The sequence below is a fragment of the Xenopus laevis genome, chromosome 8S (assembly GCF_017654675.1).
Source record: "Xenopus laevis strain J_2021 chromosome 8S, Xenopus_laevis_v10.1, whole genome shotgun sequence".
Classification (NCBI taxonomy): domain Eukaryota; kingdom Metazoa; phylum Chordata; class Amphibia; order Anura; family Pipidae; genus Xenopus; species Xenopus laevis.
Window position 1 is genome coordinate 88,583,299 of NC_054386.1, and position 144,179 is coordinate 88,727,477.

General features: G+C 40.9%; 3 protein-coding genes and 1 pseudogene across 11 annotated transcripts; 2 read left to right on the forward strand and 2 right to left on the reverse strand.

The window, feature by feature from the left end:
• The first annotated feature begins 12,835 nt into the window (after window positions 1-12,835).
• pak6.S (p21 protein (Cdc42/Rac)-activated kinase 6 S homeolog) lies at window positions 12,836-95,280 on the forward strand. Of its 7 annotated transcripts, none has more exons than XM_041575393.1 (11): window positions 12,836-13,111; window positions 13,690-13,829; window positions 35,830-35,922; window positions 61,719-61,940; window positions 64,371-64,979; window positions 74,982-75,446; window positions 75,576-75,709; window positions 76,672-76,798; window positions 78,107-78,232; window positions 90,964-91,098; window positions 93,670-95,280. In XM_041575393.1, the coding sequence occupies exons 4-11, from the start codon at window positions 61,737-61,739 to the stop codon at window positions 93,835-93,837; spliced, it is 1,968 nt and encodes a 655-aa protein (XP_041431327.1). In that variant the 5' UTR covers window positions 12,836-13,111; window positions 13,690-13,829; window positions 35,830-35,922; window positions 61,719-61,736; the 3' UTR covers window positions 93,838-95,280. The 7 variants fall into 7 exon arrangements, with proteins under 7 accessions (XP_041431327.1, XP_041431328.1, XP_041431330.1 ...); XM_041575394.1 differs by having other exon boundaries at window positions 12,836-13,049; XM_041575396.1 differs by lacking the exons at window positions 12,836-13,111; window positions 13,690-13,829 and adding an exon at window positions 31,873-32,031.
• On the reverse strand, window positions 81,248-85,215 carry LOC121397800. Of its 2 annotated transcripts, XM_041575401.1 has the most exons (6): window positions 85,095-85,215; window positions 84,598-84,688; window positions 83,586-83,653; window positions 83,037-83,195; window positions 82,300-82,434; window positions 81,248-81,947 (listed from the first exon to the last, which is right to left on the reverse strand). In XM_041575401.1, exons 1-6 carry the CDS (start codon window positions 85,105-85,107, stop codon window positions 81,739-81,741), a joined length of 675 nt encoding a protein of 224 aa, XP_041431335.1. In that variant the 5' UTR covers window positions 85,108-85,215; the 3' UTR covers window positions 81,248-81,738. The 2 variants fall into 2 exon arrangements, with proteins under 2 accessions (XP_041431335.1, XP_041431334.1); XM_041575400.1 differs by lacking the exon at window positions 85,095-85,215 and having other exon boundaries at window positions 84,598-84,998.
• Window positions 95,281-104,373: 9,093 nt separating the features above from the next.
• On the reverse strand, window positions 104,374-105,359 carry LOC108706286 (annotated as a pseudogene).
• Window positions 105,360-105,370: 11 nt separating this feature from the next.
• LOC121397801 lies at window positions 105,371-119,312 on the forward strand. 2 transcript variants are annotated; one of them, XM_041575402.1, is made up of 7 exons: window positions 105,371-105,578; window positions 115,755-115,808; window positions 116,214-116,304; window positions 117,215-117,282; window positions 117,667-117,825; window positions 118,382-118,516; window positions 119,087-119,312. In XM_041575402.1, exons 1-7 carry the CDS (start codon window positions 105,371-105,373, stop codon window positions 119,284-119,286), a joined length of 915 nt encoding a protein of 304 aa, XP_041431336.1. In that variant the 3' UTR covers window positions 119,287-119,312. The 2 variants fall into 2 exon arrangements, with proteins under 2 accessions (XP_041431336.1, XP_041431337.1); XM_041575403.1 differs by lacking the exon at window positions 105,371-105,578 and adding an exon at window positions 114,866-115,058.
• Window positions 119,313-144,179: the final 24,867 nt, after the last annotated feature.

The following is a 144,179-nucleotide window of genomic DNA, read 5'->3' on the forward strand; positions in this document are numbered from 1 at the left end:
TCAACTAATCAGCCCATTTCACCCCCCATGTGGCCCTAGCCTTGAGGGGGCAGTAACGTATTCAAATAAGTAATATGGGTTTTGGATAACTTTGTTCCTTACAGTATCTAGTAGAGTTAAGTGTAAAGAAACTGGACTTTTTGAGTTTTATTGAAAACATCAACTCATCCAAGTGGCTTCTACTGAAGATGGTGATGGTGAAACATTTTCAAGGAAACTCCAAAGAAGTCCAGGTGCTTTAGATAGGGATGCACCGAATCCAGGATTCGGTTCGGGATTCGGCTAGGATTCGGCCTTTTTCAGCAGGATTCGGATTCGGCCGAATCCTTCTGGCCAGCAGAACCGAATCTGAATCCTAATTTGCATATGCAAATTAGAGGCAGGAGGGAAATCGCATGACTTTTTGTCAGAAAACAAGGAAGTTAACATTGTTTTCCCCTTTCCACCCCTAATTTGCATATGCAAATTAGGGGTTGGATTCGGTTCAATATTCGGCCGAATATTTCACAAAGGATTCGGGGGTTTGGCTGAATCCAAAATAGAGGATTTGGTGCATCACTAGCTTTAGACTCTCCTAGAAACTGAATATCATGACCTGAATAAATGATGAATAAATCTCTGTACACAACTTTGTATTATTTAAAACCACAATTCTGTATAGTGGACCCTTAGAAGGCAGATTGTGGAGAACTTCAAAACGTTTCCATGCAAATTTTTGTTATTATACCTTTAGCTTTAACTGTTATCTTATGCCTTGGCTCAAGGATGCATGAAGAAGATGCTAGCTAAATCACTGAGCAGAAATCAATTCAAATAACAAAAGTAGGCACCATAAGATAGCTTGGGGGTCAGAAACACAAGCCCTTTAACTTAGGTTTCCACGTGTGGCTTTTTTGTGTTCTATCACACAGGTATGCAGACATTACAAAGGCAATGTGCACAGCAATTAAGTAGGTGCAATTTTCCATCCACTTTTGTGTGCTCCGCCTACTCTGCGCTGCTTCCTAAAGAGAGTATATCAACTCACCTCATTGGCACAACGTCCCTGGCTATGTCAACTTATTTCAAATAAACCATCTGGCTGCCGAAAGCCCTTCTTAATAGGTTGCAATTCTGATATTTATTTAACCATGGTATGTAATCCCTAGGACCTGATATCATTTTCATATTCAAAAGAGACTATTCCCCACAGCTGCCTGATTTTTTGTTTTCAAAAATTGATTTGCTGATGTGGGTTATCTTTCAGTGTTGAACAGTTTAAAGCTTTTCTTCTTCTTCTTCTTCTTCTTCTTAACATGTAAACTTAAAACGCCTACATATTCCGCAATAAATGAGATTATACAAAGAACATACGGAATTATATACTTAGCGACCAGTAACCAATATAAAACGGGAAGAGGGCCCTGCCTTAAAAAGCTTACAATCTAAATGTTTTTGAATAACTGGGGCTTATGTAAAGGGATGCCTTAAGGTGGTCATATATGCTTAGGTTTGGTCAGACAGTTTGGCTCATTATGACCATACTGTTGAACATCCAGAGCCGTAATTCAGTACTGGGAACCCAGAGGCCGACCCCGTCCGAATGCCCTTCCTCTCTACCCTAGATCGCGCACAAGCGCATACTTTTAGCTTACCAATGGAGCACAGGGGACAGGACGAGTAGAAAACGTCAGAGCATTTAGACCCCAGTGCTCCATATGTGAGCAAAAATTAAGCTGCGGCTGGGTGGCACGCCACCCTAAAATTGTGCTGCCCTAGGCCTGCAAACATTTCCCATGTCATGGAGCCCTTGAGAACAATAATCCTATGGGCCAGATGAAAATTTTCCATTGGTCAGTGTAAAGGAAGTGCAGTAAAGTTTATTGGGTTGGTCCCAGAAAACAATAGAAAAAAAAGGCAGTCGTGCACATGTATGGCCCATTGTACAGTATCAATGCATGGCCACCTTAAGGGCTCGTACTAATGAGTGCTGAAACCTGCGCTCTCCTTTTTATGAACTGTATTTCTTCTGTGTTTATTGTTTTCTCCCTAACACAAAACAGCAGTCTAGTCCTAGTTGGGATTCCAGTTATAGGCAGAAAGTGTTTGCTCAATGCACCCAAAATTGGCAGGTGATCTAAACTACTGCAAGAGAATGCAAAAAAAATGAAAATGATAGGATATTGTGTTTAAGAAAGACCTAGCTCCTGCCTAGCCATGTCTACAACCAAAATGAAGCAAAATGCAGCTTTTTTAATCAGAAAATGTTTTTGTATTTATATTTTAATATATTAAATGAAAGATAAAACAGCATTTATAAAAAAGCGATGGCAGCTATTAAATCTGTAGCAACAAGTAGCAGCAAAAAGGAAACAAACTCTTGTAACTGAATCCAACCATACTATATATATATACTTTAGTATATGGAAATCATTTTGCACTTACTCCATTTATATCAAAACAAACATACACTATAGACTGCTGGTTTTTATCTATCTTCAAATGTTATTCTTATTAAACTATACATACAAGATCCCTGACCCTGAGATTTTATTAAGGCGCAGCAAACCAGTTTCTCACTCGAAATCATGTTTTTTCACCTCCTTTACTCCTTTCCAGCTGAAGTTTCAGTAGGCAGAGAGACCAAGGGAGATTTTAGTTTTTAATAACTGAAGTGCAGGTTCCAGTAGGAAGACAAACATGTCACCCCATCCAGTTTACGTATTAAATAGGCACATGAGATCTTCCCGTAAAGGCAAACAGATATAACCTTAAATCTAAATATTTTACCTTATGGTGTTACTGGCCCTTTAAATGTTTCACACATATTTGGTCATGCATTGCATTACATGTTTGCCCTCTAGTGACAAGGATGGGAATAGTCAAAAGATTAGTCATCTAGCTCAAGGCACATAGGAATAAAGCAGACAGTGGTAGGGGTACTATATGAATTCTGCTCAGCACATGACCCATCCAGCACTCCAGTACAAGAAGCAAGGAAGACAGGATTCATCCTAAGTGAAAGGAGGGGGGATTGTTAGTCTAAATATTGATGCTGAAACAATGTACTTTCTTATTTGCTGCCTGTAAGGAGTCATTAAACATACAAGTATTTTATATTCATCCAACCTGGATCAAGGGATATCCAAGCACCATAGCCACTAATCTTGATTTATTTATGCTTGCAAACAGTTTTAAAGTACCACTATCCCCGTTACATTTGTTTTTAAGGGTTTTGTTTAAAAAATCAAAGTAGAGAACGCAGTGTTATTATTGTCCTTCCCACTTTAAGCTTAAGATACATTACAGGTATGAGATCCATTATCCAGAAAGCTCATAATAACATAAAGGCCATCTCCCATAGACTCAATTTAAATAAAATATTTCCCATTTTTAAAGATTATTTCCTTTTTTATATATAATAATAAAACAGTACATTGAACTTAATCCCAACGTAGACAAAATTAATCCTTATTGGAGGTAAAACAATACATTTTTTTATAGCAGACTTTAAGTTTGATGGTCTAAATTACGTAAGAAAACCCTGAACATTGTGCATAACAGGTCCCATACCTGCACTAGACGCCCCATGCTACTAAGTGTAGAAAATACTTCACCAAAGCATTTTGAAGATCACCACTAAAGGTGGCCATACATGGATAGATCCGCTCGTTTGGCGATGTCGCCAAATGAGCGGATCTCCCTCCGATATGCCCACCTTGAGGTGGGCAATATCGGGCAGATCCGATCGTGGGCCCTAGGGCCCAACGATCGGATCCTAGCATTCGCAAACGGGCGGTCGGATCGCGGGACCGCATCAACGAACAGATGCGGCCGCGATCCGACGGGATTTTTAATCCCATCCGGATGAGATCTGGCCGACTTTCGGCCAGATCTCGATCGGGGAAGCCCGTCAGGGGCCCGCATACACGGGCCAATAAACTGCCGACTTGGTCTGTCGGCAGCTTTTATCGGCCCGTGTATGGCCACCTTTACACAGTACTAGGCTAGGGTCAAGTAAGTCTAACAAACAGACTCAGCGCCAGTCACAAACAGCAATGATCACTTTGCAGAGTGGGTAGGCCGGAGCTCACTTTTATTTGCATTGCACATGTGTGATGTGTCTGCCTGGACGCTCATGTGCGTCACCGCGTTTTGTGCACCAATGACGACTCGCATCTCCGATGAAGCACGTGTGACAAACTGCTCCGACCTGCAATTGCAGTTTTTGCTGCGAAAGTTGGTCACACCAAATACTGAGCAAAAGTAAGTGGATACTGATTCACTTACTTATGCCACATGCAGATATGTTATTGGATCATTGTTTTCAATAAATACACAACCAACAGGCCCGGATTTGCGGCAAGGCCGCATAGGCCCGGGCCTAGGGCGGCAAATAAATAGGGGCGGCATGCCGCCCAGCCGCATTATGGGGACGCGTGCGTCCCCATTCATTTACAGCAGCTGCGCCGGCGTTTTTTCGCCGGCGCGCTGGGAAAGTGAGGTGAGGTGGGCGCTAGGACCGCGCGGCCGCCTGGTCGGACCGCGCGGCCTAGGGGCGCGCCTCAGTGAAATCCGGCGCTGACAACCAAATGATGTTTTAGGTGACTCGCAAGGAAACTTCGGGCAACTTCAGAAAACGAAGAGCTCCAAGCGGCATCCAGCCGGCTATTTACATTCTAGCTGGCAGGAAGGCAGTTCGGGGAGATTAGTTGACCATGTAAAAGAGATTTGTTGCCAGGCGACTAATCTCCCCGAATCTGAGTGTGTGTCTCTGCCCTAAAGTAGGAGGGGGGGGGGTCGCAGACCCTGTAAACTGATCTAAATTGATATATGCAGCTGATACATTTGTTTTCTTTGTCCCTGCTGAGCAGAATCCCTGGGTTTCATTAAAGGCAGCTGTTAGAATTGATACAATAGTTGCTGATACTCCACAGGTACTGCTGAGAGATTGAGAGATATAGTCACTAAATGTAGCAAATTGTAACAGTTTAGAATATGAACCTGAATTAGTGATGTGCGTGTCGGCCAGATAAGAGCTCGCACTCTTCTTAGCGTCACCGTCATCTCAGCTTCCGACTTCTTCTTTTATAGTCGTTGCGCCTGCTCACCCCGCCCCTTTTGTGATGTCATAGGCGGGTCGGCAAGGGTCTATAAAAGGAACTTGGAAGTTGGGCTCGGGCGGGTGGATGCGTGTCGGGGAAATCCCGACCTGCACATCCCTAACCTGAATTACTGAGCTGCCAGTCTCAAACACCAGAGACAGGGACATTAAAATTTAAAAGGGTTGGTTAACTTTTAGTATGTTACAGAATGACCAAATTTAAGCTAATTCAATTGGTCTTCATTATTTATTTATTTTTATAGTTTTTTATTTATTTGCCTTCTTCTTCTGACCCTTTCCAGTTCCAGTTGAATGCAGAAGGCCCAAGCACCTGTGTTCTGAGGGAGTTGAAAGCAGAAATGATGGAACAATTTGACAGCTGCATTCAAGACAAACTTTGCAACTATTTCATCCAACTGGAGATGAGATTGAACCCGTTATGAGATGCACAATGGCTCCTGCTAAGGCTCAAACACAGGAAAACTGGCCTGAGCTCTGCCTTGCTCTGGTGTTTAGTGTAAATATGTGTATTCCATTGGAAAATGTTTGCAGGTTAGCTGTTACCTGTTTACTTCATACCTTTATATAAGCACTTTTAGCCTTAAATCTTGTTTGCAGATGTTTGTATCATCTATCTATCTATCAGCAGGTGTTTTTATACTGCTACTCTTTGTCTTACATTTTCTTTTCTCTCTCAATTGTCTTCTGTTCATTCTTGGCACTTTCCTTTTTGGTGTGCCTTTATATGTGTATAATACTGTAGATACCATTAAAACTCACCTAATAACATCCATATTAAGGGATTCGGCCGACTCCTTCATAAAAGATTCAGCTGAATCCCAGACTGAACATGATCCCTAATATTTGGACAAGGAAAGGACAAAGAAAACAATAAAGAATTTTAGATTCTGTTTGGCCAGGCATTCTGATTCGACAGAATGCTGCTAAAAATTACTGAATCCCGAACGGATTTCTGGATTAGGTGCATCCCTAGTGTGTGTGTGTGTGTGTGTATTGGTGCACACTGGTGACCTTTTGAAAAATAAAACAAAATTATATTCTTTATTTAATTCGTATTAAAAGGACAGGCCAATATTTCAGTCTTTTCCTAAGACCTATAACAAGACCCATTTTTTATATACACAGTTATGGGATCCGTTATCCAGAAACACATTATCCAGAAAGCTCAAAATTACAGAAAGGCCATCTCCCATAGACTCCATTTTATCCAAATAAACCACAATTTTATAAATGATTTCCTTTTTCATTGTGATAATAAAACAGTAACTTGTATTTGATCCAAACTAAGATATAATTAATACTTATTGGAAGCAAAACCAGCCTATTGGGGTTATTTAATGTTTACATGATTTTCTATTAGACTTAAGGTATGAAGATCCAAATTATGGAAAGATCCGTTATCCTGAAACCCCCAGGCACGAGCATTCTGGATAAAATATTTATAATAGCTCCCAGTGAGAACTTATTTTTGCACAACTTGAAAGTAACCATGATCTGTATAAGGCCTATCATGGAACTTCACAGCGACTTTGACATTTTCAGTGGTTTTATACAGGTCATAAAACTCCAAGATAATCTTATTTTTGAACAATAGGGGGTACATTATTCTCTTATTGTATACAGCTGCAGTAAGAACACAACACCAATTGAATATACACACGCACACACGAGCAGGCAGAAAAGCATGAGAGACGCTCTCCCCACTGCATTTATTAGAATAATATCACACCAGGCAGTTTGATGTAGTTCTTCTCTGGAAAAGCCTTGATCAGAACCATTAGATCATAAGGACATTACAGGGAAAGTAATATTTAATTTCTATAAATTCATGCACATTTGCTGTGCAATTTCTGAGCATTCTGCACCTCTGATTTAACTTTTAGTACTGTAGAGAGTGATATTCTAAGACAATTGCAATTGGTTTTCATTTTTTATTATTTGTGGTTTTTGAGTTATTTTGTTTTTTATCAGCAGCTCTCCAGTTTGCAATTTCAGCAGTCTGGTTGCTAGGGTCCATATTACCCTGCATTGATTTGAATAGAATATGAATATTAGACCTGAATAACAATACATTTAAAGCCTTACAGAGCATTTGTTTTTTTTTAAGATGGGGCCAGTGACCCCCATTTGAAAGTTGCAAAGATTCAGAATATAATTCAAAAAGTATATAAAATAAATAAATAATGAAGACCAATTCAAAAGTTGCTTAGAATTAGCCATTCTATAACAAACTAAAAATTATCATAAAGGTGAACAACCCCTTTAAGAATCATGCAGGCATCCTGTGCCATGGCCCATATAGTTTAGTTTATTTGCTGTCATGAAGGATGCCTTTATAAACAGAGGTGATATAAAGCAAGACCACAGTGAATATAATTCTGCCAGATAATATGAGTGATATTCACATTTATTTCAGTGCTGCCCAGCAACTTAACATCTATTACAATTATCCAAATCTGCTGTCCCTTTAGTAGTGGAGGTACCTTGTGAAAATAATACTGGGTCTCATTATTTATATAAAAACATGAGGTCTGTCTAGTCTGAAGTATGACCTTTCCCAGGTTCCCCTACTATACCTGCTATCTCACAGCCACAGTCCCTTCCTAGAGACTATTATCCCACTGTTACTATAGGCACCATCTCTCCCTACTATACCTGCTATCCCACAGTCACACTCCCTTCCCAGAGACTATTATCCCACTGCTACTATAGGCACCATCTCTCCCTACTATACCTGCTATCCCACAGTCACACTCCCTTCCCAGAGACTATTATCCCACTGTTACTATAGGCACCATCTCTCCCTACTATACCTGCTATCCCACAGTCACACTCCCTTCCCAGAGACTATTATCCCACTGTTACTATAGACACCATCTCTCCCTACTATACCTGCTATCCCACAGTCACACTCCCTTCCCAGAGACTATTATCCACTGTTACTATAGGCACCATCTCTCCCTACTATACCTGCTATCCCACAATCACACTCCCTTCCCAGAGACTATTATCCACTGTTACTATAGGCACCATCTCTCCCTACTATACCTGCTATCCCACAGTCACACTCCCTTCCCAGAGACTATTATCCACTGTTACTATAGGCACCATCTCTCCCTACTATACCTGCTATCCCACAGTCACACTCCCTTCCCAGAGACTATTATCCCACTGTTACTATAGGCACCATCTTTCCCTACTATACCTGCTATCCCACAGTCACACTCCCTTCCCAGAGACTATTATCCACTGTTACTATAGGCACCATCTCTCCCTACTATACCTGCTATCCCACAGTCACACTCCCTTCCCAGAGACTATTATCCCACTGTTACTATAGGCACCATCTCTCCCTACTATACCTGCTATCCCACAGTCACACTCCCTTCCCAGAGACTATTATCCACTGTTACTATAGGCATCATCTCTCTCTACTATACCTGCTATCCCACAGCCACACCCCTTTGAAGATTATTCCTCTTACTGGATTTCTTTCCTTCTCCTATTATATGCAGGGTGCATATTTATTGATGTAAATGCTTCTGAGTATATGTTATATCATAGGTGCATTTTTTCTTGCACCAGATTGTTTACTGTTTTTCATGAAAAAAATAAATGCCTATTTATACAGTTGTGTTCGGAATAATAGCAGTGTGTTTAAAAAATGGAATTAAACTCAAAATGATTTAAATAGCTTTTATTTCCATACACACAAATGCATAGGGAACACTGCACATTCTATTCCAAATCAAAACATAAAGAAAAATGTATCACATTTGTGTTTATGCTTTACAGAAAGTGAAGAAAATGGAATATTAGGCTGTTCCAAAAAATAGCAGTGTCTACATTCTTCTTTACAAATGTAAACATTCACTGTATAAACTGAAAAGATTGCTTTCATTTGTATCCCTGAACTAATATTTAGTTGTATAATCAGTGTTTCTGAGAACTGCTGCATATCTTTGTTACATGGAGTCCACCAATTTCTGGCACCTGTTACATTCCACAATTCTGCATTTCTTGGTTTTGCCTCAGATTAAGGTCCAGGGATTGGGTCACTCCATAACATCAATCTTGTTGGTCTGGAACCAAGACGTTGCTGGTTTACTGGTGTGTTTGGGGTCGTTGTCTTCTTGAACCCCCATTTCAAGGGCATTTCCTCTTCGGAATAAGGCAACATGAGCTCTTCAAGTATTTTCATGTATTAAAACTCAACCATGATCCCTGGTATGTGATAAATAGACTCAACAGTGCAGAGAAAACACACACACACTCAGGCCCTTCAACAAATGCCGCTGGTGCCCAAAGCCCAAGGGAGACGGCACTCCCATGTGAAGAAACAAGAGGCTGGCACACGGAGCGAAATAAACCGGGGTCCTACCCCTGGTGTGTTTATTGCGTCGTTTGACGCAATAAACACACCAGGGTTAGGACCACGGTTTAATTCGCTCCGTGTGACAGCCTCTTGTTTCTTCATAAATAGACCCAACACCATAGTATGAGGAACATCTCCATATCATGATGCTTTTGCCACCATGTTTCACTGTCTTCACTCTGTACTGTGGCTTGAATTCAGTGTTTGACGGCCTCTAGACCCAAAAAACAAAAATCTTGCTTTCATCATTCCACATAATGTTGCATTGTTTCTCTTTAGGCCAGTCAATGAGTTTTTTGGCAAAATGTAAGCTCTTCAGCACTTTGTTTTATTAACAATGGGACTTTGCGGGGGCTTCTTGTCGATAGCTTGTCTTCACATAGGCGTCTTCTAATTGTAACAGTATCACAGGAAACTTTACACCTTCTTTGATCTTCCTGGAGCTGATCATTGGCTGACTCTTTGCCATTTTGGTTATTCTTCTATCCGTTTTCATGGTAGTTTTATGTTTTTCATGGTTTCCAGTATGTGCCATGCATATGGAGGGGCTTAAAACTTGTGTTGTGGTTTGATCGGACAGAATTTCATTAAAGTCCCCTCCCCTTCCATCAAGCATTCATTAATAAAATAAAATCTTATGCCACTGCTTGCAAAACATAACATGTCAGGCATTTTCATTTCCCTAAGGTCATTTGTTTGTAAGGGGCCATGGGTTTTCTACTGATATTTCAATTTCCACCCACTGTTCAAAAACATACAGGCAGGTTAACTGGCTCTTTATAAAACTTACCATTGTGTGTGTGTGAAGGGGGATATTAGTCTGTAAGCTCCACTGGGTCAGGGACTGATAGTGATGATGAAGAATTAATGTAAAGTACTGTTTATGCATAAATATTTTTATTTCTATAGCACTACTATACGTGTGTGTGTATATCTATCTATCTATCTATCTATCTATCTATCTATCTATCTATCTATCTATCTATCTATTTTATGATGTATGTGTATATTATTACACCAATGATGTCATCTTCACACTGAGTGCTAGAATAGTCAAATAGAACAAAGATTAGATGGCAAGCACTGCGTAAACTTGGGTTTACAAATGCTGAGGAGTAAATACCATTTTGCTTAAGGTGAAATTATAATACCTGACTGGGCTTGTACTGGTCTCCATCACTGTGTTTAAACAGACCAAAGAATCATAGGAATATCCATTTTGCAGCAAAATGATAATTATTATGGTCCGGTACATTGCTGACTAGTTTGTTTTTCACAGTTCCCCATAGTGCTTAGATGCTGTGTAAGTGTATAAACATAACCCAGCTCGGGGGCCAGACGTGAGCTATCATAGCTGGGTATATTTAATGTTTACTGTGCAAAACAAATGCCCTGGGGCATAAGTTGGAGGTGGGAATATGAAGCTGTTTGGATTGAAGGAAAACCAGCTGCAGTGAATGCATCAACATATATATATATATATATATATATATATATATATATATATATATATATATATATATAATATATATAATATTATTTTTTTTTTCCCTTTAATAAAGACAGAATTTTGTACCGATATTATTTTACCAAATCCTTGGTATGTGCCTCATGGTCATTAGAAAGGACCGACCCTTGCAGCAAAATCCTTTTTAGGCCCCAAGAGTATTTGTTTTGCGCAGCACACACTTCATTTTAATTGCATATCAGTTAGGCAACCCTATGCATCTGGGGCCCCCAGCAGCCAGTGGGCCTCTATTGTGCTTCTCTACTTACAGTGTTCCATTTAATGGACTATTTTAGGTTCTGGAGATTGTGCGCTATTATATATAATACAATAGGTGGAGAAAGGCACTTGTCAGGGGTGGGAAACAATGCAGACACTTAGTCACTGCCACAGTTAGAGCTCAGTAGCATCTTCTCCTCCAACCTCTTACTTTGAGATTAAATGCAGCAAAGAAGGTTACCATGGAAACAACTCTAAAATGCTTCTAAGCATCATCTGGACAAATCCAGCCTTAACCCTTCAGAGAAGGGTAAGGAACTGCTACAAATTCCCATAATTAGCATCATATCCCACGCGGGATTCGGAACTGAGGAGGCGTTTTAATGACTCTGTTGGGCAAAACTGCAAATGATGAATATCTCTTCTGTGAGTGCAGTGTTGGACAGCTGTCGGTGGGGTTTTGGGATCTGTAGTCCAATTGCAAGGGCTGCAAAACTGCAATTTTCTGGTCCAGCATGTTATACATGCAGGGGATTTTGTTATCTTGAAACCTGTTATCCAGAAAACTCTGAATTATGGAAAAGCTGTCTCCCATAGTTCCCATTCTATCCAAATAATCCAAATTTTTAATAAAATATATATTCTCTGTAACAATAAAACAGTACCTTGTACTTGATCCGAACTAAGATATAATTAATCCTTTTTGGAAAGAAACCCAGTCTATTGGGTTTATTTAATGTTTACATGATTTTCTAGTAGACTTAAAATATGAAGATCCAAATTATGGAAAGAGCTGTTATCCTGAAAACCCCAGGTCCTGAGCATTCTGGCTAACAGCTCCCATACCTGTATTTGCTTATCTTGCCATCTGCCCTTACCTTCAGTTTTGCTACTATTCTTTCCTCACTAACTGCCCTCGTTTAATTTGTTCTTTAATTATACTGAGCTAACCACCAGTAAGCCATCATTGACCATCAGTACCCTGTATAGACAGATTAATCTGGGACACTAGAGCAGTTCTGAATATGTTTTATTTATATGCTTGCAATATTCACTATTTTGGATTCGGCTGAACCCCCGAATCCTTCGCAAAAGATTTGGTCGAATACCGAACCGAATCCTAATTTGCATATGCAAATTAGGGGTGGGAAGGGGAAAACATTTTTTACTTCCTTGTTTTATGGCATAAAGTCTCGTGATTTCCCCCTGCATATGCAAATAAGGATTCGGTTTGGCCGGGCAGAAAAGGCTGAATCCTGGATTCGGTGCATCCCTAATTCACGATATATGACATGGATATTCAATATACACCACTTCTCCTACTTTCGCTGTAACCTATTGTTATGTTATGAAAACCTCAATAAAATAAAACCTTTAAAAAATATATTTATACTGAACTGAGTCTCCTGAGCATGTCCGTAACTGGGTAACAGAACGCCATGTGACCCTGCATGGGTGCTCAGCCTTTGCTCACTAACCCCACTTACTCATTAACCTGTTTGCCTTTCCTTTCACTTCCACTTCCACATCCTCCACTGATTCCTCTTGTTTTTTTTTCCCTACCTCCTGCCCATTCCCCTTGTTCCCATCCCTATCTCCAGCCCCCTCCCCCAGCCCATCTCAGCTCTTCGTCTTTCTAAATAATGAAGAGATGTGTTGTACATTCATATTCATAAGCCGGTTTATAATACTAGGAGCAAGGCTATCCAGCATTCTGCAGCCATTCTGACCAACATACTGGCAGTACTACCAAGCATCTTTATAGCATCTAAGGCTAAATGTAGATCTTGGGCACAGCACCCTGAGACCAACGAATCTCCTCCTTTGAGTGCAGTCAAGCAAAGGTGAATATGCTACCGATCAAAAATGATTTCTAGGTTGACATCTGAAGGGAGACCAGGCAAGGGTAAGTAAGGACAGTGCTCTCAAGACATCAGCATGAGGCTTCATACAATAAATATTTGTTATGTCAGCATATTGTGCATGAGAATGAACTTTTACTTGGTATTCCAAGGCAGCTCCATCTGTTCCTTAGTCTCTAGTGCTGCGGATAATCAAATATTAGTATTAGCTAGCATCCATGTGCATTTTTAATGCTGTTCCTGTTAACCCACTGAATGCTGATGCAAATGACATATAGATCCAGCATCCGAAGCCTTATTTACCCCTTGTAAATAAGATTTAAAATGCTTGGCTATGGTCGGCGTTTGACATAAACCACTCCCGGCCTGTAAGGGGTTAAGCAAACCCTAAGTGCTTCTATTTCTGCCCAAGTTGTGAATTTCACAGGGTCTCATTCATGCCAATGACATCAGCTGCTTCCCCATGGCAACTAGAGGCCGTAGTAAAATTCCCAGGCAACGTTTGAGTCAGACGATGCCAAAAAAGAACAGGTTGGATGGGCAGACATTAAAAGGAGAGATCTTCTATTGTAACAATCATTGGATTCTATTTTTATCCTTTTTCTTTTCGCTCCTTGTCCAGAAATAAGAAGCCCAGCAGGTGTTCCGGCTCTGATTGAGGAAAGCACCTCTGCCCTCTGCCCTACACTTTTATTGGTATCGAAGAAAGGTGACACTATACTGGAACTTACCATAAGCGAAAGGCAAGCTTCCAAGGCACAGGTACTGGATAATATCTTTTGCACAATAATGACTGTTGATGAGGTTATAAATAACCAGAACAGGGATAATAAAGTCTTAGGCTTTTGGGAGTTTTCGGTTTGGATACAGACTCCAGGATGTGCGACTCTAAAGGGGGTTATTTACTAAACTTCGAATGCAAAAATCACAAAACATTTGTGATTTTTTTTTTAAATAAAATTGGACTTTTGAAAAATCACGAATTTTGAGGAATTTATTAAACACTGAGGATGGAAAAGTCTGAATCTGGAAATCCGGCATCTCTGACCTGTTGAGGTTGCAAATAAGTCAACGGGAGAAGTCCCAATGATTTTTTGATGTGCGCTGGGTTTCGTGCAATACCCCGAAGTTTTCTGGTGAAAATTGGATGAAAAAATCAGAAAAATTGTGAAAATCATATTTTTTCCCCCAAAGCAAATTTTAGTGAAAATGTAATAATAAATAAGCGTAAAAAAACCCGAGCTGATTTGATCGGAGTTTGTTGCAGAAAATATTGAGATAAATTCAGACTTTGATAAATAATAATAATAATTTTCCTATTACTTTATCAAAGCCTAAACAATGAGAATAACAGCATTAAGGGAATATAATCTTTCGCTTGTAGGTCGAGGAAGACAAATGAAATGTATTATGGAATGCATCCTTCTACTTAGAAAAATATATCAGATTTTAGGACATGGTAATGGCCTCTCTCGTGTTTGTAAGTTTATTGCAATAAGGAGATTTAACCCTTTAAGTGCCAGCAGAATTTCACATTTTGGTTACGCGAAATGCCAGCCGTTTTTAAGCATTTTGTGCTCTCTCACTTTAGGGGCATTTTCTGAGGGGAAACCTATAGTTTACCTAGGAAAATTATACATTGTTTTTTTCGGTAGAAACTGAGCTTTCTAAATCTGCCTGAGTTTTCATGTATTTCCACCTGTGCAAAAAAATTTATAGTGCTAAATAACAAAAAAAAATGAAAAATTACCATTTTTCATCGTATATCAATTTATACCAGAAAAATATTTCATTTTACAGATGAAAATCCAACTTATTTGGAAAGCCTTATGTCTCTCGAACGTGCCAATACCAGATATGTATAGTTTTAGGGAGATTTAGGATTTCTGTACAGCAAAAACTCCCGGCAGTATATTACTGAATTTTGAAAGCACTAAGGCAGAAAACGGCATGCTTTAGATTCCAAGGCAAAAAATCCTGAAACCATAGGTTTACCCCAGAAAACCATACATTTTTGAAAAGTACACATTCTGCCGATTACAAAATGGGTAACTATGTCTCTCTACTCCCAACTACCAAACAGAAAAGCTTGTCTGAACATAGTGGTTTTTCAAAATAAAATTCAAAATTTTGAAAAATCATTTCAAAGGTTTTATTTTGCTGCTCCGCATATCCCAAACTATATTACGTACCAAGAAAAAGCACCTGAAATATGATTGCCAGGGGTCCACTGAACAGTTTGATACCCATTATGCATAGGTTTACCAAAGTATCTGGCATTTAGAGACACAAATATGAAGTTAGCGCATCCAAATTGTTCAGGACTTTACTTCAGCTACTGAGAAATCAAAACATTGACTGCATTTTTTGTGGGGTAAAAACACAGAAATATATGTTTACCCCCCAAACCCATATATTTTTGGAAAGAACACATTCTACAGAATCTAAAATGGGTACCCATGCCTTTCTGCTCCAAACTACTGAGTCGCAAGGCCTTTCCCAAAATTGTCGGTTTTGGTGAAATATCTGAAAATTGCCTCAAAGCTTCAACTTCCCAGCACCATATCACCCATGTATCATTACGTACTAAGAAAAAGCACCCTAAATATGATTGCCAGGGTTCCTCTGAACATTTTGGTGGCCATTGTTCATAAGTTTACCAAAGTATCTGGCATTTAGAGGCCCCAAAATGAAGTTAGCGCATACAAACAGTCCCGTGAGTAACTTCAGCTAATGAAAAATCAACACATTGACTGCATTTTTGTGGGGTAAAAACACAGAAATATATGTTTACCCCCCAAAACCCATATATTTTTGGAAAGTACACATTCTACCGAATCTAAAATGGGTACCCATGCCTTTCTGCTCCAAACTACTGAGTCGCAAGGCCTTCCCACAATTGTCGGTTTTGGTGAAATATCTGAAAATTGCCTCAAAGCTTCAACTTCTCAGCACCATATCACCCATGTATCGTTACGCACCAAGAAAAAACACCCTAAATATGATTGCCAGGGTTCCTCCAAACAGTTTGGTAGCCATTGTTCATAGGTTTACCAAAGTATCTGGCAGTTAGAGGCCTCAAAATGAAGTTAGCGCATACAAATAGTCCTGTGGGTAACTTCATATAATGAGAAATCAACACATTGACTGCATTTTTGTGGGGTAAAAACACAGAAATATATGTTTACCCCCCAAACCCATATATTTTTGGAAAGAACACATTCTACAGAATCTAAAATGGGTACCCATGCCTTTCTGCTCCAAACTACTGAGTCGCAAGGCTTTCCCAAAATTGTCGGTTTTGGTGAAATATCTGAAAATTGCCTCAAAGCTTCAACTTCCCAGCACCATATCACCCATGTATCATTACGTACTAAGAAAAAGCACCCTAAATATGATTGCCAGGGTTCCTCTGAACATTTTGGTGGCCATTGTTCATAAGTTTACCAAAGTATCTGGCATTTAGAGGCCCCAAAATGAAGTTAGCGCATACAAACAGTCCCGTGGGTAACTTCAGCTAATGAAAAATCAACACATTGACTGCATTTTTGTGGGGTAAAAACACAGAAATATATGTTTACCCCCCCAAAACCCATATATTTTTGGAAAGTACACATTCTACCGAATCTAAAATGGGTACCCATGCCTTTCTGCTCCAAACTACTGAGTCGCAAGGCTTTCCCACAATTGTCGGTTTTGGTGAAATATCTGAAAATTGCCTCAAAGCTTCAACTTCCCAGCACCATATCACCCATGTATCATTACGTACTAAGAAAAAGCACCCTAAATATGATTGCCAGGGTTCCTCTGAACATTTTGGTGGCCATTGTTCATAAGTTTACCAAAGTATCTGGCATTTAGAGGCCCCAAAATGAAGTTAGCGCATACAAACAGTCCCGTGAGTAACTTCAGCTAATGAAAAATCAACACATTGACTGCATTTTTGTGGGGTAAAAACACAGAAATATATGTTTACCCCCCAAAAAACATATATTTTTGGAAAGTACACATTCTACCGAATCTAAAATGGGTACCCATGCCTTTCTGCTCCAAACTACTGAGTCGCAAGGCCTTCCCACAATTGTCGGTTTTGGTGAAATATCTGAAAATTGCCTCAAAGCTTCAACTTCTCAGCACCATATCACCCATGTATCGTTACGCACCAAGAAAAAACACCCTAAATATGATTGCCAGGGTTCCTCCAAACAGTTTGGTAGCCATTGTTCATAGGTTTACCAAAGTATCTGGCAGTTAGAGGCCTCAAAATGAAGTTAGCGCATACAAATAGTCCTGTGGGTAACTTCATATAATGAGAAATCAACACATTGACTGCATTTTTGTGGGGTAAAAACACAGAAATATATGTTTACCCCCCAAACCCATATATTTTTGGAAAGAACACATTCTACAGAATCTAAAATGGGTACCCATGCCTTTCTGCTCCAAACTACTGAGTCGCAAGGCTTTCCCAAAATTGTCGGTTTTGGTGAAATATCTGAAAATTGCCTCAAAGCTTCAACTTCCCAGCACCATATCACCCATGTATCATTACGTACTAAGAAAAAGCACCCTAAATATGATTGCCAGGGTTCCTCTGAACATTTTGGTGGCCATTGTTCATAAGTTTACCAAAGTATCTGGCATTTAGAGGCCCCAAAATGAAGTTAGCGCATACAAACAGTCCCGTGGGTAACTTCAGCTAATGAAAAATCAACACATTGACTGCATTTTGTGGGGTAAAAACACAGAAATATATGTTTACCCCCCCAAAACCCATATATTTTTGGAAAGTACACATTCTACCGAATCTAAAATGGGTACCCATGCCTTTCTGCTCCAAACTACTGAGTCGCAAGGCTTTCCCACAATTGTCGGTTTTGGTGAAATATCTGAAAATTGCCTCAAAGCTTCAACTTCTCAGCACCATATCACCCATGTATCGTTACGCACCAAGAAAAAACACCCTAAATATGATTGCCAGGGTTCCTCCAAACAGTTTGGTGGCCATTGTTCATAGGTTTACCAAAGTATCTGGCAGTTAGAGGCCTCAAAATGAAGTTAGCGCATACAAATAGTCCTGTGGGTAACTTCATCTAATGAAAAATCAACACATTGACTGCATTTTTGTGGGGTAAAAACACAGAAATATATGTTTACCCCCCAAACCCATATATTTTTGGAAAGTACACATTCTACAGAATCTAAAATGGATACCCATGCCTTTCTGCTCCAAACTACTGAGTCGCAAGGCTTTCCCACAATTGTCGGTTTTGGTGAAATATCTGAAAATTGCCTCAAAGCTTCAACTTCTCAGCACCATATCACCCATGTATCGTTACGCACCAAAAAAAAACACCCTAAATATGATTGCCAGGGTTCCTCTGAACATTTTGGTGGCCATTGTTCATAAGTTTACCAAAGTGTCTGGCATTTAGAGGCCCCAAAATGAAGTTAGTGCATACAAACAGTCCCGTGGTTAACTTCATCTAATGAAAAATCAACACATTGACTGCATTTTTGTGGGGTAAAAACACAGAAATATATGTTTACCCCCCAAACCCATATATTTTTGGAAAGTACACATTCTACTGAATCTAAAATGGGTACCCATGCCTTTCTGCTCCAAACTACTGAGTCGCAAGGCTTTCCCACAATTGTCGGTTTTGGTGAAATATCTGAAAATTGCCTCAAAGCTTCAACTTCTCAGCCCCATATCACCCATGTATCGTTACGCACCAAGAAAAAGCACCCTAAATATGATTGCCAGGGTTCCTCCAAACAGTTTGGTGGCCATTGTTCATAGGTTTACCAAAGTATCTGGCATTTAGAGGCCTCAAAATGAAGTTAGCGCATACAAATAGTCCTGTGGGTAACTTCATCTAATGAAAAATCAACACATTGACTGCATTTTTGTGGGGTAAAAACACAGAAATATATGTTTACCCCCCAAAACCCATATATTTTTGGAAAGTACACATTCTACAGAATCTAAAATGGGTACCCATGCCTTTCTGTTCCAAACTACTGAGTCGCAAGGCTTTCCCACAATTGTCGGTTTTGGTGAAATATCTGAAAATTGCCTCAAAGCTTCAACTTCTCAGCACCATATCACCCATGTATCGTTACGCACCAAAAAAAAACACCCTAAATATGATTGCCAGGGGTCCTCCAAACAGTTTGGTGCCCACTGTGCATAGGTTTACCAAAGTATATGGCAGTTAGAGGCCCCAAAATGAAGTTAGCGCATACAAATAGTCCTGTGGGTAACTTCAGCTAATGAAAAATCAACACATTGACTGCATTTTTGTGGGGTAAAAACACAGAAATATATGTTTACCCCCCAAACCCATATATTTTTGGAAAGTACACATTATACAGAATCTAAAATGGGTACCCATGCCTTTCTGCCCCAAACTACTGAGTCGCAAGGCTTTGCCAAATTTGGCGGTTTTGGTAAAATATTCTGAAAATTGCCTCAAAGCTTCAACTTTCCAGCATCGTATTGTCCATGTATCATTACCAGCATAAAGCATCCTAAATATAAACATAGGGGTCTACTAAACAGTTTGATGCCCAAAATGCATAGATATACCAAACTATGTGGCGCACAGAGACCCCCAAATGACAATATGTATAGACATTTTCACGGCTGACGCGCTGGCTGCTGCAATATAACCACCCGGTGTGTGTATTATGCGACATTAGACCACCTAACAGTACAGAGACCCCAGAAAACCATATATTTTCAGAAAGTACACATTCTGACGAATCCAATATGGGTAAATAAGTGTTTCTACTGCAAACTGCCAAACTGCAAAGCAATGCTGAACATAACGGTTTTTATCAAATTTCTGAAAATCGTCACAAAGCTTGAATTTTACCCCATTATATGCCCCACATTTCGTAACTTATCAGCATAAAACATCCTGAATATGAACGCCAGGGGTCTACTAAACACTTTGATGCCCAATATGCATAGATATACCAAACTATGTGGCGCACAGAGACCCCCAAATGACAATAGTGTATACATTTTCACGGCTGACGCGCGCTGGCTGCTGCAATATAAGCACCCGGTGTGTGTAATATGCGACATTAGACCCCCCTAACAGTACAGAGACCCCAGAAAACCATATATTTTCGCAAAGTACACATTCTGACGAATCCAATATGGGTAAATATGTGTTCCTACTGCAAACTGTCAAACTGCAAAGCAATGCTGAACGTAACGGTTTTTATCAAATTTCTGAAAATCGTCACAAAGCTTGAATTTTACCCCATTATATGCCCCACATTTCGTAACTTATCAGCATAAAACATCCTGAATATGAACGCCAGGGGTCTACTAAACACTTTGATGCCCAATATGCATAGATATACCAAACTATGTGGCGCACAGAGACCCCCAAATGACAATAGTGTATACATTTTCACGGCTGATGCGCGCTGGCTGCTGCAATACAAGCACCTGGTGTGTGTAATATGCGACATTAGACCCCCCTAACAGTACAGAGACCCCAGAAAACCATATATTTTCAGAAAGTACACATTTTGACGAATCCAATATGGGTAAATATGTGTTCCTACTGCAAACTGTCAAACTGCAAAGCAATGCTGAACGTAACGGTTTTTATCAAATTTCTGAACATCGTCACAAAGCTTGAATTTTACCCCATTATATGCCCCACATTTCGTAACTTATCAGCATAAAACATCCTAAATATGAGCGCATGGGGTCTACTGAACACTTTGATGCCCAATATGCATAGATATACCAAACTATGTGGCGCACAGAGACCCCCAAATGACAATATGTATAGACATTTTCACGGCTGACGCGCTGGCTGCTGCAATATAACCACCCGGTGTGTATTATGCGACATTAGACCACCTAACAGCACAGAGACCCCAGAAAACCATATATTTTCAGAAAGTACACATTTTGACGAATCCAATATGGGTAAATAAGTGTTTCTACTGCAAACTGCCAAACTGCAAAGCAATGCTGAACATAACGGTTTTTATGAAATTTCTGAAAATCGTCACAAAGCTTGAATTTTACCCCATTATATGCCCCACATTTCGTAGCTTATCAGCATAAAACATCCTAAATATGAGCGCCAGGGGTCTACTGAACACTTTGATGCCCAATATGCATAGATATACCAAAGTATGTGGCGCACAGAGACCCCCAAATGACAATATGTATAGACATTTTCACAGCTGACGCGCTGGCTGCTGCAATATAAGCACCTGGTGTGTGTAATATGCGACATTAGATCCCCCTAACAGTACAGAGACCCCAGAAAACCATATATTTTCAGAAAGTACACATTCTGACGAATCCAATATGGGTAAATAAGTGTTTCTACTGCAAACTGCCAAACTGCAAAGCAATGCTGAACATAACGGTTTTTATCAAATTTCTGAAAATCGTCACAAAGCTTGAATTTTACCCCATTATGTGCCCCACATTTCGTAACGTATCAGCATAAAACATCCTAAATATGAACGCCAGGGGTCTACTGAACACTTTGATGCCCAATATGCATAGATATACCAAACTATGTGGCGCACAGAGACCCACAAATGGATATATAGTAGATAAAATTTACATAGGCAAAACAAAATAACACAGAACAGTGTGAAATGCAAATAAATCACCAAAAACTAATAAAACCACAAAAATCAATGCTTTTTTTTTTCACACTAGTGTAATCGGCCACCAGAATTACCGTTTGAATATTTTAGCTGGGCCAAATCGATTATACGGACAGAAACAAGTGAACAACACAAATGCAGAGCTGAAAATGCAATAAAATGGCAAAAAATTCAATAAAATGGCTAAAAATGCACCAAAATACCCAAAATTGCAATATAACCACCAAAATAACATACAAATGCTATTGCACAGTACGGTTAGCGAATACGCTATTCGGAACGGCAATAAAACATTTTTTTTAGCCCAAAAAGAGACGATGCGATAAGAAAAAAAAAAAAAAAAGCCACAAAGCCATATATGTACATATGCGTGTGCACAACGGGCAAATTGCATGTTATTTGCGCGTGTGCGCGTGTGCAAGTGTACATGGGTGCTGTGAGTGTGTGTGACCCCCCCAATCCCCAAAAATCTATGTGTGAGTGTGTGTAAGTGTGAATGTAAGTGTATATTACTGTAATAAGTGTGTGTTGGTGTGTTTGTGTGTTTTTGTGTGTGTAAATGTTACACTTACCTGGGGTAGATGCCTCAGATCGATGAGAGAGGGCTCCACGCAGCAGATCTGCAGCTCCAACGGTCATCAGCCATGTGGGGGCGGAGCTGGGCGGAAGTGCAGCGCAGGCAGCAGCAGGACGCATAGGAAACGCGTCCCTGCTGCTGCTTTGGGGCCCCTGGGCGATCGCGCCCCAGGGGCCACACGATCCCCTGCTCTGCTCGTTGTCTAGGGGCAGGGGATCGTGAAGGAGCGGAGCGAGCGGCTCTAACAGCCGCTCCTCCGCTCGCAAACCCGGAAGTGCTGCAGAACGTAGAATCTACGATCTGTGGCACTTTGGTCCTTTGATCCACAGAACGTAGATTCTACGTTCTGTGGCACTTAAAGGGTTAAATGAATCATTTGATATAAAAAAAAAAAATAAACAATTATGTAAGGGTTAAAATAAAGCTTTACAGTGTTGTTATATGAACCTGCCTTTAAAGCAAGTAAAAGAGAAAACAACATAGGCATTCTAAAAAGCCTAGTGGATGGGAAGATCAATATAACTTAGTATTTAAATACTAATGATCCTATTTACAGATCTATAGCAGGTTTTCTTACAACTATAGAGGAAGCAGACCCCACAGTCGAAGGGAAGCCCGGGGAGAGGATGTCTGGACTGCGGGGTCTGTTTCCTCTATATCCAACAAGAACCCCCCCCCTTTTCCCAGCTGCTCTCTTAACTGCAGTGGGGAAGCAGAGCGCGTCAACACGGGTTGGATAGTGGACGTAATCTGGGCGGGAGTGGTCAGCGTCCGGGAAGGGAGTGGGTGGAATCTGGCCCCGGAGTGGGTGGAGGCAGGAAGTGGGTGGGAGGATCGGGATCGGAGTGCGCTGTGCCCCTCTGAACATATATTTTTTTTACAGGGGGCCCGGAGCACTCTAGTTACGCCACTGTCTTCTTAAAGGACATGTAAACCCCCCCCCCACAAAAATGTAATCAGTGAAGAGTCTCTTTAAAATCTTTAGATATCTGCCACTCTGGTTGTTAAAAGGTTAACAGTAAGGCTGCAGCATCCCTTAATCACTTAGAAATCCTTCTCCTCCTCTAACCTACTCAGCCCCCTCCCTCAGGAATTGGCTAATGAGCATGCTCAGTTCTTCTCCGCTCAGATTACGAAACACACCCTCCAGTCTTAACAGCCGATGAAGATGTGTACCGTGAAACCATCATACTTATGAACAGCAGGGGGAGCCTCCACCTTACTTCCCAGCCATGCAGAACTCAAGCAGCTTTGTTTGTTTCCCTGTAGAGCAGTAGGTGACAGTGTAGAGATTTGTATTGGATTTTATCTTTGACTTTACATCACCTTTACTGTTTCCAAGTCCAGCTGCAGGGATAAATATCATGGTGCCAGATTTAAACAGATAAACTGGGATTCTATTTGGAGGATTATTTTGTTGCAGCCACTGGTTCTGCAGAGTTGGAGAAAGTTTGTATTAAACAATACAAAAAATATAAAATCCACATTAGATTACATGACAACACAGGACCCAGTGCAGTCTGCATATTCTGATTATTAATCAGTCTTGCTCTATCGACTTCTGGCAGATATTATTTGATTTGTGCTGTTTTGATAATTTTTGATGATCCTTAAGCAGCCCAGACCACACTGAGCATGTGCACAGTCTTGGTCTTGCAAAAATGTTTAACAAAGTTACAAGATGGTGACACCCTGTTGCCAACTTTGAAAGCATAAATCATTTGTTTGATTAGGCTTGTGGTGCAGTAAGTTCATGTTTATGTTTAGTATACAAAAGACAGCATTTCTATCATCATTCTATTTTAGACTTTACTCCCCCTTTAAGTCTACAAGAAAATCTGGTTTTGCTTCTAATAAGGATACATTATATCTTAATTTGGATCAAGTACAAAGTACTGTTTTATTCATACAGAGAGTCAATTGTTTTAAAAAATGTGGATTATTTGATTATAATGGAGTCTATGAGCTTTACATAATTCTAAGCTTTCTGCATAACAGGTTTCCAAATAACGGATCCCATACCTGTTTATATTCCCCTTGAGCAGAGACAGAAATAGCACTGAAAATCATTTGCCTTGTCTTGCTTGAAATCTGTGCAATATTATATAACCCGAGCTCTTTCTATTTACTCAATGTTTCTGCTCATTTTCCTCTTTTCCTGCAAGATGGGCAATTGTTGGATGGAGAAGGCTGAATGCCCCGCAGGTAGAAAAGTGAAAGTGGGTCACTTATCTTAGCTGTTGCCTAATTCTTCTTGGGCTATATACAAATGGAAAGCAGCTTTGGTGTATAAAGACGATTTGTCAAATGGGTATTCTTTCACTGGCAAGTGGGTAAGCTTATAACCTTGATATATGCCTGGAATAAGCAATGGTTCACATTTTTGATGTGTATTACTGATGTAATTCTGCAAAGAGCTGCTAGTTTAATATCCCTGAATGATGCATATACTGTACATTTAGCTAGCGATAGCATCAATAAAAGGATAGCTTTTCAGCCTAGCGAGCATTTATATGTTTCTTGCTGCTACGTGTATCAGGAATGAAAATACCTAGTGTGCCGTGACTGATTAAAGACTACCAAGGTGACCCACATTTACCATCTCATTTGCTCCAACATCATATCTAACGCCCAGCATCATTTTATTAAATCTGATGAGATGGCAATTTAACAGGGGCAGCCGAGAGCTTCCCTGGGGACTTTAAAGGGGACCCGTCGCCCAAAAAAATGATTCAAAATCCTATTTTATCACATTAGTCAAGTAAAATGAACTTTAATTACACTGTATAAATTACTTGAATTTTGTTTCCTTCAGTCTGGGAATTCATAATTATAGCAAGCAGGCAGCAGCCATTTTGTGGACACTGTTATTAAGACAAGTCTTGTATCATCTCAAAATCTTGTTTGTGCACCAGAATGGGGGACCTGATGTCCATCCCCATGTCATGGTTACACAATTAAACGGTGAGGAGAACAGGGGGCATGTGTGGACATCTAGGAAGTGCTGAATGGAAAGTGAAAGTAATAAAAATATAATGTAGTGTTGCCCTGCACTGGTAAAACTGGTGTGTTTGCTTCAGAAACACTACTATAGTTTATATAAATGAGCTGCTGTGTAGCAATGGGGGCAGCCATTCAAAGGACAAAAGGCTGAGGTTACACAGCGGATAGCGGATAAGCTCTGTAGAACATAATGTTATCTGTTATCCACTATTTAACCTGTGCCATATAGTCTTTTTTAATTTTCACCATTGCTACACAGCAGCTTGTTTATATGAACTATAGTAGTACTTATCTGTTATATACTGTGTATCCTGTGCTTGAATGACTGCCCCCATGGCTACACAGCAGCTTGTTTATATAAACTATAGTAGTACTTATCTGTTATCTACTGTGTATCCTGTGATTGAATGACTGCCCCCATGGCTACACAGCAGCTTGTTTATATAAACTATAGTAGTACTTATCTGTTATCTACTGTGTATCCTGTGCTTGAATGGCTGCCCCCATGGCTACACAGCAGCTTGTTTATATAAACTATAGTAGTACTTATCTGTTATCTACTGTGTATCCTGTGATTGAATGACTGCCCCCATGGCTACACAGCAGCTTGTTTATATAAACTATAGTAGTACTTATCTGTTATCTACTGTGTATCCTATGCTTCAGTTTATATGAACTATAGTAGTGTTTCTGAAGAAAACACATACGTTTTACCAGTGCAGGGCAACAGTACATGATATTTCCATTACTTTAAAACACGTTCTTTTTTTGGTGTTTCTGTTCCTTTAAGTGAGTGAGCAGGTGGGCGTTAACCACATTTTATATATAGGTCTCTTTATTTTTGGTGTACAGGTAAAGGACCTGCTATCCATAATGCTTGGGATCTAGGATTTTCCGGATAAGGAGCGTTTCGGTAATTTGGGTCTCAATACCTTCTGTCTACCAAAAAAAAAACATTTAAACATCAATTAAACCCAAAAGGATTATTATGCCTTCAATAGGGATTAATTATATTTTAGTTATGATCAAGTACAAGGTACTGTTTAATTACTACAGAGAAAAAGGAAATCATTTCTAAAAATTTTAATTATTTGAAGTTTGAACGGAGAGATGGAGACGGCCTTCTGGTAATTCAGAGCTTTCTAGATAACGGGTTTCTGGATAACGGATCCCATACTTGTAATTGATCAGCTCTGTAAATATTTTTGGTATCTCTTTGATATTTCCATATGCATCATAGAAATATTTTGAGCCTTGAAAAGAATGTTGCACAGATTCATATTATAAGAGAGACCTGTATATATAAAGGAAGCAGTGAATGGGGTTTCAGTAGCAGGGGATTAGATAAAGAAAAGGTTCAGCATATTCAAAAAAGGAAATCATTATTTAAAAATTTGGATTATTTGATTATAATGGAGTCTATGGGAGATGGCCTTTCTGTAATTCGGATCTATCTGCATTAGTGATGCACCGGTTCAAGATTTCTAGCAGGATTCGGCCAAATCCTTCTGCCTGGCCAAACCGAATCCGAAGCATAATTTACATATGCAAATTAGTGGCGGGGAGGGAAATCACATGACTTTTTGGCACAAAACAAGGAAGTAAAAATGTTTTCCCCTTCCCACCCCGAGGGGCACATTTACTAAGGGTCGAAGTGAATTTTCGAATTATTTTTTCGGTACTTCGACCATCAAATAGGCCTAAATTCGACTTCAACTTCGATTTGAAGTAAAAAAAAGTTTGACTTCGAAAATCGAAGTACTGTCTCTTTAAAAAAGTTTGACTTCGACACTTTGCCACCTTAAACCTGCCGAATTGCTATGTTAGCCTATGGGGACCTCCTAGAAACTATAGCCAACAATTGGCTAAGTTTTTAGAAGTTGAAGTAAAATCGTTCGATCGATTAAATCGATTCGATTCGAAGGATTTCATTGTACATTCCAATGATTTTACTTCGACTGAATATGGCCAAATTCGATAAAAAAAACCTTCGACTTTGAATATCGAAGTAATGCCATTTGATAGTCGAATTACGAAGTTTTTTACACTTCGAAAATCGACCCTTGATAAATCTGCCCCCTAATGTGCATATGCTAATTAGGATTCAGATTCGGTTCGGTATTCGGCCGAATCTGTCACTAAGGATTTGGGGGCTCGGCCGAATCCAAAATAGTGGATTCGCTGCATCCCTAATCTGGATAATGAGTTTCAGGATAACATACATTTACTAGTATCTAGAACCAAAGGAAGCAGTCCTCTTTATGAATCCATTATATCATATTTTCCTTTCTCAGTTGGAATGGGGCAGAAAAAGTAGTTATAACAATACATTTGTAGCCTTACAGAGCATTTGTTTTTTACATAGGGTCAGTGACCCCTTCATTTGAAAACTGGAAAGAGTCAGAATTATTAAAAGCTATAAAATAGAACAATAAAATAAAATAAATAATGATGACCAATTGAAAAGCTGCTCATTCTATAACAAACTAAAAGTTAACTTAAAGGTGATCCACTCCTTTAAGTTAATATTTAATATGTTTTAGAATGACTAATAATTCTAAGCAACTTTTTCATTGGTCTTTAATTTTTTATAGTTTTTGAATTATTTGCCTTCTTCTGACTCTTTCCAGCTTTCAAATAGGGGGTCGCTGACCCCATCTAAAAACAAATGCTTTTTAAGGCTCCACATAAATTGTTATTGCTACTTTTTATAACGCATTTTTCTATCCAGGCCTCTCCTATTAATTTATAAGTCCCTTATTCAAGTCAATGCCTGGTTGCTAGAGTAATTTGGCAAACAAATTGCTGAAATTGCAAACTGGAGAGCTGCTGAATAAAAAAAATCTAAATAACTCAAAAACCACATGCTTAAATTAAATGTTCTTGCTTCTATACATTTACTAAGACATGAGTTGAAGGTTATGTGCTGAGATTGGGGAAGTGAACAGATGATTGGTTTTTGCTTGGGGCTAATGAGATCCAGCAATGCATGTCTGTTTTGATAGATCTATGCCTTCGATATGTACAGTATATCTAGTTTGTAGCTGGCAATATTGACACTCCATATGCGGGTTATTTACTGAACTCCGAATGCCAAAAACCCGAAAAATATGTGTTTTTTTTTAGTATAAAATCCGAATTTTTAGTGAAAATTTGGAATTTATTAAACCCCGAGGATGGAAAAGTCCAAATCTGAAAATGTGGCATCTCAGACCAGTTGAGGTTGCATATAAGTCAATGGGGCAAATTTACTACAGGGCGAATTGCGTAACGCTGGCGAAAATTTGCCAGTGTGACTTCATCAAACTGTAGTTGAAAAAAAGTTGGCCGAATTAATGCTAGCGCAACTTCGACAGCGTTCGGCGCCCCGGACGCAACATTGCATGTTAGTGAATTAGCATTGTCTGAGCGAATTTTCGCCTGGCGAAGTGTTGTGCTGCCTGCGAAGCCGTCACTTCGCCGATTAGTAAATTTGCCCCAATGGGAGAAGTCCCAATGATTTTTTGATGTGCGCTGGGTTTCGTGCAGCAATTTTTAGGATTTTCGGGCAAAAAGCATAAGAAATCAGAGTGAAAAATCCGAAAAAATCTTGAAAATCTGATTTTTTTCCTGCAAACCTAATTTTTGGGAAAATGTCATACTAAATAAGCGTAAAAAACCCGAACGGATTTTATTGGAGTTTGTAGCAGAAAATATCGAGATAAATTTGGATTTTGATAAATAACCCCCTAGTTTGTCATAAATTTCTCTTTCAATAGGTTTCTCTCATTTATCAGAAATGCCTTCAAACTATACCTAGAACTCCTGTTTGGTGTTATTGGGAGTCACATCATCCTGTTTCATGGCCCAGGCCCCACAAATGGTTACAGATGAGTCTTCCTGGCAGGGATACATGAATTTCAGCTGATAGGAAAATGATACTTTAAGGAAACCCATTCAAGGGAACAAGCTGATTAGATGAATACAATACACAATGGGGCTGTATTGATTCCCACTGTTCCATTGTGTTTTAGTGTAGTCGTTTGGATTCAGTGGAACTCATCAGCTGCAGTGTCCTCAGGTATGGACATACTTGATAAGCATTTCTACACCTTCTTATTACCTTTCACTGTAGAAAAAGCAATTTACTGCTTGATTGTCGGGTAACATCTTCTGCTGTTCGTATTCCAAAGAAAAAATTTTGGAATAATTATAAGAATTTTGTACATCTAGCTGTTGCTGCTACCCGTAAATCCATTTTTTTATATTGGATCCAGGAAACTTCTTCAGATCTAAAGGTTATTTTATCCTATCTTAAGTCTCTCTGCATAGATGAAGCAATAGATTTTAGGTATGGGAATGTGAGTCTGAAGATATGGTTTATATAAAAAAATGTATGTATAATTCTGGCGAAGACTCCTCTTTTTATGTTCATTGCAATTCCAAGATTGACTGAAGATGTGATAATTTTGTTTACTACCGTATATACTCGAGTATAAGCCGAGTTTTTCAGCCCCCAAAATATGCTGAAAAACTCTACCTCGGCTTATACTCGGGTCAAGCGCATAAACGGTCGACGGCGTCTAAGAATAGTCGCCGGTGCCTAAGAATAGTCGCCGGCGCCTAAGAAAAGTTGCCGGCGTCCAAGAATAGTCTCCAAGAATATTCGCCGGCATCTAAGAATGGTCGCCAGCATCTAAGAATGGTCGCCGGCATCCAAAAACTAGACGCCGGCACCTCCAATGGGAGCAGAAACCCTCAATTTTTTGATTGAAACTTACCAGAAGCTGCTGCATTTCTCACCCTAGGCTTATACTCGAGTCAATAGTTTTTGGAGGTAAAATTAGGTACCTCGGCTTATACTTGGGGCGGCTTATACTCGAGTATATACGGTATTTGGGTAAAAAAAATTTGTAGGAAGGTAGAGAGGAAAACTTTTATCTTACTTATTTTATATAATTTTACTTTCATTGATGAATTTTGTTATTATCTTTATTTGATGTTTGGTTATGAATGAATTGTGTATTAATTCTCTTCTTTTTATGAAATCGACAAATGTTTGGCCGAGCTATTGCTTTGCTGCTTTCTGTTGTTTTTGCTTATTCAAAAATACCAATAAAAACAATTGGAAAAGAAAAGAAAGAAAAAGCAATAATTAAAAATATAATGTAGGGTGGTAGATGCTAATCTTGTATCTATGTGAAAATCCTGAGTTTCGCTCTTAATTTTTCTTGTTATGGACTGAATAGAGTTAAGATGGCCATAGACGCAAAGATCTGATCGTACGAATCGAGGATTCATACGATTTTTGGACTGTGTGTGGAGAGTCCCGACATTTTTCATCTGGCGGAGATCGGTCGTTTGGTCGATCGGACAGGTTAAAAGATTTCTGTCGGCTGCCGGTAATATCTCTGCGTGTATTGCCGATCTTACGATTTTCAGCGGGAGACTGTCACTATCTTTAGTCGGACATAACTATCGTACGATTGCTGTCAGGGGCAGAACATCGGCTGATCTGTTCTTTTACTAATTTATATGATCTGAATGGTTAGTGGCAGGTCGGGAGATGGGGAAGTCTGATTATTCTATGATTCGTACGATCGGATCTTTTCGTCTATGGCCAGCTTAACCGTTGATCAGATCCCATCATCAGAGATGGTGTGTTTTGCTGGGGTGTTGTTATAGAGCAGTGATCCCCAACCAGTGGCTAGTGAGCAACGAGTAACTCATCAACCCCTTGGATGTTGCTCTCGTTGGCCTCAAAGCAGGTGCTTATTTTTGAATTCCTGGCTAGGAGGCAAGCTTTTGTGGCATTAAAAACAGGTACACTGACTAGTGACGGGCGAATTTATTCCACGAAATTTGCGAAACGGTAATTAGCAAAACACAAATTTTGATCACCACAACAATTTTGACACCAGCTACAATTTTGATGCCCCGGCTATTTTTCCAAATGCTTTAAAGTCAATGGGCGTTCGAATAATTTTAACGAGCGTCAGAATAAAAACATTGTGCATCAAAATTTTTCGGACGCCCGTTGACTTTAATGCGTTTGGACAAAATAGACACGCGTCAAATTGCTGTGGGCGTCCATAGTCGTGGGCGTCAAAATTGACGCGTATGACAATTTTTTTTTGACGCGACAAATATTTGCCGGTGTCGTGAGTTTATTCGCCCCCAGTGAAACTCTGAAATTTGCTGTAAATTTGCTCCTGGCGAATATATTCGCCCATCACTAGCACTGACAAACTGAGCCTCCTCCACATAGGGGCTACCATATGGCCAATCACAGGACTTATTTGACACCCCAAGAACATTTTTCATTCTTGTGTTGCTCCCCAGCTCCTTTTATATCTGAATGTTGCTCATGGGTATAAAATGGTTAGGGACCCCTGTTTTAGAGGAAGCAGGCCCTGAAGCTGCTGGGGGTTTCTGAAGGTACAGGGGCACTGACTGATAATGCACTTTACTCATTGCCCAGTGAGATCTCAATATTGTGTGCATGCTTGCCTGCTCCTAACAGCACCGTGCGAATCTGTGTCACAACAGCTATTTCTGACTTATGTTCTCACGGGATCTCTGCCATATTCCAGCAGACAAATGTGCTGAGTAGATTGCTTTGCTTTGTCATGTCTCCGGCACTTTGGGGAACAAGCCGAACAGATGGCATGTTGGAGGGAGCTGTAGGATTAAAGTGATGCAGGAGAGGTAATTATATACTGCGGTGGAACTGGTAAACAGGAGGTATGTTATAAACACAGTCTGTGCAGGCAAATATGGGTTCACAGAAGAGCTGGGTGCTACAGCTTCAGCTTGTGTGTGTGTGAGTTAGATTTTACCCATGATTGTCCATGTATATGTATACTACTACACAATGCAGTTATGGGGTAAAAATGTTACCTGTATTTAGACAAAGGGTGCAGCTGGGGAGGGGGGATGCATATGAAGGTTTAATAACAGTGTACAGAGCTGGTGGGACTGGGAGAGGATGTCCATATACATTTAATGTCATCATTAAATTGTATTGACAAATATATTAAGATTGTTAGTTCGTTAAAAGAAAGACTTGTGTGTAAATTTGCCCTGATGTGGGAGACCTAGTCAGTGCCAGAGAAATTGCAATCGACCCAGTAAGTACGGTGATGGTTTGCTACATGTAGACAACCTCGTTGCATTTATCTGATCACTGGCAGGGACCGTGTTTTCCGATTGCATGACAATACCTCTAATAATTTTGCTTGAGAGGACCACATGCGCAGTGGTTGTGAAACTGGCTTATGAACTCCAACACCAAGTGGCCAGACAGCGTGACTTTTTGTATGGCCATTGCCCATGGATTCCATTATAGTTAGAGTTGTGACAATGCATCCATTGATGAATTTAATGGGAAACATGGGAAACTGCAACACTTGTTCAAAGGTTGAGTTCATCTTTAAAGATCAAGCAAGGTAAAATGATGTAAGGACAAAGGTAATGCATAGTTACAGAATGCCAAGTCAGACATTTTAAATAACGTTTATCCCTCTGTTTGCTGTACCATGGCGTTAGCCACCTCCTGCTTGATCAGGTCGTTCCCGTCATTTGTCTTCAGTGGTGCACAGTGCTCATGAAAGAGGGCGTCCAACGGAGATTTTCAACGATTTTTGGGTGACTTCTACAGCTCCTTATAGCTCAGTAAAGCATTTGAGGTGTGGAGGTGTGGTGGCATATTTTTTATAAGTCATAGTTTGAAGATTTTGTTGTCTGTGGCTCTCAACTTTGTCTATTAAAGGGATCCTGTCATCAGAAAACATGTTTTTTTCAAAACGCATCAGTTAATAGTGCTACTCCAGCAGAATTCTGCACTGAAATCCATTTCTCAAAAGAGCAAACAGATTCATTTTGAATTTTTTTTTTCCATAACAGTATCCCTTTAAAGAAAAGTAAAATTTAAACAATTTTGGTTAGGCACCCCCAATTAACCTTAAAGGAGAACTAAAGCTTAACTAAAGAAGTAGCTAGAAATGTTGTACATTATGTTTTGTGCTTCTGTACCAGCCCAAGGCAACCGTAGCACTTTAGCAGTAAAGATCTGTGTCTCCAAAGATGCCCCAGTAGTTCCTCATCTTCTTTTCTGCTGATTCACTGCACATGCTCTGTGCTGCTGTCACTTGCTGAGCTTAGGGACCCACTCACAATATACAGTACACATAGAATAGAAATGTCACAATATAAGGCTGATTAGTAATTAATAAAGATAATTACACAGAAACCAGTGCAATTAGCATCAGCATTTAATAATTAGCCCTGTAGCATCAGCTTATATTACAGGGGAAGCTCATTTTCTGCTGGATAATTAGTGACGAGCCCTAAGCTTAGCTTCTCAACAGCCAATCGGAGCCCACTGAGCATGTGAGTGTCACAGACACTTTCCAAGATGGTGACCCCCTGTGACAAGTTTGAAGTCCTGGATCATTGCTGCTATTGACAAGCTGAAACTTTAGCCTCGTGCAATAAGTTCACTATATAAAATATGGCATTTTCAGCCATATTGATTTCTAGGGTTTAGTTCTCCTTTAATACTTAACTTATACACCAGGCCAGTGTTCCTATTCTTTAAAAATTTACACCAACATGGGGTACGTTTCTGCAGAGCAGAATAATGCTGTATTACCTCATGCTCTGTGGTGTCAAGTGCTGATTGGAGTGTGTGCATTTTTTAACGTTTGTGTATTTCTGTGCCAAGCCGATACTCACTCAGGAGATGCCTTGGAGCTTGGGGTAAGACAGAAGCCACTCAATCTGAAAGAAACTACACAGACTGGATAATCAGTTAGGATATTGTCTGCTTTCCTGGATCCTTATTTATATAATTAAGCTGCTGTGTGCTGCTACTTAGAAGTAAGCTACAGGACACACATTTGTATACAATTAGACACAATATATATATATATATATATATATATATATATAGATATATAGATATAGATATAGATATAGATATAGATATAGATATTTTTACTTTATAACGATACTGGCACTTAAATCTGAGACAGTAAGAAGAATCGGAAAAGCCCAAATGCAAAGATAAATGGCACTAATAATAAAACACTAGTCTTGTAATCAGTGGGCCTTGTAATTGCTATAGTCAGTGACTGGAAACCAAATTATAGCCAGGTGGAATAGAAAAACATATAATTGGGCAGCCACAACGATATAACGTAATGTTCTTGCAAGCTTTTTACAATCACTTATGTCCAAGGCACTTAAACACAGCTCTGCCTCTGAGGACAATGGTGGTTGTGTTGTTTTCTCTGCTGTCTTGTTAACAAAGCCGTTCCACTGTTATCTGTACATCCCATGTGTGTGTTCATTGACAGACCTGAAATCAGCCTGTTAGTGGACAAACAAAGGGGATATAGGTGCAAAAATACAGCTGATATCTTGTCTGCGTGTTTGCTAACAGGCCTTTCCCAGTGGAGAAAACTAATAGGCACAGATGGTACAGTATGTGGCATTAGCACCATTAGGCTACTGCCACACGGGGGTTGAGATCAGCCTGATGAAAAACGCAAGCCAAAATTAGACCATACGTGGACATTAGCCTCCTGCCTGCCTCCACAACCATTGTGACAGCTCGAGTGCAGGCACACAGCTGATTTGAAATGCAGTGAGTAGTGATGGGCGAATTTGTTCCATGCAAAACGCGAATTTTGATGCCGGGTTCAATCCCTGGCCGTCAAAATTGATGCTGGTGTCAATTTTGGTTGGGCATTAAATTGTCGCCGGCATCAAATTTTTTTTGACAGTTTCGCAAAATTATTCGCCACCGGGCGAAATGCAAAAATTCGCAGCAAATTCATGCCTGGCGAATAAATTCGCCCATCACTAGCAGTGAGTGATTAAGTGCAAAACTAACAGAAGTAACAATAACTTCCATCATCCCCTACAAATAGCAAAGAATAGCTGTACGATGGAGAAAGTTGTAATAAAACAACCACTGTTGGGGGCCCTGTCGTATTGTAATGTATATGAGCTGCTATTGGATCGTTCAGTCAGTTGTATCTATGCTGCTGTGCTTTTATGACCTTGTACTTGCTGATCACTGTGCATGCAGAAGCCAGTACAGCCCCAGGGCCTATTTCACATTCAAGTTCTTCCCACTGCCCAAACTAGCAGGGAGCGTATTAAGCACTAAACTGACTATTCTCTCAGTCCTAGAATATGAGCCTCAGTCCTAGCATATGAGCCTCCTCTGAGAGTGCACAACCTAATACTTTATATTAATTCTCTATATATATATATGCACAGTCCTGTGTTATCAGAGAACTTCAGAGCACAATTGTAGGCTTTATTGTTCACCCAGACAGCACAATTTATTCCCGTAATTGTGACAGGTCTGGTCCTTGCCTGTTATATTAGTGGGAGGAAATCTGACCTTTACTCCCCAATTTGTGACTATGCATTTAAAGTGACTGAGGCAGTAAAAGGGTTAAGTCAACCAATGCTGTATTTTCTCCCCCCTGAGGATGCAAAGTAATGTCATGTCTCTCCCTCTTACAGACAAGCAGGAGCTTGCAGTCAGGTTCAGAACAGCAAGGGAAGAGACCCAGAAACAACACGGAGCTCGGAGCCTGACAAGACCTCGTCCTGCAGGTAAGTGCAAGAGACTTTGGTTTCAGTGACGGCATCTAAACTGCCCAGAGTGGAACTGAGACCAACGTGTTCATCCTTCCTTCTGGGTATTCTGTCACAGAGTAGAAAAACATCTTCACGACCCTGAGCCCACAACCCAAATGGAAACCATGATGAATAGGCTGTAGGTGGACATCTGAAGATCACCATTGAGTAGGAAGACCCTGTCATTGCTGGGGTGCCAGTGGGGCATTGACTATTAAAAGATGTCATTCCAAAATTTAGCAAAATTAATTTTCCCGTAATGCGTAGCAACTACATTTGGAGGTAACATATAGATACTGGAACTTAAAGGGCAACATTCACAAAAATGAAAAGTTAATATAAGCTTCATCATACTGAAATAAGAAACTTTCTAAATACAATCAACTAAATATTCTGTACTGTTTCTGAAATAATCAAGTTTATCTTCGCTGTTCCTCTCTCAGCATCTGTTTCTCTTCATTCTCTCTTTATGCAGCAGTTGGGTGTCAGATAGTTATTGACAGTTAGATCCAATATATCTTATAGGGGGCTCCTTTTGACTAGAAGATGTATTAGGGCTCACTCTATTAATATCACCAAAAATCATGTGTCTCTACATGCAAAAGGCAGTTATTCTGTTTGTAGTGGCATCAGTTATTTGAATGAGCTCTAATTCTGCTGCATGAAGACAGAATGAAGAGAAACAGATGCTGAGAGAGGAATAGTGAATATAAATTTGATTATTTCAGAAATTATGCAGAACGTTCAATTGATTGTATTTACAAAGTTTCTTATTTCAGTATGATGAAGCTTATATTAAATTTTAATTTTCAGTATTGTGCCCCTTTAAACAGTAAGGACACAACATAAGGATATTCGAAATATGAATAACAGACTGAATTGCCCCACCCTGTAGCTCCTACCTGCTTATACAATATTCCCCATTACTCCTGCTCCTCACTGGAAGGATTTTAAAAAAGCATAATTTCATGAAGCATTGATATGAATGGGGGAACTGTGTGGACTAGTGTTCTCTTTTGTATCTCTAAAGCTGGCCATAGATGCAAAGATCCGATCGAACGAATCCTCGAACGATCGGACTTCCCCATCTCCCAACCCACCACTAACCATTCAGATCAAATAAAGTAGTAAAAGAACAGATCAGCCGATGTTCTGCCCCTGACAGCAATCGTACGATAGTTATGTCCGACGAAAACTAGTGACAGTCTCCCTCTGAAAACCTTACGATCGGCAATACATGCAAAGATATTATCGGTAGCCGACAGAAATCTTATAACCTGTCCGATCGGCCAAACGACCGATTTCCACCGGAAGAAAAATGCCAGGACCCGCACCCCCTCAGGGCCCCACGGCAGTCCGTGCGCCACATACAAATGCGGCCGTACGGAGGGGGGCGGGGCCCGGCTGCGCGTTACGCACCAGGGCCCGCCCCCCTCTAGGATCGCTACTGCATTTGTTAGTTGCAAATCATAAGCTTCATAACATTTCTTGGAGCAAAAATCTTTCTAAACTCAAAGTTTTCTCTCCATATCCCACTGGGGCACCCCCAAGATATTTGTATTGACCCAACCTTTTTAAGGGCTCCATAAATGTCTTTTTAAATTATTATCCAAAGGCACCCCTAACTCCCTATCGTATGGGGGGGGGGAATCATGGGCCACTCCTGTATTGTACTTTATGGCAAAAAGTGACAATTCCAAAGACGCCAACAGAAGAGACATTGCTTCTGAGTGATATCCTGATCTCATTATCATTGTTTTTTTAATGCTTTGCTGGCCATGTATATTTTTCATTTTATAGTGATGAATGTCCCAAATGCAATAAATAGTTGTACGCTCACTTCAGGCACATTTGTAATTAAGGCAGGCAGCCATTAAAGTATAATGGGGCACAGACTGACGTGTTTTATACAAATAAAAATTATATTAATACTCTTAGAGTACAGGCTATTTTGAGGTCTGGAAGGAGACAAGATGGTGATGGCTCACATTTTTTTTTTACCACAACCAGAATGAAGGAATTAATTGGGATAAAGGTGGATTTGAATGGACATGTGACTTTTTAGCTGTTTCCACCAATATGAAAACATTATTGTTTTCACTGCTGTTCCTAAGTAGCCCACCTTGGCTACAAATGGTTGTGTCCTTATATCCTACACTGACCCCTCTCTTGGGCTTGGCACACCTCTTTTATAATTCATTTTGCTAAATCTGTGTCTTCTCTTAAGAAATCTGCATTTTGTTGTAAGCCTATAGTAAAGGGTTATTTCCCCCGCTTTGTGGTCACAGAGCCAATAATGCCTGTGGGAGTTGGTTTAATTGTGTTTTTGTTGCACTGAGCAAACACAGTGATATTAGACAAGTGGGAGCAGCAAGAGGAAACCCAACTCCCTCCAAGTGCAGGTATGAGCCTTTTTCATGACATATATCCATGCTTAGAAATGTCACAGCATGCAGATATATTATTTAATGGTACCTACTGTATATAGGTTGCCAACACTTTGGGTTTTTTAGTAGGCTGGCTTCTAAATCCGTTCCCTTTGCACTTTCATTTTTGCTTGCGTATACATTATATACTGTAAGATGGGCAGATAATATAGCTTTTGCATGTGTTCTCAAAGCAATTAATATGCGCTGTTTATAGGTTTTTGTCTTTATTTACAAGTCAGTGTCTTTAAATGAAGCTTATGTTTCTAAAAAAAAAAGCACTGTGCTTGATACTGCCTTGAATGCATTTATTTTAATACAAATATCATTCAGATTGGATAGGTGAGGCTCCCAGATTATTGAACCATGTTTGCAAATGGGAGATAAATAAAGGGCAAGTTTAGCTGCATTTACACTGAATGTGCACAGGAGTATTAAACTGGCCTTATGGCACAGGCTTCAGTAAACCAACTGCCTTATCCATGTTGCTTAGCTTGAATTAAGGACGTTATTGTCATGCAGTAGCAAGTGTGACAGATTTATTCTGAGGAATCATTTTCAGAACCATTTGTAATGTTTTCAAGGCTGCATATGTGAGCGTACTATTCACACAACATTATGACCTGTCAGGGAGATAATGTGCCATATTTCAACGTTTTCCAGGTAACGGGTTTCCGCATCATAGCTTCCATACCTGTATATAAATATTTTGGTTGTGCTCTCTCCATGTATTGAGCATTGTCTCAGGTACAGGTGTACTTGGTTGATGGGATATGAGCCCTTTTCCAGCTCATTAGTATAAACAACCAGAGCTAAATCATTCAGATATTTGTATTGTTTTTGCTTTATCTGATATGCAGTATTGTACCACAAAACAGAATTTACGTAAAACTTTTGTTTTTTTAATATTACATACAATGGGTGACATAATGAATGCAGGATTTCTTTTTTCAGAAGGTGAACTGCCCCTATAAGGGCAGAGATACATGGTCAGATTAGGGGAGATTAGCAGCCCTTCTACAAATCTCCTCTTCTTCGGGGTGACTAATCTCCCGAACTGCCTTACCACCAGCTAGAATGTAAATCGCCAGCAGGATGGCACTCGGAGCGCTTTGTTTTCTGAAGTTGCCTCTTGAGGAAACTTCGGGCAGCTTCCGAAAATGAAGCGCTCCGAGTGCCATCCTGCCGGCGATTTACAGTCTAGCCGGTGGGAAGGCAGTTTGGGAGATTAGTCAACCCGAAGAAGAGGAGATTTGTCGCCGGGTGACTAATCTCCCCGAACCTGACCGTGTGTCTCTCTGCCCTTAGTACTGACCCTTTGTCAGTCTTAAGCAGGCCATTAATATAACAATCTATTTGTTTGGCTGTGTCACCAGACCAGCAGATATTTGCCCAATTTAGCCACCCACTTAGATTTCGATCCTTTGTGCAACAATTAAATCACTCCACTCCATAAAGTGGAAGTCCCATTAATTCCATGATGGAGTGAGGGATTTGTGCAATGCAGTTGGCCATGGATTGGATACAGATAAAAATGTTATCCTTGACCAGTAGGAATCTTGTTTTTGCTTAGTTAAAGGAACAGTAACACCAAAAAATGTAAGTGTTTTAAAGTAATGAAAATATAATGTAGTGTTGCCCTGCACTGGTAAAACTGATCTGTTTGCATCAGAAACACTACTATAGTTCATATAAACAAGCTGCTGTGGAGCAATGGTGGAAATTGAAAAACGGCTATATGGCACAGGTTAACTAATGGATAACCGATAACACCATTAGACAGACAGAGCTTATCTGCTATCTGCTGTGTAACTTAAGCTTTTTCTCCTTTGAATGGCTGCCCCCATTGCTAAACAGCAGCTTATTTATATAAACAATAGTAGTGTTTCTTAAGCAAACACAGCAGTTTTACCAGTGCAGGGCAACACTGCATTATATTTTCATTACTTTAAAACACTTTTATTTTTTGACGTTACTGTTCCTTTAATATTTAAGATACTAATTAGTTATATATTAGGCAAGGGGGTATTTTTTTCTAGGGGCTGCATCAGTAGTCGGGTGTGATCATTCTTAGGACATTTCTAATGGAAACCACATATCCTAGCTAAGTCTATACAATAAATCACTGGCATATAGTCAGCCGTAAGTATTCCAAACAAGAGAACTTTGGCAGGACTATCTGGCACAACCCTCCTGGTTTTGCTCATAGAGAGTTCTACCTGTGTGTAACATGCAAAGCATTTGTGCTAGGTGCAATGAAGCAATCTAAATAGAATGTTCAGCATCCCTTTCAAAAAGTAAACAATAATAAATGATATATACTTTAGCCTGACCATCCCTAGGCTGTTAACCTGGCCTTAAACTTTTTAATAAATATTTATTTCAATAACACAGTGCCCAGCATGGCCATATTATCATATAACTGGTAAAATGCTTGCTGAGCAGTAAGTTATGCCATGAAGACATGGGAGTGTCCTGCTTTCAGTCTCCAAGGTGGGCTCATACCTAATTTCTGCTGTTTTCAGAATCCATAATCCTCATCATAATGCCCCATTCATAACACGGTGTGATCATCACACTTGAGAGAACAGAAGTTTACAAAGGAAATTACTTTTAATTCTCTTCCCTCCATCTGTCGGCACCTACACACTTCCTCTATAGTCATTTCATTTCGGATCAGTTCCAAGATGGTGATTCACGTGGAGCAGGAAGAACAAGCCAAACTCCCTGCTCTCTTCTCCTCATAAATCAAGAAAGACCTGAGTCATTTTTCAGCAGATTATTTCATTAAGGAGTCAGAATCGCATCCCAGCACCAAACTGGGTCATCCAGACAAAATGCCAAACACTTCAGCTCACTCTCATGGCTGAGTAATGAGAAACTCACGTAACATGAGCTCAGTGGAGTTAGGTGAAGATGACACTTCATTTGGGTCAGATGAGGAACATGGCTCTGATAAATCATCTTGTGGCAAAAAGAATGAAAATACCAATACAGGTATGGAACCTGTTATCCTGAATGCTCGGGACCTGGAGTTTTCTGGATAAACCTTTCCATAATTTGGATCTTTATACCTTAAGTCTACTAGAAAATCAAATAAACATTATAGGAGAAGGAAAGGCTACAATTAAGTAAGCTTTATCAGAAAGGTCTATATAAATACACCAGTAAACCCTCAAAGTAATCCTGCTCTGAGTCCTCTGTCAAAAGAAACACAGCATTTCTTTCCTTCTATTGTGTACTCATGGGCTTCTGTATCAGACTTCCTGTTTCAGTATAAACCTCCAGGGCAGGGCTTGAGCATGCTCAGTTTGCTCCTCTCTCCCTCCCTTCTCCCCTCTCTGCTGTAATCTGAGCCAAGAGCTATGACTGAGAAGGGAAACTCAGGCAGGATGTGATGTCACACCAAGTGAATATGGCAGCTGCTATCCTAAACAAACCGAGAGACTGTCTAGAGCCATTTACTCAGGTATGGTAAAGCATTCTGCAGAATAAATAGTGTTATAGCTTGTACTATTGTGGCTAATCTATTGGCAATAAACTGCTTCGGTACCTTTTCCTTCTCCTTTGAGGTTGAAGTGAATTTGAAGTAAATTTTCGAATTCAAAAACTTCGAATATCAAAGTCATTTTTGGGTACTTCAACCATAGAATAGGCCAAAATTAGATTCAAATTGAAAAAACTTAGAATATTCGAGCATTTGAAAATTGAAGTACTGTCTCTTTAAAAAACTTTGACTTTGACACTTCTCCACCTTAAAGCTGACGAATTTCTATGTTAGCCTATCGGGACCTCCTAGAACCTATAGCCAGTATTTGGCTAAGTTTTTTTGGAAAATTGTTTGATTGATCGCAGAAATCGTTCAAATCGTACGATTTGATAAATTTCTACGTTCGATTAGAACGATTTCTACCTTCGCTGAAAGATTTGAATTCGATCGAAAACGGCTAAATTTAATTTAAAAAAAACTTCGATGATCGAATTTCGAAGTTTTACCACTTCGAAATTCGACCCTTAGTAAATGTGCCCCTAAATAAACCCAATAGGCTGGTTTTGCTTCCAATAAGGATTAATTATATCTTAGTTTGGATCAAGTACAAGGTACTGTTTTATTATTACAGAGAAAAGGGAAATCATTTTTAAAAATTTGGATTATTTAGATAAAATGTAGTCTATGGATAATGGGTTTCTGGATAACAGATCTCATACTGGTACCAGTATACTGCAGATTTTACTGTTTTTTTCTGCTTATTATAGGGGAATATTTATTGTACCTTTCTTGTCTCATACCCTGGCATTCTCCTACCAAACACTTTATTGAGGGCACACAAGGATGCGGTGCTCGACTCAGGGCAGCCATATAGAACCGGGCTTCCTTGGACCTTTTAGGGCTAGTCACTGAGGCAACTTCGGGCGACAATAGAAAACGCATCGCCTCGTGTGCATTAGCGCAGGCGACTTTGCATTGTAGCCTATGGGGAAAAACGCAGAGGCAGTTCGGGGAGACGAGGCGATTAGTCGTCAGGCGACAAAATCTCCCCGAATCTCCTCGTGTGGCCTTACCCTTATAGTACGAGTCCTTGTATTTACATTTTTCTGCCCACAAGGGGGATGCTCAGTAAAGGTGCATGCTGTTGCACAAGTCTGTTTTATCTTCAGATAGGCTGAGTATTGAAGTGATAGGACCTTCACTCGTTGGTCAGTGTCAAGGGTTCAGGTCAGTGCTGCATACGGTAAATAATGCAATACAGGCCCTGGTGCAAAACTTGCACTGGGACCCCCTTGTACCACTGGCCACCTCCTTACTACCAGTGGTTTTCCATCACACTGTCACTGTCCCGAAAGCCTCACGACTGACAGTCCCTGATGCTATGACACCCCCTGCCCACCCAGTAGTTCCAACGCCATCCTGCAGGCCTAATAGACTGGTACCATATGAGGAGCCTTAGATATTTATGGTCAATTTTGCATTGTTCCTTTAAGAAGGAAGTTAAGAGAAGCTGGGGCTCCTATTTGCTTCCTTTTGGCCAACTAAGATTGGCATTGCTGTACATGCCCAGATGGCAGGGCAGTATGATTGAAATCAGCCAAGATGGGCATGTGATATCACTACAGGCCAAGAATGCTTTCATTCCCTTATTTACATATATCTATGCTAATCCTGTTAATGCAAAATCTATGAGATATAAAACAAAGGCATGGGAGGAGTGTTTTGCTGTTTGCCCGTATGTATGCACACAGTGAGTTTGCCTTTTGTCTGATAAGGAACTCCTTATAGATCAAGGGTCACCTCTTAACACTTCACTTCTCCACTTCTTGGCACACGGTATGAATTTTCCTTCATTGCTTGTATGGGAAAACGCATGGTAGTGCTGGGACTTCATTTTTAGCCCCAATCCTGGTGCACCAATGCATGCCATGTATTTTGTTTTAGCTAGTTATGTGTGTAACTCTCACTTCTTGCACAATTACATACAGTTTATCAAATCAGGCTGCATTTTAGAATATGTTTTGGTACAAGTGAATTTATGTTTTGCCCCTATTCTTGAAATATATATATATATATACTAATCAATATACTAATCAATCGTTGCCCCACTGTGCCTCCTATACCTCCTGGGACCCTAAGTACATTCTGCTTCCTCTATAGTTAATATGTATATATATATATATATATATACATATTAACTATAGAGGAAGCAGAATGTACTTAGGGTCCCAGGAGGTATAGGAGGCACAGTGGGGCAACGATTGATTAGTAGTTGCATGAAAAATGTCTTCTTCCCAAATAATAGGGGGGCCTTAGTAGAGCAAAGAAAAATCACAGTTCTTTTTGATTTCTTTTTCTGTTCTGTGCTGGATCTCTTACATGTATCTAAAATGACACAGCCAGTGTAAATGCTCATTGTAAGAAGGAAAAGAAAGGGGAAATGATATGCTGAATGTATTCCTATAATTTATACTCTGGAAGAAGGTGGAGATGGTGTAAGAAAAAAAGCCCTTGTACGATGATTGTTATTTATAAGCCCCACTGTAACTGCTCATTCACCCCACCCCGCAGAGCTTGTTGAAATCTGACTGGCTGCTTTTGTGCACATTACCCAGTAGTCTGCATCTGACACTATGAAACCTCTAATACCTGTCAGATAAGCCCAACCTTGAAATCAAACTCCCAGCAAGGTGGAAAAAAAGACATTTTACACTGTACAAACATGTCATGTTGCCTGTTCCCGCGCTCTCTCCCTCCTCTCTCCTTCCCTGGAAGCCAGTGGATCCCGGCATGTGAGTGATCTTCTGATCTGCCTCCAGCCCTGGGGTAAGTAAAGGCTTTTCTGCCCATTAACCCAAACTGATTTCCTTTAGTTGCCTTTCATTGTCTCTGCTGCACAATTCTGCCTTTCAGCTCAGAGCTGAGTAAGTGCTGTTTGCAAGTCACATAGAGAATGAAGCTTCCATATCGGTGAATTCTAATGCTGGTGATGGAATAGAATCTGCATAGGAGTCCAGGGCTCTGAGCATTAGAAAGAAAGAGGGTTTTGCTGACATTGGATCCTTGTGTAGCATTGCTTTGTGTAATGTCACACATTCTTCATTATGAAAAAGTAGTAGAGACACAATGTGGCGGTGGGGGGTTGTCATGAGTATGTGGCACACTGAGAATAGTAAAGGCAAAACAAAGTGCCCCATTTGATGTTTAGTTCAGCCTTCACTTATTGTTACTAGCAGGATTATTCTATCACAACCTGTGGGATCTTTATGGGTCAGCCCATTTGTTTAATATTTTTATGTTATAGAATGCCTTATTATAAGCAGCTTTTTACTAGGTCTTCACTTTTTCTTTTTTAGAATGTTTAGAATTATTTGCCTTCTACCTCTGACTCTTTCCAGCTTTCAAATGGGGGTCATTGATTCTATCTAAAGGCAAATGCTCTGTAAGGCTACAAATGTATTGTTATTGCTACTTTTTATTATTCATCTTTCTATTTAGATATTTCCTATTCATATCCCAGTCTCTTATTCAAATCAGTGCATGGTTGCTAGGGGAATATGGACTCTAGCAAGCCAGGTTGCTAAAATTACAAACTGCAAAGTTGCTGAATAAAAACTTAAATAACACAAAAACACAATGAAAACCAGCTGAAAATTGTCTTAGAATATCACTTTCTACTACATCATACTAAAATTAATTTAAAGGTGAACAACCAAGTTAACCAGTCCCTTTGCACCTGGCAGCTTTCATTTCTTAGGGCATGCTGGGAGTTGTAGTTAATCTACTGCTAGAAAGCATCTGTAATGCTCTGTATTTCTAAACCCTTTAGAAAGTGACTACTGTTTCTGTTATTGATCGCCATTTGTTGTGGTTTTTATAATTAAAGGCACCAATGCATGTTCTGAGTCAAAAAGGCGCCCAAAAGTATCATATTTCACAATCTGTAACAGATTCAGGTGATCTATAGGTGATTGGACATTATGTTTGGAAATATAATTGCTACTGAAAGCAGTATTTGTCACATCGGGCCCCCTGTCACCCCCACAAGCCCCCCGCGGCGGCAACTCACCCTCTGTCCCCCTTAACCCCCCCCCCACTGCCGGTAGCATGTACCTTCTTGCATGTAACGAAGGAGGTCACAAAGGAGGAGAAAGGTTGCCACCTGGCCAGTGTTTTACCGTCTTCGCTGGCTAAAGGGTTGGCTGATCCCAATGTTATTAAAAGGGAAAAATGATAAATATATAGGAAGGCAGGTATTTTTTTCCGCAAAAGGTGGCAACCCTAGGAGTGGGTCCCATAAGGGCTGGGACCCACTGGGTTTTTTCCCAGTATCGCTCCATCCCAGTCCGACCCTATTTGCTTATGTTTATCTTTATGGTTTTGTTCTCTACACACACTCTTGGTTCTGACTTTTGAAATAATGTAGCGGATGTCAGTTCTCCTCTAGGTCTTTTATGATGAGTCCTGCTACATTGTATTGAATCCATAAGTCGGCCAAATACCAAACCAATTGGGAATCTTACTTTGCATATTCAAATTTCAGTAGAGATAAAATATTGCATCATACAAAATTAAATCTAAAGTCACGTGCCCATACTTTACTAATGCGGGGTCTTCTTTTAGTGATGTTGTCCCATTAAGATCTACATCAGAACTGTCAGCATTCTGTTCCATTGAACATATTACTTAAAGGGATACTGTCATGGGGAAAAAAAATGTTTTCATAATGAAAGTGCTGCTCCAGCAGAATTCTAACACAAGATAACAGTGGTAGATCTAAGAACAACAATCAGTAGTAAAAACCCATGTCCCACTGAGACACATTGAGTTACATTGAGAAGGAAAAACAGCAGCCTGCCAGAAAGCATTTCTCTCCTAAAGTGCAGGGACAAGTCACATGACTGGGGGCAGCTGGGAAATTGACAATATGTCTAGCCCCATGTCAGATTTCAAAATTGAATATAATAAAATCTGTTTGCTCTTTTGAGAAATGGATTTCAGTGCAGAATTCTGCTGGAGTAGCACTATTAACTGATGCGTTTTGAAAAAAACATGTTTTCCGATGACAGGATCCCTTTAAGTATTATATTGATTTATGGGAGAATTTATTTTGCCATATTTAACAGACAACTATTTCTTATGTAACCTTGCCATAATTAATATGATAATATTAATATGAATGAAAAGCATAAAATAGAGGGATAATATAGACAGGCTGTTTGTTGACAGTGTCTTGAGATCTACTGCTCACCAGCTAATAGTCTCCCATTAGATCCCGATCTACCTTGTGGGCACCCCTGTCTTAAGGGGTTGGATGCATTCCCTAGGCACTTGGGATTCAGCAGAATCTAAACCCTACAAAAATGCTAATATATACTTGTTTAGTAGTTCTTTGTTATAGCTAAGTTTCTCTGGAACGAGACATATTGGTGAAGGAATGTCACACTTTATGAAACTCTCAAGCCTTCATCAATTAGAACAAATGTGCCTCGACAATTTCCTTCTGTCAAATTGTTTTATAGTTGTTATGGGCAGGACTGACCCTGAAATACAACCGGCATTGCTGGGAGTGACATGTTAATCGCAGCTACACCGAGAATCTATACACCTGAAAGCTGGAGGCTAGTAAATGTCTTCGCAATGGTATTCAATTTAAATCATTTATATAAATTATAGCTTGAACGATCTGTGCTGCCTGTTCTTCCTTCGACTGGGCTGACTACTCTTCTAAGGATCATTATTGTCTGTTATAATTAATCTTTTCTTTGCAATAGCATAGTAGGCCTCAGCTGCAAAGGGGCCCGAACAGTGCAGAAAGGTTTGGGGCCTCCATCCATAAACATGCAAATATGTATATTTTTGGATGTTAAACTTACAAGCCTTAAGTTTACTACAACTGTCAGAATCCCTAAATAGCCTTTGGCTGTCCATGGGACAGTGAAGTTCACTTGACACTTTTGGGGGAAATCCTTTTCCATTTTCTCTAGAAACCGAGAGTAAACTTGGGAAGATTTTAGCTAGACCCTAGACCATTGGTCCCCAACCAGTAGCTCGCGAGTAACATGTTATTCACCAACCCCTTGGCTGTTGCTCCCAGTGGCCTTAAAGTAATTGAATTACTGGCTTGGAGGCAAGTTTTGGTTGCATAAAAACCAGGTGTACTGCCAAACGGAGACTCCCGTAGGCTGCCAGTCCACATAGGGGCTACCAATAGCCAATCACAGCCCTTTTATGGCACCCCCAGAAATGTTTTTCATGCTTGTGTTGCAACACAACTCTTTTTTACATTTCAATGTGGCTAACGAGTATAAAAGTTTGGGAACCCCTGCCCTAGACCAATGCATTACAAAGAAAGCAAATACCTGATTGGTTGTTAATGGCAACTTCAATTGTGCAGTTTTGCACCTCCATTTTATATGTCGTTGGGAAGTTCCTATCCCTGTGGCAGTTACAGGTTATGGACTTCTAAAATCCTCGTACGTTTCAACAGCCATTTGATCTGAGTGACATCCATGAGCACTATTAACAAAGGAACTATTTTACAGGCTGCTCATGGCTTTTGTATTCTATAAGGATCTTTTTTTTTATGCATCATTGTTGGTTCTTGTGTGTTATATGACATTGCAAAAAATGCTAGTACAGGTATGGGATCCATTATCCTGAAACCCGTTATCCAGAAAACTCCACATTATGAGAATGCCATCTCCCGTGGATTCCATATGAATTAAATGTTAAACTGATTTCCCTTTTCTCTGTAATAATAACATGGTACATTGTACTTGTTCCTGAATAAGATATAATTAATTCTTATTGAAGGTTAAATAATCCTATCAGGTTTAATTAGTGCTTAAGTGATTTTTAGGACATTTAAGGCATGTACAAAACCCCAGGTCCTGAGAATTCTGGATAACAGATCCCATACCTAGTGTCAGTTCTCAGCAGGGCCGCCATCAGGGGGGGACAGGGGGGACAAGCGTACCGGGCCCGGGCATGAAGGGGGGCCCGGCAGCGCTGCATTTTTTGAAGATCCGGGCCCCCCTTACGAGCGCCCGAGCCGTACGTCTTGCCTCTTCAGTGCCGAATGCGGAAGTGCCGAAAAGCCGAAGCCGATGCGCCGAAAAGACCCGAAGTCACGGAAAAAGCCGAAGTCCCGAAGTCACGAAGCGCCGAAAAGACCCGAAGTCACGAAAACAGCCGAAGCCGAAGTCCTGAAGCAGCGCAAAGACCCGAAGTCACGAAAACAGCCGAAGCCGAAGTCCTGAAGCGGTGAAAAGACCCGAAGTCACGAAAGGAGGCGAAGTTGAAGTACTGAAGCCGTGAGTTCAATTCTACTGAACACCAGTTTGTGTTTTTTTTTTAATCCCCTGGCCACCAATGTATTATTTTAATATTCTATAGGCCCCTCCCACCAATCTTTTTTTCAAAACTTTTTTTTTGGGGCCCCAATTTTTTTTTTTAACTCGTAAGGGGCCCCTTGCCACCATTGTATTTTTTTTTTGTTTTTTTTTTAAAAAAAATTAATTTTCTTTTTGGTGGCCCCAAATTTTTTTAACTTGTAAGGGGGCCCCTGCCACCAGTTTTTTTTTCAAAAAAAAATTATTTTTTTTTCAAATTTTTTTTTGGGGCCCCAATTTGTTTTTAACTTATAAGGGGGCCCCTGCCGCCAATGTTTTTTTTTTTTTCAAAAAAAAAATTTTTTTTTCACATTTTTTTTGGGGCCCCAATTTGTTTTAACTTATAAGGGGGCCCCTGCCACCAATGTTTGTTTATTTTTTAGTTTTTTTACATTTTTTTTTGTTGGGGCCCCAAGTTTTTTTTAACTTATAAGGGGGCCCCTGCCACCAATGTTTTTAAAAAAAAAAAAAAAAAAATTTAATTTTTTTTTTGGGGCCCCAATTTTTTATAAGGGGGCCCTGACCATCAATAGCTTTTTACAACTTGTGTGGGGGGGGGTTTACTTTTTTAGCGCTGATGTCTGTGTGGTCTTTTAACTGCGATGTGGAGTAGGCGGGATATGGGGTGGAGCTTGGTCGTCAGTGTGGGCGGGGCCCAGGGGGGCCCCAAAGATTTTGTTGTACAGGGCCCCGTGATTTCTAATGGCGGCCCTGGTTCTCAGTATGTACCACAGGAACATAGAAAATTAAAGACACATTCCTTGAGCTGCCTGCTGCACTCTATAGACTTTTACTTTAAAGGAGAACTTAAGCTTAACTAAAGAAGTAGCTAGAAATTTTGTAAGTTATGTTTGGGGCTTCTGTACCAGCCTAATGCACCCACAGTCCTTTAGCAGTAAAGATCTGTGTCTCCAAAGATGCCCCAGTAGCTCCCCATCTTCTTTTCTGCTGATTCACTGCACATGCTCTGTGCTGCTGTCACTTACTGAGCTTAGGGAGCCACTCACAATATACAGTACACATAGAATAGAAATGTCACAATATAAGGCTGATTAGTAATTAATACAGATAATTACTACATGGCAGCACAGAAACCAGTGCAATTAGCATCAGAATTTAATAATCAGCAAACCTGTAGCATCAGCTTATATTACAGGGGAAGCTCATTTTCTGCTGGATAATTAGTGACGAGCCCTAAGCTTAGCTTCTCAACAGCTGCTCAGAGCCCACTGAGCATGTGAGTGTCACAGACACTTTCCAAGATGGTGACCCCCTGTGACAAGTTTGAAGTCCTGGATCATTGCTGCTATTGACAAGCTGAAACTTTAAGCTGGTGCAATAAATTCACTATATAAAATTGGCATTTTTACCCATATTCATTTTAAGAGTTTAGTTCTCCTTTAAGGCTCCCCAAATCAGTTTCCACTGCACCGCATTCAGACACGGGATACAGTATTTAAAGATGAAAGCGCCTGAGCCTCGCGTTTATGGAGGGTATCTTCTAAGTCTAAAATAAGATTTTTTCCAATGGTATAATTAAAATCTTGATTGTTTTAATTAAAGTATATTTATAACAACGCAAGGGACTCCGCCAAGAATAATAAAGTATTTTTATGGAGCTGGAGTTTTAAAATCTCTGCCAGAACATTCCATTGCATTTTTGCTACTTGAATACAAAGGTGTTATTCAGCGTCACAAACGTGGTTTATAATCTAGGTCTATGGAAAGTGTGCACACTGACAGGTAGTATTTGAAGATACTGGCATTATGTATTCTACATTTCGATTGCTCTTCTCTGCACAACTGGATTCATGGCAAGAGAAGGGGTTAAACCCGCTATTTCCCAGTAGAAGGAAGTAATGGTGCAGCTCCGTGCCACCACAATCTATAATTCATTGTACAGGGCTGATCTTCTCAAGGTCAAATCCACAGGATCTCTGCTCTGCTTCTTCACATTGAGATGCTGATTGGTTCCCATGGAAATAGTGCTCGGTGGGCGCTGAACAGATGCTTCACATCCTTATTAAAGCCAAGGCTGAATGGGCTTCTGGAATCTGAGGGGTTACACTACACAGCCCCTCACTTGTGCTTGAGAGTCTCTCAATGAGCCTGCTGTTACCTAGAAATGACACATTTTTGACTAATGAACACGGCTGAATAAAAAGGAGGCACTGGGAGAAAGTGTTGGATCATACGAAGAAGCATGTGCATCTCCCTGAAAAAATTTGGCAAATTATACAGAATGCAGCTGCCACAATAAAAGGACACCATAACCATAAGGGCTGCTGTTTTCAAGGTCTTTAGTCCTTACATGAAAATAACATAAAAGGGTGTGCTGGGAGAAACACAGTGGGATGAGCAACTAATGCATGTGATTTCATTTAATGATGAGATAATGGTTGGTTTTTATAGAATACACTTAAATGGGAAAATCTCCTGGGGTGGTGACCCTATAGTAATATATGATAATATATGATGAAAACTGGGAGAGCGTGTGATGCAGTTGCTTTGTTTGGTGCCATTTGTTTGTTTATTATGTCCCTGGTTTGTGGCCGAAAAAAAAGGTTTTTTGAGAAGTGGGCTAAGGCAGCACCAAATCCAGGATTCAAATCAGAACTTGGTTGAGTCCAAACCATTCATTTCATGTGATGTAAAGGAGACCTATAGGTGACATATGATTTAAAGGAAACGTATAAGTGAAGACCCCCATAATATTGTAGGCAATAATGAATAATATATGGTGTTGGTTTCATTCTGGGTTCAGTTGAGGTCAGGGTTCTGTGCAGGCCAATCAAAGTTCTTCCACTCCTATATTACCAAACCCATTCTGCATGTACCTCATGCAGAGTACACAGACACCCACCTACATCAGTTCTGCTTGCCTCTCCCAGCCCCAGTGAGCTGGGCTATCAGCACCAGCAGAACCTGAATTGGGATTGCATGCAAGCAGTAAGAGCAATAAGGAATCCAGAGAAAGTTCTGATAATTAAGAGACGCATATATAGCAAACTTGATTATTACATTGAAACTTATTGTGAATTGAAAGTTACATAGTTACATGGTCAGGGTTGGACTGGCTTGGCGAGACACCGGGAAAAAACCTGTTGGGCCCCGGCCCTCATGGGCCCCCGCCGAGCCAGGCCCCCTCTCCTGATCTCCTGGCCCTACAAAAAAACAATACGCAGCACCGTGCATTGCTCCGTTTGCGCATGCAAGGCATCGCAGTAGGGGGTCCCCCCAGTCCGACCCTGCACATAGTTAAACTGAGTTGAACAAAGACCAAAGTCAACCAAGTTCGACCCCTCCACATGGAACCCAGCATCCATACACACACCCCTCCATACACTCACATAAATTATATACACCCATATCAATACTAACTATAGATTTTAGTATCACAATAGCCTTTGATATTATGCCTATCCAATAAATCAGCCACTTTTAAAAGCATTAACTGAATCAGCATCACAACATCACCCGGCAGTGCATTCCACAACCTCACTGTCCTGACTGTGAAGATCCCCCTACGTTGCTTCAAATGAATGTTTTCTTCCTCTAGTCTGAAGGGGAGGCCTTTGGTGCGGTGATCCACTTTATGGGTAAAAAGGTCCCCTGCTATTTGTCTATAATGTCCTCTAATGTACTTGTAAAGTGTAATCATGTCCCCTCGCAAAAGTCTTTTTACCAGAGAAAACAACCCCAACCTTGACAGTCTACCCTCATAATTTAAGTCTTCCCTCCCTCTAACCAGTTTAGTTGCACTTAGTCTCTGCACTTTCTCCAGCTCATTTATATCCCTCTTAAGGACTGGAGTCCAAAACTGCACTGCATACTCCAGATGAGGCCTCACCAGTGACCTATAAAGAGGCAGAATTATGTTTTCATCCCTAGAGTTTTTGCCCTTTTTTATGCAAGACAGAACTTTATTTGCTTTAGTAGCCACAGAATGACACTGCCTGGAATTAGACAATGTGTTATCTACAAAAACCCCTAGATCCTTTTCATTTAAGGAAACTCCTAACACACTGCCATTTAGTGTATAACATGCATTTATATTATTTCTGCCAAAGTGCATAACCTGCATTTATCAACATTGAACTTCATTTTCCAGTTTGCTGCCCAGTTTTCTAATTTAGTCAAATCACTCTGCAAAGTGGCAGCATCCTGCATGGAACCTATAGTTCTGCACAATTTAGTATCATCTGCAAAAATAGAAACAGCTTAATGCAGTGACTGACACAATGTTACGTTTGCCCATAGCGCCATTTCTCCTTATGGGTGATTTTAATTCGATAGCTGATGCTGCACTGGACAAACTGCATCCTCCCCGTGTTTTCTCAGGGCATTTCACCAGGTGGGTCTCCTCCATTAGTTTGGTGGATCTATGGAGAGTGCGTAATCCTGCGATCAAACAGTTTACGTGTTACTCCCCTGGCTCCAACAGCATGTCAAGAATAGATCTAGCTCTGGGTTGTCCTGAGATGAATAAATGGGTTAAAAAGGTTGAGATACTTACAAGGGGCATCTCAGATCACTCCCCCCTGTTACTTACTTTTACGTACTCACAAGCTCCCGTGGATAGAATATGGCGGCTGAGCCCCTATTGGGCAAAACATACTCATTTAAATGAAATCATTGCTACTAGTATATCGAATTTTTTGGCTGTGAATGGTGACGAAACCCCCCCAAATGTAAAATGGGATGCTTTCAAAGCCTATATTAGGGGTGAATTTATTAGCAATATTGCAGCCCTCACGAAAATAGCACAAGCGGATATAGCCCAAAAAACTGAAACGGCTCAGGTTAATGAAGCGTCCTATGTCAATTATCCTACAAACCAATCGTTTCAGAAATGGCAGGCTAGTCTGAATGCCTTGAAAATTGCCCAAGTGGAGCTTACAAAAAAACATATGCTATATCAGAAAGGTAATATCTTTGAGCATGGGGATAAAAATGGGAAGCTACTTGCACTGATAGCGAGAGAGGACACATCCAACATGGTAATACCAGCTGTACGGCTATCAGATGGTACGGTAGTGTCTTCAGTTGAAGAAGTAAATCAGAGATTTATGGACTTCTATGCTGACTTATATAGCCCCAAAATAAACACCACCCCAGAAGAAATCAGAGAGTATTTACGTGACTTGTCTATACCTAATTTGACTGAGCAACTTTCTTTGGAGCTAGCTGGTAACATCACGCTAACAGAGGTTGAGATGGCCATAGCTTCATTTCCAGCCGGAAAAACTCCGGGTACTGATGGATTACCAATGGAGTGGTACAAGCAGCATGTAAAGCTGCTTGCACCTATCCTGACGGATTTATACAATGGGGTACAAAAAGGGGCTCCGTTGCCAACCTCGATGAGGGAATCTTTGATAATCTTATTGTTAAAACCTGGTAAGGACCCGTTAGAATGTAATTCATACAGGCCCATTGCACTCCTTAATGCAGATGCAAAAATCTTAGCGAAAGTCCTGGCAACACGCTTGGCGCCCATCCTCTCTGCCCTAATTTCCTCTGATCAGACAGGTTTTATGCCTGGCCGTTCCACGGATATAAACATCAGAAGACTGTTCACAAATATTTCCATTACACACGATAACTCAGGCAGTCGACTGATTGCCTCTTTAGATAACGAAAAGGCCTTTGATTCCGTTGAATGGGAATATCTGTGGGCCACGTTGGGTAGGGTTGGCATCCCCTCTTCGTACATTGGCTGGATTAGAGCCTTATATCACTTACCTGTGGCAAAAATCCGTACCAATAATAAATTGTCCACTCCATTCCCGATCCTTAGAGGTACTAGACAGGGCTGTCCTCTTTCTCCGCTATTGTTTGCACTAGCCATGGAACCTATGGCCTGCCGGATCAGGTCCTCCCAGGTAATTGAAGGGCTGAAACTTGGGGATCTATCTGAGGTCATTTCAATGTATGCGGATGACACTCTATTGTATTTACCAAACCCTCACCTGGCATTGTCAACAGCTCTAGCCATAATAAACGACCATACTAACTATTCTGGACTCAGGATTAACTGGTCTAAGTCTGTACTCTTTCCTGTAGACCCTCTCCCTCCGGGTACTCCCCAAAGGACTCTGGGACTTAACTGGGTGTCCACCTTTAAATATCTTGGGATTTGGATTCATGCTGATCTAACTAAATTCACGGAACTTAATATTCTGCCTCAAATAAGATTCATGGAACAGAAAAGGCATGCATGGGCGAATTTGCCGCTGTCTCTAATTGGCAGAATAAATCTACTCAAAATGGTGATATTGCCGAAATTAACTTATATATTTCGACAATCTCCCATGAGAATTCCACACACGATCTTCTCTAAATTGAAAAGCCTCTCGCTTATGATGTACTGGAACAATACTATCCCCAGATTATCTCTTTCCACTTTACAACTTCCAACCCGACAGGGAGGTTTAGCAGCCCCCAATCTTTTCCTTTATTACTTGGCAACACAGTTGGTGGTTGTGAGGAATTGGGCCATTTCTGATGACTCAAATGCGTCCGTCATCCTTGAAGCTAAACTGGCAGGGTCCTTTGAAGGTTTAAAGAATCTACCGTATCGTGGTGCCTCTTACAATATTGCGATCTCCCCCCTGATGAAAGAAACCATAAAGGCCTGGCAGCTGGTTCTTCGATATTTTCCTAAACTTCAACATCAATGCTCTAGCTTTACCCCACTATGGTGTAACCCCTATTTAAAGCAGCTAGAGTTAATTCCAGACCCTCAGCTTTGGGCTAGATATAACATAAAATACCTGTCTAATGTCATAGTAGATGGTAAACTTCTTGGTTTTCCAGCTCTGAAGGAAACTTATGCCTTGCCGAATAATATGTTTTTCAGATATCTGCAATTAAGACATGCTTTTATAGCTCAGTTTCGGAGTGAATCTGTAGACATTACACTGACTGGCTTGGAGACTGGGATACATAAGCAGGTGTTAGGCAAGCCATTATCATATTTTTATGCACAATTGCAGGATGCTAGGAGTGTCCCACTTAATAAACTTCGAACAAAATGGCAAAGTGACATCCCTGAGCTAACACAGGAAAACTGGGATGAATCCCTTAATTTCATCTTTGAGGGAGTGATTAGCAGTAAAGACAGAATGACACAAATCAATTACCTGCATAGAGTGTACTTTACCCCACATCGTCTGCATACAATAAATCCGGCCCTTAGCTCGGAGTGCCCCAGATGTCAGCACTCGCCTGCGGATTTTTTCCATATGGTGTGGGTCTGCCCTGTGATCAAAACGTACTGGAGGGCAGTTGTGCAACTCATTACAGCAAAAACTGATATCTTTGTTCCATTTGAGCCCAGAGTACTTTTATTGAGTCAGGTAGAAGATGTATCTCCGAGGAGGGCACACTGTTCACTAATCTCTATACTCTGTATGTATGCTAAAAAATTGATTGCGCTAAACTGGAAATCTAGGGGGGACCCAGGGTTCATGACTGGGAGCAGATAGTGGACAAATCTTTACCAATGTACAAACTTACATATATGAAAAGGGGCTGCCCTGAGAAATTTGATAAGGTGTGGGGTTTGTGGATTGAACAGGACCCTGAGCTAGTCCCACCTTGACTCACTAACTGAACACACTGTGTTACCAATGTCCTCTGCCTGTATAATAAAATCCAGGGGCAGCTGACAATGTCACGGGACCGACTGCTGACTTACTATTTTTTCATTGGGGGAAAATTAACAAGTATTGTGGATATTATCACGTGACTATCGGGTGGGTTAGGAACAGATTTATATTGTTTTAACGGTGACAAGTTTTGAAGGAATAAAGGTTGTTGTAAGGTTATGGATACACTGAGATTACCTAGGAATGCTGAGATAGAACTGTAGTATAATGACATTCAAGGTTATGTTAAGGATCCGAAGAATCTCACAGACACCATGTTTTTGCTTTTGTTGTTTAAGTTTTATTTTAAAACAAAAATGTTTACATGATACAAATAGTATGGAACAATCATTGTATTTATGTCTGATGTGTTCACTGACTGTACAATAAGTTTCAATAAAAAAAATTGTTAAAAAAAAAAAAAATAGAAACAGTACTTTCAATGGCCACCTCCAGGTCATTAATAAACAAGTTGAAAAGCAAGGGACCTAGTACAGAGCCCTGCGGTACTCCACTAACAACACTGGTCCAATTAGAAAATGTTCCATTTACCACCACTCTTTGTAGTCTATCTTTTAGCCAGTTCTTTATCCAGGTACAAATAATATGTTCCAGGCCAACATTCCTTAATTTAACTAGTAACCTTCTGTGTGCCACTGTATCAAATGCTTTAGCAAAGTCTAAGTAGATCACATCCACTGCCATCTGAGAATCAAGGTCCCTGCTCACCTTCTCATAAAAGGAAATTAAATTAGTTTGGCAAGATCTATTACGCATAAAACCACGCTAGCACAAACTCATATTATTATGATTTGCAATAAAGTTAGACTTTGGATGCCCTTTTAAGCGAACATTTAATTAAAATTGTAACAAAACATAAATAGAAATTAAATGACTAAAGTCTTTATTGTGGTGTAACTATGTTTTTCAAGATTAATTAACTTAATTGTTAAGGAAGATTGTGGCCCTAAGTATACTTTAATTAAGGAAGCATGGGAAAGGTTGCCTAACCGGACCATTGATATTTAAATTACAGACCCGGTGTGGCATTTTGTTTGAGAAACTGTCCTCCTCTTTGGCCTTGCTGGAGGCTCCAGATAGTACCTGCTAGGCCTGTTTCATTTGAAGGAAAGCAATATTGTAATAACTTTAGAGGCTGGACAACAATGGACAGGCTGGAAGATCTTATTGCTTTGCTGTAGATGTGCCAAAAATATTGTTGCTTCTGCCCTGATGACTATTGAGGACCATTGTTTTGTGATGTGTCATATCAAACTGTAAACTCATCCTGATTGGCTGCGAGATAAAAAAAAGACCTAAAACAGACTTTTAAGTATGTGACTGGTTTATGTCAAACACCTGTCTCTTTAACCTCAACTTTACTGCTGAAATATAATTATAGTTATTTTCTGGTATATATTTTTTTATCACAAGGTAAAGAGTGAGATTGATAATTACATGGATCACCCTGTTCAGTAGGATTTTTGTATGGGGCTAGTCAGTAGGCTTTTTCCTTTAAAGGAGAAGGAAAGCTCCAAGACAGTTTTTTTGCCTACAGATTAGCCACAATAGTGCAAGCTAGAATGCTATATTTATTCTGCAGAATGCTTTACCATACCTGAGTAAACAGCTCTAGACACTGTCTCTGTTTGTTTAGGCTAGAAGCTGCTGTATAAGCTTGGTGTGACATCACTTCCTGCCTGAGTATCTCCCTGCTCACTTTCAGCTCTGAGCTCAGATTACAGCAGGGATGGGAGGAGGGAGGGGGAGAGGAGCAAACTGAGCATGCTCAAGCCCTAGCCCTGGAGGTTTATACTGAAAACAGGAAGTCTGATACAGAAGCCCATGAGTACACAATAGAAGGAAAGAAATGTGGTGTTTCTTTTGACAGAGGACTCAGAGCAGCATTACTTTGAACGTTTACTGGTGTATTTATATAGATCTTTCTGATAAAGCTTACTTCATTATAGCCTTTCCTTCTCCTTTAATGTTATCCTTTCGGGGACAGTTCTAAGTATTGCCGCATGGTGTGAAGTATAACAGTGAGACACATTAACAGCTGTAATCATATATTATATATCACATGTTGCACAATTTAGGTCAGCAATCACACATTTAGCACTTGTTAAGATTTTAAACCAAGACTTGCATATAATGAAAAAATATCCTTGTGTTAACTATCTGCCTATAATAACCAATGGTTATTTAAAAAGATTTGCTGATGAGTGAGTGTGTACAACGTGACAGTATAGCGCCACACACAGCTGCTAAATACCTTCTTTATTTATGTTAGATTCCCTACACCTATGTCCCAAAGTAAACTATACAGAGTGGTGTTTGTCTTGTACTTGTGCTTTTAAATATATACGCCGCTGTTCTTAATTCATATCCCTATTTAGTTTCCATGTTATAATATGTGATGCTCATTTTTCATGATCGCATGAAATCACACAGAATACCAATGCAATATTGTTGCCTTTGCCTCATTTATGTCATTATAATGAAAAATCATATAGTTCTGACTGCTGAAACAGTGTAGCAAACGCCACCTGATTAACTTACATTGGAAATTTGCTTAGAATTATATTTTCTTTATTGTAGGCAAAATTTTATTATTGGGTTTACAACCCTTGAAATGTACGGACAGTTTAACTATAAAGGATCATTTGCCTTTCTGCTGGAACAGAAATAAGATTTCAGCACAAAGGTGACTAATTAATGACAAGATTTGGAAAGTGCTGTTGTGCACCTTCATGGACTGCCTGCAGCCAATAATGGAAGGGTTATAGACGAGTCATAGAGTCATCACATGCTCATAATAAAAACAATCTATTGTCATTCGGCATTTGCCAGGGGCATTTGCTGTACTTCCCAGTGAATCATACCCATATGATCAGAGATCTAATCCTCTGTCATGGTCTCAGCTCATCTGTCTCATTGAAGAGGACACTGCTTTCTCTTTCTGCGCTTGTGGGACAGATTTGGGTGCTTTGCCCAATAATTCTTTCTCGTGGGAACTAAGGTTACAGGAAGTGTGTCTGTTATTGTAATGGGAATCAGCTATCAACACAGCCTGTTTGTGCTGCACCGGAACCCTACCTAAGAAACTGTTGATAAGCGCTATTATGTATTAATGCAGGGATGAATGGCTTTTTGTTCAACTACAACTGCCAGCAACTATTTAGGACAACCCAAATGTATTGTTTACTAGAATAAACCATAGGATAGAAATAAAATCGTTCAGTCATTTGCCAGTGACTTGATTGGCAATGGAATGTGCTATGTGCTGAGGGTCACCCAGGGCCGGAGTTAAGGGTAGGCAGAAGAGACACCTACCTAGGGCTCAATGATGGGGGGAGCCTGGCAGGTACCTTTTAAAGGATCTCCTGCCTACCCCTAGTCCATGCTTGCTTGCTCCCTCTGCAGCTCTCCCCTCATCACCGCCCCCACCCCTGTGCAAACTTGAGGGGAGCAAGTTGAACAGCCGGGTTGCCTAGTGCTCCTGGAAAGCTTACCCCCTCTACTGTCCAGACCAGGGATTATTCCCAGTGATATTCCTGGATGCAAGGTGGCTTCTGTTCCTGTTATAATAAGGGTAATGGCACAAGGAATGCTTTGTCACCCACAAAAAATATACACTATCACGGGTGACAAAGTGTTCCTTGTTTCCCACCAGCTACCATTCAAATCTCTCTTGGTGAAACACATGCAGCAATTCGGCTTTCTGAAGTTGCCCAAAGTTTCCTTGCAAGGTTATTGTAAGGAGTTTAATTGATACACGTGGGTAAATGAAAAATATAGAGTGGCCCTAAAAATGCACGAAAAATATAAATAGATGCCAACTGCATATAGTCTCTGGTCTTGAGGTTGTTGCCCCTCTAAATGACCCATGCAGGGTTGTAAATAAAGAGGAAGCAGACCCTGCAAGGAGGCCCAGGAGTGTAGAGTGAAGCCATAATTCATGAGAAATGTCAATATATCTTGGTAGAAAAAGGCATTACCATTATTTTGCAGCAGTAGTGTAACTCGATCTTACTGGGCCCTACAGCCAATTTAATTCAGGGCCATAAAACATTGTGCTAGCAACCAACCCCCCATGAACATGTACCTGGTGCTCCTTAGATTGCAGCTGGGCAGTGTGCTGCCCCTAAAATCCTGCTGCCCTAGGCCTGGCACTTCAGGTCTGCCCAAGGCATAATGAAATTCCTCATTAATTAGGGCCTCACTGGGCGCTCTGCACTCCTGGGCCCCCCTGCAACTGGGTCTGCTTCTTCTTTAGTTGTGCCTCTGTTTTGCAGCCCTTATTTGAATTTGCTATGGGGCCCAGTAACATCTAGTTACACTGCTGCCTTTACAGCCATGTTTTTCAGCTGACCAACTAGACAGAAGAATTTTCCTCCATTATCTCTGTTAATAATATTGGCATCTAGTATGATATTTACCAGTGAGCTTTGTAAAATACTAGATATATGGTAGCCCTAGTCAGAAATAATTTCTGGTGTCTACACTCACTCATATAACCCATATTTAATAGGGGCTCTTAATAACAGAAGTCTTGTTATAACCTCAACCATTCCTTTCATGCAGTTATTGTACTGATGAGCAACACTGAGAACAGTACAATGCACAGCCTTCTAAGAAGAGAAGCCTAGAATTAAATGCCTGTGATAATATATACTTATAGTATATATAATATATATATATGTATAATATATAATAGGGTAATAATTATAATAGTAATAACAGAGTTCGTTTTTTATTTCACATGAGCTTGGCGCTGTCAGTCATTCTTTTCTCTGAAACTTTCTAGACATTAAAGTCTGGCATCATGTTCCGCAAAAAGAAGAAGAAACGTCCCGAGATCTCTGCTCCTCTGAATTTTCAGCATCGGGTGCATACGTCGTTTGATGCCAAAGAGGGCAAGTTTGTGGGGTTGCCACTGCAATGGCAGAATATCCTGGATACCTTGAGGCGCCCCAAGCCTGTTGTAGATCCTTCAAGGATCACCCCAGTACAGCTCAAGCCTATGAAAGTAAGTGACTGCTTATTTTTACATGTAAAACTGATAACTGGTACCCTATCCATCTTGTTATGAAGTGTTGTACAAAATATGTCTCCTATAATAATAGTCTTTTTCTACACCAAAAGTATTGCATACCAAGGATTCCCAGCTATCCATGGATTGGAGTTTTCTTGTAAGATTACACATGGCAGGATTGTTCCTTCACCAAAATAAATTAATCTGATTGAATGACTGGTTTATAGCTATATATATGTATTTACCGTCAATACTGACGTTGTTGCCATCTTCTCCAGCTTCTTTCACCTTCTCTTTGCTCTGGTCCAGGCAGGCACATGTGCAGTAGAATAAAAACTGAATTTAAACACAAAAAGTCAACCTTTTCACTTTACTTTGCATGCACCTGCCTGGGCCCAGAGGAAAGAAGACATAAGAGGAAAAAAATGGCACCAAATGAGCTTCTCAGAAATACCCCAGGCTGCTGCAGTTTTCTGTTAATAGGTGCACCGGCCTGGGATAACAGTTAAATGATTATAATCACTGGGGGGTACCTAACATTTTGCCACCCCCCTACAGTAAAAAAAAGGTATCGGGGTATTGGCACACAATAAATATTCACTACTGCGGGCAACAAAACATTCAATCACCAGCAGTGAAACATTCGCAGAGCATCAACTTTCCGAAGTCCCCCCAAAGTTTCCTCACAATGAACTTTGCTGCATATGTTTACCACCAGCGATTTGATTGTTAGCCAGTGGAAAGGAAACGAGGGGGTGTCTTGGTATTGTGACGCAATAAACGCACCAGGCGTATGACCCCGGTTTAACTCGCTGTGTGTGCTAGCCTGCTTTTCTTGATTAATCGTTATTTTGGGGGTGCCGTCTCCCTAAGGCTTCTAAGCACCAAGCTTAGCACTACCAAAGGGCCTGAGTGTGCACGTGACCTTCCTTGTATTGGTCTTGGAACCTCCTTTAACAAGCGTTTTCTTTTGTATGAAAGAATGATTGTAACACAGTCATTTTAGAATTCAAAATAAACACATAACGATCATCTTCAAACCTTTTTTTCAAATAATTCTACTCATGGGCTGATTTATGAACCCAGAGTAATGATTTGTTTTAGATTTAAAAATGTATTTTTTGCACTGAAACAAATTTTGTCCGAATTCTTTCTCCATGCATGCAACATGCTTGGGTTGCTTGGTTTCTGACAGGGAATAGTGTTAGATCCCACAGTTGTTTTGTGTTGTCTAAGAGACAGGTGTTTGTGATGGGTGGGTGTGCCAAGAGATGGCTTGTGACTGTCCTATATCAATAGTGGACCAATTAAATTGACTCCTAGACTCAAGGTGTAAACACCTGTGTCTCCAAGGGCAGCAAGCAGATGTCACTGAGGGATTATAAAAGTCTTAGAAGTTTTGACATTGAGTAGGCTTGGGGTTGCATATTGCCTTGTACTGCTTTTAACCTAAGGCTCTGGAAGTTTATTTCTGCCCAGAAAGCAAAAGCTAGGTGAACGATACAACCTGTAGATCAAGTTTTCTGCACACATTAGTAGCGCCTAATAAATTTGCTTAGTCCATTTATTTTCTCATTAGGGAACAGAGCAACATTTAAAGGGTGTAGTCTTCTCCATCAGGGGAGTTGCCACTTGACATAGATTTATTTTATTTACCTGGCCCTGGACATATTATTCTTCCATATATATTGTAGATCACATTTATGCTAACTAACCAAGGACAATACTAATTTCTAATGGAATTTAGCCCTAACGGTGCTAAAGTTAAAGGGCAACTCCACACAAACATAAACTTAAGCTTTTTGAAAAGTAAAAATAATTTCAAGCAATTTTGCAATATAAATCAGTTAAAAAAATATGTAGACTTTTCAAGATTTTTAATGGTTTCTGACAGCTCCCTAAGCCTAGCCCTTTGCTCTTCTGCTGATCTGTCTGACTACTTTGCTGAGCTGTCTGACTACTGTTACTTTGTATCAACAGCCGGCTGTCCTCAGCCTGCATCCTCCAAACCCCACAATTCCCTGCACATGTGATTTCAATAAGGAACGGAACATCACAGTGCAATGCATTGTGGGTTATGTAGTTCCTGCATGCTGTCTGTAAGCTGTGGAGAAGTTGATACAATTTGTAACATCAGTGTTTAGTCCCTTCTTCCCTGCCAGGATTTCAAATGATGCAGAAAAAGAAGAACTGTTAAACAGCTGGATTTCATCATAGAAAATGGCATTTATTCATACTTTTTGAAGAAACAGGTAACTGTGATGGGTATATTAGGGGTTTCTGTGTTATGTGGGTCTCTTTATCAAATTTTAGTTTGGAAGCCTGAGTTCCCCTTTATAAGGGTTTGTGAGGCTCCTTCTGTTTGTTCACGTCAATGAATCAGACCACTTTTTATGTACAATAATGATGATCTGTTCTTTTCAGACTGTTGTGCGGGGCAGCACCATTGGTTTGGAAGGTTACATTTCCGGGTTATTGCATGATATTGAGAAGCTCTCTGTCATCAGCTCCAACACTCTGAGGGGAAGCCCTTTGGCTAGAAGGAGAGCTCAGTCTTTGGGGGTTTTGGGTGAAGAGAAACCCTTGAATGGACCCTTTCAAATCCCGGAACAAATCCCCTTGGATAAATATGGGAACTATATTAATTGTAATGGAGGATCAAAGGCAAGCAGGAGGCAGACGATGTTTCCCGACTATAGACCAGTGGGGGATAACTACTGCAAACCCAATGGATCTGTATTTAAAGCAAAGTCCCTGGATCCTGGTGATTTTCAGGACACTGTGGACCATATGGCACTTTCCATTCCGTCTCCTGCCAGCTTGCAAAAGGCCCACATTGCATCAAGGAGCTTTGACGAGGAAATCCCCACATCTAGACCATTATCCCAGGTAGTCCCAGTAACCCCGCAGGAGGAGGACACGGCGACAAACAAGACAGAAAGCGCGACAAAACATAAACTGTTCCATAGTGTGTTTGTCCCCTCCAGCAGGGGCCACAGTGTGGAGCTACTTGAACCCGCACAGCAGATAAAGGTACAATTGTTCCCTCTCCTGTTTTACTGGTATATAATGGAGTCTACTGTCTCATTCATGATGGCTTCAAAGAGAAATTAGATATTAAGATGATTAATGGCTTGTTTTTCTCTGTTAAGGTTCTTCATATACATATACTTACAAGTATAATTTAGCATTTTAGAAATGCAGGAAACCAAATAAGCAGACAGACAGAGCTGCATAAGCTAATATGATGGGACAAGACCATATTCCATGATCTTATAAAAGGCCAAGTTCCTTCAGCCGTGTGCATTTACTGTATATGGTCATGGAACTTGGTGACTTAATATATCCTTAAATTTTACAATATTAAGTACATTTTTCACTGTATAATACACAAGTTACAGTGAGTCATGTGATAAAAGTGACATAACTATTATCACTGTGGAATATTCTGTGGTTGTGCAATGCAGCCAATATAGAATGTCATTATTTCCCATACACCATGGTTTGTTTTCCTTTGAATCAGTATCAAGACGTTATTTTTTCAACAAAATATTTAGCTTCTGCTAGCAACAGCAGTTTTCTTTAGGAATACCAATTAATTTGTGACATTGTCCATTCACAGTAACCAGGGCCGAGACTACAGGTAGGCAGCACAGACATGTTCCTAGGACTCAACTGTGGGGGTTCTAGGACCCTAGGCATGTATCATTGCTACCTTCTCTAACTCTGTGTATCCAGACTATGGGTGAGCAGGTGATTGGGGTTAGACATGATGGGGAAGAGGTGGTGAGTGGAGAAAAGTTGGGTTTTGGGTTTGGGGTATTGTAGTGATGGATAGAACTTTGCCTTGGGCAACCGTCAGCTTTTAGGCCCAGGCAATAACTTAACATTGTGCTCAAGAAGTCACATGGAACTTCAGCTTTGCTATAAGTGAGCAGAAACCAAAGCTTTATAATTTATAATACAAATAACTGAGGAAGGAAACATTCTCCTTGTACATCATGAACCCTGGGGTGGATTTCATTGTTGAATACTATGTTTTGCTGTGGGTTAGATTGGTTACACCAGCTGCCTCCCTTCCCTCCAGTTCTTTTTCACCAACCACACAAATAAAAGGATTCTTGGCCCAACTCTTTTTCCCTCCTCACTGCCACCCACCACTACTAAATTCTAGGAGCTATTCTCAATCACTGGCAGCTTTGGTAGCTTATTGTTATGAAAGCACAGCTCTGAAACTGGCTTGCATTATAAGTTGTACCATAGGCCTTATATACTAATAGGCAAAAGAGCTAGGTGCAAAAAAATTCAATACAATTTGTAGGGAGTATGACTGTGAGGCTGAACTGTAAAATGAAGTTTGACTGTGAGGCTGAACTCTAGGTTAAAGTGTGACTGTGAGGCTGAACTGTAGATCCAAGTGTGACTGTCAGGCTGAACTTTAGGTTCAAATATCACTCTGAGGCTGAACTGAAGGTCCAGGTGTGACTGTGAGGCTGAACTATAAAGTGCCCAGTAGAGTGGAACTAATTAGTGATGGGTGAATTTATTTGGCAGGTGCGAATTTCTGCATTTCGGCGCAGACGAATAAATTCGCAAAATTGCTGGCGACAGTTTCAACGCTGGTAACAATTTAAAACACGGCCATTAACTTTAATGCAATTGGACAAGATAGGTGTCGGAATTGGCGCTGGCAGGACAAATTCGCCCATCCCTAGCACTAATGAGAGCACATGCCAAAAAGGAACCATTGCAAGTGAAATGGAAGGGTAACCTAAGCATGTGCTGCAGAGTTGCAACAGGTCTAGTTAGAACAAGTCCTAGTTCCTGTGACTATGTTTATTAATGATTCCACTGACTGACATGTTTATGTAGGAGAGGTTAGAGGTTTATTCTTGCACTGAATTCCTTTGTAAGAACATTCCTTTCTCTTATTCTTGTCACGCGCCATATTACAACTGTAACTGTGTCATTAAGATGCATCTAGCACATCAATCCGTATGGGTGGGAGGGCTATAACCCAAACACTGCAAAGTGACAGCAAGCAGTCAATATAGTCAATATAGTCAGTATATTTCTTATAGTCATAGCTACTCCTGTACAACCAGCAACATTCACTAGTGCTTCTGGACGCCTGGCTAAAGAGACATTTATGAGAATGGCTCCGCCCTCACATAATAAGACCATTGGGGCTTTTTTTGCTTGTTTTGTAAGACAATTGTGGGTCTATGTCAGTATTTATACTGTATTATAATCCATTGAGTTTATCTAGTATAGGTAAATTTAAAAACAACTGGACTTGCTGAGTAATCAATGAAGACATCTGAAGAAATTCACAGAGGTGTAGATTCTGTGTAGTTACTGTGATAGGATTATCCAATGTGTCATGCAACTCCTAGATACAGGTGTTACTTGTGAGAGTTGCATGAATGGACGTGGGAAGTGTTCTGAAACCGCCGGGGTACAGATGTTAGAACAGCATTGTATGTAGCAGATAGGTGGTGTCGAAGGCCCCCGCCTCTGTTCAGGGATGGTCTCTCCACCTTGACATGAATCGCCTCTTTCACGCCTCATTCAAACCAGCGGTCTTCTTTATCCAAGATTTTGACCTTGCTATCTTCAAAGGAGTGTCCCTTGTCTTTTAGGTGTAGAAAGACAGCTGAGTTTTGCCCTGTAGAGTTCGAACTCCTGTGCTTGTGAACTTGATGTTATTGTCCACTGAGTCAGTGTCAGACTGGGACACCACGGGCCCACCTAAGAACCTTAGACCAGAGGCCCATCCAAAAACCTTAGACCAGGGGCCCACACTCAGTACTATTTTCTTCCTCTCCTCACTCAACCTCTATTCTTCTTATCTCTATTATTTACATATTTAGCTTAATAGAAATAGGCAATGGCCATGAAATAGGCCAAATGTTTAACAGCATGAGGGCCCACCGGGAATTTTCCTGGTATCCCGGTGGGCCAGTCCGACACTGCACTGAGTTAATGTGTTCTGTAAAGGCCGCCACTTCATTGGATCTGATTTTAACCCAAGCGTCATCCCCATACCTGAACCAGTGACTTGGTGTAGTTCCCTGGAAAGTAAGTAAGGCCCTCCTTTCCACCTCCTCCATGTACAGGTTTGCTACAATAGGAGAGACTGGAGAACCCATTGCACAGCCATGTTTCTGTCTATAAAAAAGGTTCTTGTACTTGAAGTATGTGGTGTTAAGGCACAAATCTAGCAACATATATACTTGGTTGGGACTGAGCTTTGTTCTGCTGCTGAAGATGTTATCTTGTTACAGTCGATTTTTTACAGTCTCAATTGCCTCTACATGTGAACAATGAAGTGACATCATATGATACCATTGTTTCTCCTTCCTCTAGTGTAACACCGTGAATCTTGGTTACAAACTCTTTGGCATTCTGGATATGATGCACTTTATTGCCTACCAACGGGGCTAAGATGTTAGCCAAGAATTTTGAGATGCTATATGTTACTGAATTTATGCTGCTGATAATAGGTCTTAGTGGGGCTCCTTCTTTGTGTATCTTGGTGAGTCTGTATAAGCATGGTGTGGCTTCTCTTGGGTACAGGCGGTGGTATAAAGCTCAATCAATGGCTTTCTCCTTTTCAAGTTGTTGTAGGCAACCTGTTACCTTTTTCTTGTAACCGCTGGTTGGGTCTTTCCTTAAAGGGATCCTGTCATCGGAAAACATGTTTTTTTCAAAATGCACCAGTTAATAGTGCTACTCCAGCAGACTTCTGCACTGAAATCCATTTCTCAAAAGAGCAAACAGATTTTTTTATATTTAATTTTGAAATCTGACATGGGGCTAGACATTTTGTCAATTTCCCAGGTGCCCCCAGTCATGTGACTTGTGCCTGCATTTTAGGAGAGAAATGCTTTCTGGCAGGCTGCTGTTTTTCCTTCTCAATTTAACTGAATGTGTCTCAGTGAGACATGGGTTTTTACTATTGAGTGTTGTTCTTAGATCTACCAGGCAGCTGTTATCTTGTGTTAGGGAGCTGCTATCTGGTTACCTTCCCATTGTTCTTTTGTTTGGCTGCTGGGGGAAAGGGAGGGGGTGATATCACTCCAACTTCCAGTACAGCAGTAAAGAGTGACTGAAGTTTATCAGAGCACAAGTCACATGACTTGGGGCAGCTGGGAAATTGACAAAATGTCTAGCCCCATGTCAGATTTCAAAATGTAATATAAAAAAATCTGTTTGCTCTTTTGAGAAAAAATTTTTTTTCCCATGACAGTATCCCTTTAGGAGTTCATATGTATTGTTATCACTGAGTAGATGGTTGAGCGCTCTCTTGTGTAGTAAGGTTATAGGGAGGTGTTCTGGCACTTGACAAAGCAGCTGACACTTTTAGCCAGAGTTGTTCTGCTTCTTCTTTTTTCAAGTGATTATTTTGTGATAGCAGATTCTGTGGCTGTGATGAGTTCAACTACTGGGATGTGTTGTGGTGTCACTGAATAGTTTAGTAATTCAACTTTGGCTCCCGCACACCCTCTGCTAATTAGTAGAACGATACCTGGTGCACAAAGGTAGAGGATCGGCCGCCTCACAAGCAGTCTTAGCAAAAAGAATCCAAAGGCACACAGGATCAATGCAAGCAAGCTGCCTTGCGTGTTTATTGCGAAATGCAACGTTTCGGGGCCACGCCCCTTTCTCAAGCATTTCGCAATAAACACGCAAGGCAGCTTGCTTGCATTGATCCTGTGTGCCTTTGGATTCTTTTTGCTAAGACTGCATAGTTTAGTCCCTTAGCTAGTACGTCCTTTTCCTGCTGAGTTAGTACCCTATCTGATAGGTTCCTAACCCACGTGTCTTTGGTGTTCTTTGGTGTCTCATCTTTCTGCCTCCAGATTAGTTCTTCAGTCCTTTTCTAACTGCTGCTTCGTGACAGTAATGTGGTGAATTTGCTTATTTGCAATCTGTGCACGTTCAACAAACACAACCACCCTTTCCAGAGTTCCATCAGGCAGTTCTTTTGCCAGACTCATTTTCAGATGTTCAACTTTCTGCTTAAGGGCATGAATGGTAAAGTTGATCTGTCTGACCCGTTCATTTAGTAGATGTTTTTGGGCTTTTTGTAGAATCTTGTTGGCTCTGTGACTTTTTACGGTGGAACCCAGGCGTAGGCTACAATGGGTGAGTCCCTGATGTCGGCATCTGAGATTAAAGCGTAGATGGTTTCGATAGTCCGCCACTTTTCTTGCTGTTCTTTCACATTCCCGAACCAGTTTTAGAGTATTCTCTCCAAAATGAATGGCAATATGACTATGAAGATTTTCATACATCCAGGTCATGGTATATCTAGTATAGGTAAATCTAAAAACAACTGGACTTGCTGAGTAATCAATGAAGACGTTTCACTAGTCATCCGAGCAGCTTCTTCAGTTCAACTGACTGGTGTGGGAAGTTCTCAGCATATAAACTCTTCCACTTCCCACATCAGTCAGTTGAACTGAAGAAGCTGCTCGGATGACTAGTGAAACTTCATAGATTACTCAGCAAGTCCAGTTGTTTTTAGGTTTACCTATACTAGATATACCATGACCTGGATGAATGAAAATCTTCATAGTCATAATCCATTGAAAGTGCACTATATGTTCCTAGGCAATGTATTTTTTGCTAAAGACTTTGTGTATCCCTGTCTGCACCATCAGTTCTATGATTTAAGGCATTTAAAGGGATAGTTTACATTACTATGTCATAGAATCATCCATTCTTAGCCACTTTCTAACTGCTCTTCATTTTTTAAAAATAATTTTTAATATTTATGTTTAATTATTTGCTCCGTGCTACAACTTTATTGTTATTATTGTTACTATTCATTACTTACCTTTCTGTTGAGGCCCTCTCCAATTTGCCTTGCAGTTTCTCATTCAAGCCATTTGCCTGTTTCCTAGTGTAAATTGAACCCTAGCAACCAGATAAATGCTGACAGACTAAATAATTCAAAAACTACAAAAAAATGAAGACCAACTGCATACATACATTCCATCTCACTGTCTCCACCATCCATACTAAAAAGTAATTTAAAGGTGAACTACCCCTTTAACCAGAAGTAATACAAGCTAGTGATGCACAAGTCAAAACAGTTTTCAGCTGCACCCGATCCTCTTACATGTAAACCCATTGGGTTCCAGACCAATCTGCACATCACTAATGGAAACCTGTTATCAAGGAAGAAAATACTAGGGGAAAATGACAATGACCAGGGTGTGTTAGTGGCAAGCACATTGAGGCAAACAGGATATATAATAAGGATATATAATATATATATATTAACCTTTTTACCCTATTAATTAACATTGTGATCATAAAAATACCGGCCAGGTAGCAGCCCTATATGTACCTGAGAGGAGTAAGTTCAACTAGGCTCCACTTTCCCAGTTACCAGTCCGGACAGGCCAGCAGGTGTCTCTTGGTTTCATTCCTTTCCAGTCCACACAGGTAAAGAACCATCACAGTTTCACAGATATTTCCCTTCTGGAAGAAGAGATAAAAAATGAAAGCCTTAAACGTCAGATTTCTTTTGCACGTGGCATTGCTCAGTCGCTGGAATGTACAAGTCTGAGCAACAAATATCCATCTTCAGCTGTCATAAAGTAGTGTAGTATCTCCCCGTAGTAAGTGCCCTGTCTGGACTACACCCTTTATACTCACTAGCATACATACAACCTGGTACCTATTCATGATGCCCCAGTATTATTCTCATCCCTCCTGGCATACCTTCTGCCCAACCTGCTGTGAAATGGCAATGGTATTTTCATTATTATTATTGTTATCCTTTTTTGCAGCACTTTATGGAGGTGGTGCACCATCAGGGTCGGACTGGGAGGCGTGGGGCCCACCGGGGCTACTGCCCCAGGGCCCCCCTCCGGCCGCCGCTGCCGCTCCGGAGTGCTGCAGGGGGCTAGTGCGCATGCGCGTGGTGCTGCGTATGTGTGCACGCGCACGGCACTACCTTTGTGCGCATTCTATTCTATCGCAACCCCGAACAAAGTGGGGTTGCGCCGTCCCACTAAGTAGCGGATCTGGGCCGGCGGGGCCCACAAGAGCCCGGGGTTTTTCCCGGTGTCCCGCCGGCCCAGTCCAACACTGTGCACCATTGCTTCATTGGGACATTGAGGTCCTAATTTCAGTTCCATCCTAGGCACTATTGGCAAGAGTTCACCATATGATTGCATGGGTTTCCTCTGGGTAAAAAACTTATAGGAAGGTTCATTACCCATTACTAATAAAATTTACCATAGTGTGCAGATTAGATTAAATGGTTTCGTTGCATGCAAGCTGATTGAATATTTCCATATGTATAACCCTAACCTGAAACCTTTCCTCCTACAAAAAAACACTCGGTCTCTCTAGGACAGGGTCCCCAAACTTTTTTTTACCTGTGAGCCACATTTAAATATAAAAATAGTTGGGGAGCGAATCAAGCATGAAAATGTTCATGGGGTACTCAATAAGGGCTGTGATTGGTTGTTTGGTATCCCCAAGTAGACTGACAGCCTACAGGAGGCTCTGTTTGGCAGTACACCTGGTTTTTCTACAACCAAAACTTGCCTCCAAGCCAGGAATTCAAAAAGAAGCACCACTGGGAGTTGGTGAGAAACATGTTGCTTACAAGCCACTGGTTGGGGATCACTGAACTAGAGGTGCATATTTACTAGGGACAGAATTTATTATATGTCTACCCAAGTTTTCAGCTTTAATTTGTGCTATTACCAATGGTTGTAAATCCCTTCAGCTTCAGCATATCTCATTTCTATACAATCACAATGGCTTATTACTTATAATGACAGGATCTGAGAAATTTGTTTAGAGGTTATTCAGCAGAATTTATTTTCTAATTGTAACAGTGCATTGTGTGGTTTAGGCAGGGTTCAAACACTGAGTCAGTAGAAACTGACAGCAAAAAAAGCATAAAACAATATTTGCTATAATTCTTCACTGACATTATGTTACCTAGGGAAAAAGAATGTGTACTTTATGATATTCTAAAGTCAGTTTACAGTCTCTTTGGGTGCCCTGCAGGGTCCCTTTTTGGCTGCAGCCGGATATGCAGGTGGCAGCCGAGACAGTTAATGTGAAATGCTCCAGGTGACATTCCCCTTGCCGCACTCGTTTGTCTCTCTGAGAATTCCAAGAGGCCGGTAATATCTGATTGGCTGCTATGGTTACTGCCCAAGTGCACAGTTGCCCACTGTTGTTAAATGAGACTTGTGTTTAAACATGCTCTTTCCATAATAAGTTATCTGTAGTGGCGTAACTACCTATCAGTAGACCCCAGGGTGGGCTGTAACATGATGTGAAGGGGGCCTGGGAAAATTAAATTACACCATTGTGTTCTCTAGAATGTCTTAGTTGGCCACTGCTACTGATACGTGGCTGTGCAGTGCCAACACTGGTCTCACTTACCAATCCAGTTCTTCAAATGCTATGCCTATTGCAGCTGGCAGCTAGCTACATCAAACTGCCACTCTGGTCACCAGAAGGACCACACCTAGTAGCAACCTGTTTTGTAGCTGCCTTTCAATTTAATAGAGAAGTGATGAGGGCTATCTGACCAAATAATAGCCACATACCTAAACACACCTAGGATGAAAAAGACCATAGCTAGTTAGCTTGCTAATTACAGGGCCACTGATTAAAACAGCATATTATATTACTTTTAGATTTGAAACTGAAGAAGCATTAGACACATTAAGGCAGTAAGATTTCCTATAATTTCCTATAATGTAGGGTTCAGTTGCATTTGTTGATGGGTCTGGGTTAGGTCTGGTGGCACATTCTCCTATTCAATAGTAAGTTTAACACCACCCCTCTCTTCTTCCTATCCTAATTGTGCTACCCAGAGGTGCTCTATAATGATGAGCCAAATTGTTTGGCAAGTTTCGATGCAGAAATTACCCCCATAGACTCCAATGGGCGATAAAAAAAAATTGTCGCCCATAGACTGCTGTTTTGCAAATTTCTAGCGAAGCTGTCCTGGTTTCTGTAGGCAAGTAGCCAGGGAAATTGTGGTTAACATGGTTGTGGCAGAAAGTGTATAAAGGTGTTTATCTCTGGATTTTTCTGCTTATATAACTATTTGTGACATGAATTTCCTGTAAGCGTATTCATATCATGTTAAAATTAAAACCTATGCAATTAAATGAGAAGGAAAGGCATATTTAATTGGGGGTGCCAAAAGTTAAGCACCCCAAGTGATTATATATACTTACCTCTACCCCCAGGCCTGTGCTCCTATCAGCAGAAAACTGCCCGGGATTATTCCAGAGAGCACCACGGAGCGATTGGCTTCCTTTTTCTTTCTTAAAATTTCATGGGGCAGACGCATGCGCAGTAGAATGAAATAGTCGCCTTCGCGCAACTGCAGAAAGAAGAAGCCGATCACTCCGGGGTGCTCACTGGAATAACCCTGGGCTGGTGCAGTTTTCTGCTGATAGGAGCCACGGGCCGGAGTATATACAATAACTTGGGGGTGCCTAACTTTTGCCACCCCCAAGTAAAGAGCACCTTTCCTTCTCCTTTAAAGGAGAACCAAACCCTTTTTATTAAAATCCCCTACCCTACATAGACCCCCCTCCCTGCTCCCCCCCCCAGCCTAGGTGTTATCCTGGGTAAATGCCCCAAACTCTTTACTTACCCCTCGTTGCAGATTCAGGGCATCAGAGTTCACAGGCGCCATCTTCTTCTCTTCGGTAATCTTCGGGAAGGGAGCGGGGTGTCGGCGCATGCGCTGAAAGCCACGGAAATTGCAGAAACGCCGAAAGAAGACCCGAAGATTACCGAAGAGAAGAAGATGGCGCCCGTGAACTCCGATGCCCTTAATCTGCAACCAGGGGTTAAGTAAAGAGTTAGGGGCATTTACCCAAGGTAACAGGGGGTAGGGGGAGGGGATTTTAATAAAAATTGTTTGCTTCTCCTTTATATAGAGAAATTATGAAATATAATTTGGCTTTGTTCATTGCTTTTTTCTTAAATTTCTCTTAAATCCTGTATGTTTTCTGTGCCCGTTTCCAGAATGAGCCCTTACAGGGTCCCTCTAGTTCTGCCCGTGGAGTCTTCACCAAAGCAGCATCTCTTCCTCCGAACCACTTATCTCCAGACTTCACCAGAGTAATTTCAGGAGCACCATCTGATAACATATCCCCTCTGCGGCCCTGCAGGCCCTCCCCAGCAGGCTCCCCTCGCAGTCGCCCCATCCAGACCAGCTCCACCAACCTACACCTTTGCACGGACACCTTTGGCAAAACTCAACTGGGTAACCAGGACTCCCAGGTGGTAACACACGAACAGTTCAAAACAGCCCTCAGGATGGTGGTGGATCAAGGAGACCCTCGCCGGTTGCTAGAGGATTATGTGAAGATTGGAGAAGGGTCCACGGGAGTAGTTTGTATTGCTCAAGAGAAGCACAGCGGGCGTCAGGTGGCAGTAAAAATGATGGACCTCAGAAAGCAGCAGCGGAGAGAACTTCTGTTCAATGAGGTGAGTGCTGATTGTAGTGCGTTGGCATTTATATTTGACATGAGGAACCGTTGGGCAGGAATATAAATTGTCTCCTATGTAAGGATGGAAATGGAAAATTACTAACATGCTGCTCTGTGTGGTACACAGGTTGTTATCATGAGAGACTACCAGCACCCCAGTGTAGTGGAGATGTACAAGAGTTATCTTGTTGGGGAGGAGCTCTGGGTTCTGATGGAGTATGTCCAAGGTGGAGCTCTGACTGATATTGTATCACAAACAAGGTATGGAGAAGACTATATCCACAATGCCAAGGGGTGGCCCCATAACCTCCTTCAGCATTTACTTATTGGGTTTATTTAATGTTTAAATGCCGTTAGCCAATTTATGGAAAAATCCCTTATCTGGAAAACCCCAGGTCTTAGGGTCAGGGCACACGCTAAGATTTGGGAAGTCTCCCCGAACTGCCTCCCGCCAGCTAGAATGTAAATGCCGGCGGGATGACACTCGGAGCGCTTTGTTTTCCGAAGGCTCCCAAAGTTTCCTTGTGCGACTTAGGAAAAATAAGTGCTCCGAGTGCCATCCAGCCAGCGATTTACATTCTAGCTGGCGGGAGGCAGTTTGGGAGATTAGACGGTCCGAAGAATAGGAGATTTGACACTGAGCGTCTAATCTCCCCGAATCTGAGTGTGTGCCCTGACCCTTAAGCATTCTGGATAACATTTCACAGTAGGGAGATGCCATAGCGCTTGCCTCTGTTGAGCCATTCCTTAAAAGCACAATATTTATGATCAATGGAGACTTTTATGGTTGATATTGCTGTGCATGTGGAATGGCCAGGCTGAAGCTACAATAAGGTCGAGAGCACCAAAATATCAAATATTTATGATCATGTAACAGTTATTATTAACTTACAATTTAAGTAATAAAGAGGCAAGATGGCAGCTCCTGATTCAATGTACAGTAGATTTGCATAGAATAAATGTTTGATGCACACAGTACAGTGTGCCACTTACTGCATATTAAAGGGAAAATAAACCTGTGTTTGTGTAAATTTAGGCTGTATTTTAATCTAGTCTTTAATACATACAACTGACATTGGAATAGCTTTCACAAGTTAGAGGGGGCAATTGATTTTGTGCTAGCTGGCCCTGGGGATTGGTTTATATCTTATATCTTTATATTTTTAATGTATGCCAAACACAGGCCCAGGTTGATGAACACAAGCTATTGTTTTAAATTTCAGGCTGAATGAGGAGCAGATTGCCACTGTTTGTAAGTCAGTATTACAGGCTCTTGAGTATCTACACTCCCAGGGGGTGATTCACAGGGACATTAAGAGTGATTCTATCCTCCTTACACTTGATGGACGGGTAAGCTATAATAAATGTCAGTCGCCCACCCTTTCCTTGTTCTCTAAACCAAAAATAAAAAAACAGAAAAAACAATCTTACTTCTATTTTACGCTCTTCTTACTTTTGTTATAAAATGACCAATTCTAAACAACTTTTCAATTGGGCGTCATTATTTATTTTTGTCGTTTTTAAATTGGTTGCCTTTTTCTTCTGTTTCTACCTTTCAAATGGGGCTCATTGACCCCATCTAAAAAACAAATGCTCTGTAAGGCTACAAATGTATTTTTATTGCTTCTTTCTCTTACTCATTTTTCTACTCAGGTTCTTGCCTATTCATATTACAGTCTCTTATTCAAATAAAAGGTAATCTAGACCCTAGCAACCAGATTGTTGAAACCGAAGAGCTGCTGAATAAAAAGCTAAACAACTCCAAAACCACAAATTATAAAATATGAAAACCAATGGCAAATTGTTTCGAAATATCACTCTCATACTAGAAGTTGTCAAAGGCGAACAGCCCCTTTAATTGACGTTTTAGTCATTTCTCCAAAATAGGGTTGCCACCCAGATTTGACCTGGACAGTCCTGTTTTCAGAAGGGTTTGCCTGGGTCAAGGAAGTCTTGGTCTCCCTTGATTTGCTGACCCAGCCTCCCAGCCATTTGCTGAGCGCCACATCATAGCCCCACCCCCATGATGTCTATCACTCAACCCGCAATATAACTGACCATCCCTCTGAAATTATGGCTCCGCCCCCTGCCATGGAAAGGTGGCAACCCTACTCCAAAACCATTTTCCCATTGGACCCAATGAATCTATTTCAGCAGGCTCTAGGCTCTGACCAGGCCTAACCCACAGCAGATCTGTTGAGCAGACCGAGTCAGCAGCTTATTGGTCCGTGCGTAGGGACCTTCGACGGGCTTCCCCAATCGATATCTGCCCGAAAATCAGGCAGATTTCGATTGGGCAGGGTAAAAAATCCCGTCGGATTGTGGCCATATCTGTTCATTGATGTGGTCCCGCATTCCGACCACCCGTATGGCCTCCATTCTGATCCGATAGTTGGGCCCTAAGGCCCACGATCGGATCAGCCCGATATCGCCTACCTCAATGTGGGCATATAGGGGAGAGATCGCCCTGTGTATGGCCACCTTTAGATCCTACTGACCGAACTTTCATTTCATAGTCTTTTCCTGTTTGGAAGAAATAACACAGACAATTATATTGTGTTTACATATTCCTAATGGCACAAACATCAACGCTAGGCTTACTTGAACATTATGAATGGAGACCCCCTGTATTCACCAGACTCCTTTCTGTTTCTGCAGATAAAGCTTTCCGACTTTGGATTTTGTGCACAAATCAGCAAAGATGTCCCAAAAAGGAAATCGCTAGTTGGTACCCCTTACTGGATGGCCCCAGAGGTCATTATGAGGTGCTCCTATGGTACCGAGGTATGAAACATATATTTATTCTTTGTGATCAGTAATATGGAGGATATGTATTATTGCACTGGTTTTTACAGCTATGTTTTGCTTGCTGTCTTATTAAATATAGAATTAGAAAAGCAATATATTTTGCTTGACTGCTTAAAGTAAAACTATATAAATGTAGGTCTCTATAAACATATATTGCATAAAACAGCTCATATGTAAAACCTTGCTTTATGTAAATAAACCATTTTCATACAAACATACTTTTTTTAGTAGTATTTGCCATTGAGTAATCTTAAATAGAAAATTGCCATCTTAAAAAATAAGGGCCGCCCCTGGTATCGTAGGATTCACAGTGCACACATACAAACCACATGTAAGGTCACATGAGCCAATTAACAGACTTCTTCCTGTTACCGTTAGAGCTGTAGTACAGGGAGTCCTTGAGTTACATGCACCTGACTTACATACAAAGGATATTACAGTAACATACTGTGGTTTGCTTGACTTTTATTAGCATTTAGCTTTAATGAACCACCTACTGCAGAGCACAGAAATAAAAAAGAAATGCTATGTTAAGACAAACATCTGTCTTGTTGCATTTAATCAGTGTCGGACTGGGATGCCAGGGGCCCACCAGAAAACCTTAGATCTTGGGCCCACTGGAAAACCGTAGGGACCACTTTTCAAACTATTATTCCTCCTCTCCTCTCTCAAACTCTTTATTCTCTTAGTCTTGTATTACTTACTTCTACTTCTACACTATATTCTTCCATTATTAAGCATTTTTTCCCCATAAAGAAATAGGGAATGACATGAAATAGGCTAAATGATTAGAAGCAAGAGGCCCACTGACACCTGGGCTCATCGGGAGTTTTCCTGGTATCCCGGTGGGCCAGTCCGACACTGGAAGCCAGTGTTAGCCACTCCCTGTTTTAGACCACACCCACTTTAAATCACACCCATGTTACCACAAGACCACATCCACATTAATAGCACACCAAAACCAAATGGTTGGTGCTCACTGCAGGGAGGGATGTCACTCTTATGTAAAAAGTGTTAAGTCATATTAAGCCATACCCTTAAATCCATATGCCTCCTCCTCCCCTGTGTATAATACAGTATCCCCAGCATATGATTAAACACCTTAGGGGCCCCTAGCAATTATTTTCAAATGCTAACAAACCCCCAGAACAAATACCAGGCTTGTGTTCAATAGGGATCATAGGACAGGCAGAGTATGACACACACAGGGAGTATAAATCAGGCAATGTATGGCGCACACAGTGAGCATAGGGGAGGCAGAGTATGACACACAGCTTGATAAAGAGTGAAGTGCCACTCATAACGTTGCATGCTTATGTGGCCCCAAGATGAAAAGGCAAATTTTAATTATGAATTTGGAGAGCTGTCTGTGGAGAGAAACGTGTCAAAGTCAAGTCACTGCATGTTAACAATTTGCCAAATCTTTAACCTCAATTTCTTGCCTCTTGAAATGCATTTTTAGAACAAAAGGAAAACGGCCATTTTAACTGCTTGGGTTGTATCAAGGACCAGAACCCCCAGAACAGCAGCCTATCAGGTAGCACCAGTTCAGGCATAATGTTTAGAGTGGTCCCAGTAGCAACTTTACATAGCCGCCCCCCAACCTATCCATAAGGGCAGGCAAGCTAAAGCAAAATAAGTGGCTGGGGGTGGTACCATACAGCTAGCCACTTGAATTGTAAAATACCAGCCAGGGCATGCTGGGGGTGGGCTGATGACATAGAAGTGTTGGAATAGTGATGTAAGTGGTAGAGCAATTACATTAATGGGAGTGGGGGTGGCATTACCAGCCAGATGCCAATCTTATATGCAACAAATACCCCCCACAGCAGGGCTGGATTTCTATTGGAAGCCAGGATTCTCCGTTGTCACCCAAGGATCACACATGTGAACCCTTTGTTCCTACATCTGGAGAACAGGGGACAGAGAGCTTGTAGAGTCAAATAACCCACAAAATCTTCTACGTGCCTCGTCCCTAATGCTCCAGAATAGCATGTCGCCTATTCATTTGTTCCACCCTAAGCCTGGGCCTTTGTGGCCTTGGCACAAATCTGTCTCCCCACAGGCAACCGTATCAGTCACATGGCAGTGATTGGGTTTTTGTGATAATAATGATATTTATAACACTATTCCATAAGCTGCAAGAATGGGCCAGTTGTAGCCAAGAAGCCCTGTCTCAGAGAAAGGCCTGAGCTACAGAGAACACATCAGCTAATGCAAAATAAACCTGCTCCCAATGGGTGTTGTCCTGCAGTGAAAAACACACAAATATTCCACATAAAAATGTAGCCACTTGTTATTATTTTATTTTAATGCACAACAAAATAAGATTTGTACCTTCATTCATTGTGGCTATTGTAGAAAATATTTACAGGCATATTAAAGAGCTGTGCAATGATTTCTTTAAGCACAATAGAGATGTAGCATTAGATCCTCTCCTGTTCTGTACAAACGTGTGTGTATTGGGATGGGGTTAATGTCTTAAAATGGACACCGTCTATATAGTCTGATTATCCTCTTTCATTTTAGGGCCCCCCTAATCAGATCAGTCAGTATCCCACTGGGCCCTCTATATCTCTTGCTCTCCCCCCCCAGAAGATGTGGGGTCACCTTCTTCTAAATTAACACCCTGCCTAGAGCTTGTAGCACTGTGGACTTACCACTATACTCAGCCACTATCACAGGGGAGAGGGGGTCCTGTTGTGGATCAAAGTTTGACCGTAAGGGGGGCCTGGCTGGATAGCGCAAATGTATGTAAATTGGGTAACTTACGCTAAAACATAAACGAAATCTTAAAGGGGTTGTTCACCTTTAAACACTTTCAGGTCAGTTGTTCACCAGAAATAAAAATGTACTTTTCATTTTCTATTTGTGACCGTTTTTTTAAAGTGTAAAGTTTATTTTTTTAACGTCTTATGTCTTTCTAAACAGCTCTGGGAGGGGGGTCGCTGACCCTTTAAATTGTTAATGACACAGAAATAAGGAAAGGCGTTTAAGGTGTTCCCGTGTATTTTATTACTCAAGTCATTAGAAAATAAAGCTGGTATACTTTTATACAATGGTTTATTTTTTTAAATGTAACAATATAAACAAGGGAAAAAAAAAACATTATAACGTTATCAATGTTTAAAGGTCACACTGATTCTAAGGGTCTGGCCACACGGGCAGATTCGGGGATATGAGTCGCCAGGTGACAAATCTCCTCTTCACAGGATTACTTCAGCGCACTGCCCAGTTGTTTTAGTGCAATGGTGCTTCTTTCCTCTTAGACTTCACCGCAAGTCTTCAGCAACATAGAACTAGTAAAGTGAGGAGAGCAATCCAAGGCAGAAGATCTGCAACAATAATCTCCCCGATCTGTCTTCCTCTGCCTTCCGCCGGCCAAAATGTAAATCGTTTTCCGGTCGCCTGTAATTGCCTCACAAGGAAAGGGCTGCCGTTATTCCATTTTTTATTTTGAACTCCTCCTTCGACTTTGGTTTTTATCTCGGGAGAAGTGTCATTTCTGCCCTTTTCTTTTTCCATTTCCATTTCCATATTCTTTTTTTCTTCTTCTGATCAACTTCCTCTACTTGCGTTTCATGAACTTTCTTGTTCTGTTCATCTGCTTCCTCTGCTAATTCTGGTTTTCGTGGTTTTACTACTTTTAGTAGTTTTAGTAGATTTAGTAGTTTTAGTAGTTTCTTCCCACCTACAAGATAATATTGATTAGTATAACGTGTAACCACCCCCCATACTGCTGAGCCTTATACATAGTGGATTGTGGTTGTAGATTGGAAGAGTGAGGAAAATCAGGTTTAGTAGGTAAAGTCGGCAGCAGTAGGACAAGATGGTAAAAGTAAGAAAACGATGTCAGTGTTACCCTACATGTAGTTCTTTAGTTCTGGTTAGAGACCAAAACTCTGCTCCAACCCATTATCTTAGAGGCTGGAATTGTATGTTTTCATTTTACATATTTTTTCCTTAATTTAAATTCTTATCCTTTATATTATAAAGCTGATATATTTAACCTTTATCTCCCCCTTTCACTTAGTTGTACTTACTTTCCTTTAGCTCTTTATCTGTTTCCACACCGTTCTCAGGAGGTGGATTGGTTTTTTTAGTAAAAGGAAGATATTTCCTCCAGTTTTTCTTTTTTTGTTTTTTAGTGGTCTCTTCGTTCATGTGCTGTGATTCAACTGTAAAGAAAAGTTCCATTAATTAATGAGGTTACTATGATAATGGGCAAACCTTTGCTCCATGGAAACCCATATTAACCGGTCAGATTTGTGATTTAAACAGCAGATCAGAAAATAGTAACTGCCGGTTGATATGGGTTACTGGATCTTAAGTTTAAGGGGGTTATTTATCAAAGTCCGAATTTATCTTAATATTTTTCTACAAACTCTGATGAAATCCGCTCAGGTTTTTATGCTTATTTATTATTATATTTTCTCAAAAATATGCTTTGGGGGAAAAAAAATCAGATTTTCAAAATTTTTCTGATTTTTCATCTGATTTTCACGATTTTTTCACCTGAAAACTCAGATTTTTTCCTGAAAACTCTTATAAGCAACCTCAACAGATCTGAGATTACAGATTTTCTGATTTGGACTTTTCCATGCTCAGGGTTTAATAAATTCCCGAAAAATTCATGATTTTTATAAAAAAAAAAGCACAAATTTTTCGTGATTTTTTTATTTGGAATTTAGTAAATAACCCCCTTAGAATCTGCTGTTTTAGCAGTTGACTGACCAAAAATAACTCCTCTTCCCCTTCACTCATCTTAGTTTGTACTTACCATCTATAATCTCTTTATCTGTTTCAGCACAGTTCTCTTGAGGGACATCCGTTATTGTAGCAGACTCTGATATTTCTCCCACTTTATTATTATTTTCTTTATTAGGAGTCACTTCATTTTCCTTAGAGTTCCCTTCTTCTCCTATGTGTATTTTTACTCCTAAAAAGTAAAAGTTTAGACATTTTATCTCGGCTTTTGCTTTACGGCAACCTATAATAACCAGTCAAATGTTTACTCTCAAACAGCACATTGGATCAAAATGCTAACTGCTAATTGGTTGTTAGGGGTTACTAGATATATTATAATAGATATTAATAATTATATAGTTGCTTTATTGCACACTCGTTTTTGTGATGATGACTGTCAGTCAACTTCAGTTTAGAGAACCATATTAATCACTCCAGCAGCCCTCCTATTTGTTATAATGCTTCTCATCAGTCCTGGATATTCTTACTCTATAGGGGCATTGCCATTTGATCTATATGAACCCATTTCAGAGATTTATTGGGGAAAACCTTCACAGACAAAAATAAACGGACAGAATTTTACCTGGTACAACTACTTGAAGACTCCGCACCTCTTCCTCACGTTTTTTTAATTCTTTCACATGCTTGTTGCTGGGAAAGAAAAGATAAAATTATTTGTTTCTGTGCAAATTAAACCCTACACTGTCTCTAGAAATCTGAAAGGGGAGCTAAACCTCAAAATATGAATTGGTGTAAATTTATTCTGAGAACTTTTAATCGTGGTTTCTGAGATATTCAATTTCATACTGATTGGCTTGGCTCAACAGCAAGATGTAATAAAGACCAGAATATAGAAATCACTACATGTACTGTATAGCTTTATATAACAATCTTACTATGGCAATATATTTTACAGAGAAGTTGAAGAGCAATAAAATGAATGTTAGGGGGTTATTTATAAGTCCAATTTTATCTCAATATTTCTGCTACAAAATCAAATCTGCTTTGTTTTTTTTACGCTTATTTAATATTAAATTTTCCCAAAAATTAGCTTTTCAGGGGAAAAAAAATCAGATTTTCACAATTTTTTTATGTATTTTTCACCCGAAAACTCAGATTTCTTATGTTTTTTTTTTTTGCCTGAAAATCCCTGAAAATATTGGGGTATTGCCCATCAAAAAATCATTGAGACTCCCGTTGACTTATATGCAACCTCGACAGGCCTGAGATGCCGGATTTTCTAATTCAGACTTTTCCATCCTCGGAGTTTAATAAATTCCAAAATGTCCAATTTTATAAAAAAAAAATATCACAAATTTTTCAGCATTTTTCCATTCAGAGTTTAGTAAATAACCCCTACATATTAATCTATAGGAGTTATAAAATCCCTTTAAACAGTATGAAAAAGTCCCAGGTTTGCCCAAGGTGTGGTAACCAACCAAATAGCAGATAGCATTTACTGATCATCTGTTTAAACTGAAGATCTGGTTGGTATTGTAGGTAACTAGACCTGGTGCAAAAATTAGTCGAACCCCAGGATTCTCACACTAGTTTTAAAAAGTTTTAAAAAGTCAGTATCCCTTTAAAGAACTCACCAGAAACGAATGCTTAATGCCAGAAGTCCAATTATCAACAAACTAATGCATGCTCCAGCCAAACGGATATACGGTTTAGGGATCTCTAAAACTAAACAAGAAAATAAGTTAATGAAGAGTATGAATGTGTAAGTGCTAGAAATATGTAGAATAGGTTTATCATATATCACTATAGAAGTGTAGGGCTGAGAGAGCATTTGTCCTGAGATACCAGAATAAAGAGGAAATGTGGTTGGTGGAAAAAGCAAATGGAAAAGGGAAATATTACAGTTTAGTGAATAATTATATAATGGAATTAATACAATCAATAGAGGGAATAGGAATAAACAGGACTAGACATTAAAATGTAAAATGAATTTGAAATGACAGGGAAAATAGAAGAGGTGAAGAAAAATAGAAATAAAAATAAAACTAACAGAGGCCCATTATGTATTAATGATTAGGGTTATTGCAAGTGACATGTAATTGGCATGTTTCTATAAGTTGTGCAACTTTACCTAATTGTTTCATAGAATCGGATGTAGTACAATCTGCCTTCTGATCACTGGGTCCTGTAAGGAATAAATACCATTAGTTGAGACATTACAATTAGATGAATACAATGAAAATGAATTAATATATAGATACACATAGTGGCGTAACTATAGAGGAAACAGACCCTGTGGGGTGGCCCAGGGAAGAGGGTGCCCTTTTTAACCCTTCATTAAAGGGTGATTTTTTCATTAAGGGTAAGGGCACACCCTGCTATTTCGGGAGATTAGTCACCCAGTGACAAATCTATTCTTCTTGCCTCATGAGGAAACTTCGGGTGACTACAGAAATCCGAAGCGATCCGACAGCCATCCCACTGGCGATTTACATTCTAGCCAGCAGGAAGGCAGGTCGGGGAGATTAGTCGCCCGAAGTAGAATCGATTTGTCTCTGGGCGACTAATTTCCCGAAATAGTGGCGTGTGCCCTGGCCCTAAAGGGTTTTCATTAAAGGGTGATTACAGTCTCTTGTACATTGTGCAAAATACTGCCTTTATAACATTTATTGTTATATGAACATAAAGAAAAAACATATACAAACAAAATTCCCCTGTGCCACAGTTTCAGCTCCTTTTCCTGACACCCTCCCACCTTACTATACACACTACGGGGCACATTTACTTAGGGTCGAATATCAAGGGTTAATTAACCCTCGATATTCGACTGTCGAAGTAAAATCCTTTGACTTCGAATATCGAAGTCGAAGGATTTACCACATTTACTTCGTTCGTACGATCAAAGGAAAAACCTTTCGATCGAACGATTAAATCCATTAGAAGGATTTTAAACCATCGATCGAACGATTTCCTTCGATCAAAAAAAAGCTAGGAAAGCCTCTGGGGACCTTCCCCATAGGCTAACATTGATGCTTGGTAGGTTTTAGGTGGTGAAGTAGGGGGTCAAAGTTTTTTCTAAAGAGACAGTACTTCGACTATCGAATGGTCGAATAGTTAAACGATTTTTAGTTAGAATCGTTCGATTCGAAGTCGTAGTCAAAGGTCGAAGTAGCCAATTCGATGGTCGAAGTAGCCAAAAAAATACTTCGAAATTCGAAGTATTTTTCATTCTATTCCTTCACTCAAGCTAAGTAAATGTGCCCCTACTTCTCACTTACATCTCTTCCCAAATTAAAAAAGATAAATCTGACAAAATAAATATCATTTCAAGATACATTAGGGATACATTACCATCCAGTCTCCAAACTGGGAAGCCCACAGCGAAATTAATGAAATAATTTAATAATAAAGAAATAAGAATTTGAATAGAGAATAAACAAGCCATGACTGACTCATTCACTCTTCTACTCCAACTGACAAGTGAGTGGTTAGAGCTCAGGATACAGGATGGGGAAATGTCACTGGGCATTGTGATGTCATAATTAACACTGTCAGGGCTGCAGTATGACCAGTAACTGGCACAGTGCAGTTAATAATGTCATGAAAAAAGTTATAAGAATAATAGCTAAGGATAGTTTGTGCCAATCAAATACATTTATAATTATTTTAATATTGATTTAGTTATATCTTACTGTGCAATGTTATAATAATGTTACATATTTAATCTTTTATTAAAGGGTGATTTTTTTATTAAAGGGTTTTCATTAAAGGGAGATTACAGGCTCTTGTACATTGTGCAAAATACTGCCTTTATAACATATGTTGTTATATGAAGTAAAGAAAAAAACATACAAACAAAATTACCCTGTGCCACAGTTACAGCTCCTTTTCCTGACACCCTCCCACCTTACTATACACACTACTTCTTACTTACATCTCTTCCCAAAATAAAATAAATAAATCTGACTCAAATAAATATAATTACCATCCAGTCTCCAAACCGGGAAGCCCACAGCAAAATTGATGAAATAATTTAGTAATATAGAAATAATAATTTGGATAGAGATTGAATAAGCCATGACTGACTTGTTCACTCTCCTTCTCCAACTGACAAATGAGTAGTTAAAGCTCGGGATACAGGATGGGGAAATTTCACTGGGCATTGTGAGGTCATCACTGGGCATTGTGATGTCATCCTTCACATTGTGATGTCATCACTGGGCATTGTGATGTCATCACTCACATTGTGATGTCATAATTAATATTGTCAAGGCTGCAGTATGGCTAGTAACTGGCACATTATAGTTAAAGAGATACTGACACCAAAATTAAATAAAGTTTTCTACACACATGCTTCATAATTTAATTGATTAAAATGTAATTTAAAATTTAATTTTAAAAGGATTTGTTCAATGTTGTTACATTACCAACCCGATTCCCAATTTTCCAATTTTTTTTAGTATCACATTAGCCTTTGATATTATGTCTGTCCAAAAAATCATCCAAGTCCCTCTTAAAGTCATTAACAGAATCAGCATCACAACATCACCCGGCAGTGCATTCCACAACCTCACTGTCCTCACTGTGAAGAACCCCCTACGTTACTTCAAATAAAAGTTCTTTTCCTCTAGTCTGAAGGGGAGGCCTCTGGTACGGTGATCCACTTTATGAGTAAAAAGGTCCCCTGCTATTTAAAAGTAAAGGAGTGGTGTGTAGTTCTGTTCCTACAACAAAATTAAATACCATAGTCCAGAAGAAAAGTTATATTGTGGTCTCATCAAAAAGACCCCCAGTCCAAGGATTGCCAATTTTTGGATTTTTCAATATAGATTAGAAGAGACCCAATGATAGTAGTGCAGTAGCCAAAATAATTATAAAAAGTAAAAAATCTTTATTAGGACATGTATAGCCTAACGCATTTTGGGCAAATGGATACTTTAAGGGGCACATTTACTATTGGTCGAATATCGAGGGTTAATTAACCATCGATATTCGACCATCGAAGTAAAATCCTTCGACTTCGAATATCGAAGTTGAAAGGATTTACCGCATTTCATTTGATAGAACGATCGAAGGAAAAATCGTTTGATCAAGGGATTAAATCCTTCGAATCGAACGATTTTCCTTCGATCAGTAATTACGTAGAAAGCCTATGGGGAAGGTCTCCATAGGCTTACATTGGTGCTCGGTAGGTTTTAGCTTGCGAAGTAGGCAGTCGAAGTTTTTTTAAAGAGACAGTACTTCAACTATCGAATGGTCGAATAATTGAACGATTTTATGTTTGAATCGTTTGATTCGAAGTTGAAGACGTAGTCGAATGTTGTAGCCAAAAAAATACTTCGAAATTCGAAGTATTTTTCATTCTAATCCTTCACTCGAGCTAAGTAAATGTGCCCCTAAGTGCCCATTTGTCGCATTTTTAAAAAACACCACATAAAAAAGCCTCGTGTGACCTCGTCCTAAAAGCAGCTGTTAGAATTAATACAATAGTTGATAATAATACAAATATACTGCTACAAAATGTATCCGCTGAATGTTCAGAATCTGTACCTGGATTACTGAGCTGCCAGACTGAAACACCAGAGATAGCATCATTAAGTTTTAACATTTTGGAAAAACAGCAAAGAATAAAAGACAGAAAGCAATTGCAAAAAGTCTTTATTTGTAGTGAAAAATCTGAAAACAACTCAACTGTAAAAAGTGTTTGGAAGTTGAGCAACCACTTATGTAGACGCATAGTCAGTCATTCATAACATAAGTCATAACATAAAAGAAACTTATGTCTTACAAAATGAAGTTCAATCCTATAAGCAGCAAAGAATGTTCATAATAAGTGAGCAAACGAATGCCCTGTTTAGTGTTTCTGCTATGCTGCAAGTGGTTATTAGAATTAACTTACCTATTACCCTTATTGCATCTGTCAGTGAGCTGAGCCAGCGGATTCCTGTGCCAGCTGCACGGGCCCAGATCTCATCAAGGTTTGCCCTAAATGCACTGGCCCAAATGCCTATTTGAGGAATACATGGCTCAATAATAAGTTTATTTTTGTCTGTAATGTTCCATCATATTGCTCAGGAGCGAGGGAATAACCTATTGGTAGGGCTCAAAAGCAAGAGACTGTCCCTAGCCTATAAGCTACACCAGTGCTGTCCAACTTCTATGGTACTGAGGGCCAGAATTTTTCTGTTCTACATGGTGGAGGGCCGATAACAGAAGCCAGCAGTGTCGGACTGGGATGCCAGGGGCCCACCAGAAAACCTTAGATCTTGGGCCCACTGGAAAACCGTAGACTGTGGGACCACTTTTCAAACTATTATTCCTCCTCTCCTCTCTCCTCTCTCAAACTCTTTATTCTCTTAGTCTTGTATTACTTACTTCTACTTCTACACTATATTCTCCCATTATTAAGCATTTTTTCCCCATAAAGAAATAGGGAATGACCATGAAATAGGCTAAATGATTAGAAGCAAGAGGTTTAATGCACATCAGTAGGCAGAAATGTATGTTCAGCACAACCCGATTAGTTGATTTCCTTGAGATTATCCTGATTTCATAAAAGGATAGATAGCCTGACATTCAATTGAACTGCATACTCCACGAGATTCTGATTAACCAGTGTACCATTGCTTCTGCAGCATTGCTCCCAGATATATGTAACAGTTATATGCTAAGTGGACCAGACCAAATGCTGGACCTCAAATAAGTGACAATTAAAATCACTGCTTTAAACTTCCCCATATGTTAAGGTGACCATACGCTATAAGATTTGGTGAGGTCGCCAACCAAGCTTTTCTTTCTTCCGATATGCCCACCAAAGGCAATGCAATATAGGGATGAATAATCGGATTACAACAATGGGAATAGGTGCCGACGGGGCGTGGACAGCATCAACTAACCTATGTGGTCCTCGACTGCGGAGATATTTAAACCCTATTGTTGGCCAGATAACGGTCGAAGAGGCCCATCGGAAGGTCCCATACACCGGCAGATAAGATGCCGAATCGATCTAAAGGACCTGAATCACCAGCTTAAATCAGACTGACTGTGTATGGCCACCTTTATAGAAGCTGGTGCTGGTTAGTGATGGGCGACTTTGTCCTGTTTCGCCCAAAAAATTTCCAGCGAAACTCACGAAATTTTGGAAAATTCACAAAACGAGAATTCTGATGTCCGTGGCAATTCTGCCGCTTGCGTCAATTTTGACTGCGGTGTTAAAGTCAATGGGCGTCTGAAAAATGTCGACGCGTTGACGCGTGACGGTTTTGACGCGAACGACTTTTCCGACGCGCGGCCAAAATTTTTTTACGCCGGCAAATTTTGCGGCAGTTGCGTATGAATGTTTAAATGTGCAGCGAATTCGCCAATTTTATTCGCCCATCACTAGTGCTGTTTTATGTGTTGTAGCAGTGATTCCCCAACCAGTGGCTTGTGAGCAACACGTTGTCACCAACCCCTTGGATGTTGCTCCAAAGCAGGTGTTTATTTTTGTATTTCAGGCTTGGAGGAATGAGTTAGTTGTGTAAAAAAACACGTGTACTACCAAATAGAACCTATTGTAGGCTCTCAGTCCACATGTGGCTATCAAATAGCAAATTGCAGCCCTAATTTGGCATCTTCAGGGTCTTTTTTCATGTTTGTGTTGCTCCCCAAATCTCTTTACATTTGAATGTGGCTCATGGGTAAAAAAGGCTGGGGATCCCCATGGGTTGGCCATATTCTTTAGGTGCCATTTTATAAAAGCCCATTCTGATATAAGATGATAATTCAAGGTTGTTAGTAGTACAGACATCTCCAGTGGTAGAATAATAATAATAGTTTTTCTTCCTCATCGAGTTTAAATGATCCAAATATCCAGATATACAGTATGTGATTCCCTGTTTACTCTGGTTCCTGTGGACGATTATTCAAAGAGATGTGTGTTTCTCTAATTAACCTAGTTCTATTATATGTGAGAATGTGGTATCAGTAAGTCATTTTTACATCCGTCTGTCCCACTACAGGTGGATATCTGGTCACTTGGCATCATGGTGATTGAGATGGTGGATGGTGAACCCCCATACTTTAGTGATTCCCCTGTACAAGCCATGAAAAGATTACGCGACAGTCCTCCTCCCAAACTGAAGAATTCTCACAAAGTAAGTGACCCCTATTTACTGCTATTGGTTTCTCCTCTATTACCCTCTTTTTAATAGGGGGTTATAATGTTATAGAAGAGAATGTAGTGCAACCAGTAAAATAAACATATTCTATGGGGGGGGATGGTAATAAGAAATGCTTACACCCACATGGGTCACAGTTATTATTATGCTTAATCTATATAACATTCTGCACTGCTGTACAATGAACACAAACATATGTACCACCCAGGCAGCCTACGTGCAAGAATAGAAAGTGCACTGAAGACAAGATGAACTGGTTAATGAGGGGTTGCAGTTCTGAGAATAGAATTACTATTTAAACCAGAACCAGTACAGGAATTTTTAAAAGGGGAAAGAGACATTTATGTTCAAGTTATAGCATAAATAGGGCTTGTGTTGAAACTGTTCTCTGCATTTATTTTATTATAGGCACGAGGAATCTGATTTAATAATTCATCTGATTAAATATTTTTTCTCCCCCCATTTGAATTGCCCTGAAGACATACTGTCCCGTTTTTTTTTAGAGGCACAGTCCCTCTTTTGACACCTCAACCCTCAGTCCCTCGTTTCTACTGGAAAGTCCCGTTTTTCCCTGCACTGAACAGCCAGAAAAAGAAACAAAGTTTCTAACTTAATTGGCTTTTGGCAGAGCCCAGAACAGCCACAGCTGCAGATAAGATATTTTTGTAACAATTTCGAGATAAGCAAATAAGTAACTGTAACAATATAAGATACAGGTCCCTTTGGAAAAGTTAGACTCACAGCTTAAAAGGCAATTCATCTTCATTAGCAAAACTGCAATAACTGAAAAAAACACAAATATGTTCAAACTTTAATAATCTGCCAAATTTTGTAAAATGAACATGGTAATTATGGGTGTGGCCATATAAATGGGCGTGGTTAAAAAAATTGCAGAATTACGCGAACCAACTTTTTTGTCCCTCTTTTTATTTCCAAAATGTTGGGAGGTATGCTGAAGATCCGATCAAGTGTAAACTAAAAGTGTTATGTACTGCTAGGAAACCCATTATCCACAAAGCTCCAAATCATGGAAAGGCCGTCTCCCATAGACGCAATTTTATCCAAACAATCCACACGTTTCAAAATGATTTTCTTTTTCTCATGATGATAAAACAGGACCTTCATACTCTTCATCCAAACTAAGATATAATTAATGGAAGCAAAACCAGCCTATTTGGCTTTATTAAATGCTCAAATTATTTTTTAGTAGATTTAAGGAATGAAGATCCAAATTACAGAAAGATCCCTTATCCGGAAAACCCCAGGTCCCAAGCATTCTGGATAACTGGTCCCATACCTGTATAGAGTTTTTTTTTTTAAATGAATAAAATAGAATGCAGTTCTCTCACTGGACCTACATTTTGGCCTTATGTATATTGCTCCTATAGTTACATGGTAAACCAGCTATAGAGATCTGTTTTCATTGAATGCTTACAGTTGGGGTGGCATGGGTCAGATAAATGGGTTTGGCCAGTGCTTTAAGGTGGTTGGTGGTAGGGATGCACAGAATCCACTTTTTTGGATTCGGCCGAACCCCCGAACCCTTTGCAAAAGATTCGGCCGAATACCGAACCCTAATTTGCATATGCAAATTAAGGGTGGGAAGGGGAAGAAAATTTTACTTCCTTGTTTTGTGACAAAAAGTCACTTGATTTCCCTCCTGCCCCTAATTTACATATGCAAATTAGGATTCGGATTTGGTTCGGCCAGGCAGAAGGATTCGGCCGAATCCTGCTGAAAAAGGCCGAATCCCGAACCGAATCCAGGATTCGGTGCATCCCTAGTTGGCGGTGTTGGAGGTGATGAGGTGTCAGGTAGAGGGACAACAGGCAGTAAGACAAAGAGTAAGTTGAAGTGGGCGAGTGCTGTGTCCTATGGAATCCATAGAGCGAGTAGGAGAGCGTGGGATGTAGAACCTAGAGCAACAATTAAAGAGAAGATGGAAACCAATACAGGCACTTGTCATTTATTCCAAATTTCTTGGGGTTTTTTACGGCAGGTTAATGGTTGGCTTCATAAATACAGCCTATAAGAATATATAAACGATGTGTATTTTATTTTGTTTTTAACCAAGTATAATTTGCCCAAAGGACCCTCTCAGCTAAAAATACAAAGGGGGGCGTGTGGGGGTACTCCAATCCTAATTATTTTGCAGTTGCAAAGAATAAATTCCTATTAAATCATGGGGTTCCGAGAATGTGCCTTGATTGATCTGGGGTTTTTTTTGGGCTTTAAATGCCCTCTCCGACCTAAAAAAAAAGCCTGAAACAAAAACAAGTTCTAATGCGAAAGTTTGGGTTGTAAATCATAGATGTAAATGTGACAGTTTCCGTGACTCACTGCCACTTACAGTTATTAAATTGATTTCTGAGAAATCTATAGGGTGTATTTTAATGGCAACATTTGCAGCGATTACATCATAGCTCTATATTCTAACCACTGCCATAAAAGCATTCACCTGCCTTTAATGCCATAATAACTGAGCTTCCATTACAAGGCCATGTTCTGCACTGTGCCTGCTACTGACGCATTGATTTGCTTTCGTAGGCCTCCCCCATACTGAGGGATTTCTTGGAGCGGATGTTGGTTCGAGATGCAGCTCAGAGAGCGACTGCCCAGGAGTTGCTGGACCACTTTTTTCTATTGCAAGCTGGCCTGCCGGAATGCTTGGTGCCCCTCATCCAGCAATACCGCAAAAGGAACTCTGCATGCTAACGCTGACACCTCTGTGTGAGTGCCAAATCCTGACTGTGACATGTTGGGGATAAAGATGCTCCAACATGATGGTACAGGCAATATAGCCACATCTGGGGCATCTAAAACCTGCAGAGATGGTGCATTGCTGCCCAGTGATACACTCGTTTGCTGACAAGAAATAAGCTACGTGGAAAAAGAAAACGTTTGGACCATTTTTCTGGGGTCTTTACTGTTAAACAGGGTCAGATGTCATTGTTTACACTACTGAGACCTTGGCTGTCAGAGGAGCTAGCAATCCATTGCATAGGGGGGTATGGCATTGCTTACTCCTCTAGCAGCAAGGTAGTTATTGTATTTCTTCTATTTTGTACACTGTAACAGAGATTCTAAAGAAACACAGCAGATGCACCTTATTTTGTGTACATTGCCAAATCAATTCCCTACAATTACCGGGCTGCTATTTTACAGAAGGCACTTCAAGGACTGTCCAGCAGAGGGTGCCAGTACTATAGAAATAACTATTTTGTGATGTTTCTTTTAATATGTGGAGATGGAATCTATATGCCGTATATAACAAACTGTGCTCCATTCTGAATCCAGGACTATGTAGCTAGAAATATATGAACACCTGAATAAGGTGACATTGGGGTTTAGGCATCACAGAGGCATCTCAATACCTTCAACACAGCAATGCAGTACAGATACAGTTTATGGGTAAAACAATGGGCTACATTAATGGTTTACTGCATTTACCTGAACTGGAGAGGTAACACCCTGATGTGCAACTGAATTAACCTAAGCTTGTTTTAGGAGTTACCCCAATTTTATACAGTATCCCCTAAATCCCACTTATCACTGAAGCTGCAGAGCTGACATTCCGTTGCACATGGCTGCACTTTTAGCCCTACCCTTCTCATCCTTCATAGGATATCTCTATACAAACCTCTGTGCTGTTTCAGAGTGATGATAACATCCTTCAAGGTGGCCATTCACAGGGAGATCGCTCGTTTGGTGATGTCGCAAAACGATTGGCTCTCTCCCCGATATGTCCGAGGTGGGCGATATCGGGCTGATCCGATCGTGGGCCCTAGGGTCCAATGATCGAATCATAATGGAGGCATCAACGTACAGATGGGGCAGAGATCCGACGGGATTTTTAAACCTGTCCAATCAACATCTGGCTGACTTTTGGCCAGATACAGTATAGATCAGGGAAGCCCGTCGGAGGGCCCCACACAAGGGCCAATAAGCTGCCGATCTGTTGGCAGCTTTTATCGGCCTGTGTATGGGGGTCTTTAAGTCTCCTCTGAACCCCTACAACAGCCATTCTTTCCCTTCTACTGAAGTCATTGCCGTGGGTATGTGCAGATTGCAGCTTGGTGCATCAATTGCAGAAAAAAAACTGAAGCACAAACCAGTACAGGTATGGGGTCTATAGAACCTGTTATCCAGAAAACTCCAAATTCCAGGAAGGTCATCTCCCATAGGGGCAAATTTACTAAAGGGCAAAGTGACTAACGCCTGGCGAAAATTCACCAGCATGACGTTATTAGTGATGGGCGAATTTATTCCGTCGGCGAATAAATTTGCAAATTTTTCGCCATTTCGCGAATTTCACGAATTTTCCAGTAAAGCGAAACGGCGCAAATTGGCCCATCACTAGACGTCATTTCAGAACACAGATTTACTAACGGGCGCTAAACTTTGTAGCAAAGGATAAGATAGACTGTAGCGGCGCTCCCTAACGCCTGGTGAATTTTCGCTCTGGCAAATGGACGTATACGCAAATTCACTAAGATGCAGATTTTACTGAACGTTACCTCTTGCGCCAGACTTGCCTTCGCCACCTCAGACCAGGCGAAGTGCAATCGAGTAGATAGGAGTTCCTATCTAGCGCAACTTCGCTTTGCTTGCAGAATTAACGCTAGCGAAACTTCGCCATCGTTCGGCACCCTGGACGCAACTTTGCATTTTTGTGAATTAGCGTTGTCCTGTGAATTTTCGCCTGGTGAAGTGTTGTGATGTGAGCGAAGCCGTCGCTGGTGAATTTACGGAGGATAGTTAATTTTCCCCATAGACTCTGCTTTAATTAAATAATTTACATTTTTTTAAAATGATTTCCTTTTTCTCTGTAATAATAAAACAGTCCCTTGTACTTGATCCCAACTGAGATATAATTAATCCTTATTGGAGGCAAAACAAACTTATTGGGTTTGATTAAGGTTTACATGATTGTTAGTAGACTTACGGTATGGAGATCCATATTAAGGAAAGTTCCCTTATCTGGAAAACCTCAAGTCCCGAGCATTCTGGATAACGGCGCCCATACTATTAAAGTTTAAGGGTAAGGCCACACTAAGCGATAGCGCGGCGATTTGACTCGCCGCGACTATTCGCCGCGACTTTTAATCCTCAATCGCTGGTGAAACTTTGGCGCTGGCGTCTATGGGGAATCGCTGCGTAAAAACACACGCGGCGATCTTTTTTCTATTGTCGCTCGAAATCGCCTCGCTAGGCGATTTCGAGCGACAATAGAAAAAAGATCGCCGCGTGTGTTTTTACGCTGGCGATTTTGCGCGATTTCCCATAGACGCCAGCGCCAAAGTTTCGCCAGCGATTGAGGATTAAAAGTCGCGGCGAATAGTCGCGGCGAGTCAAATCGCCGCGCTATCGCTTAGTGTGGCCTTACCCTAAAGGTTTGGCATTTGTTCATTGGCATAGCTAGAAGCCCACAGGTCCTGGTAACAAAAAAAAAGTATGAAGCCCCTACTGACCATCAGATCTCAGCCCCAGTATTTACCTGTATCATCTACAACCTTTTACCTGTGTGTCTATGTAAAGACAACTAACCCATGACATTAGGATTACAATGATCAAATTCTTTTACATATCTGAAAACCTATTCCTCTACACTCTACTTGGTAGAATGAAATACTTGGGGGGATCAATATCTCCCTAATGATGGGGTGTTAGTTGACATCTCTGCTATGTGTCCCTTTTTATTCCCAGGGCCGGGGAGTACAGCTGCAGCCCCTGTAGAATTTTATTATAGGTGCATAGTTTCATGTTGTACAGGTATGGGACACATTATACGGAAACCCTTTATCCAGAAAGCTCCGAATTGTGGAAAGGCCGTCTCCCATAGACTTAATTTTATCCAAATTTTTAAAAATGATTTCCTTTTTCTTCTGTAATAATAAAACAGTACCTTGTACAGGTATGGGACCTGTTATCCAGAATGCCCGGGACCTGGGGTTTTCTGGATAAGGCATCTTTCTGTAATTTGGATCTTGATACCTTAAGAAAATTATTTAAACATGAATTAAAGCCAATAGGATTGTTTTGCAACCAATAAGGATTAATTATATCTTAGTTAGAATAAATGACAAGGTACTGTTTAATTACTACAGAGAAAAGGGAAATCATTTTTAAAAAATTTGAATTATTTGATTATAATGGAGTCTATGGGAGATGGCCTTTCTTTAATTCGGAGCTTTCTGGATAACGGGTTTCTGGATAATGGATCCCAATATCTGTACTTGATCCAAACTAAGATATAATTAATCCTTATCGGAAACAGAACCAGCCTATTGGGTTTATTTAATGTTTACATGATTTTCTAGTAGATTTAAGGTATGAATATCTGATTTACAGAAAACCCCAGGTCCCGAGCATTCTGGATAACAGGTCCCATACCTGTACTTCTGCATCTTCACACCATGCTGTTGGCTGCCCCTCCTCATTCTAGAGCAAGCTCTTTCTCTCCTAAAAATGTTAAATATTTCAATGTTAATACACTTGTAAATTGTTGCTTCCGTTTCAGGAATTATTGGACAAATTCTTCCCAGTCTGACCCATTTTTTTTATTCACTTATATATGTTCTTAAAGACGTACTGCATGAGCCAACTAATGCTCCTTTAATTCAGGAATGTCTCAGCCGATGCCCTTGATGTCTGCACAATAGAGGCTGTAGGCTGGAATTAGCTTCTCCCTTGCAGCTCATCCTGCTAATGGGTTTGGGCAAAAGTCAGGGGGCTAAAGTGAGACCCTTGTGTGTAGCCACTGTGAGATGGAAATGCCAAGCACTCTGAAAAGAAATGTTTTAATAAAAGAGCTTTGATGACTGGACATAATCAGTTCCAATGTGATGATCACTGTTTGGCTTTCTTTAGAACCCGTCTGTCTCCAGTTCCTCTTCTTTCTCTGCCAAATCTCTGCACGGAGGAAGCTCCTCTCCAGAAATTACTCACACCGGAAACCAGGCCGAGATTAGGAATTTGCATTGGGCAGATGATCAGCTGGGGCCCCCGAGGGCTGATACTGACCAGGCGCATGCGGTGTGTTTGGTTTTCCTTTGTACGGGAAACTCCATCCAATGGAAAATATAGAAAGCAGTCCCACCAATGGGTTCTCATTACAAGTACCAAAATGCATTTATATAGGGAAAAAAAAAAAAGACAAGCCTGACACATTTTGCACCTACACTGGGCACTGACTCGTAGGCTTGAAATGTGTCAGACTTTCTCTCTTTTTTAACCAATGTAAATACATTGTTGTGCTTAAGACCACATTGTTGTGCCTGCTTTCTACATTTTTTAAGTCACCTGGTTAAAGTGATGCTTGATTCTAATATTATTAAAAATGAAAGAAATCTAAGGCTATAGGAGGGATGATGTTTTTTTTTTCAGAAAAGTGGCAAGACCAATTAAAGTGCACCCATTATATCACTATTTTTACGACTTTATTTGATGCTCCTCAGTATTCTATACATTTGATCCGACCACATTGGCAAATCTGCCGTCATTCCTGCAGCTTCTGGGAGTTGTAGGCCACAGCTCTTATTATTCTATAATACCCGCAGTTCCTGTTCCGAGAAACATTCCATATGCGCATTATACCAGAGATATATAATAGATTAGAGACAAAAAGCCTGAATAACTATTGGTGGTTTAAGCCATGACTGAGGTTCAGTGCATTCTATTCCCAGTTAAAATATGTGTATGGCTGTTTGTATGGTATCCGTCAGTTTGCCCGGCAGGCTTATCACCCTTATCGCAGAAAAAAATTTATATTGTGCTTGAGAATATACCGCAAATAAAAATGCCAGTGGCTATGTACTCTGTAAACTGATCAGGAGGAAAAGAGAGATATCTACCCCTTTCTTTTATGTCCCTCCATGTCAGTACAAATGGGCAGTATTGCCCTTGCAGACTAGGAGGCAGGACCTATAACATATCCAATCAAAATGAATCATGATCTATTAGACCACCTGACTTCCTCCTCACCACTCTTCATTATTAGGGGCTATACATTATATCAGATTCTCTATTGTATAGATGTGATGCTGGCCTTGTTACTCAGGGCCTCTTTGGCATCTGTTTGGTTATAGCTTTTATGTTGGTTATTCCCACCCATTGTTTGTTTTTGGGGCATAGTTGGGGAGATCCTGTTTGTCCTGACATGGAGGGGAGCAGAAGAAAATGAGAATTTCCCTTCATGACGTAAATTACTTTTCTTCTAGTCCAGACAGTACAGGGTTTCCCATCCCAAGTTTTTCATTTTGGTTTGGTTGCTGTACTGCTATGGCAAATGTATAACAGTGACGAGGAGGAATTCAGGTGGTCTTATAGGTCATGGTTGATTTTGATTGGCTATGTTGTATGTATGTATATATATATATATATATATATATATATATATATATATATATATATATATATATAGCCTCCTAGTCTGGGAGGGAGGGGCAATACTACCTGTTTGTACTGACATGTCGAGACTAGAAGAAAAGGAATTGACGTCGTAAAGGTAAGTGAAATTCTCATTATCTCAGCGATGAGAATGCTTGGAGCTGTCCTGCTTCCAGAATCCCATAGCCCTGTATTGATTATAACCCTAGCTAAGCTGCTGAGAACCATTATTTCTATATCCATGATACTTCTAGTTCTGCTACTGAGGGATGCTGGGAGCTGTACAATGTGCAGGACACCCCCGGTTCAACTAAGTTGCCAAATGAGCAGCTCTTTCCCCATTGGTGGCCAATACCAGTTTAATCCCATCATTTAGCCCTAGGGCCAAAAGATTGGATAACAATGACCACAGCAGTAAATCTGCATTAGAGTGCTCTCCTCATTCTTGTTTTAATTACTGACTTCAGACGTGCGGTACGTCTATTGCTAAGAGGATTGAAGCATTTTTCATAAAGTGGCTATTGGCTGTGCACTGGATCCATCCCATTTTCCATAGACCGGTATAGGGGTCTGTCATGGTGGGGAATGCTTCAACACGCCAATGCCATCCTTGATCTGATGTAAATATCAAACTTGCCTGATTTGTGTCCAGATATTGGTTGAGTAGCCTCGTCAGACGCCTCCATACATGTGCAGATAAACTGCTGAGTCTAAAGGACTTGAATCGGCATCTTAAATCAATCCATGTATGGCCAACTTAAGGCAGAAATGTCAGGCATTTTTATGAACCACATTTAGGGTCAGGGCACACAGGCAGATTCAGGGAGATTGGTCGCCCGGCGCCAAATCTCCTTTTCCTCGGAGCGACTAATCTCCCCGCCGGCTAAAATGTAAATCGCTGGTGGGATGGCACTCGGCGCGATTCGTTTTCCAGTGTCGCCTGAAGTTGCCTCAGAAGGAAACTTCGGGCGACTACAGAAAACGACATCCCGAAGAGATTTACATTTTAGCCGGCGGGAAGGCAGTTCCGGGAGATTAGTCACTCCGCAGAAGAGGAGATTTGTCGCCGGGCAACTAATCTCCCCGAATCTGCCTGTGTGCCCTGACCCTTAGCCCTCTCCGTCTCTCTCAATTATTTGGAGGGCTCCAAGTGCTTTTCCGGATTTAACATCAAATGGTGGCCCCAGTGTTTTAACCTTATAACACTTTTTAAGGGCATTTGGTATCACTGAGCATTCAAGTTATATCTGTTATAATTTCTATACAGTATATATATATAGGCAAAACATAGATGTTAGTGCAGTATTAAAGAGTGCATGCAGTCTCTGCAAATGTACATTTTATTTATACACAGATTTTATACTGCCATATTCTCCAGTATAAACATGGCCGTGATGCGGGAAGTCCATAACATGCATAACATGGCCCCATCGCAGCATAATCATGTATATACATTTTAGATGAATAAATATATATATATAAAATCACCTTTATACACATTTTTCAAATGATGCCTTAACAATACAGTACAGGTATGGGACCTTTTATCCAGAATGCTTGGGACCTGGGATCTTTCTGTAACTTGGAACTGTCTTCATGCCATAAGTCTATTAAACATAAAAGGGCAGTTCACCTTTGTTGACTTTTAGTATAAAATAGAATTGCCAATTATAAGCAACTTTTCTATTGACCTTCGTTATTTATTTTTATGTTTTTCTTACACTTTCCAGCTTTCTGGCAGATACATACGCTGCAATTTGGGGGAGATTAGTCGCCCTGCAAAAAATCTCCTTTTCTTCGGGGATGACTAATCACCTCCAACTGCCTCCCCACCGGCTAGGATGAAAATAGCCGGCGGGATGGCACTCGAAGCACTTAGTTTTCCGAAGTCGCCCCAAGTTTTCTCGTGAGGCGACTTTGGAAAGCGAATCGCTCCGAGTGCCATCCAGCCGGCGATTTACATTCTAGCCGGCGGCAGGCAGTTCGGGGAGATTAGTCGTCCCGAAGAAGAGGAGATTTGTCGCCGGGCGACTAATCTCCCTGAATCGCAGCATGTGTCTCTGCCTTATTGGGGGGTCACTGACCCCATCTAAAAATGCTCTGTAAAGCTACAAATGTATTGTTATTACTACTACATCATCACCTGACTTGTAGTACAAAAGGGTAAATCCTTATATAAAGATCCTACTGCCAAACATAAAACACTATGGAGCATTCTTATTAGGGATACACCGAATCCACTATTTGGGATTTTGGAAAAGATTCGGCCGAATACTGAACCGAATCCTAATTTGCATATGCAAATTAGGGTCAGGAAAAGAAAAAGTGGAAAAAATTCTTCTTTTGTGATGAAAAGTCACGTGATTTCCCTACCTGCCCCTAATTTACATATGCAAATTAGGATTTGGTTCGGCTGGGCACAAGGATTCGGCCAAATCATGCTCAAAAAAGCCGAACCGAATCCTGGATTCGGTGCATCCCTAATTCTTATGGCTTGTGACATCTCTCAAGGCACCTGTAATTGCTTCTGGATGGATGAAGAAGCTGGGAATGGAACTGTATAAAGAGTTCTATACGAAAGCAGTCTATCCAGAAAACAGGGTGTGTTTGTCGCCGGGCAACTAATCTCCCTGAATCACAGCGTGTGTCTGCCCTAATGTGATAGATAACCTGGGCAGTACAGTCAAGGCTAAAGATAATGTATAGTCTCCTCTTATATAAAGATGCAATTTATTAGAATTTTACAAAATAATGGGCGTTAGAAAGGGTCATAACATGAAAAATAACAAAGGGTTTAATGGCATATAGCCACGGCCAACCCAAAGGCTTATTTCTTTTTTATAAGGGGTCAGCGACGCCCATTTGAAAGCTGCAATGAGTCAGAAAAAAAAGCAAATAACTATAAATGAATATATATAGGAAAATGTTGAGTGTCAATGCAATAAGCAGTAATGGTGGGGTTAACTTACCCAAACAAGCGGGGGATCTAGGTGCACTAGCCCCACACCTTCAGCTCACGAAGGCAAAGTAGTAAATAGCAGATAGTGATGGGCTGCCACAAACCGGATCACACTCCAAAAATAGATGTAGTAAAAAAGTCTTTTTATTACAGCTACAACATCCAGCCTATGACTATGACGGGTAAAGCCTTTGCTGCAATGTTTTTGCTCCAACAAAAAGACTTTTTTACTACATCTATTTTTGGAGTGTGATCCGGTTTGTGGCAGCCCATCACTATCTACCATCAAATAATTATAAACCTATAAAATAAATAATGAAGACCAATTGAAAAGTTGCTTAGAATTGGGCATTCTATAACATACTAAAAGTTACCTTAAAAGTGAACCAAGTTTAAGTTAAGGCGAACTTCCCCTTTAACAGGGAGACACTATCATACATACAGGCATGGGACCTGTTATCCAGAATGCTCATGACCTGGGGGTTTCTGGATAAGGGATCTTTCAGTAATTTGGATCTTCATACCTTAAGGTCTACTAGAAAATCATGTAAACATTAAATAAACCCAATAGGCTGGTTTTGCTTCCAATAAGGATTAATTATATCTTAGTTGGGATCAAGTACAAGCGACTGTTTTATTATTACAGAGAAAAAGGGGAAACAAATTTAAATTTGTATTATTTGATTATAATGGAGTCTATGGGAGATGGCCTTTCCGCAATTCAGAGCTTTCTGGATAACGGGTTTCTGGGTAACAGATCCTATACCTGTACTCTTATCCCCATGACTTTTGGCCAAATGTCTGAGCAGCCAGAGTGAGTGTTCCTTTGTATCCGATAAACAGAGAGTGATAGGTCAGTCCAGTCTGAAGCTTTATTATGAGCCTTAGAAGAATATATAATAGCAAGAGCTGTTTGGTTTGTGTACTGGCCACTGGGCAACCTCCATTCATTTTGCCAATAACAGTCCATCCCCTTGGGGGCGATTTGTTCCCATCTTGAAGCTACAGTCCTTGTAGTCCCATAAGGAAAGGTTCTTTGCATCAGGGGGCAAATCTGTGCCCCATTTTCCATTCCATTGGTTGGAGCTAGAGTTGCCACCTGGCCAGTATTTTACCGGCCTGACTAGTAAAAATGATGCCTGATCCTAATGTTATTAATAGGGGAAAAAATCTAAACATATAGGCCGGTATTTTTTTCCAAAAAAGTTGGCAAACCCTAGTTGGAGCCTGATGTTGGGGTAATTGCAGTGTCGGACTGGGATGCCAGGGGCCCACCAGAAAACCTTAGGCTGAGGGCCCATATTCTAAACTATTGGAACCTCACTCAACCTCTTTATTCTCCTAGTCTCTTTTCTCTACAAACTATACTGTATTCTTCCATTATTAAACCTCTCTGTTCCCATAAAGAAATGAAGGCCAAATGGTTAGAAGCAAGAGGCCACTGACACCTGGGCCCATCTGGAGTTTTCCTGGTATCCCGGTGAGCCAGTCCGACACTGGCTAATTGCTTCTTGTTCATTGACTCCTCGGGGGCCCATGTCCTAGGGCTGATCCAACAAGTGACATTTCCCTGGGGTAGACTGCTAGCCCTTTAGTGCAATGATTAGGCCTTGGAATAAGATGTGGAGTTGAAGCTTAGACTTCAATTAGATGATAAACCTCAGTCTGTCAGTGGATGTAAAATTCCTGCATCAAAGACCCACATGAAACAGACTGGAGCCAATTGCTTAGGAGCTTCTCTCTCGTGTCCTGTGTCTGGGGCAGATGTTGTTTAGCCGGAGGGTAAATTCTACCCTTATCTTTCTCACTGCCCCCTGGGTTGCCCTCACTCTGGGGCATGATTGTGTCCAGCATCAGATGTCAGTTGCCACGTGGCTAGGGGTAAGTCCTATTAGGAGCCACAATCACTGGACTAGAGGCTGGGGCTACTGGGGAGGATGAGTTGGCTCCTGCTGCAGTTACTGTCCCTCCTCAGGCCCCCGGGCAGAATGCCGGTAGGAAGGCCCTGGTAGAAGTCGGGGGACGTGACCCTGCGGAGCAGCCGGCCACACTGAGAAGCTCCTCCCTTGCGCGCCTGTTGTCCGTCCCAGGTTTGCGCGCAGAGTAGAGCGGAGCCCGGCACCTCCAGCAGCTCCTTCTCCGGAAGAGATTTCTGTCTCCGGGCGGCGGGGGGCTGTTGTTGCTGCTGTTGTTGTTGGGGTCCCGGGGCGCAACTAGTTGAGCGATTTAGCACCGCGCGGGCGGGTCTTTCCTCTTCTTCCGCTTTCCCGAACGGCCGCGCAAAGCGCTCCAGGACCTGGCGGGATAGAGGCTTAGGGCTGCGCCCGGCTCCGTCTCCTTCTTTGGCAGGTTTGATCTACCGGCGGCTCAGCGCCTTCTCACACTCCCGGTTACCGGATAAACGAGCCGCCTCCAGCGCGGACACCCCGGCCCGGTTGGTGACATCCAGGCGGAGACCGAAGCGCTTGTAGGAGCGGAGCAAGAAGTGGAGCTCGGCACTGCGGCCGCACGATGCCGCGTATGTGAGCGCCCTGTTCCCCGCTCTGTCCGGGATCCCGGGATCCGCGTTGTGTTGCACGAGCAGCTTCACCGCATCCAGGTGTCCCAGCTCACAAGCCAAACTGAGCGCCGTGCGTCCCGCCTCGTCCTGCGCGTTCACGTCGGCGCCTTTATCCAGCAGGAGGCGCAGGAAGCGGGTGCGGAGCTCGGACTCCCGGAGACACACGGCGAACATGAGCGGAGTGCGACCCTGATCCCCTGCCGGAGAGTTCACGATCTTCCGATCTAAAGCGTCCAGCACGAAGCGCGCCAGGTGCACCTTCCCCCCGTGCATCGCGTCTAGGAAAGTCCGAGTGCCCGAGCTGCGCTTCAAATCCCGAGGCCGGAGCATGTTTTACGGTAATGAGTTCCGAGCACTGCTTCGGTCAATCCCGGAATCCTTCGGCCTTTCGAGACACCGCTCTATATAACTTCTTGTCGCCATGGCGACAGGTACCGGTGATGCTGCAGCCTGGGGAGGAGGAGGTCACAGAGTTGCAACGAGTGTTCTCCCCTGCAGTTAGTGAGGAATGGTACAGCCCAGGAACAGAACCACAGCAGGGGCTCATGGGTAGGTTGTTCCCCTTTCATGTAACTTTTAATATGTTGTAGAGAGTGATTTTCTGAGGTTATTTCAATTTTTTCTTTTATTATTATTTTTTGAGTTATTCAGCATTGTATGTAGCAGCTTTCCAGTTTGCGCTTTTAGCGATCTGGTTGCTATGGCCTGAATTCCCCTAGCAACCAAGCACTGATTTGAATGAGAGACTGGAATATGGAATAGGAGAGGCCTGAGTAGAAAGACGAGTAATATAAAGTAAAAATAACAATTCTATTTCAGCCTTAGAGAGAATTAATTTTTTTTTTTACGGGCAGAGATTCGGGGACACGCTCAGATTCAGATCTCCTCTTCTTCAGGGCGACTAATCTCCCGCCTGCTACAATGGAAATCACCGATGGGATGGCAATCGGTGCGCTTCATTTTCCGAAGTCGCCCGAAGTTTCCTCGAAAATGACCCCCATTTGAAAGCTAGAATGAGTCAGAAGAAGGTGGCGAATAATTCAAACGCTATAAGAAATAAATAATTAAGACCAATTGAAAAGTTGATTAGAATTGGCCATTCTGTAAGATACCAAACATTAACTTAGAGGGGAACCACCCCTTCAAGACTGGCTGAATGGAATGAGGGTGTGCCGGGATTTGGGGAGGTGTGGGTGCTGGACACTTAGGGGCAGATTTATCAAGGGTCGAATTTCGAAGTCAAAAATACTTCGAATCGAATCCTCCGACATTCGAAGTCATCATATGATCGTATTCTGATCGTAGTACGATCGTACTCCGATCGTACTTCGAATCATACGTTTCGAACGATATTATCGTACGATTTTCCTTCGATACCCAAAAAACATTGAAATATGCTCTGGCAGGTTCCCATAGGCTAACATAGCACTTCGGCAGGTTTAAGTTGGCGAAGTCGAGGTTTTTTTTTAAAGAGACAGTACTTCAACTATCGAATGGTCGAATATTCGAACGATTTTTACTTCGAATCGAAGTAAATTTGAAGTCGTATTATCCTATTCGATGGTCGAGGTATCCAAAAAATGACTTCGAAATTCGAACTTTTTGTACTTTGAAAATTCACTCGAACTTTCAATCACTTTTTTAGCATACATACAGAGTATGGACAGTAATGTGCGATGAGCCCTCCTCGGAGAGACGTCCTCTACCTGACTTAGTAAATTATTCTAGGTTCTAGTGGCACGAAGAGGTCAGTCTTATCTGCAATGAGTTGCCACAACCGCCCTCCAATATATCTTTATCACTGGACAATCCCACACCATATGAAAAAGTCAGCTGGAGAGTGATGACATCTGGGGCACTCTGAACTAATAGCTGGGTCTATTTTATGCAATCGCTGTGGGGTAAAGTATACTCTATGCAAGTAGTTAATTTGTGTCATCCTATCTTTACTGCTAATCAAACCCTCAAAGATGGAGGTTAGTGATTCTTCCCAATTTTCTTGCGTGATCTCGGGAATGTCATGCTGCCACTTTGCTCGTAATTTATGTAAAGGGGTACCCCTCGTATTCTGCATCAGAGCATAAAAGTGCGATAGCGGTTTGCGTAACTCCTGATTATGTATCCCTAACTCTAGGCCATTTGGAGTGATGTCCACAACTTCATTCTTAAATTGGGTTACAAGTGCGTGTCTCAGCTGCAGATACCTGAAAAACATAGTATTCGGTAAAGTATAAGTGTCTTTCAGAGCTTGAAAACTGACAGGTTTACCTTCTGTTATGACATTGGACAAGTATTTATATTATACCTTGCCCAGAGCTGGGGATCTGGGAGCAGCTCCAGCTGCTTCAGATAAGGGTTACACCATAGTGGGGTAAAACCGGAGCACTGGTGTTGCAGCTTCGGATAATATTGGAGAGCCAACTGCCAGGCCTTTATTGTCTCTTTCATCAGAAGAGATACTGCAATATTGTATGTGGTACCCCGGTATGGTAGATTTCTCAATCCTTCAAAGACCCTGCCAGTTTAGCTTCAAGTATCACAGATGCATTCGTATCATCGGAATTGGCCCAGTTTCCTTACAACCACCATCTGTGTTGCCAGATAATAAAGGAACAGGTTGGGGGCTGCCAACCCTCCCTGATGAGAGGGGAGTTGTAAAGTGGTGAGAGCTAATCTGGGAGTAGTGTTATTCCAGTACAGTGTAAGTGTGAGACTTTTGAGTGTAGAGAAGGTTGCTCGTGGAATCAACGTGGGGGACTGCCTAAATATATAAGTTAATTTCGGTAGTATCACCATTTTAAATAGATTTATTCTACCAATTAGAGATAGGGGTAAACTCGCGCAAGCATTTCTTTTCTGTTCCATATACTTAATTTGAGGCAGAATGTTAAGTTCAGTATATTTGGCTAAATCAGCGTGGATCCAAATCCCTAGATACTTGAAGGTGGACACCCAGTTAAGACCAAGAGTCCTTTGGGGGGTAGCCGATGGGAGAGCATCAATGGGAAAGAGGATGGACTTGGACCAGTTGATCTTAAGTCCAGAATAGTTAGTGTGATCGTTTATAATATTTAGAGCGTGAGCTAGTGCCAGATGGGGGTTGGGTAAATATAATAATGTGTCATCAGCATACATTGAAATCATTTCCGTCAGTTCCCCAATCTTAAGCCCTTCAATTTTGCGGGAGGCCCTAATGTGGCAGGCCATAGGTTCCATGGCTAGTGCAAACAATAAAGGGGAAAGAGGGCAACCCTGCCTGGTGCCCCTAAGGATCGGAAATGAAGCAGACAATTTGGTGTTAGTACGGATTTTGGCTACAGGCCGCCGGTATAGTGCTCTTATCCAGTTAATGTACAATGGGGGTATACCTACTCTACTCAGTGTGGATTCACTCGAACTTTAGTAAATCTGCCCCTAAGGGTTTCTTTTCTAAATAAATAGAGATATTTGCTTTAGAATTGTTAATGTCACATTTAGTGGGGGGGGATCAGTACTTTGAGCTTACTGAGCTGGAACCAGGGAAGTATCCTTGGGGCATTGGCGCTGCTGCTGTAGGAGCCCTGGCATCCCTGACCCAGAGAAGCAGTCACAAACCCTGAAACTGGGCATAAGGAGTTAACCCCAATTAACCTCTTACAGCCACCATTGCTTTGAATAGAGACAGTGAAAGCAGTCACATTATAAAGAATTCAAGTATTGTCTGTCCTTATACAAAAATGGGTGGCGATCCCCTTTAAATGGCAAGAAGAGGGTTAATCAGGGGAAATGGTTGATTAGAATGGCTCAAATCAGACCCAGAGCAGCAGCGAGGGTTCCCTGCATTAAAGGGCTTGTTCACCTTTAAATAAACTTTTAGTATGATGTAGAGAGTGATCTTCTGAGATAATCTGAAATCCATTTTTTATTATTTGTGGAGTTATGTGGCTTTTTATTCAGCAGCTCTCTGGTCTGCAATTTAAGCAGTCTGGGTCCAAATTACCCTAGCAACTATGCTCTGATTTAAACACCAGACTGGAATATGAATAGGAGACGGCCTGAATAGAAATATGAGTTAAAGCTGGTCATAGATGCAAAGATACAGTCATGTGAAATAAAGTTTTGTATTGAGTTTCCCATTGTGTGTGGACATTTTTCATACCATGGCGAACGGTCATTTAGTCGATCAGACGGGTTAGAAGATTTCTGTCGGCTAAAGATAACATCTCTGCGTGTATTGCCTATGGGACAATATCAATGGGTGACTGTCACTACTATTTGTTGGGTATGACTTTTGTACTATTGTTGTCTGTTAAATAATGGCCAGAACATTGTCTGATTTGATTTTTTCCTGCTTTTTTTTAATCTGACTGGTTAATAGTGGATGGTAAGACTGGAACGAACGTTTGTCGCACAAAGAATAAAGTCTGCACGTCTATGGGCGGTCTACTAATGGCAGAGACACACGTAGAGATTCTGGGAGATTTAGTCGCCCAGCGACAAATCGTCTCTTGTCAGGCGACTAATCTCCCCGAACTGCCTTCCACCAGCTAGAATCGAAATCACCGGAAGGGTGGCACTGCTTTGGGAAACTTCGGGCGACTTTGGAAAGTGAAGCGCTCTAAGTGCCCAGGGTCAGACTGGGGGGGGGCCTGGCACCCCACTGGGGCCCCCTCCGACCCCCCCGTGCTGCGCTGGCACATATGTACGCTTGCGCCAGCGCTCCGAGTGTGTGTGCATGTGCCATCTCGCTAAGTTTTTTCAGCATTTAAAAGCCTTTGTCTCACAGATCTGGGCCTGCGGGGCCCGCCGGTGTTTTAGATTCTAGCCGGCAGGAAGGCAGTTCAGGGATATTATTAGTCGCCCGAAGAAGAGGCGATTTGTCACCGGGCGACTAATCCCCCCGAATCTCCATGTGTGTCTCTGCCCTAAAAAGTAGCAATAACAATGCATTTTAGCTTTATAGAGCATTTGTTTTTTTAGATGGGGTCAGTGACCCCTATTCGAAAGTTGGAAAGAAGGCAAATAATAATAAAAAAAACTGCAAAAAAATAAATAAAATAAAACGAAGACCAATTGAAAAGTTGCTTAAATTTGGCCATTCTATAACTAAAAGTTAACTTAAAGGGGAACACCCCTTTAATCAGAGGCGGAACTAGTTGTCTGGACACCTGCTGTCCAGCTCTTTGGAGGTTTAAAAAGGCATTATGGCTGTATTATTACCCCTCATTCAGAGTCATGTTACCCTTGTGCATTACTCAGGGAAGGGTCAGGTGTCAGTGAATTGTTGCAGAAAGCAGTTGCAGTTTGTTGCTTTGTCTCTGCCCAATGTGCCTGTTAGTGCCAAGGCAGCAGCGGGATGGCATGGCTCTGTGCACTTTAGATGGAGTAAGTAGCATTTTGCTGCCAGTCTGTAGGAGGGCACCAATAATAATCTTATCTTCTCCTTTGTAACAGAAGAGGCGTTGGGGAGTGGAGCAGTCTCAGGAAACCTATTATTCCTACTATACTTTACTTCCCAAATTAAACAATTCCACAGCTATTTATCCATCAAGCCCTGGGCATGGGAATAAGCAGCTTCCAGATGGTAGAGAGAAGACTTGTGGCGGAGATGGATTTCTGTCTCTTCACCCTCAGCTGTGGCTGATACCCCTCACTAATGGGTCCCCTCGTTAGGGTTAGCTTTTATAATGAGGCTTTTTGGCAGAGAGCCCAGAATACTGAGCACCTGCACTAAGGCACATTTGTAACAATTTAAGATAAGCAAAGATACAATTGTAACTATTTAAGATAAACAACTCTCTTGGGAGAACTGAGACTAGCATCTTAAAGGGCAAATAAATAATCCCCAACCAAAGGTGCGGGCAAATAGAACCCACAATATTAGGGGTTTTTTTATGTGCCCCCCGCCAGCTCTAGGCCACTGGCACAGTTGGAGAGGACATGTTGGGGCACACGCATGTGCATAAGGGCCTGGCAGTTGCGGGTAAATCACCCCGTTGGGTTGAATGGGGTAAGTAGCGGGTGGGTTAGAAACAGGTGCCAACTTATTTTTGTCAACTGGCACATCACTATTCTTTAAGCTTATCAGTGATTGTTTGTAAATGTAATTGCAAGCAGTAACTGTCTCTGAACTGGTGGTTCTGCTCTCTTTCCTGAACTTGTGGTTCTGCAACCTGAAACAATGCAGCAGAAGCCATATAGACTTAAATGCAGCATCAAATTCTAAATAAATATTTGTGGAGTTGTCTGTGGCACCATGGGCGTCCACAGATAGGGGCAAGGGGGGCACTTGCCTCTTCCTGAACTTGTAAAATAAAGGATATTCTTTAATTTTTTCTTTTTTTATATTAACACATTTCTTAAAATTACCATTAAAGGGATCCTGTCATCAGAAAACATGTTTTTTTCAAAATGCATCAGTTAATAGTGCTACTCCAGCAGAATTCTGCACTGAAATCCATTTCTCAAAAGAGCAAACAGATTTTTTTATATTCAATTTTGAAATCTGATATGGGGCTAGACATTTTGTCAATTTCCCAGCTGCCCGCAGTCATGTGACTTGTGCCTGCACTTTAGGAGAGAAATGCTTTCTGGCAGGCTGCTGTTTTTCGTTCTCAATGTAACTAAATGTGTCTCAGTGGGACATGGGTTTTTACTATTGAGTGTTGTTCTTAGATCTACCAGGCAGCTGTTATCTTGTGTTAGGGAGCTGCTATCTGGTTACCTTCCCATTGTTCTTTTGTTTGGCTGCTGGGGGGGAAAGGGAGGGGGTGATATCACTCCAACTTGCAGTACAGCAGTAAAGAGTAATTGAAGTTTATCACAGCACAAGTCACATGACTTGGGGCAGCTGGGAAATTGACAATATGTCTAGCCCCATGTCAGATTTCAAAATTGAATATAAAAAAATCTGTTTGCTCTTTTAAAAAATGGATTTCAGTGCAGAATTCTGCTGGATCAGCACTATTAACTGATTCATTTTGAAAAAAAATGTTTTTCCCATGACAGTGTCCCTTTAAGAACCTGCAATAAGCGTATAAAAGGCTTACATCTTGCAGTCAGCACCCCTTCAAATAATGGAAGTTCTTAAAGAGATACTGACAATGGAAAATGAACCTTTTTTTTTACATCTACCATAAAATGTTCTTTGCATGCTTCTTATAATTTTGCCATAAAGTATTTGCCCAATGCTTTTACATTACCTATCTGACTCCCTGTGATCCCCTATGAGGGGGCTGCCATATTTGTGCTGCAGGAGTCCATTAGCATTAGAAACTCTAACTGACAGGCTGAGATGGGACAGTCAGTTGGCAAAACAGTCAGGTCTAGGAACTTCAACTAACAATTACTTACAAGCATGATCTATAGGTAACTTTCAATGTACATTCATATTTTAAAAAGTAGTTTTTTAGTGTCAGTATCACTTTTATGCTAATTCTACCGCTCAGAGCAGCAGTTTAGCCCTGCCCTTCCCTCTGTGAGAAGCTTCCCGCTCCTCAACTGTGTGAGGAATGAGAGATTCAGAGTAGAGAATCTCCTCCTGGTGAAGCAGCTTCTTTCCCAAGGCAGATCAGTGTGAATCTGTTGTGTTAAAGGACCAGTAACATAAATTTTTTTTAGATTGTTACTATACAACGAAAAAAAAACACTAAGTCAAATTAATCTTTAAATTAGCAAAGCATTTATTAAGAAATAACTTACAGAAACTCCACTTCTGCTCCTCTTCAGAAAAGGCGACAGGGCGACCATCCATCCTGCGGCGCTCGATTTCTCCTCCCTGGCTATTCACTGACAGCATGTGGCTTGGAAGCCCCCTGCCTCCTCGCGCTTCTTCTACTTGGATTTGGTTCCATTTGGCTATAGATAAAGAAAGCCATGTGAAGCCCGTTGAGAATAGTAGAACATTGAGCTGCAGAGATAGGGCCACTGAGGGAGAGCCCAGGTACATGCTACATAATCCTAGTGGTATGGGAGCGAATCTATGGTCCCCTGATGCCTTATACGGTTCCCTATCCCCAAGCTCCCCCTCCTCTCCAGGATGGATCGGGGCTTCAGGGAAGAAGAAGTGCCCACAGTGGCTTCTGTTATCGGCCCTCCACCATGTAGAACAGAAAAATTCTGGCCCTCGGTACCATAGAAGTTGGACAGCACTGGTGTAGCTTATAGGCTAGGGACAGCCTCTTGCTTTTGAGCCCTACCAATAGGTTATTCCCTAGCTCCTGAGCAATATGATGGAACATTACAGACAAAAATAAACTTATTATTGAGCCATGTATTCCTCAAATAGGCATTTGGGCCAGTGCATTTACGGCAAACCTTGATGAGATCTGGGCCCGTGCAGCTGGCACAGGAATCCGCTGGCTCAGCTTACTGACAGTTGCAATACTTTTTTTCCAAAATGTTAAAACTGAATGATGCTATCTCTGGTGTTTCAGTCTGGCAGCTCAGTAATCCAGGTACAGATTCTGAACATTTAGCGGATACTTTTTGTAGCAGTATATTTGTAATATTATCAACTATTGTATTAATTCTGCTTTTAGGACGAGGTCACATGTGGCTTTTTTATGTGGTGTTTTTAAAAATGCACCAAATGGGCACTTAAAGTATCCATTTGGCCCAAAACGCGTTAGGCTATACACGTCCTCATAAAGATTTTTTACTTTTTATAATTATTTTGGCTACTGCACTACTATTATTGAGTCTCTTCTAATCTGTATGGAAAAATCCAAAAATTAGCAATCCTTGGACTGGGGGTCTTTTTGATGAGACCACAATATAACTTTTCTTCTGGACTATGGTATTTAATTTTGTTGTAGGAGCAGAACTAAACACTACACCTTTAATTTTAAATAGCAGGGGACTTTTTTACCCATAAAGTGGATCACCGCACCAGAGGCCTCCCCTTCAGACTAGAAGAAAAGAACTTTCATTTGAAGCAACGTAGGGGGTTCTTCACAGTCAGGACAGTGAGGTTGTGGAATGCACTGCCGGGTGATGTTGTGATGCTGATTCTGTTAATGCCTTTAAGAGGGACTTGGATGATTTTTTTGGACAAAGGCTATTGTGATACTAAAAACTACAGTAGTATAGATATGGGTATATATATATATATATATATATATATATATATATCGTTTATATGAGTATATGGAGGGCTCAGTGTCAGTGTGTGTATGTATGGATGCTGGCTTTCATTTAGGAGGGGTTGAACTTGATGGACTTTGGTCTTTTTTCAACCCTATTTAACTATGTAACTATGTAACTATATTATGTGTGCACTGGCAGGCACAGCATGGGCCAGGATGGAAAAGTCTGAAAAACCCAAGGATGGAAAAGTCTGAATCTGAAAATCCGGCATCTCAGACCTATCGAGGTTGCATATAAGTCAATGGGAGATGTCCCAATGATTTTTTGATGTGTGCTGGGTTTCGTGCAATACCCCCGGGCAAAAATCTTAGTTTTCGGTTAAAAAAAATCATGAAAATCTTATTTTTTCCAGCAAAGCAAATTTTCAGGAAAATTTAATAATAAGTGTAAAAAACCTGAACGGATTTGATCGGAGTTTGTTGCAGAAAATATTAAGATAAATTCCCCCTAAAAGACTACTGCAGCACAAATATGGCAGATCCTTTATACTGGAACATTGGGATTAGGTTAGTAATGTTGAACTAATCCTTTTAAAATAACATTTTAAATTACATTTTAATCAATTCAATTATGAAGCATGTGTAAAGAAAACATTATGATAGTTGTAAAAAAAATATTTAATTTCTGGTGTCAGTATCTCTTTAACTATAATGTGCCAGTTACTAGCCATACTGCAGCCTTGACAATATTAATTATGACATCACAATGTGAGTGATGGCATCACAATGCCCAGTGAAATTTCCCCATCCTGTATCCTGAGCTCTAACTACTCATTTGTCAGTTGGAGAAGAAGAGTGAACAAGTCAGTCATGGCTTATTCAATCTCTATCCAAATTATTATTTCTATATTATTAAATTATTTCATCAATTTTGCTGTGGGCTTCCCGGTTTGGAGACTGGATGGTAATTATATTTATTTTGAGTCAGATTTATTTTTTTTATTTTGGGAAGAGATGTAAGTGAGAAGTAGTGTGAATAGTAAGGTGGGAGGGTGTCAGGAAAAGGAGCTGTAACTGTGGCACAGGGTAATTTTGTTTGTATGTTTTTTTCTTTACTTCATATAACAATAAATGTTATAAAGGCAGTATTTTGCACAATGTACAAGATACTGTAATCACCCTTTAATGAAAACCCTTAGGGTCAGGTCACACGCTGCTATTTCGGGAAATTAGTCGCCCAGCGGCAAATCGATTCTACTTTGCGCAACTAATCTCCCCGACCTGCCTTCCTGCTGGTTAGAATGTAAATTGCCGATAGGATGGCTGTTGGATCGATTCGGGTTTCCGTCGTCACCCAATATTTCCTCGTGAGGCAACTTAGGGCGACTGCAGAAAACAGAGCCAGGCAGTTCAGGGAGATTAGTTGCCCAAAGAAGAAGCGATTTGTCGCTGTGGCGACTAATCTCCAGAAATAGCAGCGTGTGCCCTTACCCTTAATGAAAAGATCACCCTTTAATGAAGGGTTAAACAGATTCCCTGGGCCACCCCACAGGGTCTGTTTCCTCTATAGTTACGCCACTGTGTGTATCTATATATTAATTCATTTTCATTGCATTCATCTAATTGTAATGTCTCAACTAATGGTATTTATTCCTTACAGGACCCAGTGATCAGAAGGCAGATTGTACTACATCCGATTCTATGAAACAATTAGGTAAAGTTGCACAACTTATTGAAACATGCCAATCACATGTCACTTGCAATAACCCTAATCATTAATACATAATGGGCCTCTATTAGTTTTATTTGTATTTCTATTTTTCTTCACCTCTTCTATTGTCCCTGTCATTTCAAATTAATTTTACATTTTATTTCTAGTCCTGTTTATTCCTATTCCCTCTATTGATTGTGTTAATTCCATTATATAATTATTCACTAAACTGTAATATTTCCCTTTTCCATTTGCTTTTTCCACCAACCACATTTCCCCTTTATTCTGGTATCTCAGGACAAATGCTCTCTCAGCCCTACACTTCTATAGTGATATATGATAAACCTATTCTACATATTTCTAGCACTTACACATTCATACTCTTCATTAACTTATTTTCTTGTTTAGTTTTAGAGATCCCTAAACCGTATATCCGTTTGGCTGGAGCATGCATTAGTTTGTTGATAATTGGACTTCTGGCATTAAGCATTCGTTTCTGGTGAGTTCTTTAAAGGGATACTGACTTTTTAAAACTAGTGTGAGAATCCTGGGGTTCGACTAATTTGCACCAGGTCTAGTAACCTACAACACCAACCAGATCTTCAGTTTAAACAGATGATCAGTAAATGCTATCTGCTATTTGGTTGGTCACCACACCTTGGGCAAACCTTGGACTTTTTCATACTGCTTAAAGGGATTTTATAGCCCCTATAGATAAACAGTTAGGGGTTATTTACTAAACTCTGAATGAAAAAATCCTGAAAAATTTGTGATATTTTTTTTTATAAAATTGGACTTTTTATAATTTACTCCGAGGATGGAAAAGTCAGAATTAGAAAATCCAGCATCTCAGGCCTGTAGAGGTTGCATATAAGTCAAAGGGAGGCCCAATGATTTTTTGATGTGCAATACCCCCGAAGTATTCTGAGTTTTCAGGCAAAAAAACATAAGAAATCTGAGTTTTCGGGTGAAAAATCCACAAAAAATCATGAAAATCTGATTTTTTTTCCCTGCAAAGCAAATTTTTGGGAAAAATAAGCGTAAAAAAGACAAGCAGATTTGATTTTGTAGCAGAAAATATTGAGATAAAATCGGACTTTGATAAATAACCCCCTAAAATTAATTTTATTGATCTTCAACTTGTAAGTAAAATATATTGCCATAGTAAGATTGTTATATAAAGCTATACAGTACATGTAGTGATTTCTATATTCTGGTCTTTATAACATCTTGCTGTTGAGCCAAGCCAATCAGTATGAAATTGAAAATCTCAGAAACCTCAATTAAAAGTTCTCAGAATAAATTTACACCAATTCATATTTTGAGGTTTAGCTCCCCTTTTAGATTTCTATAGACAGTGAAGGGTTTAATTTACACAGAAACAAATAATTTTATCTTTTCTTTCCCAGCAACAAGCATGTGAAAGAATTAAAAAAACGTGAGGAAGAGGTGCGGAGTCTTCAAGTAGTTGAACCAGGTAAAATTCTGTCCGTTTATTTTTGTCTGTGAAGGTTTTCCCCAATAAATCTCTGAAATGGGTTCATATAGATCAAATGGCAATGCCCCTATAGAGTAAGAATATCCAGGACTGATGAGAAGCATTATAACAAATAGGAGGGCTGCTGGAGTGATTAGGAAGGTTCTCTAAACTGAAGTTGACTCATCATCACAAAAATGAGCGTGCAATAAAGCAACTATATAATTATTAATATCTATTATAATATATCTAGTAACACCTAACAACCAATTAGACGTTAGCATTTTGGTCTAATGTGATATTTGAGAGTAAACATTTGACTGGTTATTATAGGTTGCGGTAAAGCAAAATCAGAGATAAAATGTCTAAACTTTTACTTTTTAGGAGTAAAAATACACATAGGAGAAGAAGGAAACTCTAAGGAAAATGAAGTGACTCCTAATAAAGAAAATAACAATAAAGTGGGAGAAATACCAGAGTCTGCTACAATAACGGATGTCCCTCAAGAGAACTGTGCTGAAACAGATAAAGAGATAAAAGATGGTAAGTACAAACTAAGATGAGTGAAGGGGAAGAGGAGTTATTTTTGGTCAGCCAACAGCTAAAACACCAGACTCTAAGGGGGTTATTTACTAAACTCTGAATAAAAAAATCATGAAAAATTTGTGATTTTTTTTTTTTTTATAAAAATTGGACTTTATCTGGGAAAATGGGGACTTTATTAAACCCTGAGGATGGAAAAGTCCAAATCAGAAAATCTGGCATCTCAGACCTGTCGAGGTTGCATATAAGAGCTTTCAAGCAAAAATCTGAGTTATCGGATGAAAAATCTGAAAATCTGATTTTTTTTCCCCCAAAGCATATTTTTGGGAAAATGTTATAATAAATAAGCATAAAAAAACTGAGCAGATTTGATCGGAGTTTGTAGCAGAAAATATTGAGATAAATTCGGACCTTGAGATCCATATCAACCGGCAGTTACTATTTTCTGATCTGCTGTTTAAATCACAAATCTGACTGGTTAATATGGGTTTCCATGGAGCAAAGGTTTGCCCATTATCATAGTAACCTCATTAATTAATTGAACTTTTCTTTACAGTTGAATCACAGCACATGAACGAAGACACCACTAAAAAACAAAAAAAGAAAAACTGGAGGAAATATCTTCCTTTTACTAAAAAAACCAATCCACCTCCTGAGAACGGTGTGGAAACAGATAAAGAGCTAAAGGAAAGTAAGTACAACTAAGTGAAAGGGGGAGATAAAGGTTAAATATATCAGCTTTATAATATAAAGGATGAGAATTTAAATTAAGGAAAAAAATATGTAAAATGAAAACATACAATTCCAGCCTCTAAGATAATGGGTTGGAGCAGAGTTTTGGTCTCTAACCAGAACTAAAGAACTACATGTAGGGTAACACTGACATCGTTTTCTTACTTTTACCATCTTGTCCTACTGCTGCCGACTTTACCTACTAAGGGTAAGGCCAGATGAGGAGATTCGGAGTGAGGCAACTTTGGGCGACTATTGAAAACGCATCGCCGCGTGTGCATAAGTGCAGGCGATTTTGCGCTGTAGCCTATGGGGAAAAAACGCTGCCTGAGGCAGTTCGGGGAGATAGTCGCGCAAAAGACGTGGCGATTAGTCGCAAGGCGACAAAACCTCCCCGAATCTCCTCGTCTGGCCTTACCCTTAACCTGATTTTCCTCACTCTTCCAATCTACAACCACAATCCACTATGTATAAGGCTCAGCAGTATGGGGGGTGGTTACACGTTATACTAATCAATATTATCTTGTAGGTGGGAAGAAACGACTAAAACTTCTAAAACGACTAAAACTAGTAAAACAACGAAAACCAGAATTATCAGAGGAAACAGATGAACAGAACAAGAAAGTTGATGAAACGCAAGTAGAGGAAGTTGATCAGAAGAAGAAAAAAAGAAAATGGAAATGGAAATGGAAAAAGAAAAGGGCAGAAATGACACTTCTCCCATTATAAAAACCAAAGTCGAAGGAGGAGCAGTTTGAAATAAAAAATGGAATAACGGCAGCCCTTTCCTTGTGAGGCAATTACGGGCGACTTTGGAAAACGATTTACATTTTAGCCGACGGAAGGCAGGGGAAGACAGATCGGGGAGATTAGTCGCTGCGAAGAAGAGGAGATTTGTCGCCTGGCCCGAATCTGCCTGTGTGGCCAGACCCTTTAGCTGGCCATAGATGTTGAGATTTTTAAAAGATCAGATCCTGATTGTGAGACCACGATCTTCTCAGAACGATCGTACGAATTTACCATCAACTAAAAAGACCAATGTGGCAGGAAAACAAAGGGGAGCTGCCTGCTTGGCCCTGCAAACATAGATACATTGCACTGGGACCGACAAAGATCTTTTGACCTGGCCGATAAATTTCCCCACAGATGTCGGCCGAAAAATCGTAAGATGTACGATCGATCGAATCTCACTAACCGCACGATAATTTCGAAGGATTGGTCGGGCTTCCCTAAAATGGGTCATTCGGCAAGAAGAATCGTCGCGTCTATGGGGAGCTTAAGAATCAGTGTGACCTTTAAACATTGATAACGTTATAATGTTTTTTTTTCCTGTTTATATTGTTACACTTAAAAAAATAAACCATTATATAAAAGTATACCAGCTTTATTTTCTATTGACTTGAGTAATAAAATACATGGGAACACCTTAAACGCCTTTCCTTATTGCTGTGTGATTCACAATTTAAAGGGTCAGCGACCCCCCCCAGAGCTGTTTAGAAAGACATAAGACGTTAAAAAAATAAACTTTACACTTTAGAAAAACGGTCACAAATAGAAAATGAAAAGTACATTTTTATTTCTGGTGAACGATCTGATAACAACTGACCTGAATGTGTTTAAAGGTGAACAACCCCTTTAAGATTTAGTTTATGTTTTAGCGTAAGTTACCCAATTTACATACATTTGCGCTATCCAGCCAGGCCCCCCTTAGGGTCAAACTTTGATCCACAACAGGACCCCCTCTCCCCTGTGATAGTGGCTGAGTATAGTATAGTGGTAAGTAGGCTTGGGCAAATTGGACCCATTTCACTTTGCCAAAAATTCACCGCTAGCGCCCATTAACATTTATTTTGACTAGCGGTAAAAAAAATTTTGATGCACAACGCCATACAAGTCTATGCCCGTCATTTCCACGCCAAAACCACAGTCCACAGTGCTACAAGCTCTAGGCAGGGTGTTAATTTAGAAGAAGGTGACCCCACATCTTCTGGGGGGGAGAGCAAGAGATATAGAGGGCCCAGTGGGATACTGACTGATCTGATTAGGGGGGCCCTAAAATGAAAGAGGATAATCAGACTATATAGACGGTGTCCATTTTAAGACATTAACCCCATCCCAATACACACACGTTTGTACAGAACAGGAGAGGATCTAATGCTACATCTCTATTGTGCTTAAAGAAATCATTGCACAGCTCTTTAATATGCCTGTAAATATTTTGTACAATAGACACAATGAATGAAGGTACAAATCTTATTTTGTTGTGTATTAAAATAAAATACTAACAAGTGGCTACATTTTTATGTGGAATATTTGTGTGTTTTTCACTGCAGGACAACACCCATTGGGAGTATGTTTATTTTGCATTAGCTGATGTGTTCTCTGTAGCTCAGGCCTTTCTCTGAGACAGGGCTTCTTGGCTACAACTGGCCCATTCTTGCAGCTTATGGAATAGTGTTGTAAATATCATTATTATCAGAAAAACCCAATCACTGCCATGTGACTGATACGGTGGCCTGTGGGGACAGGCCCAGATTTGTGCCAAGGCCACAAAGGCCCAGGCTTAGGGTGGAACAAATGAATAGGCGACATGCTATTCTGGAGCATTAGGGACTAGGCACGTAGAAGATTTTGTGGGTTATTTGACTCTACAAGCTCTCTGTCCCCTGTTCTCCAGATGTAGGAACAAAGGGTTCACATGTGTGATCCTTGGGTGACAACGGAGAATCCTGGCTTCCAATAGAAATCCAGCCCTGCTGTGGGGGGTATTTGTTGCATATAAGATTGGCATCTGGCTGGTAATGCCACCCCCACTCCCATTAATGTAATTGCTCTACCACTTACATCACTATTCCAACACTTCTATGTCATCAGCCCACCCCCAGCATGCCCTGGCTGGTATTTTACAATTCAAGTGGCTAGCTGTATGGTACCACCCCCAGCCACTTATTTTGCTTTAGCTTGCCTGCCCTTATGGATAGGTTGGGGGGCGGCTATGTAAAGGTGCTAGTGGGACCCCCCTAAACATTATGCCACTGAACTGGTGCTACATGAGAGGCTGTTGTTCTGGGGGTTCTGGTCCTGGATACAACCCAAGCAGTTAAAATGGCTGTTTTCCTTTTGTTCTAAAAATGCATTTCAAGAGGCAAGAAATTGAGATTAAAGATTTGGCAAATTGTTAACATGCAGTGACTTGACATTGACACTTTTCTCTGCACAGACAGCACTCCAAATTCATAATAAAAATGTGCCTTTATTTATTTCATCTTGGGGCCACATAAGCATGCAACGTTATGAGTGGCACTTCACTCTTTATCAAGCTGTGTGTCATACTCTGCCTCCCCTATGCTCACTGTGTGCGCCATACATTGCCTGATTTATACTCCCTGTGTGTGTCATACTCTGCCTGTCCTATGATCCCTATTGAACACAAGCCTGGTATTTGTTCTGGGGGTTTGTTAGCATTTGAAAATAATTGTTAGGGGCCCCTAAGGTGTTTAATCATATGCTGGGGGTACTGTATTATACACAGGGGAGGAGGAGGCATATGGATTTAAGGGTATGTCGTAATGTCTTAACTTTTTTCACATAAGAGTGACATCCCTCCCTGCAGTGAGCACCAAACATTTGTTTTTTGGTGTGCTATTAATGTGGATGTGGTCTTGTGGTAACATGGGTGTGGTTTAAGGTGGGTGTGGTCTAAAAACAGGGAGTGGCTAACACTGGCTTCCAGTGTCGGACTGGCCTACAGGGATACCAGGAAAACTCCCGGTGGGCCCAGGTGTCAGTGGGCCTCTTGCTTCTAACCATTTAGCCTATTTCATGGTCATTCCCTATTTCTTTATGAGGAAAAAATGCTTAATAATGGAAGAATATAGTGTAGAAGTAGAAGTAAGTAATACAAGAATAAGAGAATAAAGAGAGGAGGAATAATAGTTTAAAAAGTGGTCCCACAGTCTACGGTTTTCCAGTGGGCCCACGGTCTAAGGTTTTCCGGTGGGCCCCTGGCATCCCAGTCCGACACTGCACAGCCCGGTACTGTGAAGTGAGTGTGAGCAGCGCACCAACATCACGTGGTGATAAGTGACGTAAGAGGAAGAAGTCGCCATTAGAGACTAAGGAGGATAGAAATATATTGATCACTTGGCCTGACACACATTAAGCTTCACTGACAATTGTTAGTCGTGTCTGAACTAGAGGGTGGTGCTAGGAGCCCGGTGCCTTAGTGTCTTGTTTGTGTCCATGGTGGCGACTGGCGGAGGAGGAGGTGCGGGGGTCAGCAAGACTTACTCGTTCAAGGTGGTGCTGCTCGTAGAGGGCTGCATGAGGAAGACTTCACTGGTTCTGCATTACTGTGAGAACAAGTCCACATTACTACCCTGCAGGTATGGACGGCGGCATTGTCGTAGTTGTCAGGCGCTCACACACGGGTCAATCACACTTGTTTATCTGGTGCTGTAGTGCTGTCATGTCTTGCTTTTATACAAAATAGATAATGGCTTTTTTGGGACCCAGTGTAGTAGAAGTAAAGAGTTGTGCAAAATTCTTTATGTATAGCCATGCAAGCTGGCACTGGATCCAACAAGGAGAAGAAGCGTGAGGAGACAGGCGAGGCTGTGGGAGGGATATCCAGGGGGCTTCCCAGCGACATGCTGTCAGTCCTTTAAACTTAGAGTGTCAAAGTCAGTGTATATGTTTATCTTTGTGTGCATCTATGTCTGTGTGTAAATTAACTGTTAGTGTTAATGTGTGTACTGGCCAACTTTGTTTTAAGGCCCCCATACACGAGCCCATAAAAGCTGCTGACAGACCGAGTCGTTATTGGGCCATGTGTGGGGCCATCTGACGGGCTTCCCTGATCGATATTTGGCCGAAAGTCGGCCAGATCTTGATCGGGCAGGTTAAAAAATCCAGTTGAATTGTGGCCGCATCTGTGCGTTTATGCGGTCCCGCGATCCGACCGCCCGTGTCAGATGCATTATGATCAGCCCGAAAATGGTGTAAGGTCAGGGAAAGGTATTATGCATTATATATGGATGGGACCACAAAAAATGGTATAAAATATGGAAAAACTTAAAATGAGGGTATGTAAAATGGAGGCTTCGTTGTATGTATCCAGCTGTAACTAGAACTGTAGAAGGAATACCATTCTACAAACTGCTGGCTAGTAATTGTGCTAAGAAAGTAGAAAAGAACAAGTGCTGCCCTGGCAAACAAGGAGTTTGTGTTAGAGTCCTGCAGTGGGTCAGGTACCCGCAGGTTACCCGCAAAAACCTGTGGTTCCCTGCGGGTTTCAGGAAGAAGTTCCAGGTGCGGGTCGGGCCACGGGTCTTCTCAATAGTGATTTTTACTCCTTTTTTCTGATCATGATTAAGTCACTTCCAGTTACTCATTTTTTTCTGATCACGCCTACTTCCGATGAAGTCACTTCTGGTTTACAATGACAGCACTTCCTGATTTTTGATGGTCAGTGGGTCGCGGGTCCGGGATTGCGGATAAGGTACCTGCTGGTCAGGTAGCAGGTCCAAGCGGGTAAGAATGAGGGTTGTGGGTCCAGGTTGCGGGTACGGGTCGGGTACGGGTTCCAAAAAATGGACCCGCTCAGGATTCTAGTTTGTGTCACTAATAGAATGGCAATGATATACATGTGTAACAGTCACTACTTTATATATTTATAGAAAACCTGTTGTTAGGTTTGTGTGGAAACCAAAATATGGGTTCAAGTCATTTGCGGAATATGTTTTCTTCCTTGCCCCCTGGAAAATTGTCTGTGGACATCCATGGCTCCCACTGGAATAATAATATCTAGGATAGAAGCAATAATTTATGCCCATAAAAGGACAAGCACTTCTGATGGAGTATTTTGTATAGTTTCTATTTTGCCCTTAGCATCCTGGAGCAATGGAAATGGTTAACCTTTAATGTAGTTGTGATAAACACAAAGCATTTTGGGCTGATTCCCATTTCAAGTTGTGTTCATGACTACAAACAGGGTAATTACATGCTATAGCGTGTCCTCCCCCTCATCATCACTAGCGGCTCCACTGACACTGACTTTTAACTGTGATGGTTTTAGTGTCAACAAAGAAATAATCTGTGCTGCATCCGGCCTGTTTTATACTGGTGCATACTGGTGTTGGAAGAATGGGTTCAGTTTTTAAAGGGCAAATACAAATATACAATATATGTATATTTTGTGACAGAACTTCTGAGTGACATCATATCTTCTTATATATATAAATAATAAGGGGTACGTTATACCTGTTATAGTTAGGGGTATATCAGCTGCAAGGACTGATGGCATGCAGAGCCCATGGAACTGCCCAAGAAGACCTTGACGCACCTGAGTCCCTTTGAGCTTTGCTCTCATATAAACTGTTTGGAAGCTGTAGGAAGGTAAATAAAAAAAACTGAGCAGTCATACAGCGCATTTTCCTCCACTGTGAATTGTGGTTATTATGTTGCCCTTTGCGCCTGAGACATTGGCTCTGGGGACTGCTTTATTGTTTACAACATTTGCTGTTATTCAAAGCCCAGGTGCCCATGGCTAATTAGAACTGCTTCAATTGCAAAACAGCCAGCAGGCCTTAGCCTAAGCCTTTAGGGCTAGTCCACACGGGGAGATAGCCACGCGTTTGCGGTCGCGGCGACAAAGCGCCGCGCCAGTCGCGCGACCGGCGCAGGCGACAGTTTTGTATGGGCGCCTATGTAAAACGCCTGTGCTAACCACACGAGGCGATGCGCTTTTCAACTGTCGCCTGAAAAAGCCTGGCGAGGCATTTTCAGGCGACTGTTGAAAAGCGCATCGCCTCGTGTGGTTAGCACAGGCGTTTTTACATAGGCGCCCATACAAAACTGTCGCCTGCGCCGGTCGCAGCGACTGGCGCGGCGCTTTGTCGCCGCGACCGCAAACGCGTGGCTATCTCCCCGTGTGGAATAGCCCTTATGTAACAGTAAGTGATACACCCACAGCATTAAACCAAGGCCTTAGGAGATTCGGGGAGATTTAGTCGCCCCGGTAACTAATAGCCTCTTCTTTGGGGCAACTAATCTCCCTGAACTGCTTCCCCGTGTCTGATACTGAATTAATATAAATTGATAATGGATTAAATGTAAATAATTAATCAATTCCTAAGATATATATAGGTTGCCTGCAAGAATTAAGTAGTTCTATAATATCTATAATGACATAACTATCATATGTTATAGAATGAACTACTTAATTCTTGCAGGCAACCTATATATCTTAGGAATTGATTAATTATCCTTGCTCCCCCGTGCGCGGCCCAGATGGACCGTGACTTGTGCATGCGCAGGTTAACAGGAAGAGGAGAAAAAGGAAGGGACGACGATGGGGAGGGAACGCAGGGGAGGAGAGCTACAGAGGGTGGGAAAGTGACAGAGGGGAAGGGAAGGGTTGAGAGCAGCGGAGGGGAGGGAGGAAACCAAAGATGGCTGCACAAACAGACTTGGGGTACGCAGAAGACAATTTAAGAGGTACCTGCCCAGCTCCCCCTGTCATTGTGCCCTAGACAGGTGCCTCTTCTGCCTGCCCCTAGTTCCGACCCTGCTGGGTACTGTAAAGACTTATGGTCATCCCGAATACCTGAGCTGGTATTTTAAGACCCTACGGTTAGCCTGCAGAACAAAGCTGGTACTTTAAGGACTTATGGTCAGCCTGCAGTACAAAGCTGGTACTGTATGACCTTATGGTCAGCCTGCAGAAAAGATGTGGTTACTGTATCAGTCTGCAGAAGCTAGCTTGGTACCGGAAAGCTTTTCTATGGGGTATTTAATTTAGACATTGCCATTTTTCCCTATAGGAGCCCCTAAAATGCTGTTGTCCCATGAAAAATGTTATCTCTTCCCTATCCTAATACCAGCTGCGTATACGTTAACTTCATTCTACGACTCTAAGGAAACAGTTCCCTCTAGTGAGCAAAGTCATTGCATGGCAAACTGTCTGCCTATAGACACTGATACCACGTACTGTCACTCATGGAAACCTTGTCTTGACATTCCTCTATATAGCTATAGTACAGAACATCCACATTTCCGTCTTGTCTGACCTGATAAAGAAAAGCAAATAAATAGAATTGTGTAAAAAAAAAAAAATTGCTAGGCAAAGTCTAGAAATATTCCTAATTCTCTGAGTACTATGGTGGTGGGGCGCCATTGGGTTATAGCCTAAGATACTGTATGTTACTTTAGCAGAGAAAGCAGCACAGCTGTGGGCAGCATATTATTTTTTATTGCAGCCTTCCAACTAGACTACATTTATTTCCCAGTTAGGTTTCGAATTTGCATGGAATTAATATTGCTCTAAATCTTTTCTGTACTCATTCAGGGAACATCACATTTTGTGAGGAACCCTTACGCCCTACCAGATGTTCCTCAACGAACCTGTGAAGATCAGGGGCATTAACAGGAATGTGTTATATTTGAAGGGACAGTGTAGAACTTCAGATATGTGTGTTGCACCACTGTGCTATTTCTCTTGTAATTGGGAATAACACCAATACATAATTAAGGACTAAATATTCCATAGAATGAAGCTGCATTCTGTCTGGAACTGGTACTTTGCAATGCAGCCTGCTCAGCTAGAACTACCCTCACAACATGTACTGTATTTTCTATCTATCTATCTATCTATCTATCTATCTATCTATCTATCTATCTATCTATCTATTAGCCAAGAAGATCCCATGAATGGTACATACCCCGCCCCATCCACATTTAGGGCAATTACACACGGGCGGTTCTTCCTGCGCTCCCATGCATTGCGCTTTCTTTCGTTCAGCCACAGGGGAGCGCAGGAGTAGGCGCACTCAATTATTATCAAGGGGGCTGTTCTCACACAGCTCCAAACGCAGGTGGGACGCAGCATGTTGCATTTAACCTGCGTTCGGCACATACATGCATCTGTGTGAGTACAGCCCCCTTGACAATAATTCAGTGCATCTACTCCTGCGCTCCCCTGCAGCTGAACGAAAGAAAGCACAATGCAAGGGAGGGCAGGAAGAACCGCCCGTGTGTAAGAGTCCTAAGTCTTCAGTACAGTCAGAAACGGAACTAGAGGGGGACGGGCCCTGGCGCAGGACGCGCAGCCGGGCCCCCCTTCGTAAACCCGGAACTGGCCGGGATATGCACAGCGCGCAGACTGCCGGGGGGGCCCTGAGGGGGTGTGGGCCCTGGCCCGCTCGCACCCCCTGCTCCCCCGGTAGTTCCGCCCCTGAGTCCAGTTGTGACTAGCGATGAGCAAATTTTATTTCACCATCTACAAAATGTTTTTTTTGGGGGGGGGAAACTGCAGCTTATTGACTTTAATGCGTTTCACAAATTTTTCAGCATTTGGCAAATTTTTATATAGTTTTGTGAATTTTCTGGCGAAACAGAACAGATTCACTCATCACTGGTTGTGACCCAAGATTTACTTTAGATGTAATTGTGCACCCTAATTTAATCATTATTGTTTGTTACAGAAAGAAATGTTACTTTGTTAAAGATGATCATATAAGCCCACCCTAAACAGCACAGGAGTCATGTTGGTCCCAGCTTTTTTCTCATTGAAACATGTCACATATCCAACTTTATCCCAATACTCTCACAATGCTCTCACTCTGATTCTGTAGTGCAAGTGACAGAAATTACTTTTAGTTTTTATATTGGACTGTTGTCTAAATGAACCCATAAAATCTAGGGAATTTAGTTTGTGAATATGATCATTTGCTCTCATTTGCATTAAGGCAGGAGTTAATAAGGGGTTGGCTCCCTTTAAGGGGCTCAAAGTGGTGGTGTGGGGAGGAATATTTTATTAGCTGAATGCACAAAATGTCTCCATAATATATTGATAACGGGTGAGTGTAGAGGACCTCTTGTCTTTGGTCATATATCAGCACCCTTGTTAATGGGTAAGGAGGAACCTGAGCAAACTTTGGACTATAGAAGAGCTGTGAAGATGTGGAATTCTCTCCCTGAATCAGTGGTACAGGCTGATACATTAGATAGCTTTAAGAAGGGGTTGGATGGTGTTTAGCAAGTGAGGGAATACAGGGTTATGGGAGATAGCTCATAGTACAAGTTGATCCAGGGACTAGTCTGATTACCATTTTGGAGTCGGGAAGGAATTTCTCCCCTTCTTAAGCAAATTGGAGAGGCTTCAGATGGGGTTTTTCTGCCTTCCTCTGGATCAACTAGCATTTAGGCAGGTTAAAATAGAGTTAAAAGGTTGAACTTGATGGACATTTTTCAACCTAACTAACTATGTAAAGAAGGGGAGGCTTGAATCCAAAAAGTCAGGAAAGCACTCAGAGGGGGACATCTTCACGCTGTGGTGTTTTTTGGTACAGGGATAAATGGTTTCAGTAGAAGCTGTTTGGAAGTAATATACCGGTGTCAGGGCACGAGACTATGGCCAGTTATGTTTTTGCTGCTACTGGAACTGACAAACTTGTTATGATGAGCTTGAGCACATGGTTGGATACTGCCAGACCAATGGATGCTAAAAGGATGCGGCTGGTGTTCCAGGAAAAACTTTCAGCAGTTGCATCAGACGGGGATCAGCTGGAGGGGTGTCCCGCGCTGTGACCAGCTCCCTAGACACGTTCTGTGCGACATTGTTTAATGGAAAAAGAACCTCAAGAGAAAGTGTTTTAGGAGAGGAGCTCTCAGTGCACAGGCCTTGATTGGACTTGATTGGATTGGATAAAATACAGTTCTGTGTGATCCAACTGTATTTTCCTTTGTATTTGTAAAAGGCTTTAATATACATAAAGTCTGTAATTTATCTGCATGAGATCATACTTGAGCCTAGAAGAAAACAAAACTAAAATTGCCAGTTTAAAAAGGACATAAAGGAAAATGATCACAACTCATTTAAAAGAACATTGGAGGTTGCTGGTTTATACTGTACTTGGCACCCAGTGTGGCACATATTAAAGGAGAAACAAACCCCTTATTAAAAAAACCCTACCCCACATAGACCCCCCCTCCTCCCCCCCCAGCCTAGCTGCTCTTTAAGAGTGCAGACCAGACTGCTAATGGGGGCCTGGGAGTCTTGAGTTCTGATGTATTTAAGAGATACGGACATCAGAAACTCTTTTTATACATCTATCATAATATTGCCTTTGAAAGCTACTTATAACTTTGCCATAAAGTATTTACAGATGCTTTTACATTACCTGTCTGATCCCCCATGTTCCTGTATGAGGGGGCTGCCATATTTGTGCAGCAGGAGTCTGTAAGTATTAGAAACTTTAAAGGGCATGTAAAGGCAATAAAATAAAATCACATTTTTACTTTCGTTAATGAAAAAGAAACCTATCTCCAATATACTTTGATTAAAAAATGTGTATTGTTTTTATAAGAAACCTGACTGTATGCAGTGAAATTCTCTTTTCATTTACTGCTGTGGATAGGAATTGTCAGACGGTCCCTAACTGCTCTGCAGGGAAACAATCATACTTATGAACAGCAGGGGGAGCCCCCGCCTTACTTCCCAGCCATGCAGAACTCAAGCAGCTTTGTTTATGACGATCCCTAAGCTGCCCAGACCACACTGAGCATGTGCACAGTCTTAGTCTTGCAAAGATTTATAACAAAGTTACAAGATGGTGACCCCCTGTAGCCAACTTTGAAAGCATAAATTATTTGTTTGATTAGGCTTGTGGTGCAGTAAGTTCATGTTTATATTTAGTATACAAAATACAGCATTTCTAGCCTTATTCTATTTTAGACTTTACATGCCCTTTAACCAACAGCCTGAGATGGGACAGTCAGGTTTAGAAACGTCAGCTAACAATTACTTACAAAAATCAGGGTTGACTTTATGTGCCCATACTATAAAGACTAAGCTATGGTACAAGTACAACCCAGCTCTGAGCAGCATCTGGACTCCATCAGAAAATGCACAACTAATAAAACAAGGGAACTTCCTGTTTCCTTTCACTCCCCAGTTCATGAGCAATGGATTCTTATCTCATGGTGACAACGATTAGAACAACTGAATTCCGTACCTGTCCTGGGAAGCTTTTTCCATTGTATTTTTGCTCACACACTCCAGCCTGTCCAGCCTCTTCATCTCCAACTTCTTCTTCATCTGTTTAGTATCACTGTGGAAAGACACATCAGTCACATGCATGGACACAACCCTCCTTGTCTTTTACGTAAACCATCTCCAAACGCTGACAAAAGGCAGGTCTCCCCATTCCTAGGCCTCGTGCCTCATTTAAATAACACATTTTAGGATACATTTTAAAATACTGTATTACCAATTGTTTCCTTGGAAAAGAAGCAGGTAGTTCACAGTTAAAAGCCTATTGTGAGTTTCTAGGAAAGCTAGCCCAGCTTCTGATGGGATAATGATTGCTAAATATTTAGACAATACTTTGAGCCAATCAGATTCTGGCCACAGCCAATGGCACACTAGACATCTCATTGTATCTAAATGAAGAGGGGCGGGTCTATTTGTGTTCTTTGGCCATGTTTGCTCCCCCAGCTTCCCCTGCTTGAGAACATCCAGTGTTGGACTGGAGAGTCTATGAAAACCACCAGACAACTGGTTCTCATAATGCTTTCCTTCTGTCTCAACTCTTGTTGAGACATGCTTCTTATTACATCAATAGCCTCCCATTTTAATTAGCTCTTCTACTTTACATGTATGTCTTTTCTTTTTTTTTTTCCCTTCACCCTCCTCACCTTTTTTTACCCCAATTTCCCCACTTATGTCTTATACATAACATGACAGTAGGCCAAATCCAAATAATTATGGCTTTTTGGGAGAATTCGGGAAAAAAAATTGAGCGATTCAGGAAATAACTCAGAAAAAATGGTATGATTTTGGATTTTCACTAGATTTTTTTAGTGTTTGTCCCCAATCTGATTAAATCGTACTTTTTTAATACTACATAAGGTCCAATTGTGGATTCTAGTTTGAACAGACTTTTTTTATTTAGATAGTCAGAAAAGATAGTCAGAATAGTCAGATTTTGATAAATAATGCCCTAAATGTTAAAGGGAACCTGTCACCTTAACAAAATAATTTCAGATTACTAAAGCATGGTGGAGGGGCAGGAAAAATATGATTGACAAGCTGAGACTTCAAAGGAGTTGAATTTGATTGGCTGAATGTTGACCAAACTTGACATTTCTTCATAAGCGGTGCCCTGTGTGGAGAAAGAAAAGACCCTAAAGATGAAGGATATGGTTATAAAAAAGACTGTCCCGCATAGGATTTTGGGAAGAGTATTTTCACGATGTACAGATATGGCAACTGTTATCCAGAATTCTTAGGACCTGACATGTTCCCTGGATAATGTTTCTTTTTCCTGTAATTTGGATCACAATAGCTTAAGTCTAGGACAAATCATATAAACATTAAATAACCCCAATAGCTCTGTTTTGCCACCAATATGGGGTTACGCTAGCTTAGGAACCATCAAGTAAAAGTTATTATTTATTTATAATTACAGAGAAAAATATTAGAATTATTTGCCTACTGGAGATGGCTTTCCTGTAATTTGGAGCTTTTCTGTATTTTATTGTGAGATATTAGGAGATTATTTTAGAGCCTAAATAATGCTAAAATATTCAGGGTATAGATTTGTTTGCCGCTGTTTAATAGACTCTCTATACTGTGAGAAAAAACATGCCTCGTCCGACTGCATCTGCTTCATCTCTTCTTCATCTGTGTTTTCTGTCATTTCCTCATTTTCTGCCTCTTTCCCATCTTCTGGCCCCTCATCTAGACATAAACATTACATTTTTATCTCATTGTAGGGTTCACAGAATCCATATCATTTACATGGGAAACTCAGAGCACTAAACCTAAAATTTCTGGGCTTTGCCAGTGCAGTTCTGGGAAAACCCGCAATGAATTCGGGACAGGAAAAGTTGGTTTTAAGTATTTTTGGTTTATTTTATTTTACCTAAAGTCTCTATATAGAGGATATTATTTTTGTTGGAAATATATGGACTATACAAAAGGTCATAAACCAGAACTGTCCATTAACCCAAGTGCTTTAAGTGGATCCAGTGTTATCAACTTATTCCCTTGGTCCAGAGGAAAAGCAAAATGATCTAAGTTAATTAGTTAATTTTGTTTGACTAACATGATAAAATAGAATTCAGAATAATTTTTTTGGGTGACGGGTCCCCTTTAAGTTAACTTTTAGTATATTACCGAATGGCTAACGGTATTAATTACCAAACAGCCTTATACTGTGACATTTCTATTATATGTGTACTGTATATTGTGAGTGGGTCCCTAAGTTCAGTAAGTGACAGCAGCACAGAGCATGTGCAGTGAATCAGCAGAAAAGAAGATGGGGAGCTACTGGGGCATCTTTGGAGGCACAGATCTTTACTGCTAAAGGGCTGTAGATGCCTTGGGCTGGTATAAAAGCCCAAAAGATAATATACAATATTTCTAGCCTACTTCTTTAGTTAACTTTTAGTTCTCCTTTAAAGACCCCTTTTAAGGCTTACCTTGGACAACTGCCTTTAAATGAAATGGCAGTAGTCTTCCCATTATATAAGAATACAAATCAGGTTTATCAGAATAGATTAGACTTAAATAAAGACAGTGACCTTCATTTTTAAATCAACCATCCCAGAGTCAATTGTCCTTCGCTGGAATCTCACATTCTGTTATCCATTATTTCAAATATTAACACAAACCTATACACAATTGCTCATGTATTCTAGTGGTTTTGTTCAGACTTTTGTGGTTCAGTGTTGTGTTGCGCTTTCCTTCACTCTTTGTAAAGTTCAGCTAAAGGCAATAAGTCATGTGAAATACCTTAATGTTATTATATGAAATACTGCTGCTGCTCTCTACTGGGAGGACTAACAAATAGCACTGGAACTAAATAAAGCATAATCTGTTTATCTGAGCTAAGTTTATTCCCGTATAAAATATTATCACATACAAAATCATGGCTCCCTTGCTAACTTACGGTTGCTAAATACAGCAGCATTACCTAAATCAGTATCTTTTTATCTACTTTAAAAGAATAGTTACACTAAAAAATTAAATGGATGACAATGCAATATATTATTGTCCTGCGCTGGTAAAACGAGTGTATTGGTTTCAGAAACTCTACTATAGTTTATACAAACAAGCTGCTGTGTAGCCATGGGGGCAGCCATTCAAGCACAGGATACACAGTAGATAACAGATAAGTACTACTATAGTTTCTATAAACAAGCTGCTGTGTAGCCATGGGGGCAGCCATTCAAGCACAGGATACACAGTAGATAACAGATAAGTACTACTATAGTTTCTATAAACAAGCTGCTGTGTAGCCATGGGGGCAGCCATTCAAGCACAGGATACACAGTAGATAACAGATAAGTACTACTATAGTTTATACAAACAAGCTGCTGTGTAGCCATGGGGGCAGCCATTCAAGCACAGGATACACAGTAGATAACAGATAAGTACTACTATAGTTTCTATAAACAAGCTGCTGTGTAGCCATGGGGGCAGCCATTCAAGCACAGGATACACAGTAGATAACAGATAAGTACTACTATAGTTTCTATAAACAAGCTGCTGTGTAGCCATGGGGGCAGCCATTCAAGCACAGGATACACAGTAGATAACAGATAACTACTACTATAGTTTCTATAAACAAGCTGCTGTGTAGCCATGGGGGCAGCCATTCAAGTACAGGATACACAGTAGATAACAGATAAGTACTACTATAGTTTATATAAACAAGCTGCTGTGTAGCCATGGGGGCAGCCATTCAAGTACAGGATACACAGTAGATAACAGATAAGTACTACTATAGTTTATATAAACAAGCTGCTGTGTAGCCATGGGGGCAGCCATTCAAGCACAGGATATACAGTAGATAACAGATAAGTACTACTATAGTTTATATAAACAAGCTGCTGTGTAGCCATGGGGGCAGCCATTCAAGCACAGGATAAACAGTAGATAACAGATAAGTACTACTATAGTTTATATAAACAAGCTGCTGTGTAGCCATGGGGGCAGCCATTCAAGCACAAGATACACAGTAGATAACAGATAAGTACTACTATAGTTTATATATATATATAACAGCTACGTTCTGAAGAATCCCATTGTACACTACGGAGCTTATCTGTTATCTACTGTGTAGCCTGTGCCTTTTCTCGGTTTTCAGTTTTGAATGGCTGCCCCCATGGCTACACAGCAGCTTGTTTGTATAATGTATAGTAGAGTTTCCGAAGCAAATTCACCAGTTTTACCAGTGCAGGGCAACAGCAGATTATATTGTCATTCATTTAAAATGCTTTCATTTTTTTGTGTTACTTTTCCTTTAAGTAAAAACAGGAGGAAACGTTTTGAGATGTAACTGAACAACAAACTACCCACCAGCATGACAGCATGATTTGTCTGCCAGAAAAATATTAATATTATATTATCATCAGGGTGATATATAGTTGTTGCTCCCCCTTTCATGCAAATAGTTGCTGAGTGCTTAGAAACCAGCAGACACATTCCCCTTGAGCACTTCAAGTATAAAACCCACTATCTTTCACCTTCTGCATTGCGCACCAGCTCTCCTTCCTTTCTGATTTTATTATAGAAATCTGATTCTCAAAGGTCATCTACGTTTCAGCAACCCAAGCATGGAACATAAAAGAGAAACTGTGACTGTGACCTCTGCAGTTCTCCTATCTATTATATGTGGAGAGAGTATGAAATGTAACTGGTGCTCTGCCTGTTCCCAGTCTAGTCTAGTCTAGCAGGGGTTACAAAAGCCCAAACACACATGCACCCCAACAGGTTCACTGTAATACTTAACAACAGCTAATGTCACTATCTGGCCATTTTTACCAGTGATAGAGGTTAAGATAATATTTGCTCCCTAACAGGGCAGAAAGGTAACAGAGCAATGGACAACGCAACCAGCATCCCATTGAGATTAAGATTTATCTACCTTGCCAACATTTTCCTTGTAGGGAGGTCAGGTCCACCATGTCAGATCCAGTTACAATAGTCAGGGTGCTGGCAAGGTATTTGTCCTCTGGAAAGTCCAAGTTAAAGACCTCTCAAAGTCTCTGGCTCTAAACAGAAATTTCTATGAAATGGGCAAGACACAGACCTAATATCATTTAATTCTTTTTCCTCGTGTAGGGACCTATAGGATCTTATAGGCTCCTATAGAGTTAATCCCCTACCTTTCTTGTATCTTTCTCTATAGCTGTTGTTTATTGGGCAAAAAGCCTTTATGATTATGTTTGTGTAACAGTTATAGCTATAGGCCAAAGGGTGCAATACCACTTCCTGCCACACTGCTATAAAGTGCTGTGTAGGGAGTGGCCTCTTCCTCTTTGGCTCCTGGTGTCTGTGCTGCTGGGTGTTTCCCATTGAGCTTGGGATCACCAAGGCCCCAGTAAAGCCATTTACCCCAAAGGGACCTGTACCTTTGGTGCTGAAGTCGGGAACCAGGCTCTCCCGTGAATGAGGGCAGAACTGTAATAGTCTCTCTAGGAGACAGAGATAGCCAGATTTAGGTAGTATGAGCAGTTGTGTGCTCCATCAAGGAGAATAGCAGGGAGTAGCCTCCCAAAGGCTTCTAAGGTTGCCTTTAGTGTAGGGAATTCAGTTTAGCAGACCCCTACCTAATTGATCCTGTTTCACACTGGTCTTTGAGAGTGAGATATTCTGCCTACTATTTGACTATGGGAGTGACATCTGTACATGCTGCATCATCATCATGTTATCCTTCCTCCTCTGTGATAAGTCCTGCTACAGCTCCTGCCTAGGGTTGCCACCTGTCCGGTTTTGAACCGGACAGCCCGGTATTTTGAAGGGCTGCCCGGTTCAATGCTTCCTGCCCGGTTTTCCAAATAAGGAAAACCGGGCGGGATTAGCTTGATTGACGCCGCGATCGGCCAATCGGCGATCGCGACGTCATAGCTCCGCCCCGTGACGTCACAGGACCGCCCACTGACGTCACGGGAACGCCCACTGACGTCACAGGACCGCCCCCTGTCCGGCTGGAGCCACAGGGAAAGGTGGCAACCCTACTCCTGCCTGAGTAAACCTGTGGTCCATTGCCTTTGCATATTTGTGCGCCAATAAACCATCTCACCTGTTTCACTATTTAAGAACCTCCTGGCGTCCAATTTATCTATTATTAACACTAATTAGCCTGTGGGTTGTAGTTTACACCATCTTAAAGGGGAAGCTTCCATTTAGCGAAGGCTCCGCCCTAAGTGTAGTTTCACAGTGTAACCCATGCTCATACACTAGCTGGACACTCTTAACCCCTAATTGGCAGGATAGCCCAAAAAAGCATTACACTTGGTTAGAGCGTTATCTGTACAATAATGGGCTGGGGTCACCACCTTATTAGTGCCACTAAAAGCAAATACCCTGCCTTTGCTCCTTGCCAACTGATTGGTTGTTGGATCAACAATTCCATCTATGCTGCTCCGTATGTTGTTATATTTATTATAATATAAGCAAATACTGAGAGCAAATGGTTGGCCAATACACTAGCTGCAGATAAAGTGCATTTGCATTTCCTAATGAGATAACAGGCAGGAAATGAGAATATGTTTCAGAAGATGGGATTAGCACGTGTACATGGTGCATTAGTATGGCAAATTGCTACCATACAGTGACTCCTGCTCTGCACTAACTGCCAATTATATCCTACAAAATAAAGTCCTGTATTAAATACATATTTAATATTGGGCTTAATGAGCCATTTGGATGTTTTCTGACATTCTGTAGGGATATATATAGATTATAGATATATCATAACGCAAATGGACCCGCACTCCTTAATAATCGTGAAGAAATCGATGTGCTTTATTCACAATGCATTTCACAATGTGAATAAAGCACATTTATTTCTTCACGGTTATTAAGGAGTGCGGGTCCATTTGCTTTATTATGTTGGAAGATTTGACCTACGCACCCATTTATGTATTTGAAATCTGGAAAGTGTGTGTTCACCTGTTTATATATAATATTTGCATTTTCACCTGCCTGATCCCAACCATTTCAGAGACTAGGATTATCTTTTACCCAGTGAGAACCAACACTGCACTGCCCAGTTGATGACACTAAATTGTGTTTTGTTTGCTACACTCAGCAGGCCAGTTTTTCAAAGCTTGTTCCACAACCCAGAAGGGAAAAAAACATCTTATTATTTATACAGGGTCGGACTGGAGTCTTGGGGGCCCACTGTGGCTGCAAAATTAAGGGCCCTCCAGGCAGTCTCCGGGACCCTCTCCAGACCTCCAAACTCCTAGCATAAGACACATTTCGCATATGCACGAAAGACGCGCTGCACGCATGCAAGAACGCCATCGCAGGGCAACCAGGGGAGCAGGTCTGGGCCAGCGGGTGCCCATGAGGGCCAGGGCCCACCGGGTTTTCTCCTGGTGTCCCGCCGGCCCAGTCCGACCCTGTATTTATAGAAAAATATTTATCTATGATGATTTATTATATTAAATACAGGTATGGGACTTGTTATCCAGAATGCTCGGGACCTGGGGCTTTCTGGATAATGGATCTTTCCATATTTTGGATCCTCATACCTTAAATCTACTAGAAAAATCATTTAAACAAACCCAATAGGCTGGTTTTGCCTCCAACAAGGATTAATTATATCTTAGTTTGGATCAACTGTTTTATTATTACAGAGAAAAAGGAAATCATTTTTAAAAATGTGGATCATTTGGAAAAAATGGAGTCTATGGGAGATATTTTAGATAGTGGGAGTCAGAACAGAATTCTGGATTGGACCTTAGAGCTGCAAAGGAGAATGTAGACAAAGATGGATTGTGTCATGGTTTTTCATACCTCCCATCTGTCCCGTTTTTAAAGGGACAGTCCCTCTTTTGACAGCTCAACCCACAGTCCCTTATTTGTACTGTAAAGTCCCATTTTTCTCTGCACTGAACAGCCAGAAAAAGAAACAATGTTTCTAACTTAATTGGCTTTTGGCAGAGAGCCCAAAACAGCCACAGCTGCAGATAAGATACTTTTGTAACAATTTTGAGATAAGCAAATAAGTAATTGTAACAATATATGATAACAGGTTTCTTGGGAGAAGTAAAGGCCAATTCACCTTCATTAGCAAAACTCTAATTACTGAAAAAAAACACAGAAATATGTTCAAACTTTCATAACCTGCCACATTTTGTAAAATGAACATGGTAATTAGGGGGTGTGGCCACATAAATGGGTGTGGTCAAAAAATTGCTGCACTGCACGCGGCAACTTTTTTGTCCCTCTTTTTATTTCCAAAATGTTGGGAGGTATGTTTTTTACCCACAATACTTTGCCGTTTATCAGACTTTTCTGAGAACTTTGCACCTACCTGTAGAATAGATGCAACAATTCATGAATACTGAGGAATAAATCCTTCTCTAGGTGAATGGGTGGCAATATGGGGAAATGAGGGCATTACGTTACATATATTCCATTGCACAACTATTTGCTAAAAGCAAACTATTTTTACTATTTTGTGCAAGTCTTTGAGCTTTCAACCGCTTGACAGATGAGGCTTCATGTTTTCTTACCCCAAGGCAATTTTATTAATTAAGGCCCAATTATTTTCAGAAACACAATGCATAAACGCATTATCTACTGAATGTACAAATACCTGAATCTACCTGCAGGTGGCAGAGCAGGAGTAGAATTCCTATGTCACATTGATTCCATGAGCAGAGGTTTAATGTTTTCTTTAGATTGCACACAAATATAAAGTGACTTATGATCAGTGCAATTCCTGGAGTCCTCCATACCGCCCAACATTTTGGAAATAGAAAGAGGGACACATTGTTTCTTTGCTTATCTTAAATTGTTACAAATATATCTAAGTGCACCTGCCATGTATTCTGGGTTCTCTGCCAAAAGCCAATTAGGTTTTAGAAACATTGTATCTTTTTCTAGCTGTTCAGTGCAGGAGATCAAAGAGAGTCGGGACATTTCAGTAACAATCCGGGACTGCGGGTTGAGCTGTCAAAATCGGGACTGTCCTGCGAAAAACAGGACAGTTGGGAGGTACAAAGCAGGCCAAATTTGGTCAATGTTCTGACTCTGTGGAAAAATTGCATTATATATAATTGCATAAAGACCTGCATCAATTATTAAACAATAATTGGAATTCCTCCGTTTGGGAAAGCCTGGATGAAAGACTCGGGGTCTTGGGATGTACGGTATTCCTTACATATTTCCCAGACTAACAGACAGAAAATGGCACAGTGAGAAGACTGAATGGAAAGAGTTATCACATAGATCTCTCCCAGGATCAGAGTCTCAGTTTCATCAGAAAGATACATTGGTTACACCTCTCTGATTAGTATTTTCCCCCAGGGTTTGGCCCTTGTTGCATTAAGTTTCCTTTTCCAACACATGAAAGAATTTCCCTAGGGCATAACCTACAAGCCTGAATCAATGTCTTGGCCATCTGCTCCAGTATGTTCCTTCTACAGTCTGACCAGCTCATTATTTTACATAGAAGTAGGGAAACAAGTACAAAAAGTAGTGGTTTGTAGGCAGAAGATAGTTAAATAGGATGACCATGACTGATAAGATATTACAGATGGCATTGTTCTCAGCTGCTATCTATATTGTAAAAAAAAGTTCCCAAACTATGGGCCCCATGGAGGGTCTTAAACTGGTGGATGGGGCCCTACCTGGAGGCCAGATAAGGTAAGATTTTGGATGAATGCTTATTTGCTGTCCTGGATGCCCATCCGGAAGGTCAGTTAGGAATGAGATGTAGACTGAACACTTGCAGCACTAGATTAGAGCTGCCCACCTTTCCCCATTTAGTGCAATGAAAAATAAGGAGATTAGTCAACCTGCAACTTTGGCAGGGGGGCACAAAAATGCATTGGAGGGTCACATTTGGCCAACTATTGTCCATCTGGAAATGCTGCCAATATATTCTTGGAACTCAAGCAGGAGGACTAATATGGCAAACACTGTAGGATGTCATCTTATATCAGTGTAACCTTGTAACCTTGTAATAGGGTAAGTGGGTCCAACTAACTGTTAGACCACAAGGGGGTCATGAACTGAAAATGTCCAAAAAAGTAAAACTCCCAAACTTGGTTGACCTTTTATTAGCCACCAGTGGGATCACCTGACTATAGGGCAGCCAAGTTTGGGAGTTTTACTTTGAAAGCAGCAAGTTAGTTGCAGGTAAAACTTAGTCCCTTTGTAAAATGTATAATGAAGCAATAGAATTCTTAATGAATCAGATGAAAATTGAGCGTAGGACTGGCCAGATATGGGATGACTTTGACGTAGTTGGCCAGCTTAAATATATTGCAATATATGGACAAACAATCCCTGTTTTGTTTAAAGGGTAAGGTATTTTTTAGTAGCTTAAGGCACAAAATGTCGCTGTCTTAAATATATTGATAATGGGTTGAGTGCAGAGGACTCTTGTATTTGTCTATGTGGGTAGGGTTGCCACCTTTTAGTTCTGGCCATACCGGCTGGTGATGTAGATGGTGGGGGCGGGCCAGATAGGGGTGGGGTTGTGACATTTTGGGAGCGGGTTGTGACGTTTTGGGGCTGGGTTGTGATGTTTCTGGGGTGGCACTTGTGGGCCCCTGTGCAGTAAAATTGCCATCAGGTTTTACTTGTCATAGTTGTAAAAGTAGGAGCCAGAGGTGGCCAGTGTCGGACTGGGCCAGTGGGATATCAGGAAAAACCCGGTGGGAACAGGGGGGGGCAGGTTGTGGTTCAGGGAAGGAGACCAGAGGGCGCTTTGTGCCTGGGGTGGGTGCCCCGAGGCAGTGGCCTCGGTGGGCTTCGGGCCCCCCAATCCGACGCTGGAGGTGGCCATAGAAAGTTCACACCGACAAAGAAGAGAAACCTTATACATCCAGAGATCAGCTTAGCATCCAGTTTCTTACAAACAAAATATATATATATATATATATATATATATATATATATATATACAGCATTCTTCTCCTAAATCCCATCCACACACCATGATTCTAATTTATTTTTCATGCAACACAGTTAATGCTTCTATGTGACAATCCTTCATTACCAAATCATTGTTACTTCTGTGTACTTCTGTTCTTCATATGTAAATGCTGAAGACCCCCTCTAAGAAAACACCAGACTGTCAAACATAAAATAATCAAAGTCTCCTAGAGCACAAGTGCCTAATGCAAATGTTGGAATTGGCTTTGCCAGATTTGCATCTTATGCACATTTACAGGACTGGCAAACCATAATCTCAAAATGCTGAGAAGATCATAGGTCAGTACCTTTTCAACATTTTGACCTGATCATTAACCAGATTTCTGCTCCTCTTCACTGTATAATGCACCTGCCCAGGGTACATAAGAAAGGAGCACCAGCCTGGTTCTGGAATTAGTGGTTTTCAGGGCTGGAACTAGGGGTAAATATGTGCTTGGGGTGCCCTAGAGGTCAAGCTGATATAAGGAGAATGAAGAAAAGAGATGAGTAATTGACAGCCAAGAAGTGGGAGGTCGGGTAGCTAAAACAGCTGGATTATCTGCACAAGCAAAATGACATCACAACATACCGCACATGATTGTGACATCAAGGAAAGTCTTTTTATTTTTTCTTTGCAGAAAATGTATCCAAGAGTCACCCCCTTAACATATCTCCCAATGTTTGAAAAACTGAAAGAGGGACAAAAAGATCTAGGCTGGGTAACGCTGCAATTTTTTGACTGCATCCATTTTATGACCACACCCCCTAATTACCATCTCCATTTTACAAAATTTGGCAGGTTATGAAAGTTTGAACACATTTCTGGGAGTTGGGCAATGTTTATGTGTTATAACAGTTTTGCTAATGAAGGTGAAATTGCCCTTTAAGCTATTTATCTTTAGATATTTAGAATTGTATCCTTGCTTATCTTAAATTGTTACAAATGTATCTAAGTATAGGCGCTCAGTGTTCTGGGCTCTCTGCCAATGAGCTTCCTATTTTAATTACGTTTCAGAAACTTTTTAGCTTTTTCTGGTGTCAGTGCACGAGAACATAGAGAAACTTGGGACTTTTTAATAAAAATGTGGGACTGCAGGCTGAGCTGTCAAAATTGTGACTGTCCCACAGAAAATGTGACAGTTGGGAGGTATGCCTTAGTAACCACGGCCCTAGGCACAGGCCATAGAGTGTCTGCATGGTAAATGGGTAAGGGGGGGTTGTAGCCACAGCAGAGGCACTGGCAGATTTGCAGTGGGGGAGCAGGCAGAACCAGTTAACCAGGGTGCATACCTCCCAACACTTTGGAAGTAAAAAGAGGGACAAAAATTTTTTTTCCGCACGTAGCGCAGCAATTTTGTGAGCACACCCCTTTCTGTGACCACACCCCCTAATTACCATGTTTGATTTACAAAATTTGGCAGGTTATGAAAGTTTGAAAATATTTCTCCTTATCTAAACTGTGTTTTTGTGTCTCAAAATTGTTACAAAGTATCTTATTTGCACCTGTTAGGTGTTCTGGGCTCTCTGCTAAAAGCCAATTAATTGAGAAACTTTGTTTCTTTTTCTGGCTGTTCAGTGCATAGAAAAGAGGGACTTTCCAGTACAAATGAGGGACTGCGGGTTGAGCTGTCAAAAGAGGGACTGTCCCTCCGAAAAAGGGACAGTTGGGAGGTATGAGGATGTTGGTATAGTAGTATAATCTTTGTAGTAGTAATATACTGCTTGGCCTGGCTCTGGTGATTATAATCACCATATATTTAATAACAAATATGGATGTATAGTATGGCAAGATGTCAGTGAAAGGAGGCGTAAGGGAGGTGGCAGACGGGGAGATTAGTCGCCCAGTGACAAATCTTCTCTATTGCAGGTTAATTTCTAAAATCCCCAAATGCCTTCCCACCGGCAAGAATGCGAATCACCGGCAGGGTGGCATACGTATCGCTTCGGAATCAGGCCCGCATAGGCCCGGGCCTAGGGCGGCAAAAAAATAGGGGCAGCATGCCGCCCAGCCGCATTATGGGGACGCGTGCATCCCCATTCATTTACAGCAGCTGCGCCGGCGTTTTTTCGCCGGCGCGCTGGGAAGGGGAGGTGATTTGGGCGCTAGGACCGCGCGGCCGCCTGGTCGGACCGCGCGGCCTAGGGGCGCGCCTCATTCAAATCCGGCGCTGTTCGGAATTGTGAAGTCGCCAAAAGTTTCCTTGTGAGGCAACTTTGGGTGACTTCAGAAAATGAGGCGCTATGTATGCCACCCTGCCGGTGATTCGAATTCTTGTCAGTGCCACCACTCTTACGCCTCCTATCACTGACACCATCTTGCCATACTATACATCCAATCAATTCTGGTCGCTCCTAATCTCCTCGTCTGCCACCACCCTTAAGGTGACCATAGACATTACAATTATGATCTTTCCTGGAAAAGATCTTTCCAAGAACGATTGTTTGTTTCAATACAGACGCGTAGAGCTGAATCATCAGATATAAAGGTAGAAACATTAGAATTTTACCTGTATCTGATAATTCAGCACTCAATGGCCGACATACTGGTGCCTTCAAAGGCGCCCAATCAAAATTTTCCAGCCAGCCCATTTGGTGAGCCGACCAATATCCAAGTCTGTAACTCTATATCAGGGTCACAAACCAGATTATATCAACCGAGGAGGCATTACAAATG

Bases quoted from the DNA above. Each gene is read 5' to 3' on its own strand.
- pak6.S (XM_041575393.1), top strand. From the start codon at position 61,737: ATGTTCCGCAAAAAGAAGAAGAAACGTCCCGAGATCTCTGCTCCTCTG. The intron at 61,941-64,370 runs GTAAGTGACTGC...TGTTCTTTTCAG, and splicing joins TACAGCTCAAGCCTATGAAA to ACTGTTGTGCGGGGCAGCAC. The intron at 64,980-74,981 runs GTACAATTGTTC...GCCCGTTTCCAG, and splicing joins AACCCGCACAGCAGATAAAG to AATGAGCCCTTACAGGGTCC.
- LOC121397800 (XM_041575400.1), bottom strand. From the start codon at position 84,794: ATGCTCTCTCAGCCCTACACTTCTATAGTGATATATGATAAACCTATT. The intron at 83,196-83,585 runs GTAAAATTCTGT...TTTACTTTTTAG, and splicing joins TCTTCAAGTAGTTGTACCAG to GAGTAAAAATACACATAGGA. The intron at 81,948-82,299 runs GTAAGTACAACT...ATTATCTTGTAG, and splicing joins AGATAAAGAGCTAAAGGAAA to GTGGGAAGAAACTACTAAAA.
- LOC121397801 (XM_041575402.1), top strand. From the start codon at position 105,371: ATGAGTTCCGAGCACTGCTTCGGTCAATCCCGGAATCCTTCGGCCTTT. The intron at 117,283-117,666 runs GTAAAATTCTGT...TTTACTTTTTAG, and splicing joins TCTTCAAGTAGTTGAACCAG to GAGTAAAAATACACATAGGA. The intron at 118,517-119,086 runs GTAAGTACAACT...ATTATCTTGTAG, and splicing joins AGATAAAGAGCTAAAGGAAA to GTGGGAAGAAACGACTAAAA.